Below are 144,179 nucleotides of genomic sequence, written 5' to 3'. Positions count from 1 at the left end.
AAAGTAAAAAAGAAAGATCTTGTCCAAAGAAACATATATTAAAGGATGGAGACTGGGGAAAATATAGGCAGAAACTGACAAAGAAAGGAAAAGAAAATCACAGACTATTAAAACAGCAGAAGAAAAGCGAACTATCGAGAAAAGAACGAATCACTGTAGCAAAGAAGGTATCTAGGAGGGTAAATTTTAAGAAGCGAAATTATAGGGAAGGATGATGGTAGAGCAATGTAGTACAGTAAAAGGTGAAACATGAAAGAGGCAAGAAACAACATGAATTACAACCATCATTTAACGTAAGAAAGTGCCTGCAAAAATGAAAAAGAAGGCGAGGAAGGAAGTGACTGATCCTGCAAGAGGCATTGGATAAACTATATAAGGAGCTGGAGAATTTTATAGTTAGAGCTATGAATAAAATGTTTAAAATAGCTAAAAACAGAAACAATTCATTGAGGATAAACATGTTAGCCATTTATAAAGACAATAATGGAAAATTGCAAGTAACTGTATAGGAAGTAAAGAAAAGATAGGAGGAATATTTGTAGGTACTGTTGAACAAGGACAATCCATTTGAACTGAGATTACTAAACCATACATCAAATGCCAAAGCTAAGGCAGAAGAGTCCACTGAGGAATTGAGGAAAGCGTTCGGTGAAGCAACGATGAGTAAGGTTGATAAAGAAGATTGGGTTATAACAGATATAGTAAAGACACTTGGGGGAATTAAAAGTTTGTAGGGTAATTAGAATGTTCCAAGCAGGTTATAATGAGAGTAAGGTACAAGAGGCATGAAGAGTTTTTACACTACTGCCCATTTTCAAGAAGAAGGACAATACTTATGAATGCGAAAATGATAGAGATTTAGAATTCTCATCACACTGTATGAAACTGATGGAGATAATCACTTATGAGACACTGCACAGAATATTGAAACAACAGCTAGAGGAAGAATGGTTTGGTTTCCGAAAATTAAAGGCACAGTAAATTCTTTATTTATTGTGAGACAGTAAAAATTGGAGTACCAATTGGATAGTTTGTGGGCTCTCCTGGATCTGGAAAAAGTATTACACAAGATGACTAAAAGGTTGATCCCATCAGTACTGATTATTTGTCATGACAAATAGTATATGTTATCATGGCCTTGTAAAGAGTATCAACTGTAAGAGTAAAATGTGTTTTAAACTCTTAGATGCTGTTGAAGTGAAGATTGGTCTACACCAAGCCTCAGGTCCTAGTTCACTGCTATTCATAAATATCGTGAATAACAACAGTAAGCAGTTAGATTTGGAAAGAGGTAAGAAACTGGTTTATACATATGATATAGTATTAGGACCAGACTAAAGAGAGGAGCTGAAGGAAATGTTATGTAAATAGAACAAAGTAATGAGCAATGTCATCAGCACTGAAGTTTCGTTTGAGGATAATGACAAACGGACTGAGAGAAAACAGGTAGGTTAGAAAGAGCAGAAGGTCTGGCAGAAAATTGTAGAGATGATGTTTGGTAAATTGTTAAAAGTCTTTTGTACAAAACCATGGTGAGTCCGGTCATGCTTCTTCATACAAAGACTTGAGTATTAAAGGAGTGTCCTCTAAAAAGTTTCGAAGTGATAAAATTGAGTTGGTTGAGATGTATTACAAGTGTGACTGTGAGAGAAGTGTAAGCCAAGCAAAGAAACTAGACAAGAAGTGAACGTTTATATTAAGGCTTGTATAACCAGAACGAAATCTCCTAAGCCAATGCTGTGCTGTGCGCTCATTAACTGTGCCATCACCAAATGCATTAATGTCGTCGTATTGTGACCAAGATTGAACTCGTAGAAATGATCTATTGTTTGTCTGGATTTATGAAGTGAATTTTGAGCTCCGAATAATTTTGAGGCAGTTTCATTATTTTTATAATAACTTTCCCAAGCAGCTTGTTAGGTCTGTAGTTTTTAGGGTTATTTTCAGATTTGCCCTCCTTTAGGAACATAAGAGCATCAGCCCATTCCTATGGGTTGGTATGTAGCCTGTTTTTCAGAGTAATATTCGATAATGCTTTTATATGTTCACACAAACACAGATATTCGTTTTTGAAAAGTATACTTTGATTCTTTTTAATTTACGCCACAAACTAGTACACATTTGTAAATAAAGTAAGACCCTAAGGGTAAAAACAAACAATAAAATATTTGCAAATCTAATGGTTAAAAGTGAGATTATTGCCTCTAACTGAATCAGCTTTACTGTGCGACACCCGAGCAGTCTGGACCCCTCATTTCTTTGTACTAAAACTGGGTTCTGTTTATATTACATTAATATGGTTGGCTACAAAGAGGGTCAGAGGATGTGCTGTGTGCAGTTCTATTGTCTAAAAATGGCAGCACATTTTAGATCAGATTGTGGTATTGTATACAATAAGTTTGAAATGTTAATTAAGTTTTTGTAACTAATATATCACCTTGTGTAAATTATAGAAATTCAATTAAAAGATTTTATTAGTTTTTTCTTATGTATTGCAACTACTAGGTTTAATCAAAGAATTTTATTTTATTTCATTTGGCGTTTTGAGTTGAAAATATAATTGAAAATAAACTTTGTATTATAGCTCATTTTAAAGTACAGACAAAATATTGTATTCTGTATAAAGTATATTTTAAATATAAAAATTTGGATTTGAAGCACTGGTTTATGTGAGTTTCAATCTACTAGTTTACGTTTATTCATCTTTAGAAACAGTTATTCTTGTAGATTGTATGTTTTGGATTTTGCACAAAGCTACACGAGGTCTGTCTGTGCTATTCTTGTAGATAAGGGTAAATCAGTTCTATTCTGTAGGGTCTAGTTAGATTTGACCCCAATTCCTTCATATTGAAACTGAGCTCATTCTATGAACAACAGGTGGTGAGATGAGAAAGAGACTGGATAAGGGAATGTAGCATGTGTTTCTGTAGTATAAATTGTAGTTTTTCATGATTCATTATTAAAGGGCTCATTTTATCCATGTAGCATGTACACGTTCTCAGGAATGAAGTTATGTTAATCTCATCCTTGACCATATGAATTTAATTAAAGATTACTGGATGAAGGTTAATTTTTAATTATTACCATGACGATTAGCTTAAAATAAAAAATAGTGAAGACGTATAATTTTTAATCATATTGTATGTTTTCTAATTGCTTTAGATATATATGATTGTTTTTAAATTTGCGTTAATTTATTTTGTGTGCAATTTTAGCATAAACAATTGGTCTATAAATCCATTTATGATGTCTTGTTCTAGTTACATTGCTTTTGTTCTCTATCTTATATAATGTGTATTTTCTCAAAGGGGTTTTGCAGTAACAAGTAGCATCTGGATTAAAACGATTAGCAACAGTAGTATTCTCTGGTCATAAAACTGACATTATTGGTGCATTACAGCAAACAACCACTGCTGTGAGAGAATGAAGGTCACAAACTAACACTACTTACTGGAAAATGGTGCACGTTCCTAGTTCAATATTTTTCTGTAGATTGACAGTTGTAGTCCTATTTGGAGTTCCATTTGTGTTTAGTTTGATAGAAGTCTACCTGAGAGATAAAACGCTGTGGATCTAATCAAAATCCAAAAGAAGTGACTACATTTTCTGTGTGAGATCGTACATGAACTTCGTCTTCTTTTACTTGTTTCATAATACAGATTGTATTCACTTTGGTAATGTTTCCATCCTCTTTATTTTATAAATATCAAGAAAACTTAGTCAAGCTATCAAACAGAGATAACTACCTTTATCTCCTGAACGAATCTGCTGTTACTGATGGTTTTAACTACCTGATATTTGTGAGGAAATCAGTTTCCATTTGAAAATACTATAGCAGGACAGCACATAGATGAAAAGCAGCCACAATGTTATTTTATTGCAAAACCAAGGTTGGGAACTAATGCTTTACAGAATGTGGGAATCCTGAAGTCATCGTACGTGGTTGCACCCCATAATGCAATTATTATTCAATCTTGGACAGACTTCAATTACACGATGGAGAGATATGTACAAAAACCACAAGTGCACATGTTGAAAGGAAGTATATCACTCTTCCAATGTTTTAAGAGGAAGTCAAGGAGTACTTCGACAATTTCTTAATACATTGTAGTCAAACCATTACATAGAACCCATGGCATCATGAAAAGGCAGTGCAACATCTTTTCGTTAGTCTAGTATGTTCAGTCCTTGATGCTGTTAAATACCTGACAAAAACACAATTAATGGGACTGGAACAGTCTAATCCGAGCTACACCAATAGTTTCATCTGGTGGAAATCAAGTAATTTATGTACCTGTGTTTAAGGCTCAAAGGAACGATTCCTCTGACAACTTCGGCACCTTCACAAGTGGTGCACATCAATAGTACTGTAAACCATACCATACAATGGTGTTAGCAGATTTCAAGGCCACACTTGCCAGCAAGTTCCTTGTGGAAGAGTTGAATGAGACCGTAAAGCGTGAGCTAGGGGTATGAGACATTTATTTTCTGATGGATACCTAGAGGTATGAAATGGTCATCTCAGCTAATTGCAGGAGAGGAAGAAATCAAATGCAACAGTCATCATTGTGCCTCTTAGTATAATCCACCGTATTTAAGCAGGTGCCTTGTCGGCCTTGGATCCCTGCAAGAATGGTATTGCAGCGAATACCTCCTAGTGTTGTGGCGCAGATCAACTGGATTACATATGAATGGGCAGGGTCCTTCTCTGATATTTGTGTCAAAATAAATTATGTATTGTCTCCAACTGAGAAAGGAGTACCAGACATTTATTATGCTTGTGAAATGCAGGAGCATTTACAAGTAAATTGCCCTAATATTTAGCTCAACAAGATAAAAGTATCACTCGATCTTAGTACATTGTACAGTATGTGCAGAAGGACCAATGGTAAGTATACATCTCTGTCACTTCTTTTTCATTAAACTAAAAGAACACTAGAAAAGTATATCAGACAGTTTGTACCAAAGCAGGTGGTAGTCAACCAGCTCTAAGTGGTACTTGGTACGTACCTGTAAAGATACACAGTAAGTCAATGGAGCTTTTTGATGACTTTAGTGTATACTATCATGTACTTGACGCTAAAAGTTAAGTTACCGCTCTAACACGTGAAATCACATTTCATTTTCGTAAATGGAGGCTTAATAGAGGCATGTATCCAACTACATCTAGGCAACATGAGCCATAAAAGAAACATCATAATTGTTTTTGGCATTGGTATATTTCTGATGGACATACTACAGAATATATCTCAGAACGGCTGGTGTGTGTATTAACACTTTTAATAACAAAGCAGAAAACAATGTTTCGACCTTCTTAGGTCACTTTTGTTAACCTAAAGCAGTGACTTTATGTTATGAAAAACATTTCTTGGTCTGGCTGGACCAAAAATTGAAGCTTTTGGCCAATCAGTCTGAAGAAAATGAAGAGTGTTTTATGGATCTTTATAGGTCAGTTTATGGTGATGAAGAAACTGAAGATATTTTCTAGTTGTGTTCAATGAGTCAGATAAAAAACACTTGAAAACGTGACTGAAAGCTCCAGTTGTAAGTCAAAAAGGTCATAACAAACCACTAATCATTATGGTTGGGAATAACTGCCAGTAAAGCAGTTAAGACAGCTGTTTGACCTACAAATCAATGACTAAAATGACTTTATTACCTTTGATTTTCAAGATTTTACTTGTTTGTTGATGTTGCGAAAAGATATTCAAGGATTGTCTGTGCTATCCATACATAATATATAAATGATAAACTAAACAGAATGCAGCTAGTGACCACCACCTACCAACAAACAGTGGGAGTTGACCATCACATTATAATGTACCCATGGCTGAAAGAGTGAGAATTCTTAATAACGGAATTCGAACCTGCGACCTACAATAATTGTGAATTGAGCACCTTAACCATCAGGCTGCACAAAGCTTTATTCTAAGTTATTGGGTATTGTTGTATGTCAGAAAGTATGGAATGCATAGTACAGTTGAAAAGAAGTGATATTTGTTTATTCCTGAGCTCTTCATAACGTAGTGTATGTGCTAACGTGTGATTATCACTCAATTATAACACTGATGACAGTTGCTGCTTTGAGTAATACCTGACTGAAGGGAAGTAGTAAACCGTACTTTTAAAGCTACTAAACTATGTAGCATATATTGTCGCTAGAAAATAGATAGAGACAGTAAGAATCTCGTTAATCCATCCATGCGCGTTACTAACTAGATGTCGAGGCATTTGACAACCTTCAGAGAGTCATAGTCATGTGATCGAGAAGACAACCTTCAGAGAGTCATAGTCGTGTGGTCGAGAAGACAACCTTCAGAGAGTCATAGTCGTGTGGTCGAGAAGACAACCTTCAGAGAGTCATAGTCGTATGGTCGAGAAGACAACCTTCAGAGAGTCATAGTCGTATGGTCGAGAAGACAACCTTCAGAAAATCATAGTCATGTGATCGAGAAGACAACCTTCAGAGAGTCATAGTCGTGTGGTCGAGAAGACAACCTTCAGAGAGTCATAGTCGTGTGGTCGAGAAATAAGTGACTAAGAGAATGGTTTAGTCTGGTAAAATATTTCAATTTGATGATGATCGAAGATTATCACACACTAGAACATTTGTTTTATCACAAACTAGAACAGCTGTTCTATCACACACTAGAACATTTGTTTTATCACAAACTAGAACATTTATTTTATCACACACTAGAACAGCTGTTTTATCACACACTAGAATATTTATTTTATCACACACTAGAACAGCTGTTTTATCACACACTAGAACAGTTGTTTTATCATAGGTAGAACAGCTGTTTTATCACAAACTAGAACAGCTGTTTTATCACAGAGAACAGTTATTTTACCACAGACTAGAACAGCTGTTCTATCACAGACTAGAAGAGTTGTTTTATCACAAACTAGAACAGCTGTTTTATCACACACTAGAACATTTATTTTATCACACACTAGAACAGCTGTTTTATCACACACTAGAACATTTATTTTATCACACACTAGAACAGCTGTTTTATCACACACTAGAACAGTTGTTTTATCATAGGTAGAACAGCTGTTTTATCACAAACTAGAACAGCTGTTTTATCACACACTAGAACAGCTGTTTTATCACACACTAGAACAGCTGTTTTATCACACACTAGAACAGTTGTTTTATCATAGGTAGAACAGCTGTTTTATCACAAACTAGAACACCTGTTTTATCACAGAGAACAGTTATTTTACCACAGACTAGAACAGCTGTTCTATCACAGACTAGAAGAGTTGTTTTATCACAAACTAGAACAGCTGTTTTATCACAGAGAACAGTTATTTTACCACACACTAGAACAGCTGTTCTATCACAGACTAGAAGAGTTGTTTTATCACAGGCTAGAAGAGTTGTTTTATCACAGGCTAGAACAGTTGTTTCATCACACACTAGAACAGCTGTTCTATCACAGACTAGAAGAGTTGTTTTACCACAAACTAGAACAGCTGTTTTATCATAGGCTAGAAGAGTTGTTTTATCACAGGCTAGAACAGTTGTTTCATCACACACTAGAACAGCTGTTCTATCACAGACTAGAAGAGTTGTTTTACCACAAACTAGAACAGCTGTTTTATCACAGGCTAGAAGAGTTGTTTTATCACAGGCTAGAACAGCTGTTTTATTACAGAGAACAGTTGTTTTATCACAGGCTAAAACAATTGTTTTATAACAGACTGGAACAGTTGTTTTGGCACAGGCTAGAACCGTTGTTTTATCACAGACTAGAACAATTGTTTGGTCACAGGCAAGAACAGTTATTTTATCACAGACTAGAACAGTTATTTCATCACAGACTAGAACAGCTGTTTTGTCACAGGCAAGAAGAGTTGTTTTGTCACATGCTAGAACAGCTGTTTTGTCACAGGCTAGAAGAGTTGTTTTGTCACAGGCTAGAACAGCTGTTTTGTCACAGGCTAGAACAGTTGTTTTATCACACACTAGAACAGTTGTCTTATTACAGGCTAGAACAGTTGTTTTATCACACACTAGAACAGCTGTTCTATCACAGACTAGAAGAGTTGTTTTATCACAGGCTAGAAGAGTTGTTTTGTCACAGACTAGAACAATTGTTTGGTGACAGACTAGAACAGTTGTTTTATAACAGACTAGAACAGTTATTTTATCACAGACTAAAACAATTGTTTTATAACAGACTAGAACAGTTGTTTTGTCACAGACTAGAACAGTTGTTTCATCACACACTAGAACAGCTGTTTTATCACAGACTAGAAGAGTTGTTTTGTCACAGACTAGAACAATTGTTTGGTCACAAACTAGAACAGTTGTTTTATAACAGACTAGAACAGTTATTTTATCACAGACTAAAACAGCTGTTTTATCACAGACTAGAAGAGTTGTTTTGTCACAGACTAGAACAATTGTTTGGTCACAAACTAGAACAGTTGTTTTATAACAGACTAGAACAGTTATTTTATCACAGACTAAAACAGTTGTTTTATCACAGGCTAGAACAATTGTTTTATAACAGACTGGAACAGCTGGTTTGTCACAGGCTGGAACAGTTGTTTTGTCACAGGCTGGAACAGTTGTTTTATCACAGACTAGAACAGTTGTTTGGTCACAGGCTAGAAGAGTTGTTTTGTCACAGGCTAGAACAGCTGTTTTGTCACAGGCTAGAACAGTTGTTTTGTCACAGGCTAGAACTGTTGTTTTATCACACACCAGAACAGTTGGTTTATCACACACTAGAACAATTGTTTTATCACAGGCTAGAACTGTTGTTTTATCACAGACCAGAACAGTTGGTTTATCACACACTAGAACAGTTGTTTTATCACACACAAGAACAGTTGTCTTATTACAGGCTAGAACTGTTGTTTTATCACAGACCAGAACAGTTGGTTTATCACACACTAGAACAGTTGTTTTATCACACACTAGAAAAGTTGTTTTATCACAGATTAGAACAGTTGTTTTATCACAGGCTAGAACAGTTGTTTTGTCGAAGAATCAACAACAGAAAAGGTTCTGACCTTTGCTTTCCAAATAACTCATTTTTTCTTGTAAAATGTTAATCAAACATTTTTGTGAAAATTGCTTACCAGTGAATGTTTAGTGACAGTTCTTCAGCTGGACCTGCCCACTACTGGTGTCAAAACCTGGTTTCTAGCATTGTAAGCGAGCAAACATACTGCTGTTCCGATGGGGGCAGGAGGATAGGAAACGAAAGTTACAAAACATATTTAAGTATACATCAAATTCATGGCCTTCAATGCAAGGTATCTCTTTAAGCAATCCATACTTTGCAGGCCCGGTGGGTAAAGGCGTTCGACTTGTAATCTGAGGGTCGTGGGTTAGAATCCCCGTCGCATTAAACATGCTCGCCCTTTCACCTGTGGGTGCGTTATTATGTGACGGTAAATTCCACTATTCAAAGCATAGTTTGCATTAAAATCTGTCACATATTTTATACTGAATATGCTAACAAAAATTATTCAGTTAAGTTTCTAAACCTATCAGTTACATCCTATAGTAAGTGTATTAAATATTTGATTATTGTAACACTTGTAGTACAATTTCAGTTGGCCCGGCATGAACAAGTGGTTAGGGTGCTTGACTTATAATCCGATGGTCACAGGTTCTAATTCCCGTCGCACCAAACATGCTCGCCCTTTCAGCCGTGGGGGCGTTATAATGTTACGGTAAATTCCACTATTAGTTGGTAAAAGAGTAGCCCAAGAGGTGGCGGTGGGTGGTGATGACTAGTTGCCTTCCCTCTAGTCTTATACTGCTAAATTAGGGACGGCTAGCACAGAATAACCTCGAGTAGTTTTACTAGAAATTCAAAACAAACCAAACAATTTCCACTATTAGTTTGTAAAAGAGTAGCCCAAGAAGTGGCGGTGGGTGGTGATGACTAGTTGCCTTCCCTCTAGTCTTATACTGCTAAATTAGGGACGGCTAGCACAGAATAACCTCGAGTAGTTTTGCTAGAAATTCAAAACAAACCAAACAATTTTCGTCATAATACTTTTTTGCCTAATTAAGTTACTAGAGTAGACTGGAGACGGCAAGTTCAGATCTACGAAGTGTTCGTACGTAGCAAGTTTTTAGTACTTTGAAGTTCGACATCGTCTCGAACTACCGGTTACGACGACCGAAGGCGAATGTTTATTAGCTATTGACTGGAGTAGAACTGCCTTGGAGATATTAATGTGTAATTAGACCTTCAAAACGAGTTCTCAACTATAAATCTCTCATGTGATCCTTCGTTGGTCATTTTTTGTTTCAATGTGTTTTATTGTAAGCAAAATCATTACTACAAGTTGAATGTTTCTTTTCGATACAACGAATTTATTTCTTATTATCCATTTGTTTCAATACGTATATATATTCAAGCAAGTTAACCCACGAATAAATGAATAACAACTATTCACTTGTGTCTTGCATTTACTTTTATATACGTTCTTCTTCTTGTTGCTTCCTGCTACGAAAGCAGCCTTAAAAAATTCCCATTCTGCAGTGAACCAAATTTTTCATCTGTCCCTCGAAAAGCCAGGCCACGTTCAGCTAACGTACGAATAACAGCTATTACACGCTTCAAAACATGTTCCTAGTAATTGCACTTTTCTTTAATTTGTTTTTCCAATTATTGTCGCAAGCCTAAGCCTTGTCTATGCCTGTATGTTAGCATAGTCTCAGTGAGTAGTGCTTCCTTCATGATGATCAATTGCAATAATATTTCACCAGTCACTAAACCCTTCTCTTTAAACAAAATACGAAGAAAATTTAGAAGCACAAAGTTTACAAACAAAGCACTAAACTGACCTTGTTGATGGTAGATGCAATAACCACTTTCTCTTGTATTGCTCACCACTGGCTTTTACCTAAAAGTTTTTGCAAACAGTATCTCGTTGGTTTGCTACTATTCAAAGTCCGGCAAGATTTGCCAAATGGCCCATTGTGGTGTTGGCAATCAGTGGGTCCACAAGCAATCCAATAAATCACATCAGCAGCAGAAAAATCGGGCCACAACTCTGGATATATTTTTTAGTTTCTTCATCTTATGTAGACTGAAGCATTTTACCATAGTCCTAGACTGAAGCATTTTACCATAGTCCAGTAGATTTTCATTTTCAGCAATTATTTCAACTTCAGACTGTTTAGTAGAGAAACTTGCATCAACATTAACACTATAGATATCAGGAAAATATACAGGCAGAGTGAAATCAGTTGTGAGACTTGTGCCAGTGAAACTAGCCTGTGACATCTCAATGTCATCATGATGTTCTGACCTTGAAGTGGACGAAGTGGTACTTGTAGGTGTGGAGCTTGGTTTAACTTATATCTTATCAGAGTCAGATGCAGTACAAGTGACTTCTGATGGCAGAGATGGGTTTTGATTTGCAAGATCATGTTGTGTAAGTTAAGTGAAAAAATTAATCAGCTTTCCAGTCTTGGTCACTAAATCCAAAGCCTTTTGTTGTTGTTGTTTTTTGCCAGTTTTCTCTTTTGTGCACCACTTAATTGAACACGTTTCATCTTGGTCTGAAAAATACAGAAACCAAAAAAAAAGAGAAAGAATATGGATCATATATAGTTATAATGATTAGAAAAACACAGAAATTCATGAAGAAAAACATTGGAAAGACAGTCAAACATACTAAATTCTAGGTCTACATTTAGAAAAAAATTGTCAGGAAGCTTTCCTAGAACCTAGGTCCATCAGCACATAAACACGAATTCTTAAATACCTTTATTGATTTGCTGCATTTTGATTGGTTGAAAACAATTCGAGAACAGTCTCGAATCGATTCGAGACTGGCTTCAATCCATTTTAGGAGAATTAGTTTTCAGTCAATCCAAAAGTTTCATTAAGGTTGTTGCTATGGTACCTGTATGCAAAAAGCAATGTCAGTGGTAATATACAAATCCACTGCGAGCCAAAAAGTATTCCAAAAGAATTTGTGATCAACAATACATACTGTAGTAGCCTATAAACACAGTGATCATTCTGTACTGGTACACATACATAACGTATAATCAAGTGTAAACTGTACAACATATTAAACTACTAAATGCTGGTTTAGGCCTAAGCTGGAGTACCTTAATCCTAATCAAATATCTGAAGAATGAGTTGTAACCTCAACTCTAAGCTCCGTTTTGACCCGAGGACTTTAGATATGCCAACAAACCATACATCAACAAAATAGGCATGTTTCTGAAACTTTATCTGCATGCCTGGATGCAAAAGCAAATTCAAAACGACGGCCTTAAATTGGGAATAGTCCATTTAATTATTCCAGGCTGCAGTAGCGTCTCCAGTGTACTTACACAGTGTAGTTAGATATAGCATTTAGGCCTAACGTTATTGTCACTCGGTTCTCAGATAACAACACTGACGTTAGGCCTAATGCTAATACATTGCAACTGAGGCCACTAACATTAGGCCTAGTACTCAGTACAACCTTGCTCACGTAAACTTGTTCAATTTATGCACTTTTCCAGACAATCCTAAATTGATTTTGTTGATTTGTCGGTTCTTTACAGTATCTTTGTATGACCACCGTGCCACAGTACTGTACTACTAATAATAATATAGTGTATACATAACAACGTTAAGAATAATGTTGTCGTACATATGGAAGTCTCTCTCACGCAATTTGACCTAAAAGGTCGAATTATCGTTTTTAGACTGCTTCGATCGTCAATTGTTTTCTAGCTTTTAAGAAATGCAGTAGAACACATACTGATCTAAATTTATAGTTGCAAGGTAGTTGAATTACACCTGAACGTTTGTCGTCGTTGTCTTTGTGTTTCTGTTACGCATTATTCGTTCGTCTCATATAAAATATCACCAGAGGGTCGAGGTATTATGACGTCAGGATAGGATCGAGGAAGAAGTAAGGAGAATATAATTGTGATCTCCAAATTTGAGTCTGAAAATGGCATATTTATAAATAGGGATTTATAAATAGGGATAGGTGCCCGGTCTTAAATCACATTTAAGACCGGGCACCCTTGTATTTATTTCCTAAGTAAATCTCAGCTCCAGATCTGTTCAGTGGCGGCGCCAGGGGCTTAAGCCCACCCAAATGAGCCAAGACCCCTCAGCCTCCCAAATATATTGTTACCTACATATATTCATAAAATATGGAAAACACAATCGTCGTTGTTGCTTAACAATTAACATCAAAGAGACAGATCTGTAGAACATACTGTAAGTATGTGTCATGCGTCCCATAGTAACGTGCTGAATGCACTGAAACTCATGCGCTCTATTGCCGCTACCTGTGTAATGCCATTCTATTTTGAGCTTCGACAAAGATCAGACAACCACGTTGATTTCAAGTTACAACAGGTCATCAAGGATTTAACTTGACAAGCCAAAGGTCCCACAGGTATTTACCCATTAATTTCATTTATCTTTTATTAAAACATAGCATGCATGTATAAGTGTATTGTGTATAGGTCAAAACTATGAAGCATTTAGCCGGTGTTGTGTCCTCTGTGAGATAATTTTGCATTGTGTATAGGTCAAAACTATGAAGCATTTAGCCGGTGTTGTGTCCTCTACGAGATAATTTTACATTGTGTATCAGCCATCCAAAATTGTACTGATGATTGTGGCATACAATTAAAATTGTGACTTACAATCCAATTAATGTTATACTTATGGTTAGATAATGACTTTACGTGTTAACTGACCAAATAATATTTCTAAACAATTGACTAAATAATATTGACTATAAACACAACATAATGAAAGATAGTTAGCCTGATAGTGACCTTACTTTTCCTCAGAGTGTATTAACTTCACATGGTATAATTCGTTTCTGTTATGTAAACTATGTCTTTATGTTATATTTCTTTTGATTTGTAGCTTTACTCTTAATGGTATATTAAATGTTCATTCTAAGTTAATCTTGATTTTCTTTATTATTATGTATTACCTTGGATGGAATTTAGGTGAGCTTCCTCTTTTACATATACGCATATTTTCATAAACAGCTTATTTCTAATTTGTAATAATAAATTATTAATCAGAGAATGAGTTTCCAATGAAAACTGCATTGAAAACGCAGTTCAAAACAGCACACCTTTTTGAAATGTACCTTGGTATTTACATTATTATAATTTACCATCTATACTTCATATTGATGACATTTTGGGAAGCCCCTCCACAGTTTACCTCAACCCTCCACCAATGAAAATATCCTGGCGCCGCCATTGGATCTGTTTTTATTATTACATAATCACAAGGGAATACATACATGCCCAAATACTTTTATAGGTTACATGCAATCTATGAACAGTAGCATTGCTACACTGCAATTCCTTTCTAAATTTTTTTTGATGTAATAAATTTCAAAACATGTACTCACACGCAAAGGAGGTTTTTTTTACAGCAAGTTGTTTGAAGCCAAAAATTACGGCTCAGAAAAGCTTCAGCGAGAAACACACTTATAAAAATATTACAAAACATACATGAATAACGCAATACTAACACAAGTAAAACTAAAACAAACAAGGCAATAACCCAAATATAACACATGAAAACAAAAGCCGAAAAAAACATAAAACCAGCCACGTCTATGTGCACATCTGTCACCATTTCATTTGACTTATGTTTCTGTGGTATTATACTCTTATTTTTCTGTAGATGTGACTGAATAGAACAGTAAAAGGTAAAACAAAACAGTTCCACTGCCAATAATTTCTTATAAACAGCCACAACAGAAGGAATGATTGAGAAAAAAATATTTCATCTTCAAGGTCAGACATCATAGCATAAGATCATCTTTTACCTGAAGTTTTATCAACATTTTGTACTGCTCTTTACAGTAATCTTTCGCAAACCAATGACATTTCGCTTCAAATACATAGTTTATAGTTTATCGAAACTTTATTCACTCACCGAGCCAAAAAAAACAAACGTTTTTTTGACAATGCAGAGTAAAGTCGAACACGGCAGATAAGGGCAATTACAATAAAACCGATTAAAGTTGAGTGAGGCAGTAAAAGAGTTAAGGGCATGATAGCGGAGGGGAAACCTCTGTGGTGTCTCCCTTCCTTGGTGCCCTAAGCACGTGCTTATTTTACCTAATGGTTAATCCAGGGCTGCGTTGAGGAAGGAGGATAGTGGATCATCTCATCTAATGGATGCCTGGTACAACTGAGACAACAATAGAGGAGATCAGGCTCAAGTTAGTTGAACAATATAATCTGTAGAAAGAAATGACAACCTACTGCAGAATTTTGCAAATCATAATCTATTGTGTTTCACAATTCAAGGAGAGACTACAAACAGCAACCAGCGTAGGTTAAGGAATGTAGTGCGATTACACACAATCTGAACAATAACCGTTTTATTGAGGAATCGGTAACTGAGGAAGTGCAGTAGATAGCCCAATGCGGCTTTACTATAAGAAAAACACACACTGAGAAAGTTGTATAACCTTTGCTTTTCAAGTAACTGAATAATTTTTTATTGCAAAATGTTAGTAAACCATTTTGTGAAAATTGCTTACCATTAAGTGACTAGTCAATTAGCATGACGATTGCGGTAATGCCATTTTAATGGTAAGAATACTTTTACAAAGGCAGCGAAAATAAATAAGGGCATTCTAATGATTATACCAAAGTCTTTGATACAGTCAAACTAAGTATCTCAAACTTTGATAAAGTTGAGCGTAACCCAAATAAGGTCACACATTAGTTAGTATTCTGAAGATAGTATTATCGTTAATTCTATGTTGTAAAATTTTGCACAAAATAATTAGATCAGGCGAATAGGTAACAGTTTACTCGCTATGAATTAGAAGGGTTCCTTCCCTCACAGCTGAAAAATCCAATTGTGTAATTTGATCCAGTTGGATCTTCCTTTATTGACACTGGTGCATTATTTAAACAAATTACACAAGGTAATATGTCCTGAAGTAAATTATAGTTTAATTGTCCATATACTAGAACAGACATTTTGCCTGTTTTGAATTTTGTTTGTTTCTTTGGAATTTCGCACAAAGCTACTCGAGGGCTATCTGTGCCAGCCGTCCCTAATTTAGCAGTGTAAGACTAGAGGAAAGGCAGCTAGTCATCACCACCCACCACCAACTCTTGGGCTACTCTTTTACCAACGAAAAGTGAGATTGACCGTAACATTATAACGCCCCCACGGCTGGAGGGGGGCGAGCATGTTTGGCGCGACTTGGACGCGAACCCGCGACCCTTAGATTATGAAGCGCACGCCTTAACGCGCTTGGCCATGCCAGGCTGACCTGTTTTGAAACAATAACCAAACCAAAAACATGGGGGTGGAAGTTATTCAACTGCCAAGAAATTATATTCTGTTTATACATATTTTCAAATCCAATGAAACCTGTTAACAACACTAAATAAATGAGAACAATGAAATAAATAATAAGCGAAAATAACGTTACTTCTATTTTATAGGTATTATTCACTACTATAAGCTCGTGAGTTTAAAGTACTTCTTTGTGTTTCTTTACGTTTAGAAACTATGAGTGTATTTAATACATTATTTTCAAGACATTAACTTTATTTAAAACGTCCAATACTTAATCTCAATTTGACTGTCAATATTCTCATTTTAATAATAAAGTGAACGAATTATCAAAGTCAAACCGAGTTATCAGTGTTTCTGGATGGACATCGATTAATACTAAATATGACTTTGTACATATGGATTGTCTGTGGAAAAGCAGGTTAACCCTTAATATTACATACGTATATTGAAGAAACACCGACATTTCAGTGAATTAGTTAAACATCTACCAGATACACGTCGTACAAGGTCACCCACAGTAAGAATGTTTACAAACAAATGGTCAAAAATTGGTCAGTGGTTTGACGAATTTTATATGTCACTTAATCTTTTATTGAACTCGACATAAAACAATAACCTGGTTAAGACTATTCTTTACAATAGCTTTCCCATATAGCTTAAAAGATTTTATCGGCGTGTAATTTGCTGGGTAACTGAGAGCACAAGTTTTCTGGCGGACAATACTAATAACAGCTGATTTTCAAGAGATCAGGAGGTAACCTGCGCTTAAAAGTGGATTAAACAAAGCACTAAGGTACTTAAAAATAATTCAAATTCATTTAAAAAACAATTGATGTCATTTTCAGTTGAGATAAGTTTTAAGTTTTTTGACAGTGATTTAATTGTAGACAAGGTTATGTCTCTATTAATTCTAACAACAGTGTTTGTGTTTTGTTTTTTAATTCCCGGCAAAGCTATGCAAGGGCTATCTGCGCTAGCCATCCTTAATTTGGCAGTGTGAGACAAGGCAGATGGTCATTACCACTTACCGCCAACTCTTGGGTTACTCTTTAACTAACGAATAGTGGGATTGACCATAATATTATAATGTTCTCATGGCTGAAAGGGCGAGCGTGTTTGGTGCGATGGGGATTAGAACCCGTGACCCTCAGTATTTGTATCTTTAGAGCTTAGACTAATGGGAAAATTCGATTTAACAGTGCGGTAGTTATCATTAAAATGAGTGTTGACTTTGTGGTAATGTTCTTGTTTGAAGCTTGTTGAATTTGATATTGTAAAGACACTTTTATATTATTCAATAAATAAATTGTCTTCTTCTTGGTCCGTCAAAGCGCATTTATTATTGTATTTAATAGTGTTATGGATCATGAACGATAAGTCGATACAAATGAACTTCAATTTGCGTCATAAAAGGGACATACTTTGTATATTATTAAAAATGGAATGACAGAAGTAAGTGCTGCCAGTTCTCGTTTTATTGTTCTTTGATAACAATAATGCCAAGTTTATAGTTTTAATCTTGTGTTTGTACATAGAGCCTGAATAAACTTATTCTTTTTATAATTAGTGTGTGTATTTGTTGGGCGAGCTTCCACGTTTTTCGCGTGTTGATACTGTTTGGTCTAAAATATGCGAGGGAAATTGGTTAAAGCCAATGTAGGTTGTTTTAATTAATCTGACTTTTATTTTTCCTGTCAGCACTTTAAATCTGAGATAAGGATGATCATTTCAAGAGTACATGATATTATACCTATATATACGTGTGTGTGCATGAAAAAGAGGGGAATTAGTGATACAAAAATGTAATCATACGTGATGCATCTGAAACTCAGTTATAGTAATTACCTACCCAGTTTTAAGTCATAAACAAAGTGAAAGCAGTTCCAACAATAACAGTTAAAAAGCGAATGTGAGTAGAACATTCTACTTCAAGAGAAATTAGATTTTCTAGCACTATCATTGGCCCACTCTTCTATGAATTGTTCGAATTGCAGTGTAGGTTTGTTTCGATTTTTTATTTTTTAGGTGGTTTGTTTTGAATTTCGCGCAAAGCTACACGAAGGCTATTTACACTAACTGTCCCTAACTAAGAAGTGTAAAACAAAAGGAAAGGCAACGAGTCATCACCACCCGTCGCCAACTTTTGGGCTACACTTTTACCAACAAATAGTGGGATTGACCGTTCCATTATAACGCCCCCACGGCTAAAAGAGCGAGCATGTTTGGTGTGACGGTGAATCGAACTCGCGAGCTTCGGATTATGAGCCGAGTGCCTTAACTAACTAGCAAGGTTTGCCAAGTTCATCGACCTTGTATAGAGTTAAAGCAGAGAAAATGACAGATAAAATATAGAAGTTTTTATTGAAAATAAAGACTTCAAATGTATCTAAGAGGATTTAAGGACGACATAAATGAAATTTAAGATTTTTGATATGAAGAAAAATATTTTTTTAAATCTTAACATGAAAATTACTTTGCACACGGGCTAAGAAAAAAACAACAAATATTCGATGTATTCACGGAAATATTTTTTGGTTTGTTGAAGATACTTAAAAAATATATAGTTAGGATTTGGGGCGCCACACCCCACTAAAGAATAGTCCTGAGGTAGGATGTCGTTGTTTGATTCGAGTAACTAGAGTAGTCTTGTTACTACTTTTTCCATTAGTTGTGACAGACAGTTAATGAAACTAATTGGGCGAAATTATGGTCGGTTTATGAATTTTTTTGTTTTTCTTAGGGATCTGTGATTATTGCAAACACTTTCGCTTGTGGAATATAACCTGAAAACAAAGACAATGTTCTACGAGTATGTGGGAGGCGTAGTTTAGAACAATATAAACAGATTTTGCAACTGACTAATTATTTCTGTGTCCCATCTTTTGGGTCACACTGAAGTTTATCATAAGTTGATTGATACATATTATTCAAGCTTCGATAAATTTAAGCGAGGATATTACAATGGCTAATACTTTTAGCGTTGTTAATCTTCACAATAGGTCAGATCAAGATAAATCATATTTTTGAAATTCCTGCAGTTCTCACAAATCAGGGTAATTAAACCAGGATTGTAAATTACTACTAAACAGTAATGCCAATGGTGGTAGAGTTGAAGTAGTGTTAGCACAGTTGCAAGATTGTGCAAAATGCATATTCACATATGATGTAGTACACCTATCCGAATGCAGATATTGTACGATGAAGCAAAAACTGTCTGAAATTGTATAAAACAACTTCTAATTCTATTTGTTTGGCTAAACGTTTGTTGTTTCAGTTGGACCTTGAACCACTGGAATGGCTGATGAGATTTACAAGCATCTAAAAGGATTATAAGTATGTGTGATAACTGCAGTTTAGGATTATCTTTAACCATGTTATTGACAAAGACAACAACAATAAACTACAGATGGACTGAATGGTAATATCCTATTTATTTAATATGGGGATGCTGGACACCATGTTAGATCTAGAACCATTTCTGTTATATCAAAAACAAGTCATAAAGGACATACTAAGATTATTGCTTTGGGAGCTACAAGAAAAGCAATTGAAAGATCTATTCCTAGCATGAACCCACCTTACTTTACTGCAGGGTTAAACCCGTCCACCTCAATCTGAAAAATGGTGCAGAGATGCATATAATCTATAGCATTAGAATCTCCATTGACTTACTGTTTCTTTATAAGCATGCACAAAGCACACTCCAACCTAAAAAAGCTGAGCTGGATATCACAACCTTTGGAACAATTTATCTTTGCTTTTCTGAGTTGAGAGAACTTTTCTGAACTTAGGCTGTGTTACTTTTTGGAAGCCAAGTGACAGCAGGTACTGTTTGCTGCTTGTCACCTTGTACTGGCTATGCAGTTGCCTGGTATAAAGGGCTCATTTCATCTTGCTGTCTGGAAAGATAAAAGAATATCACTTGAATAGCTGCAATTGATGCCTCATGATCTTACTCAACTGTCGCTCAACAAACTTCTCAATAAAGATTTCCTATGATCTGCAACATTATTGCACTGCAGCATTTAAAATCACTTGAAGACCAAAGTTCACAGAGAGAACCCTAATTTGAGCTTTTAATTTCACTCAATGAATGTCCTGATCTTCCATTAATTAGAATTAATAGTCAAATGTAGCTATTATTGTGTCTCACAATACAAGCTGCACTTCCACCACATGCTTAATTGCATAAGAGGTAAACCACCAATAGTTTAAAGTTCCTTACAAATAGTTCAGGTACTTTATGGCTTCACTGAAATCAATGTGAAAGTATAATCATGGTGAGCATCTTTCCTGGTTGACTCACAGTACACCTTGGACTGGAGAACCTGGTATGATGATGGTGTCTTTGAGTAAGTTGGCCCTACTTTGCATCAGTTTCTGATAAACTCATCATAGATTAACAAGATACTAACTACATAATGATTATGTGTTATGTATAGGTACTGCTGAACTCTGGGCCACCCCAACAACCATCAACTCCTAAAATTAATCAAGCACTTGAAGATAAAGATGACCATCCCATTTCTTACTCCGAGTAGCTGCACTACTCCCTTCATGCTGAGGCTTCTATCCTTCCTACCAATTGGAAGTAGCAGCAAGAGCCTGGTATTTTGTCACCCAATGATACAGTTACTCTTGGTGGCAACATTCCATTAATGGAAGGACTTGCTTCTGACTTTGGGCTCATCTCATATCATGTAGGAGTACTCTGCTTTGCCACACATCCACTTTTTCCTCATCTATGCAACCAATGGCACCTTACCACTCTTTTCTTTGAATGTTATTGACCACAGCAGGGACTCTGAATTTCTGGTGGGACCTAAAGAGAATTATAAACTTGGTTTCAGTTACCTTAGGATGCACATCATTCTATAGTTTATGGGGCTCATCCTCAGAGGATGAACTCCATTACCTTTTCTGTAAACATCAGCTGATGCATTTGGTTGTACAGTGATGGCCTTTAGGAAGTCCAAGATCCAAATGATGATTTCCCCTAGGTTTAGCCAACTTACTTGCAGTACATCTTGTCTTGGCTTATATCTTAGCCTCTTCTAGCTCATATACTCACATCCAGCAGAAAAAAAAAAGACATTTACGTATAAATGATGTACTGCATTTAATGCATTGTTATTAATGTATATATAAATGTAAAATTTTACTTTATACCTTTTGGGTGTTAAAGAATGTGATGTGTGACTGTATACCCTCTCAAAAAACTGCACAATCTCCACAACAGTGATATCCTTGATTAGGGCACCCAGAATTCTTCTTACTACTCTGTGGTATACTTAATTGCACAGAGCAGTCAATTAAAAGTCCATCACAGGAGACTTAAAAGATGTGATTGCACAGATTATGCGTATGTCTATCTCTCAAAACTGCAACTCAGTTCATCCTCAAGAAAGAGGAAATACACAACAATGTTCATTCACAAAAAAAGACAGAAATAAATACAATACACAGCTTCTAAACAAAAGCATTTGTATTGTGCAAGTTGAACTTATGAAAGAGAGAGAGAAATGTGAAATTGAAGCATTTATTGTAATTTTATCTGTTGGCTAAAAAATAAAGTGAACATGTTAAAATGAAAACAACTTTCAAAGTTACAGTGAAATGAAATAAAGTTAATCTTAAAAGAAAAACCGTTAAGTTAAAAATCTGACTAAAATTTAAATGATGTTATACGTTCACAAAATCTCTACAAAACTGTTGGATATTATATAAAACAAAATAACAATAACAAGCTGCTCATGCCATGCTCCTTGAACACAACCTAGAACCACATGCTTCCAACAACAACAAAAGATTTTGGTTTGGTTTTGAATTTTGTTCAAAGCTACACGAGGGCTACCTGCACTAGTCGTCCCTAATTTAGCAGTGTAAGACTAGAGGGAAGGCAGCTAGTTATCACCACCCACTGCCAACTTTCGATCTACTCTTTTACCAATGAACAGTGGGATTGATCATCACTTATAATGCCCCCATGACAAAAAGGGTGAACATGCTTGATGCAACAGGGATTCAAACCCGCAATCCTGGGATTTATGAGTTGAGTGCCTTAACCACCAGACCTACAAAGATTTTGGAACTACAAGTGAAGTTACAGTTGTTCTTTCATCAAGAGTACATGCTTACTGGCTAATTAAGGAATGCAGGTTTTGCATGCAAGTGAGTAATAAAAGTTGAATTGTTTACTTACACAACTCTCTGCACAGAAACATAAAAAAAACAAAAATGTTATAAATTAGCTGATGTGATATTGCTCCATTTCATGATTGCTTTGAATGTACATCTTAAAATTTGTAATGTTTGAACATTCATTAAATCTGAAAGTCTGGTGTAAATACGACTGTAAACATTTTGTTATACATATAAGTTAGCAAATAGTCAAAGAGGTATTTTCACTCAAGCAGCTAAAATCTTGAATTATCTGTTTCATTTTGTTGAGTTATATAACCTTTTTTGTTTCAATGAAATTATAATTGTATAACTTTAAACAATTCATATTTATTATTTTAAAAAATATTTTCATAAGCACCATACCATATCCAAAAGTACAGTAATTTGCAGAAGCATTTCTTTTTATAGTAGCATGCTTATATTAGTTCTATAACTATTTCAATTGTGCATGTTAAATGTCAATGTATCTTTCTAATGTAAAATGTAGTTCTTCACTGGACGCTACTGAGAGTTATGGAAGGTCTGAAGTACACTACTTTGACATCAGTACAATATTAACCCTTAAACAGTGGCTATCATGAACTGATCATCACTATTTAATGTAACAAAATACTACAACTAAATAATTTGGTTAGGGCACGAGTAATTCATTGATAGAGACACCTCTAAATTATTACATCAAAATGTCTAAACATTAAATTTCTATGTACAGTAACAGAAAACTACCACACATAAGGATGTCTTATTTTAATTTTTATATTTATTATTGAGGTTACTAACATACCTGATGGGTGTGCATGGAAAGTTTTTGTTTTTGTAATGTTGCTATTTTGTGTATTAATATTATTGTTTCTTTATGGCTACTAATCTTGCCTTCTTGAAATCATTGATTTCAAAATGAAAGAATATCATAATGTCAAGCTACACTTTCTTAGTTTGAAGCTAAGACTAATTATTCTCTCTCACACAAATTCTTTTTTTTGTGAACAAACCAATCAATGTTTATTAACTTAATACTACTTCATTAATTTGAATCAGTGAGATGCAACAATGATTATAATTTGGAGTAATATATCAATTTTAATAGTTTGCCTAAAACTTAAGTAACTTCAAAATTTCACTAATGCATGCCAACTTTCAGCTGCAGTTTCATAAAAAATAATTTTAAAACAGTACTTGTGCAATATATATAAACACACACACAATTAAAAGGAGTACAGTATTAAAATAATTACGCTATAAATAATCTATTTGTCCTGAAAAGATCCTACATGATTTGATGTTTTTAAATAAATAAAGGATTAGCTATGGGATCCCTGTCTTCCCTTTGAAGTAAGTTACTTATGTTCAAATTTGAAATGAATACATTTAATACATCTGAAACAAAACCTTTATTATGTTTCAGGTATGAATACAGCATGTTTCTGGTGTGGCAGAGTGACACTGAGACATCCATTAATGCAGTTTGAAAGACATCTCAATCTGCTCAGTTCTACTATTACATATACACTGTAGGTGGAAAAAGTGGATAAATTTCTTAGACATAAACAATAAATGGGATAATGGTCATCTTTTAATGCCTATTTACATTATATGTGGCTGTATCACCAACCAGTAGTTATCTGCCTTTTCCACATTTGCATTTAGACCATTAACACAGGAGTACAAAGAAAACAACAAGCAAGTAAGATAGGGAAGGTCCTCCATTTCATCCTTGTCAACTTCAAAATCCGTGATGAGAAATAATTAACAGGAATGGAAGAAGGTCCAGGTGTCAACATGGACCACATGGTGGATAGTGTAACATTACGAAGAAGGTCCAGGTGGCAACATGGACCACATGGTGGATAGCGTAACATCACGAAGAAGGTCCAGGTGGAAACATGGACCACATGGTGGAAATCGTAACATTACGAAGAAGGTCCAGGTGGCAACATGAACCACATGGTGGATAGCGTAACATTACGAAGAAGGTCCAGGTGGCAACATGGACCACATGGTGGATAGTGTACCATTACTCTTCTTATTGTATTTTAAACCTGAATAGCACTTTTAGTAATGCTTGACGACTGTCGTAATCTAAACAGGCAAAAACTTCTGAAATGCTTGTAACAGTGAACAATATTCCTATTCACATTAGCAGAAAAAGTAATTCATGTTAATCTGTGAATTATTATTAAAAGATTGAAAAACTGGCTGAAGTAGATTCTTCAAAAATAGACCTATCTAATCCCAACCATGCTATGGAGAAAAAGGACATATTGTGTGTGTGAACACAGAGGAAGCACTTTTGCAAGGAGTTATATCACACTGCTGATGATGGAGAGTTTTACTGCATGATACATTACCATGCAGTAGTAGAACTTCATTACTCACCTGAACTTTAAGTAAAAATTCTTTTAAGGCTGGTTGCAAGTAAGTTTCTTATGGAGATTAGTACAATTTCAAGAAGAAAATAGTGTTCTATGTAGAGAGGCAAGTGATTGTATTAGAATATTTCAAATCAAAGAGAAATATGTATTTTGAACCAAATAATTAATTTTTTGATAACTTATACATTCACATTATTGAAAGTAATACTATTAAAATGTGAGGTTAAAAAAAAGAACAAACTTAAATATGATATTTTTATTAAACATGCTTGCTAATTAGGCATGTTTTAGTACACAGAACTGACTGCTTTAAGTGAGGAAAATGTTGTGACCAAAAAAGTTTACTGTTTTTTTCAACAGTACTGGAACAAATTGTTATGAGCAGACACTCTGTTTAACTTTGATTTTATCTAATTATTATTTTCACAGCATTAAAGTACTATATATATTTAAGTTGGCTTGTTTATGAAGCACAGAGAAGAAAAAAAACAACAAATCACCAACAAGTTTTCAACAAAATATTCTCATAGTCTTTTGAACACATATAAATATGCTAAATCTTTTGGAGGGTGTTCCGATAAAGCAACCTTATCGTCATTATAGATGACCCAACGTCCTTCTTTCAGGATATGACAGACGTAGTGGCCCACTAAAGTCGAAGAACCCATATGACTGATGAAAGCAATCAACTGGTACTCTGTGAACAAAGCAGAATAAACAATAAAAATCTGTCTCTCTTGCTACTGCAGAAACAAATCCAACCTAACTGTCCTAAGTTAAACACTCAGGACTCAAAATCAGTAATAGTAATTAGAAAATTGATAGTACACATTTCACACAAAACAATCACAAAATCTTATTGTTGGATATGAATACACCCACAATATAAGTACTTCAGTCAATTATATTGTAAGATATTGTGTACTAAATTGGACAAGACTGTTTTACTTCCCCATCTAATGCTGCTTTTGCAATCTCCATTTGAGCTCCATGCAATACTCAATCTAACTACCAGGTAAAGGAAACAAGAAACATTAGCTTCACTTCATTTGATTCATTACCAAGGCAATGAGCCCATGGACCAGCTGACTAGATGCACGCCATCTAGCATATGCAGTGATGTTTTATGAGCAAAATTGTTAGCAATACTGTGTCAAGGTATTGAAAATAGAGACTAAAATCACAAACTGTAGATATTTTATTCCATATTCTTCTTAACACAAATGCTAAACATTAACATTTTCTTTATCTTAAATTTTATTTCAGGCATATATCTCTATGCTACAAAGAACCATTACCTCATGCACATTGCTATGTAACATTCTGAACATGTTAGAAGCCTTAAATAACTTCTCCTGCCTCTACATGTGTTAATGAGTATTGCATAAGCCTATAGCCCTCCACCAATAGCATGGTTACATACTCTCCATGCACAGTAGTGTAAAAGCAAAGGTTCAGGAACAAGGTTCATTCTTCTCTTTACACTGCTTGTTTTCAAGCCTTTTTTTCCCCATTAGATTTAGTGAAATTTTTGTGCTTATTAATTTTAATCTTTCATTATTATTGATCATGTAATCTTTTTTCCTAACTTTAACCTTTAGAAAGAAAATACAAAACTTTTAAACTTATCAGTTAGGAATTTCATTCAAATTATTTTCAATTTCATTTTCCTTTAAATGATTTTGTGCTTTTGGGACATATGTCTCAGTGTCCCTGTTGTTCTGGCTGATTTTGTTTTTTATTAATAACAACAACAACAAAATTCTGCCTTATGTAGTTTACAGAAGTGGATCTTCACATTTAAATATTCCTTCACAAGTCATCCAAAACTCTTGACACAAATGAAGGACCTCTGATGGCCAATTGTAGCACTTTTATTTGAATTTCAAATACGAGGTCTGTTCAAAAAATACGCGGACTGACGTCATAAAACAAAATGTACTTTATTTAGAAGTTACAGGTCTGGGACCCCTTCAAAGTACTCTCCTTCTCAACGCACACACTTATCCCAACGGTGTTTCCACTTGTTGAAACAGTCCTGGTACGCTTCTTTTGAAATGTCCTCCAGCTCCTTCGTCGCATTTGCCTTAATCTTGGGAATTGTCTCAAATCTTCTTCCTTTCAAGGATCTTTTGAGTTTGGGGAACAAGAAAAAATCGCAAGAAGCAAGGTCAGGTGAGTAGGAGGGGTGGAGAAGAACATGGATCGAGTGTTTGGCAAAAAACTCACGAGTTCTGAGGGCTGAATTGCACAGCAACGCGGTGCATCTTCAATTTTTCGGTCAAAATCTCGTAACAAGATTCAACTGATATCCCACACTCTTCAGCAAGCTCCCCGACAGTCAGAAGCCGATTTGCCCGCACCAGGGTGTTGATTTTGTCGAAGTGTGGGTCATCAGTTGACGTGGAAGGACGTCCAGGACGCTCATGATCTTCAATGGACTGTCGACCATCCTTAAAACATTCATGCCACTTGAAACATGCCGTACGCTTCATAGCAACATCACCGTAAGCCGTGTTAAGCATAGCAAAAGTTTCAGTCGCAAATTTTCCAAGTTTAACACAAAATTTCACAGCAAGTCGTTGCTCCTTCAGGTCATTCATTCTGAAATCCGCCAAACGAAAAAAATCGCACTTCACTTAAAACCGCATAGCTAATACACAAATGAAGATATCTGCAATCGAGAAATGGCGTCGTAATCAGCTGATCTGTGCGAACCTAGCGACACCAAGTGGATTTCCCTGGAACCAATTGGAGCCACGCAATTCAAACAGTCCGTGTATTTTTTTGAACAGCCCTCGTATAGGATTCCCAACCTTTCACTGCATCTGAGCCTACCCCACCTTGTGTTTCACCACTGTTATTTCCATGTGAAGCATTTGCACTATTTCTGGTCATTTAAAATGTTTCAAGTATTGAGCAAATATATGCAGTAAGCAGAAGTGTGACAGATGCTCAAAACAGCACACAAATTTAATGAATCACATACCACAGGCTACTCACAAGTTGCTTGTGGGCATACTTTGTGAATGTTATTATTATTATGCACTTTACCTATTCTAAACTAAAAAGTTTCTCATTTTTACATTTTAGTTACATTTATAATAATAAATATATAAAGATTACACATGAAAAAGAAATACAGTACTTACCTGGGTCTTTTTTTTTTCTTCTTCTGCCAACTGTTGATGTAACTACTTTTTGTACACTAATGTTACACTACTGCATTAAATAGTTTTTTATTTAATTAAATAACGCACCAAAGAACACAGAACAATAAAACATATAAAGAGCATACAGTGTTATATAGCTATCACAATGTTTATAGCTTTCTAACTATGTGATAAGAATTGTTCAAAATTCAACTAAGCTAGTCATGTTTTCCATGGGAATAAAGTTTGAACTCAAAGCAATGAATACTAGAATAAGTTTCATCTGAACAAAACTAATATGATACAGACTGCTCACGAGTCAAGGCAAACTGGATTCCATCATGCCATTCCCTTCAGAACATGATTCTTTGAGTTTGGATTCATTTTTCACCAAGACAATAATATGAAGCATGTCAACAAATGTAGTGAAATAATACCTACAAGGTAAGGAAGCCAATGGGAAATTCCCAACAACAGTATTATTTCAAACCAAAGAAGGACACTGAAACATTCTTGTACTGTTATAGATTTCTGAAAGTTATTTAATATTATCATTATTAGTAATTTGGATTAAATAATATAATATCAATAAGATACACTAACTTTGTAAATAAAAGGAAGATGGTAAAATTTTAACTTGAAGTTTAGTGTACATTTTACTACAATCTGAAAATAAGTATATGTAATAGCAGTTTAGGCTTAGGTATATTTTAACTTAGTGGTAAATCAAGACAGAATAAACACATTGTTTTATTAAATAAATAAATATAATATAAAAACTAGTCTACTGTATTTTGGTGTTTTAAGAATTAACTTATTAATTAAGTTCTATATAATTAAAGATAAACTTTACTATTATTATTACTTCAGTGTAAAGTCAAAGTAGTAATAAAAAGATAACATAATTGGCTCTTAAATGTTAGGTTTAATTGTAACAGTGTTAACAACAGGTTATTGGTATTGTCTATTTATTTTCAGACTAAGTATAAATACAATGATTAAGACAAGTGTAGAAGCTAAGTATTCACAGTTTTCTAGGTGTATGGGTGCTATGAGCTGGTTTTGTTTAGGAACTTGGAACTGACATATTTTTAAGGAAGCTGGTAATAAAAATGTGCAATTGTTATGCAGAGTTTGTAGGTTAGAGGAGAAATTGGAGAACATCTTAATTAAAGTAGATGCAACACACCAAGAAAAGTGCAGACTGTGGGAAATGAGGAGCTTAACCTTTTACACGTATGGCACATACAGGAAGTTTAGAAATGGTTATATTATAGTAAAAAGTAATGAATTTAGATACAATGACCCTACTGTGTTGAGCAAAAGAGTTTAGACCTTTGCTTCTGCAGATAAGGAAATACTGGAGGGAAGGATAGCAAAAGGATCAGAGAGGAATATGAATGACAAGGAGGTTATAATTATAGGTTATTCCTTGATAAGATATGCAGATAGAATAGCCTGTGGGGAAAACAGAGAGAAAAGAACCATATTATACTACCCAAGGGCACATGTGGAAGATATAACTGATACAGCAGGAGATATAATAAAGGGAGCTAGCAGAGGTGCAGTTTTTGTGGTACATGTAGGGTACAAGTAAAGGTAGGTCAGATAAGATAATTAATTAGTACCCGGGGTTGAGAAAGGCATTTAAAGTACCAGACCATAACTTAATTTTGTCAGAGATTCTAGGGCAAAATGCTACTCTCAGGTTAGTATGTAAGAAAGAGCAAATTGGCTTGTTGGATTTATGGGATCAGTTCATTGGAAGAAAGGAGATTTTCAGAATGGATGGTTTAGGCTTAAATAGAGTAAGGGTTAGCTTCTTTGCTATGAAAATATGGCAATATATGTGTTTGAAGCCCATGGCTCGCAACCATGCTCTATTATGGTTTTTTGACCTGGTGTGTCCACCAGATCCATTGGCCTGCTGCTTACTGCCAATGAGCTAACCACAGTGCTCGAAAATGCCGTCTCGGACAACATGTCTGTGAAAGACCCCTCTGAACCGGACTCTATTTCATTTAGCGATGAAGAAGGCTTCACTACAGTGAAAAAGAAATGAAGGAGAAAGACAATCAAGGTGAGTTCAATCTCTGCTAATAACAAGACCGACAACAAGGACAGTACTGCGATCAATGATACAAAACAACTCAGTTCCTTAGACAGGCAATACAAAATCCCCACACACTTATCATCGAAGGTACCCTCCCCACCATACGAATTCCCCAAATAGTCAAGAAAATCAGAAAACTATTCACTGATATAATCTTTAAGGACATTCACAGACTTCTGAAAGGAGGTCCTGATTAAATGCAATTCCCAAAAGACTGCACACATTTTAACCCACTGGCACAATACTGCATTTGAAGGTAACACAATGATCCACCCACCTTAAATCAAATCAAACTTCCAGCCCATCGTTATCATGAGTGTCGGCTTCAACATTGAAGATAATGAAATTATTGAAGAACTTAATGCCACTGGTATCAAAAACACCAGAGTTGACTCTATATTTTTGTTCTGAACAGAAAAACATCTTTAGTCAAAGTCAGAATAGAAAACAAAAATGACCATGAGAAATTTCTAAAAGAACACTGTATGCTCTTCTCAAAAAGACACTTCACTGAACTGGCAAGGACTCCAAGAAATTAACTCCTTCAATGTTTTAACTGCCAAACGTTTGAGCATAGCAAACCCTTCTGCATGCTCCTCCTAAACATGTTAGATGCATGGGAATCCACAATGTCATTAACTGTCCTAAAGAATGCAATAAGGTCACCTGCACCAACTGCCAGGGTCCTCATGCTGCCTGTTACAGAGCTTGCCCCAAATTCCAGCAAGTTAGAGATAGTTTGTTTGTTTTTGAATTTTGCTCAAAGCTACATGAGGGCTATCTGTGCTAGCTGTCCCTAATTTAGCAATGTAAGACTAGAGAGAAGGTAGCTTGTCATTGCCACCCACCGCCAACTTTTGAACTACTTTATTACTAACGAATAGTGGAATTGACCGTAACATTATAATGCCCCCATGGCTGAAAGGGCGAGCATGTTTGGTGCAACAGGGATTCGAACCCATGACCCTCAGATTACAAGTTGAGCACCTTAACCATCTCGCCATACCAGGCTGTTAGAGATAGAGTTTTGTTTAAAACTAAGATCTTTCCTCATAATACAACCAACCAACTTTCAACCTCTCCACTAATCACACCATCAGCCTCTGCTTGAAATACCTGCAGCATTCCTCAACCCACTCTGCTACACCTAATCCAATCCATTAAATGATCTCTATAACTATTATGCTAACATAACCTGACCCACTATGAACACATCCCCCACAGATTCTGACTTCATTCTCAACTTACTTTTGTTCTTGGCAAAATTTAGCAAAGTCCCCACAATCAATTTACAGGCTGAGGGTTTAAACATCCTCTGGACATTAGCCAAACATTAATTCCCTCTTTCCAACCTCAAGGTGCATCGCATTTCCATCAGAATAGAACAACAATCTAAACTTCCACGAACACTACCTTACTATTCCATCTCAACTGTTAGAACAACCTTTCAACCAAAAAATATGAAATAAATTTACAATGTAAACAGACAAGTCAATGCCAATATTTTAATAATCTCTGAAACATCATGCAATGAAAATCAAAACATTAACATATATGGGTTTGAACCCTACTCCTTACCATAAAATCAAAACAACCAAGGATTAACTATTTAATTTGATATCAAAATAACCAATTTAATATCTATCAAAGAACACTTCCCTTATCCATAAACAAAACCATATTTTGTAATATTTACCTCAACAACAGAGTTACCATCCCCATAGTAGTCACCTGTTGTTCCCCCCTCAAAAGACATCAATCTAATCTATCTACAACAATGCATGTCAAGACATCCTAAACCTTTAATTATCGGAGATACTAACCCCTGAACTACGTGCCCTCAATCACAGAACAAAGAAGCCTAAGACAGTCACACTACCAAATTAGAGACACCTTCATAAAAACACAGATTAACAGAATCTCTGCCAAATTCAGAGAAAATAAGTTGCTAGAGGAAACAAACTGTTTAGATTTCTATAACTCTCTAGATCTTTCTTGTTCCAAACCCCAAGATGTCTGGAAAAATTCAAACAAACTGTTTCTGTCAGTCATCCCCCCAAAAATAGGTCCATATCCCACCCACGAGTTTAATTACTTAAAATTCCATTTCAAAATTAAAAATTACAGTATCTAAAACCCAATCTACTATTCATTCAATCAACCAATCACCATGTCATATGAAAATATAAGAACTTGCTGCTTCGCTGCAGTCTTAGTCTCTTCTGCTTCCTTTCCAACCATCTCCGCAGCTCCCACAGAGAATGGATTCCACAACTTCCTCACCTCAATCACTGCACTCCTCTCATGTCGACTCAATCTCTCAAGTAGGGATGAAAGAGAACAACAGTTCCTGACCACCCCAGTTGGAAAGAGTACTCTCCTTTCTCACACCAAACCCCTGTTACAATTTTGGATTTTGTTGTTTGCTAAGGCTATTAGCTAAGACGTAAGGGAAGTTTTGAACTAGGAGTAGACAGTGATGAGGGCCATGAAAAACTAAATGCAAATAAAATAACGGGCAGAGAAAAATTTAGCATAAGAAATGAGTATAGAGTAGATAAAAGAAAAGGTTTAATTGTTACGACTGTACTGCTTGCAGTATAAGAAATAAAACAGATGACTTTAGAGCACTGGTAGAAGTGAAGGATTTTGATATAATGGGAATAACTGAAACATGGTTAAATGTAGAGTTTTTGATGACAGAAATTTCTTTGAAATACAGAGTTACAAGCAATTTAATAAGGATAGTTTTAAGTAGGGGAGAAGGAGTGGCTTTATATGTAAAATGTGAGTAATGTCATGTTGAAATTGGATACAAAAATAATAGCAAAAGATTTAATATATTTGGGTTTCTGTTAGTGTATATCAAGGAAAAAAAGCTCTTATAGGAATTTGTTACAGACTACCAAATAGTAATAATAAAATTAGTAAAAAACTTTCCACAGAGATAAGACTCAAGCTGTTAATGAAGTCATAATTATGAGCAATTTTATTTCAAATATTGAAATGCTAGAGTCAAAGCATGAGGGAGAAAGGTTTCTGGAAACTGTTCAAGATGAATTTCTTCATCAATTTGCCAAGAAATCTAGTAGAAGTAATGCTAATTTGTACTTATTGTTAACTTTAATATGGGAGAGAGGGTGGAAATTGGTGAACACCTAGGTGTAAGTAATCACTGCTCTATTTGGTTTGATGTTTTGCAATATTTGAAAATCATGAATAATGATAATTTAATTCAAAATTTCAAATATTTTGAAGGGATGCAACAAAAATTATCTGTCGTGGATTGCAGATTGGGTAACTGAGTCATTTAGATACACTGAGCAAATGTGGGAAAGTTTTGAACAGAAATTTTCAATATTTAAAAACTATATATTTCTCACAGAAAGAAAAAGAGTAGCTGCAAATAAAATAAACAAGTTGGCTCATAAAGAGTTTGATGATATTAAATAAAACCATAAAAAGTTTATGAAATTAAAATTAACTGGTATGACACAAGGTTTAGAAGATTATGAAAGTTTGTGAAACAGGAAATAAGAACAAAACATCTTACAAGGAAAAGTTGGCTGAAAAATAACAATAAGGATTTCTATAAATACATTAAGAGTAAACAAAATGTGGGCAGGACCCTTGAGGGATGGTGAAGGAAGTCTAGTATTTGATGATTATGAGATGACTAGCTTATTAAATTTTACTTTTTCTTCAGTTTTTACTGATGAAGATTTAAAGATTATATCACATTTTAAACAGTTAATAAATGAAAACAAGAACAAATTACGAGGTTAAAAACAATAGTGAATAACAATACAGAACAATAGTATTTTTTCAAGGATTTTGAAGAAGGTTCAAGATTGGATATGTGAGCCACTCACTACTATTTTTTTTTCTCAGTTCTTGAACAGTGGACAGGTACCAGATGATTGGAGGTTAGCTAATGCAACTCTTCTTTTCAAAGGTGGTGATAAAAATTCTGTTAAAAATGTTTTGTAAACTCATTTAATGAAGTTTAGAATTTTATTGGATAGCCAACACAGTTTCACTAAGGGAAAACCCTAGCCTTATAAATCTTTTTACATTCTTTGAAAAGATTACTGCTTATGTAGATGAGGGTAAGGGTGTAGATTTGGTACATCTGTAAAACAATTATCTCTAAAGGTGCAAGGATAAGTTAGCAAACTGAATAGTAGAGTGACTAGAGAGAAGAAAGTAGAGGGTTGTTACAAATGTAGTTCAGTCAAACTAGATTAATGTCACAAAAGGAATATCTCATGGCTTAGTCTTAAGACCTTTACTATTTGTTATTTACATCAATGACACAGATGAAGGAATGGTCAATAAATTACTTATATTGGATGTTACTAGTTGTGAAGAAGATGCTGCTGATTTACAAAAAAAATTAAATTATTCAGGGATTTACACAAATAAATGGCAGATAGGTTTTAATTATAATAAATGCAACATAATGCATGTGGGTTATCATAATTTGAATTATAAGTATAATGTGGATGGGAATAACCTTAACAGTGATATGAAGGAAAGAGATCTTGGTGTATCAGTCAACCTGTCTCTAAAGCCATTCAAGCAGCATGCTGTTACTAGTAGCAGGACAAATGGGAATTTATGTTATATCTACAGAAATATTGAATACAAGTCTTAAAAAGGTTACAACTTCATTGTATAGGTCATTGGTTAGACCACATTTGGAATACTGTGTTCGATCTTGGGTTCCTTATCCTAGAAAAAACATTGAATGTTGGAAAGGGTTCAGAGAAGTATTACTAGTATGGTATTTGAGATGGTGAGGTTGTCATATGAGGAAAGGCTGTTTAAAAAAAAAAGAGAAGGAATCTGATTGTGGTTTTTTTTAAGATTATGAAGAGAATTGTAGTGTTGATGCATCATTTTTTCAGATTTAACAGTGATAACAGCAGGATTAGGGAGATGCAAATTTTGGAAGGTTGGAGTCATATTCAACTGAGGCAGTTTTATTTTTTCAACAGGGTGGTTAGTTTTTGGATGTTGTAGAAGCAGCAAATTTAAATAAGTGTAAGGAAAAGCTTGATGAGTGTATAAATAATAAAGGGTGATTTTAAGATTTTTTTATTTATTTATTTTTATTAAGTTTTCGACGATCAAACAGTTGAGATGGACCAATTGTGTCATGTTATTTCAAATTAATATTACATAATTTTTGCAAGGCCTTTTTACATTTTCTTATTCAAAGTTTCTTTCTTACTTTTATGTTAATGTCATGCTGTAGATGGTTTATCAGTTCTTAAACATTCAAATGTAAGTTACTTGGAATTAATCTACATTAAAAATATGCTATTTATCATATCTGTAGTTCTTATGTTTTTAATTTCACTGTCTAACTTGTATGGAAGCTATTTCTATATATTCCATTAAAAGATTATTGAATATCTACAATTTTAAATGTCACTGCATTAGTATATCTTAAAATCTTAATATTCTGCATTTCATTCAGTTTAAGCATAGAAGAAAGGTATAGAAAACATTGGTACATTATTAAACCATAAAGTGACAATGAAAAAAAGTGTATCTTTTAATTTTTGTCTAATGCACATTAAAACAATCCATGTTATAGTTCTTTAAACAGTTTGATGAAATGCCATTTTAGAAGATGTAGTAGGATAAGAGTTGATACAAAACGTAACCTTACTTTCACTTCCGTCTCGAAACTGGACAGCAGAGGAACTACCAGGTTCTGTCTCCATAGGGGTTGGTTCCAGCTCATCACTATGACTAAATATCCAGTCTAAGGCTCTTTCAACATTGTTATCCTATATAAAAAACAAAATAGAGTATCAAGTCAGTGATAAGTACATATAAAAATATTCAATTAATAAATATCTCTAACACGTGTATGTTTGTTTGTGTATTTTTTTTATAATAAATCCACATTGGGCTATCTCTGTGTCCACTGAGGGGAATCAAACCTCTAATTTTAGCACTGTAAACCCATAGACTTACTGCTGTACCATCAGAGGATTTAACAAGTGTGATTATGTATTGTAATTAACACTTTCCAAGCAACCAGTTTTTGAAGGTGTTTGAATACAGGCTTAACATTATGTTTTCAAAACAGCATTGCCTTCTCTCATTGAAGCCATACTCAAATAATAAAAATGTGGTAAAAATGTTGCCATTTCAAAGTTTTATGCAAATTTATAAAAGTGATACAAATAACTGCTGAAATTCTGACTCTCAAAGCAGGTTTGACTGCTCTGAGTGCAAAGTGATTTTCATGTTAAGATAAAAAGAAACTTTATGGATATGATACCATGTTTAAACCCCATTCTGTGCATGTTACTGAGTTATGTTCAAAATGTAATGAAACTAGTTCAGTATAAATGTATTTTAATGAAATTACTATTATATATAAAGTATATTATGATTCAAAATTTGATATTATCCAAGTTTTATTCATTCATTTATAAAGAAACCTTTAACAGAATAATTAAAAGTTCAGTATATATTGTAACTGGTTAAAAATCTCAACTCTGAAGTTACATGCAAAAGTTGTCTAGACACAATTTCATAGAAATAGTTGGAGAAAAGACTTGAATTTTCCATGGTTAAATATAAGCAATGCTCACTTTCAATGTGGAAGATCAGTTGCTATGCAACTGTTTCAAGTTGAATGGCATGCTTATAACCAATAGAAAGAGCTGATTTCACACTATTTACCTAATGAGGCCAAGAGACATTAGTAATGTATGGATTTGTATCTATATGAGGTAGAAAAGAATATTAGTTCATTGTTACAAGTGGGGTCCCTAGTTTTTAACTATACTTTTTCATATCATACATTTTAGATTGGTAGACAGTTAAACTGCAATTTATGTTTTATTTTTTAGTTAATCATGTGTTAGTGTATTTTAAAATTCATATGTGTAAGGTTTCATAATTTGAGTAAGCCTACTAATTATTCATCTCCTATCTCTTCAACACTTGTAAACAATGGATGTGAGCAAGATACTTTTTTGTGGCTAAGCATCTCTCACCAAAGACACATGATCACTGACTGTGTGCACCTTGTTTTAACTAATAAAAGACAAATTGCTTACATGACACCTGCACCATCATCTACTAAATACACTTGTGCAGCAATTAACCATAATCTTTCTGTACAGTTTATCATAATTCCAATTCCAAAAATACAGTGCGAGAGGATTTATTAGCTTGTTTATAGCATAATGTTTGTAATAAGAATTGTCTAAGGTAAAAAAAAAAAAAAAGTGTAGAAAATGTTTATAACTCTACATATAGGACAGTTTGATTCAATAAACTTGGTAGGTTTTTTGGTGATAATTAACCCTTGGAAGGTGGTCATAATTGAGTGGAATAGGTTTTCACAGTGTGTAAGTACTTAAGAACACACATGTATACATGTTACTATTTATTCATCTGTGTTTAAATTTTAATTATTTTTCTTGAAATAAAGAACAATAAATAAAAGATATATAGAGAAACATGGTTTCTAGCATTCACGAAGTTACAAATTTGAATCAAACTTGTGAGTCACGTATGCTAAGCTTTATCATAAGCCTCATTTATTCTCTCAAGTGGGATGGGAAATACCAGTTTATTAATAGATCTTAAAGAAGCATTTTAGGAAATAAAGAAATAAAGAGAAAGAGAGAAGTGGTGCCAAATCAAGAAGTAATGATTATGTTTTACAATATGGAGGGAGTAAGCTGTGTTAGTAGGCTGTGTCACACATCTATTGGTGGAAGGTTGTTGCATACTAAAATGGAGCTATGCCACTTGTACACACATAACATTAGCTGTTAGCCTCAAGGCTATTGGCAAACAGAAACTGCACATGGAAGCATCTATTGCAAATATTAGGTTGTCCAGAAATAAATGTTGTTTTTTGAACTGTGAAGTTTGGGAAAGTATAAACCAGTGTTGTAAAGCATGCTTTAATTAAAGTAAGCATCATTTGCTTCAACACACTTTTCCCAACATGTAACGATGCTGTTTATGCCTATGCTGTAGAAATAAGAGGTTCCATGGTCAATGAACTCTCTGAAAGCTTCTTCTGCAGCTGTCTGGTTTTGAAAGTGTTTATTGTTCAAGAAGTTGTCAAAGTGCTTGAAAAAATGAAAATCTTTAGGGTAAATGTCTGGGGAATAAGGTTAAAAAGACAGTGGTTCTATAGTGTAACTTGTTAATTTTTTGGTTTTCAAAAATGCATCTTTGAAATGTACAAAAATTTATCTTCACCTTTCCACTTGAGAGAATAAACAAGGCTTATGATGAGGCTTAGCAAGTATAACATGTACATACAAATTAACTTCATAATATGTTAAATACAAATCAACAAAAGCTATCGTGTAAGTAGAGATAAGATGTTATACTACTAGCATTTACCATATTCAGAAAAAGTACAAGCTTTCCTATCAAACCAATGTATATCCATCTGTAAAATTTATGTCACTTGGAATGAGCTCTTTCTATTGATTGTACACAAGAGAAGAGGGCAAAAAAGGGGAATTTCAAAAAAGTGGAGTAGAGAGTGAGACTGGTCTGGTATATTTACAAAAAAATATTGGTTTTCAGTAAATCAAGTGGGAGTTTCTTATTTTATTTTCCAGCTTTCAAATGTGTGGAATATGTTTTTCTAATTTGTTAAACTCTATTGATATTGTACAAGAGGCATAATAACATATAAAATGAGCAATAACAAAAAAATGCCACATGACACAAAAAGTATACTTAGTATTTGTTTTTAAATATTTTCTTTCAAAGTGAGAATATAAAACATATATAATATTTAAATTTGAATTATAAACTACCTCGTGAGGTTAAATTTAGGAATATACAATATTAATAAAGTTGTTTAATTAAAGCATTGTAACATGTACCCTTTGACCTGTTCATAGTGAGAGGGTTATGACCAGCAGGTGTAAACAAGGAAATGGCTTCTAATGAATGTAGAGATGGGAAAGGCTTCTTGGGTAAATATACTGATATCAAATCAAGAAGACAGTTTTATTTTACATTCTAGCTTGTTAATATCTGACATTTAATTCATTAGGTACTGTTTACTTTGCATCATACAAGAAATAAAATGGACATTCAACAACTCATAGCAAGGAGTGTCAGGTGACACAGTTGAGAGTATTAAGCCATTTTTTTCTTATTATGATGTTAAAATTTGTTTTATCAACTACATTTTGTTGCTATGTTTAATGATACATGTTGATAACAAATCCAAGTTTATTGATATAAGTAGTTTAATTTTGAAAGTAACTTTGTAAAACTATGACATGCAAGTTTTGACCCCACCCTTGCACATAAAATTTATCAATGAACACAGTGTTCTTTAAACTGAGGTACCTACATGAAAAGAGTTGATGGCAGTGGTTTAATAAAAAATCAACAAAATGGTTAGTAACAGGAGTGATGCCAAACTGTAGCCTTCCTACTACTTATCAGTTCAACAGTAAAAATAAAAAAGGTTGGTATAAGATGCTGCCAGGCATCTGCTTCCCCAGTTACTTAATTTAGTCATGAGTTCAATAGGTAAATCAGTGCGAGTGACACAAATACATGTAACAACTACTCATAAGTATTCAATTAGGTTTCCAATACTACACTACACCCACTACATTTGTGTGTTATTTGTTGAAAGTTGCTTTGCTGTGAACTACAAAGTTATACAAGCGATTGTTGGTTCTTTACTTTGTTCAACATTTAGGATTTTAAAGGTTCAAGTTATTTGCTGAGCCACTGAGAGGCATTTGTTGACAAGTTTTAGTTGTTCAACAACAGTGTCTTATTCTGTGGACACTTAAAACAACAGTGTCTTATTCTGTGGACACTTAAAACAACAGTGTCTTATTCTGTGGACACTTAAAACAACAGTGTCTTATTCTGTGGACACTTAAAACAACAGTGTCTTATTCTGTGGACACTTAAAACAACAGTGTCTTATTCTGTGGACACTTAAAACAACAGTGTCTTATTCTGTGGACACTTAAAACAACAGTGTTTTATTCTGTGGACACTTAAAACAACAGTGTTTTATTCTGTGGACACTTAAAACAACAGTGTTTTATTCTGTGGACACTTAAAACAACAGTGTTTTATTCTGTGGACACTTAAAACAACAGTGTTTTATTCTGTGGACACTTAAAACAACAGTGTTTTATTCTGTGGACACTTAAAACAACAGTGTTTTATTCTGTGGACACTTAAAACAACAGTGTTTTATTCTGTGGACACTTAAAACAACAGTGTTTTATTCTGTGGACAATTAAAACAACAGTGTTTTATTCTGTGGACAATTAAAACAACAGTGTTTTATTCTGTGGACACTTAAAACAACAGTGTTTTATTCTGTGGACAAACTGGCATACAAGTTCAGTATTGCACCTCGAACTAGGAAATTTATTCTTACATTAATTTCAATATTCCTACTTTTATCACAATACACATACTAAAATTCTAATTACACTTAACCAATCAAATTTATTTTTTTAATACTTAAATCCTGAAAGAAATTATCTTATATACATCTTTAGTGTAGAAGGTTAAAAATGTTCTGAACACTCTGTAATCATACTTAACTGTTTCTTTAAGTGCTGTTTTTGCTTGATCTTGAGAGAAACCCATTGAAACTATGGTAACTAATGCCTCTGTATTTGGAACAAAATCATCTTTTGTACTGTCTGTCACACTTCTCACTGGTATGAAAGGATCAGCAAAGTCTACCATATACAAACAGACTGACATTAATATTTTTCTCTTAGAAAATTCTTACAAGGTAACCTAAAAGAACTCCAATGTTAATTTTATGAGAAACAATTAATTTACAAAGAAAAGCAATAGCATGCTAACAAAAAAGTTTAGAATATTTGCTTTCAAAGGTCCACTTTTCAAAAATACTCTGACTATAGGACTTTTAACATTTGATATCTATACTATACATAGAATACACAACAATTTACAATAAAGAAATTTATGAAGTGCATACACAATTTATGTAACCTCTCAGAAAAACCAGTTCCTGATCATCAGATTCTGGCATTACACAAAGGAAACACTCAACATTTTACTACAATATTTAATAGAGTACCTGGATCATTCATGTGTTCCATTATCCAGTTCATTGCTGCTTCTATGCCTTTATTTTCTGTGTTAAACAGTGCTTTCTTGCAGGCTTCTTGTGGAAATCCCATGTCAGAAAGTTGAGTCAAAACTGCATGATCAAACTCTTGTAACAATAAAAAAAAAAAAATCATATTTCAAAATTATGTAACTCTATACATGTAAGATCTAACTACAATGTTAAATTTTGACTAAAGATGGAATAAAATTCCCACAATTATGAATACACTGTATTAGAAAACTGCACATTTTATATTTCTTTATCAATAAATAGTTTTCAAGCCATAATAATGTTAAAACTCACAATGTAACATAAACTTTAAGTTTTTGATTTTATAAGGAAATATTTTTAAAATCTTCAGTCTCCCTTAGTACAAGAATTGTGAAACATGTTCTATTAGTGTTCCCTCTAATTTAGTTACCACATCTCTGAGAAGTTAAAAATCCAGCATAAATTATTCATTACAATATAGTTAGTACCAGGACAAAGCATAATTTTATAGCCTTCAATCATATTTATTGACAATCATAAACTAGTAAATCAGGCATATGTGCTATGCTCACCAGCCAGTTTCTTTTACACAAACTACTAATAACCAACAAAAAGCCTAATTTTATTTTATCAAATGGCATGTTACATGATATTATTTTCTGTACAGACCACTGTCTATTTTGTCTTCAGTTTTAAAGTTCTTCTTGTGGCCTACAGAGCACAAGTGTAAGGTAAGATTTAATGGTTCTTTTGTATAAAGAAGTATAAAGTCAGATAGATTATAATAGTTACAGAACATTATTTGTTTTGTGCATGTTATTCTGCAATTTTAGATGCATTATTTAGGCAAGTAAAAATTATTTAGTGTACTGGTACAATTAATATAAAAAAGTAGTCTTGAATGTCATTAGCAACCAACATAAAAAAGAACTCAAATGTAAAAATTAAAAACCTATTAGGTTAGATTAGGTAACATAATGATAACAGTAATGATTCTTCACAAGGTATGTACAGAATCAGCTTATGTATTAAATTTATTCATTACAGTAACACAAGCAATGTGTGATTTACAACTTGCATGGTTAGGTTATTAGTTAGATACAAGTCAAAGTATAACAAAACAATAAAACTAATTATAAAAAAATGTATAAAATGTAAAGTTTTAAATATTTAGGATAAACAATTGTAATTCCATGTTACAATCTACAGACATCCTAGAAATAAAAAAGGTGGGTTAAATACATTTCATATTTTGTTTAAAATGTGTAGGAAATCTGTAAAATTGACTGAATGCATATAGAAAAAGTAACAGACAAAATATGAAGTTTCATTGAAAAAAGTTTAACATTTATCTTGGAGGTTTTGGAGATTATGCAAATGAAATTTGACAATTTTTTAATGAAGAAAAATATATTTAATATTAACATGAAAGTCACTTCCAGCAGTCATCACACTATCACCACATATTCACAAATACATAACTAAGAATTCTGATTTTTTGTGTACAAAAGACTTGTAACATTTACAGAAAGCTTGCTAAATTTCATGAAGACAACAAAACATTTTATGAGTGAAAGAATGGAAATTGATGTTTACTTAAGTTTGGTCACAAACCCAACAGTCAATATTGAAAGACCTAAAATTAACATTTATGTACTTTAAACTTTTCTTTTAGCCTCGAAGCACAAAAGTGACTGTTAGCTCCATACTTCTGAGAAACTCAAATATTTCATGTTTTTGTATTTCATACACAATCAATTTTGTGATAAAACATGATAATCAATGAATCATTAGTCATGTTTTTCAACTTTATAAAGATATTTCCTATTTACAAAAATAAGTACACAGTACTAGTAGGTGCTATGCAGCTATGCAAAACCTCTAAACACAGGGCTATAGTCTGTGGTCAACCGTAAGGGCAACTGCCCTAGAACAACTAATCTCTTGTGGTCTTGAAGGAAAGAGATATTGTATTCAAAACAAATACTACTAAACCAGCTGGCTGAAAGGAGAAGATGATGAAGTTTTTATAACATAACTTGAAGTTAAAATATATTTTTGTGGTAGCTAGGCAGAACAGACTCAGAAATCTAATAGCCTGCCTCTATACAATTACAGTATTTAAATATGCAGGCCTAACAGAACACCTGCCTTACTTGTTTGATGATAATTTTAATAAGAATTTCTTTGAATCCACCAGAACATCTGTTTAAATGCCAGAAATGTTTTTTTTTTAAATAAGTTTTATTATATTTAAAGCAGATTTTTTATTCAAGATTAACCTTACCAACTTAATGAACTGGAAGTTTTAGTCAAACCTTGTAACAAGATATGGCCAGTAAGTGACTCCAATAGCTGAAAAGTTTGGCATACTAAAATTGTCAGTAACTTATTGCAACTCTAAACTGCTAGTTTTACTAAGCCAACATTAAACTTAATTGGCATGAATCTAGCAAAACGCCACTAATTTCTATCCGTATTACAAATTATGATACTGAAAAGGAACTATTTAAATTATATATGCCAAATAATATGTCAGTTAACAAAAGGAAAATGCTGCAAGTGTGAACAAGATGGGTAATACGTTAAAGAACGTGATAACACAGTCTCTGATGTTAAATCAAGGATGTGGTATCTTGAAGATGATACTACCCCATCTGTCCCCTTAGAAACAAGACGTGTATTACTTATACAAATCAGGCTATAAACTCAACAGGTTGACTGATAGGAAGTCCTGCAATTTGTTGAACATTGGTTCTACAACTACAATTGTGTGACCTTATTTGGTAATGGAAGATGGGAAATTACTAACCCTGGTAAAGCAAGATGGACTGATGCAAACAGCAAATGGTTATGTTGTTCCAGAATGAAAAAAGTTGGAAGTAACTCTCACCATGGGAAACTTCTCTACAATATTTAATGTACAGGAAATTGAAACCAAGAAAGATAGCATAATGGGAACTGATTTCACATGGATATACATATGTGAGGTTGGACTAGTTTCAAGTATCTTCACAATCTGTGGCAAGGAAATCCCTATGCACTATATAACAATTACACCACATGAAATTCAACTTTTCAAACTGCAAAAAAGACAGGCACACATGGTAATAAAGACAGCTAATCTAGATGGCAGCAACGTAGAGTTTGAAAGAATATGCATTCCAATATGAAAGTCATGATCAGCTTTAGAGGCATATCAACAGGAGAATGATCAACTGCTTAGTTTCAGCAAAGACTTTGACAGAGATAAGTCACCTGCTGGAGAGTCTCAGTTACCTGTCGAAACCACATTCAGAGTATACCAGGATCAGAGTCACTAGCGACCATGTTAAACCATCTACCCAGAGAGAAATAGACAGCTCCCTCCAGAGACAAGAGACCAAGTGACAAATGAAAAAAGACAAGAGGTCAAAAGCCACAGAAAAAAAACAAAAAAAAACTATGAAACAAAGTAACGATGACAGAGCAATTTGGTGTCTACAAGTCAGTAAAAAAAGAAATACAGCATTATTGTTTGAACTTAAAATTCTACTTTGTCTTTAATATACCAGATTGTTACTCAATAAACTTAATGTTGAGATTCATAAATATTAACAGTTTAAGTAAATTAGTCATTTGCAAGTCAAGAATTTTTAAGATAAATAACTTATTTATTTTTTGGAATTATTCAACAGATATCACAATTTAAGGAGAAGGCAGTGTTAGGGTTATGTTTTCGATATTTAAATTTAGATGTTTTGTATCATATGCTAGAGAATTTTGGAACGAGATAATGATGACTTACAACAGACAGAAATTTCCTGAGTATCAAATTTGATGTGGTGTGAAAAAAATGCATATTACCAAAACATTACTTTTTCAATTAGCAAATTTTGAGTTTGTGTCACAGATACAATAAAAAATTTAACAAATAATTGGCTGTTATTAGAAGAAACTGAAGTCTAAAGTGATTTGGGATAATTTGAGGATGCTGAATTTGTCCATTATCTTAATATTTTATTATCACCATGTAATTAACTTAGTACAATAGATTTACGTTGTAAAACTAAAATTACGTTGTAAAATTAAAATTACTGGAAAAAGTTAATGAGTAAAAAACTTTCAAGGCATGTTTGATAACTTCATAGAATGAGTATTGTATTATCTAAACTTTCAAGTATTGTATTATCTAATCTTTCAAGTAATTGTGAATGGGTGTATTGTATTATCTAAACTTTCAAGTAATTGTGAATGAGTGCATTGTATTATCTAAACTTTCAAGTAATTGTGAATGAGTGTATTGTATTATCTAAACTTTCAAGTAATTGTGAATGAGCGTATTGTATTATCTAAACTTTCAAGTAATTGTGAATGAGTGTATTGTATTATCTAAACTTTCAAGTAATTGTGAATGAGTGTATTGTATTATCTAAACTTTCAAGTAATTGTGAATGAGCGTATTGTATTATCTAAACTTTCAAGTAATTGTGAATGAGTGTATTGTATTATCTAAGCTTTCAAGTAATTGTGAATGAGTGTATTGTATTATCTAAACTTTCAAGTAATTGTTTATATGTGTTATTTTTCATTGATATAATTGCTTCACTCCCAGTTCATCTGGCCCAGCTGGGAATGACAAAACCGATACATATTCCATTTGCTAGAACATTCGAAGATTTCTTCAATTAAGCACAAAATAAACAGAGTCAGACACCTCTCTCTCAGATGCTTCTCACTCATTTGGTCACTTCACCCTCATTCCATACACACAGTCAAAACCAATCTTTTTTATTTGAATCATACTTGTGATGTAACACAATTGTACAAAATTTTGATTTTTGAAATGTTTTAAATTCAAACTCTGTAAACATCAATTTTTTTATACTTTTTAGAAAATCATTTAAAATGCTACCTTCCTCCAATTCAAGTAAAATCCACAAATTATCCAAACAAATTCTGCTATGTCTGTGGAAAATATCTTACAGTTTCATGAAAGAAAAACATCACACTCAAGTTAGAAGTAGCTTACTAACAGTATTTTGTGTGTAAAATTGGTAACTAAGAAAAACATTGGGCTTCTTATATGTATTGTACACATTTCAATATCCGACATCATAAACAATCACCCTTTTTATGTCAATCTGTATCCATAAGAAACAAATATATAAAAGCAATTATCACTGAAAAAAATACAAAAAACCCAGCCAACCTGGTTCATCGGGTTTAGGGTCCGGTAGCTCTTCCTCTCCTTCCAGCAATCCTTTTCCTCGTAGAAATGACAAGTCGAGAATGTCTGGTACATCCAATGATATATCTAGGTAAAATGTAATACAGACAAAAACATTATTATATCATGATAGTATTGTAGGTAGATGATAATTTTGCTAATTAGAAACTCAAGATTGACCCAAGTTATTATTTACTCTTAAGAACATGAAGAATGCTTATTAATAGTGTTTCAGTGTGTTAAAAATATGTTCAGTTAGTCAGCTCCTGATGAATCAGAGCTGTCAAGTCACAGAAGGAGAATCTCGTATGTGGTCAGTACTTCTGCCACAGTAAGAGCAGTCATAGTTGTAACCACATGAAACTGCAAGAGCATAACTCCCAAAATAAAAAGAAAGAGAAGACAAAAATAAACCTTAACTCTACAAAAACCAGAAAGAAAATGCAAAATAATGAATTAACTGGAGAATAATTTTAAAGTAAAAACATGTTGACAGGTTAATATAAACCATGAACAAAAACATTTAATAAGTAGGACTGTCAACTGTAAAGTGATTAATATGTTGATGATTAAATAGGGTGCTAGTTACAATAGGGACAGTGTCACATTCCTATTGGTGGAGGGTTGTTTTTATGCAATAATAAATGCAAGTAGCAAGGCTGGTGCTGACCAGGGCAGTTACAAGCAGGGAAAGCTTTTTGTGAGGTGAAGTGAGGTATTGTATTGGAATTACAATTTTCAAATATTATTTTCTTTTTATCAAAATTAGTGTTGTCTTTATGAAAAATCAATTCTTACCACCATAAATCCATCATTACATTCTTCATGGGCTGATAACCATGGTAATTCGTCTTATGTTTTTCTGTTTTTCATGTTCCTTTTAATTAAATCAATTTTGAATTCCAAATCAAAAATGTGTAAAAACACATCTCAGATCTATCTACTGAGTACCGCAATTGGACAGAAGGTAGTATCAGAAATTTTTACTTTTGATTTGAATTATACAATGGAGTACTTTTCCCCAACATTATGACTACTAGTTCCATTGCTTTGTAAGATATTGAGAGTTTAAGCAGAGTAATATTAAATGTTTTTTTTTTCTGCACTGCACATAAAGAGAAATTTACATAGATTTTTATTTTTCATTGTGTCAAACCAAGCTGATGACTTCTAACACTTAAAAAAAAAGTCTCACTGGCAATTTCTTATACCAGACAAAAGATACTTCTGAAATGTTATTTTTAAACAAACAGATTTGAAATCTGCAACAGATAAAGTAAGAGGAATATGGAAAAAAGTAACATCTGCAGTCTGGTTTTAATTTTAGCATGGAAACAACATAATGTTTAAGATTGTAAAAAACAGATACATTTATGATAATTTCTATGGATAAAGTTACAATGTGTAACTGAGTTATTTCTGTAACAACTTAAAATAGATACAAAATTGAGAACAATTTTAAATGTGAAATGTACTGGCACTGATTTATTTATGATCCTGAAGTGTTTATATTCTATTAAGTTTATGTAACATAAAATTCAAACAAAAAACATTTACATAAATAGTCTATTAACAATAATTCCAAAATACACATATTAAGGTGAATAAAATCAAATGTTTTTGAAACTTCTACACTGATGGTTGATAATACTTTAAAAAAAAAAATTCTTTTTAGGGGAGGGAAAGAATAACTAAAACACCTGCTCTAATTCTCAGATTTATTGACCAATTAAAAAAGACAACATGACTGTGTGGGCCTCTAGGTCATCTATTCAAGAAATGTAGTAATTGTATGTTTAGGATAACTGTTTCAATGAAAACTTAATTACATTCAAAGTCAAGTGTTCAATTAAAATGAAGAAAGAACACTGCAAAATACCTAACAACTGCATCAAAGTTGTTTCATCATCTTATTCCTACCAAAGTGAGATAACTAGCTAATGAACTAGATCTGAAGAAAAAAATTTAAAATACCAACAAACTGGAATGAGACAAAGATGGCCAGAAAGTATTCGTTTATTTGCTCTATGCACCAACGTTCAACTCTCTCAATCTGTTCTCCTGAGGCAACATCATTCAAGTGTGATCTTGTTTTCAGCAGACATGCAGTAAACGAGTTCTTCAATCTTTTGTAAAAAATAACATATATAATAAGAACATTGTTGATAATTTGGAGGAATCTGGATTTACTACAGTGTAGAAGATTCCAAAGGTTGTAAGAAGTAAAGGCCAGAAGCAAGTGGGCCAAGTAATGTTGCATGAATGAGGTGAATTTGTGACAGCTTGTGTTATTGCCTCTGCAGCTGGAACACCAAAGCTCCCAGTTTTGATATTCCCTTGTAAAAAACAAAAACAAACAAGCAAACTTCAAAGACAATTTCCTCACTGTAGCTCCTGAAGATCCCTTAGGATTGATGTCTGAGTCTGGTTGGATGAACAGTGACCTATTCATAAAGGTCATGTAAACTTTTGTTACACAAAGCAGTCAACAATACTCATGAGAGCTATCTGTCTGTTGGTGCTCTGGAGTATGGAAAAGACTATGGAGTACATATTATCTCTCTCTCTCTCTCTCTCTCACACACACACACACACACACACACACACACACACACACACACACACACACAGGTCATAAAATCCAGCCACTAGATTGGTCTGATGAAGACCTATTTTAATGCTTATGCAAGTAGCTGGATGACAAGAAACCCTAGCAAATGCACTACAATATATCAAATGGAACAGCCAATTGGTGCTGCATGGATAAAAGCTGCTACTCCAGCCAATATTACTGGTAGCTTCAAAGCTTCTGGGATTTGACTATATGAGAGGCATGTCTTTTCTCATGATGATTTCCTCACATCATTTAATACTGATCAGTGTTCCAGTAACTTTACTCAATATGTGGCAGAACCAGGTCCATTTGTGACAGCTGCTGTTATATTTTTACCAATGAATGTGATGATCAGTTATCACCAGGTCCCAGTGAAATAGATCTACTTGATCCCAACAGTGATGAAGTTCATACACAAGCCTTCTCATCTGCATGGTCAGACCCAAGTTCCAGCTGTGCAGATCCTTACAATGATGAAGTACATGAACAAATGCCATCATTTATACAGTCAGATCCCCCTTCAGGCTCTGCTGCATTCATTACATCTGAACAACTATGGAATTGCCAAAAGTAATTTGTTGCTATTTATTTAACAGTTTGAACTATATTTCACAAATGAAAATCCAAAACTGTTTCAGTAGTATTTCACGTATTGGGAAATTTTGCAGGTTGTTCAGAGTACTTCTTTATCAAACTGGGGACACAAAATGGGAAAGATAATTATAGTTTCACCAATACCAGAAATGAAATGTATGAAAGATGAATTTCAGTCTAGAGCAGCAAAAAAAGAAAGACAATGCTCGTCTATGAACCTTAGGAGATAGTTGACAATAAAGCCAAGGAAAGACAGTTCATCCTCTGATGATGACAAAGACAATACCCCTTTTGTGGATAGTGATAATACACTAGATAACAGTGATACGTGATACAGAACAAACAGCAAGCTTACAGTTAATAAATGTTCATTATAACAACATTAAGATTCACAGCTATGTGTTGGATGAAATGGAAGCATAGAAAAGTGGTAAACCAGTTTATTATGTGGGCAAAGTGCTATCAGAATTTGATGAAGATGGTGACTGTGAGGTAGAATTCTTAAAAGACAACATCATCAATCATAACAAATAAGTTTCTAAAATCTAGAGTTCAAAATAAGGCAACAGCCAGGAAAGACCAAATCAAATTAGTCATGCCAAAACCAGTAGTCAAAAGCACAACTGCCTGTACATGAAATTAATTAAATGTTCAAATCAGTTTTGGAAACCTTGACATTCATTGAGAATGAGAAAAGCTGCTGCAGTTGACAAGCATCCTGACAAAGCTATTTTATTAAAATATTTAATGGTAATAAAATATAATACTAACGCTTTATTTCAGTTATGTATGTTGTGCAAGTTAGATATGGATAAGCAAAGGAAACTATTGGTTATTTTGTGTAACAGACATTGCCTTGGACTATTTACTCAGACTTTTGTTTAATAATTGGATTGTGACAAAGCTAACTGGCACTAATGTGATATGACTCAGTTCTCCCTGCTTTCCCTCAGTAATTGCAGCAGATTTTGTCATTTTCAAAACACACATGTTCACTATATTGTTCAAATGTATGTCTAATTGTAAGAAACACTAAACAAAAATCTTCAAAAAATCTATGAAATTTGGTAGGGTAGCTTGAGAATTTTGGAATGGCAGAGAAGTCCAGGCCTGAAAAATTAGACAGATTTCACACAGGAAGAAAATGTATTGTCTCTAACGTAAACAATACACAAATAACACAATACAATGCCATACATTACCAGAATACAAGAAAGTTATGATATTCCCATGTACTTTAAATGAAAAGTGTAGAATAAATAGTAGCTAGCAGTTTTTATTAGAACTAAAAAGCTCAAGATAGCCATGTGCTTGCATCACTGCAAACTAAATTGTGAAATAGAATTAAAGAACAAAAGAAAAACAACAATAAGTAGCATTTTCCTAATTTCAGTCCACCTAAATAAAGTAATGGTATACTCAAAGTGGTAAAATCTAAATTGTTACCTTGAGTTTCATTAACAATAAAATTACTTTCAATAAATAAGAAACAGAGAAAATATAATCATAATTTCAGAGCCTGTTTGTGTACAATGATAATAAGAAACCATAATTCACTGACAAAAACCTTATGTAGGAGTACTGACACCTTAAGCAAAACTAAGGAAAGCTTACAGTAGAATTTTAATTTCCATTAGAACAAGATAAAATAAATAATACATATTCAAAGTTACACAAACAATTCTAGTGTCAAAGCTTTGGAGTTCTTGCTGTAAGTTAAACTAATATGCTATAGAAAAACTTGTGTTAAAATCCTGTTTAAAATCTAACAGAACCTCTGTAATAATCTGCTGAACATTCTAGGCATATCTGTAGAAAATCTGCAAACAATCTACTGAAAACCTATTCTTTCACATCTCAAGACTGTTTTGAATATAACAATTAATTCTGGACTTTATGAAAGAAGAAAATAGTTATTGGTGCCTGTTAGATCAGCTAGTCAATGGACATGGAAGATCTTAGACAAGCTGTTGCTGAAAGTGAATTTAATTTACCAATAAAAATAACTAATAATGATAATTAAAAAACACAAAGTTATTCTTGCAAGAGAAGATAGCAACCAATCTTCACTTCAGCCAATTAGTCCCTGAGAAAAGTGAAAAGTTTGAAACTTTCTGAGAATTATGATGTTCCAAACACGACAACTATAGATTAAAAGAAAAATTTTGTAAACTTTCATAAGATTAAGTTTAAATTTGGTAGAAAGAGACAGAGAAAAAAGGCCAGATTAAACTGTATTAATGTCCTCAGAGCTAATTAAATCAAACTAACTTACTCTACCTAAGTATCACTTGCCCAACTACACATACAACTAAACATTATAAAACAAAATAAAACCACAAAATGAATACTAGAAACATCACTACCTGGTTAAGTAATTGAAGATAGTCAGCAGAAATAAGTAGTTAATTTAAAAATGTAAAGTTATGATTACAAATTCATGATCAAGTGGATTTCAATTAGTCAGAAGAACTTGGTGAAGAGTGCAAGTTAAAGCAGTATTACTTTCAATACAAAATAAAACTTCATCCTGGTTTATTCATTTGAACAAGGGGAAAGGCTAAAACTGAAACATAGGATTGAGCTACCCGTGTTCAGAGGTATTAAGCCCATAACACAATCCCTACCACCTACTGACTTGGACAAATTTGGGTCAGAAAGTTGACCATAGTCTCGGTTTCCTCCGAGGTCAGTGTGAACTCAAAAATGGTCTGCAGTTATCTGCCCTTTTATCCATTTTCTTCACAACAGCCTGACTGTTAACTAACACACCCAAGGTCTGACAGGAAAGACAGAGAGTAAGGGTATCTACTCTAGAGACCAATACAGTTCAAACAAAACATGGGTGTTGACCTGGTTTCTCCCTCATTATCACCTACACTTCCTCTCTCTACTGACTTTGATCAGCAAAACTTTTCCTGAAACAAGAATAGTCACCTTTTACAGACATGTCACACCCCACTCCTGACATCATGTTTTTATGCAGAACTAAGCTTGTACTGATTTATGTTGGGAATATACTTATACAAAACATAGCAACACTCACGCAAGACACTTAATTTGAAGACTTATTGAACAGTATGCTCATGATAGCGTGTATTCTTCCTCCTGTAACGTATCTGACATATAAAAGAAAGACCCCCAAGTTAAAATGTAGCACAATAAAATTAACCCTCTTTTTAGTTTTTGAAAAATTAATACATTTCATTACAACAATGGTAATTAATATTTAAAATACAAATCAGTGCTCCACTATCCTATTAAGCAACTTAAACATAATTTTTTCACTGGTATTTCAAAGAATTACTTAACTGAATTACATATGAAAGTCAAATGACACACAAATAAAAATGAAACTTAGCCTTAGAGCTGCACACAAACTTGAGTTCATAGAAAATAAAAAACTACATAAAAAGACACAAACCTTTAACCAGTAATAAAAATTGAGAATTTTATGGGTTCTGATGAAGAAAATTACAAAACACTATAAAAACAATGTTTAAGTTCAACTGAAACTAATTCTGTTATCATATGTATAAAAAGTCCACATAAATCCCTTTAAAACTTATATAGATGCAAATCTATGTAAAATATAATATAATATAATATGCTTGAAATCTGTTCTCCCAAGTGCTAACACTGTTTTAAATATGGCCATAACCTTTCAAGAATCTCACACAAGTAATATGTGATTGGTGCCTATAAGGTGAGTTGACCAATGGACATTAAAAAATCATATACTGCATCTACTACCCGAGTTGCCAAAAAGAACAATTTGGTGTAATAATTAAAAAACAGCTACTATCACTGCAAAAGAATCAGACAAGAAGTTGCCTGATCTCCATTTAACCTGATTAGCTCTGGGGGGCAAAATTTAAACGTTAAAAACCTGTTTTAGTAGTGCTAACTTCCAACCTTTTAAACTAGAGAAAAAAAGAGAAGTTAACTTTTAAACTAAAAAGCACTATAATAACAATAGTAGTTCACAAAACTAAAATATTTATTAATAAAGAATGCTTACCTAACTTCTTTGGAACCCAATCATCAGCTAAGGTGAACTTTTTAAGTTGTATCATCAGGTAATCAGGAAAGGTTTTAATTCTAGTAGTCCTTGCAAAAAAACAATGAAGATTATACACACACAAACATAACTGTTAAGAATAAACTAACATTAATCTTTTTTCTACAGGCCTGATCTAATATACAAGTTTCTCTACACAGTTCACATGTTAAGGATTTGCACCGCAACTTTTGATACAGCAAGTGTATCTTCAGAAAACTTAGTACACTTTTATTACAGATTACAAGTATTTTGTAAAAAAAAAAAAAAATTGTAATAAAATATTTTTAATAAAGATTTGTTTGTGAAATATTGTCTGCTTCTTACCAGTCTGAGAGTAAAGTGATTTCATCTCATGCTTTAAAAACTATTCTTCATCCCAAAAAATCTCAAATATTATTTGTGTAATCTATAAAATTTCCTTAAATACATTTCAAACATTTGTTTTCAGTAAGACTTTATATTTAGTGTGGGGTCTGTCACTTGACCAGCATCATAACATTCATAAAAAATTATGAAATGTTAATTATGCTTTTATTCATGTTAGAATGGCTACTATTTATAACACAAAAATAAAAATGATTAGTCTATGTAGTTTAAGTCTCATAACACTATATTATATTTATAGTGCTGCATTGAACCACTATATTATATATATAGTGCTGCATTGAACATACCATGTGATAAACACACTAAAATCTATATATAGATGTGTTCTTTTAATATTTATTTTTAAATTAAAAAATTAATTCATATATAGTACTAAAATTCAAATTGTAATCTACAAGTTTATTCCAAACTTACTGACATAAATTCATAAAATGGTAGTTAAATAAAATTTTGAATGCAACTCAACAAATGCAATGACATGGCCTTTGACTTGTGACCAGTCATGAAAAGGTCAATGTGTAGCAGAGAAGGTGCACATATTTCAACAAGGCTCATACAGCATTACAGAGTCGAAGCACTTTTTAACCATCTCACCAATCAGTATGAGAAAATCAAAACTACAAAAATAGCTTATCTTGTGAAAATAGTTTTTTATCATTGACACCTCAGAACAATTTACAGAATATATAATACCAGATTTTCTTCATAAAAAGTATTACTAGTAGAACCCATATATATTAAGGGTCCACTCAATATACAACACAAACTTACCTAAATCATTGTTTATGGATTTTTACTTTTAATAGCATGTGTCTGAATGGATTTTACAACAGATCAATAAGCAAGATATTAGTAAATTGAGGAAAACAGGCTTGTCATTATAGTGACCAGTCTTAGCCACCACAAACCTTGTACAAAAGCCTTATTTATAATTCATTGTCACTTTTGTTCTTGAGGCCAAAATTAGATGCAAGTACATTTATAATTTCTTTATTAAGATTCATGCAGTTAATTAATTCCACTATGAGAAAGAAAAAAATTTGTAAACTTATGAAATAATTCATGTACACAGATATACATGTACTGCTTATATCTGAAATGTATGCATTATTGTGCACAATGTTTAAACATAATTTTAGAAACAAATATTCATAAATTATATGAACTCTCATATGCATACATACTTATTATACAGTGAAAAGTATGTTATATACAATACATAAACAGTACTTATAATAATATTGTACAAGATGACACATGGAATAACTGGTTTTATCTCAAGTCTTCTGAACTTGATAAAAAGGACACAGATAATTATATTTTCATGGAATCATTGTTTCTTAATAAATATATCTTGTGACAGGCAGAAAATTCTAAAAGAAATTGACAAATGCTTTATATGCAGGCGAGACTCCTTGGAGCTACACAAAAATAAAAGTTGGAACATTTTTTCATATTTCTCTGCAGCTTACACTAAATTAATTTTAAAACATTAGAACTACTATCTTCATTTAAATACTGAATTTTGATATACACTTCACACAATTATGCATATGCCAGTTCATTCTACAATTTGGAAATCTATTTTGCAAAAACATGGAGCCAGTCTGTGCAAGTTGTGGCTATGTTTTTATATTATATACATTAAAGAATGATGTAACAGCCTAAATATTTTAGTGTACATGAAAAACAACAAAATATGTCTGACAAAAATGGTAATTTCATGAGGCACATGTCTTATAAATGAATTTTTTACTGGCAGCCATATTTTTGGAACAGGGTAATGTAATCAAAAAATAAATATCAACATTATTAAAATAGCATTAGAGAAACTGAAGACTGAGCACACCAAATAAATACAGTTATGAACAAACACTTCCTGTGAAATATAACCATGAAGTCATTGGAACATACTGTGAAACAACAATGTAGCACTGAAAGTAAAAGTGGTTTGATGGTTAATGTGAACTTTGTCCATAGTTCACACAGTTGATCAGTCTCAAACTCTATCTGTTATGAGTGGTCATTTTATACTAAAGAGAGAAAAAGGCTGATACAGTTTTTCTGCATCCTATCTGACACGACTTATTTAAACTATAAGACAATAAAAATATGTAATTCAAAAATATAAAATCAGGGACAAGATAAACATTTGCTGAAAAGTATTTCACTTAAATTTTAAATATTAGGTTTTCTAATTATTACTGTATTTACTACACATTCAATTATTTTTTTAAAATTTAACATTTCCATTCAACTCAAATATATATATATAATATTTTTACTATACATGTCACAAGGTATTTTGTGACATACATTCAAACTGAAATTAAACTACTTTTTCCACACTAACACTTACTATAGCATAATATTGTAGCTAATAATCACTAGTTTAATAGTATACAAGTTTACGTTCTTAATTTTATAAGCCAATATTGAAAACATCCTGAATCTCTCCTTGTATGACGACTTTCTCTAGGAATTTCCCCTTCTCAAATTCATTTACTATCCTCTCCAGTATGTAAAAATTTAATGTAAATTTATCATCATTCACTCAAAGCATAATTTTCATAGCTCTCAATCTTGTTTGGTTACACAGCTATGAAATAAAAAATCAGACCATTCTTCCCACGCAAACTTGAGACGTTTTTTCAGTTGTTCTCTGTTACATTTAACACTATATTATTTATAACCAATAGAAAGCCACAGTTTTATTTTATCAAACAACATATCAAATAACATTGTTTTCTGTACAGAAATCAGCCTATTTCACTGCCAGTTTAAGCTTTATTCCAATAGGAAACACAGACTGGTTTGGATGAATTTGTAATGCCTCTTGTCACATAGTTATAAAGCCAGAAAAATTATAATTACAAGATATTATCTGCTTCTTGCATGTTATTATTCAATGTCCTTTGGTACATTATTTCATTAAATAAAAAATTATTTAGTTCACTAACATGAAAAAGTAGTCTTGAGTGCCATCAACAGTTGTCAGAAGAAAAAACAAAAGGCTAAGGTGAGTACTTCATTTCTTGTTTTTCATGTGTATTCTTTATATTAATTATTGTAAATTATCTAAAATGTACAAATAAGTATCTCTAAGTTAGTTACAGTTAGATTAGGTAAAATATCTAAAATAATAATATAATAAAAAAAATATTTAACATTGGAGTAGCTATTGTGTAAAATAATTGGATAGTGTATCCTAAGATGCACGTTTCCAGTGATGTACAAGTTCTAACGGTATGAATAGTAATTAGACACGGTTCAAAGGGCAATAAACACAATAAAATCTAATCATAAAAATAAGTATATTGTTACCAGTTTTAAATAAACAAATGTAGTTTCATGTTACATTTTAAGTCATTCTAGAAAAAAAAACCACAAAAAAGGATAGTTTAGATTTATTTTGAATTTTCTTTTGGTTGTTGAGGTTGGTCAACGTAAAATGTACAACTATGCTAACTTTCATAAGGATATACACACAATTGAAAATTAGTAGAATCATATGTATAAATAATTCGAATGAGTACAAAAATGTCATGTGGTCAGTCACGTTTACTGAGCTCACATTGAGAAATTTAACCAAGCAAAATTAGAACTTTACATCAAAATAATGATTAGCGAAGGTTAAATTACAGTAAATATTAAATACCTAAGAAATACTGAGTAGTATCATTCAATTCTATAGTTATTGTAGTTTGATGTAGTTTCACTGAGCAGTTCATTAAATATTTGAAAAATAAAATACAATATATGTTTAGTTAACCTTTACATATACATTTATTATTATTATTTATAAATACTATTTCAACCCTGAATACCCTGGAATAATACCTCAATGTACACCTGCCTTACATGCAAATTTTGGTATGTATGTATGTATGTATGTATGTACAGAGTTTCTGGGTTTGAATGAAATATGGTAGTAAGAGTTTATCGCATCAGGCCACTATGATAATAATGAAAACCATCCTAGGATACCTTGAAGATTTCATGGTTGAAAAAGATGGTGAAGCCCCCTATTGTCTTGTGGATAAAGCTTTTTTAATAAAAGGCAAAAGAAATAAATCTTGAATAAATCCAAATGGAAGGCAATAGCAAATCACTCTTGTACCTGCCATGAACATCATGATCCAATATTTCTTAAATGACAGATACAACAGCATGAAGAATGGTTTCAACAGCAAAAACATCTTGTTTGGTAGGAGCCCCATGCACAACAGGTGATAGACTGTCATCAAATTACTGCCCACATTGGAAACAAAATTAAAATTAGCAATGTGCAATGTAAAGACACTATTTTGAAAAGGAAAAGTAGGTTCAGATGTTTCCTCATGTCCATCTTCTTCTCCAGCCCCAAGATGCAAAATGATTGTCGGTTCATGTCCTTGGTCTCTAGAATCTTCATCCACTGACAGAAACCCACCCACTAGACACTGGGTTTCATGGAGGTTGACAAATCTCCTTCCAATAAATCATTGTTCAAAACAGAAAGGCTCTCAACTCAATTCTTCTCCACCGAACTAAAAATGACCACATTGATGCAGTGGAACTGTCAAGGTTTTTGTTCGAATATAAATGACATTAAGGATTTTACCAATATTTATCATCCTGTGTGTGTCTCTCCTTGCAGGAAATGTTTCTGAAACCTTCCAAAGTAGTTACACTTAGGAAGTTTTTTTGTACAGAAATGATAGCTTGTGTGATGGAAAAGTGCATGGAGGGGTGGCACTGTTTGTTAATCAGCATGTACCCACTCAGTGTTTGCCACTATGTACACCCTTGGAGACTGTAGCCATCCATATTTCCTTGGGTTATACCATCACTTTTTGTTCTCTCCATCTGTCTCCTGAAGAAATCTTTTTTAATCCTGGGGGAATTTAATGGATGTAATCCCCTCTGGGGAAGTGCTAATTTTGATTGGAGGGGTCATTCGATGTATGCTCTCAGATCACAATCTCTCTCTCTCTCTTCAATAGTGGTTCTTATACTTGTTTTCATGTACCTAGTCAGTCTTTTACTGCTACTGATATCTTTATCTGCTCTCTTTCCCTTTCTTCCTAGTTTTCTTGGAGGGGTGACAATGTCCCAAGAATCAGTGATCATTTTCCTATCATTTTAAAAGAGACTAGCTGTGGTTGATGCCACCCAACTTGCATGCCTTTGTGGAAAGTGAACCAAATCAACTGGCCCCTTTTCACTGCTCTCTCAGAATTTGATCCTGTTGTCGTCTGTAAACCATCGATAGACGACTATGTGGAAGTAGTAACAACTGTTTTGTCCAGACAGCTACTTGACGTATTCCTAAAACCCCAACGCTTTCCACGGTATCTTTGTCCATGGTGGAATCTTGTCTGTCATATGACACAAAAGGCTCAAAAAACAGGCCTGGGATATTTTCTTTAGGTATTCCACACTTTTAAGCTGTATTGCTTTTCAGGACAGTTCCAACAATAACACTCCACCATGGAGCACGTTATTTGACTTGAAACATCAATCAGTAAAGCATTTCTCAAGTGACATCTTGTTTCTGTATTTAATTACCTTGAGAAGACTTATGATACTAGGTGGAGGTATGGCATCTTGCTAGACCACCACTCATTTGGGTTGCACGGTCATTTGCTCATTTTTATCAAATTTTTTTTAATGGCCCAGTGATTCCAAATTCTTGTGTGTTTGACACTTTCCTATTCTTTTACACAAGAATTTGGAGTCCATCAAGGCTGTGTCTTGAGTGTCATACTTTCCATTATAAAGATTAATGCCACCACTGCACAACTTCTTCCTACAGTTGTAAACAAACTCTATATTAATGACTTCTACGTCTCGTGTCAGTCATCAAGCACGAGGTTTATTGAGTAGCAGCTATCAATCATTTACTGAAGTAGACCACAGCAAACAGTTTTACCTTTTCTCTTTCTAAAACTGTTTGCATGCACTTTTGCTACCAGCAGGGTATTCACCCCATTTCTGAGCTCCATCTTAGTGAAGTTGTGTTTTTTGTGGTCCCTGAGGCAGAGTTCTTGGCGTTTATATTTCACTGTACGCTGACTTTCATTTCTCACATCAAGCAGTTATGCATCAAGTGTACTAGAGCACTGAACATCTTCCATGTCCTCTCTTCTACCTCTTGAGGAGTGGATCAATGTTCTATGCTAAATATCTATTGTATTTTCACTTGATCAAAACTGGACTGTGGGTCTACGGTGCTGCCTAAACCTCGGCTTTGAAGATATTTAACTTGTTCACCACCTAAGGCTTTGACTATATGGGGACTTTCTGCACTTCTCCAGTCCAGAGTTTGTACATTGGGTCTCATGAACCTCCTCTATACCTTCATTGTTTCAACTTTCTCTTCTCTTTACTTCGAAACTTTGATCCATACCACAGCATCCCACCTGGCATTGTGTCTTCCTTCCTCAGTAATCCATGCTTTATCAGAATAGATAGATTGCCATTGTTCCTTGTGGCCTTCATATCCAGGCACAGCTAGTTTAACTGAGTCTGTCCTTGGAAGATGCTGCTGTCTCTACTGGTCAGCCCATCCCACCATGGCTTATTATTATCCCCAAGTGTGACCTTTTTGAGTCATCTGAGGAAGGAGGATATTACCAATTTTAAGTACTGTTTCTATTTGCCAAACATCTTTTGAATCACCCTTTTCTTTTCATTTATATGGATGGTTCAAAATCATGCGACTACATGGTCTCTGCCATGGTTTGCACACAGGATCCCTGATGTAGCTTTTGTGTTCACTGCCAAATTGTATGCCACTTCTCTTACCCTGGATCACATGAAAGCTATGCAGTACACATATTGTATTATTTATACTGACACACGTAGCTCTGTCCTCACCCTGGATTTGTTTCACCTTAGTTCCCACCCTGTTCTTCTTGATATTCAAAACCAACTGACCCATTTCTATCCAGTTCGTCTTGGTATCGGGCCGCATCGGTATTCGTGGGAATGAGTTTGCTGACAGCTGAGTACATCTTCTCTGGTGCTTTCATGGTCATGCATGTACTATACATGGACTATGGTACTGTATTCAAGGCTTGGCTACGCACCAGTTAGCATTCAATTTGGAGTGAGCAACATGGTAACAAGCTTTTCCAGATCAAAACTTCTGTTGTTCTTTGGACGTCTTGCTTCCATACGAATTGGAAGGAGAAAGTTGTCCTAGCTAGGCTACACAATGGTCACAATTTTTTTTAACTCATTGTTTTCTTTTATCTGGGACTAATGCACTAATGTTTGGTGTGTGTGACATTCTAGTCACAATAGCCCACATTTTACTATCCTGCCATTGTTACAACCATAAGCAATGGCACCATTTTAGATATATTTTTACTATGGGTACATAATTGTGAAATGGGCCTCTGTTTTGTTTTAATGTGATCACTTTTTACATATTTTAATAAATTAACCTTTATTTTTAATTTTTTTTACCAGTTGTTTGGTGCAGATCACAGTTGCTTTGCAGCAATAAATGCCAACCAACCAAGCAATTAAATTATTTCATGGAATTTATATACAACTACAATTTCAGTTCTGCTATACTCTTGAGTAAAAAATAAAACAGAATTAGAATTATATACAAGTAAAAACAGCTGGTTTGGGTTGAGAAAATTGTTTATGTAAAGGAGCAAACAACATTTTGACCTTCTTCGGTCATCGTCAGGTTCAGCCGTTTTTACATTTATATTTTTCTCTACAAGTGAGTTTTCTCGTCATCACTGAAAATTAAAGTTATTTTTCTTAATTTAAGTTTTAAATTTCTGGTTGTTTACAGTAAAGTGACCTGAGCTCTCTCTGATAAGAAAAAAATCTGAATGCATATTTTGACAATTCACACACGCTTGGTTTCTCTACATGATGGATCAAAACAAACACTGTATACCAAGTCCCATCATTTTAAGAAATCATATAATACTAGTATTTACATTATATATATAACTACTTACTTCAGAGCTGTGGATTTTGCATTTATTGCTGTGCTAAAAAAATCTTCAAGAGTTTCTGGAGCAGCAAAGTTTTCCAAGCATACTGATATGGGAATTTTTGGCCTAACAACTGCATTAGGATCACTGTAAAAAGGAAAATATGTATTTAATAAGAAGCATATTTAGAAATCAATTATCTCACAAAAAGTTTTGAAATCTTCAAAAAACTTTATGTTATGCTCCAAATAAATCATGAAAGTTGCCAATTTAGAAATTTTATTTACTGAAACTAAAACATAAAAAACAATTTTGTATTAAATACAACCACAATATAGTAAAACAATGAAGCATTACTTCTACCAACCCTCATAGCATATCACCAGAAACATCATAGTTTTCTATTCATGAAGGCATCATTTTAAGTTATGTAATTAATATGTTTCAATGTCTGTGAATGAGTTCAGTGAATATCTATTATTCTTTAAGTGCAGGATTGTAAATGAGCATGAACTTTGAGATTTTTGTTTGTCAAGACTATTCAGTTTCCTCCAAAAATTATAAGGAATTGTTTTCAAAAGTTTTATGCTATATACTTTAAAAAAAAAAAGACTCATTTGGTATTCTTTGATAGACTGAAAGGTTTTCATGTTGAAAGGCGAAAGACTTTTGAAACATTGTCCTCTACACTTGTGTCTCCACAAGAGGCAGTTGCTGTCCATTCTACAAAGTTTCATTGCCTCTCATTTGATTTTACTGTAACAAGAGCTTTTAGTGTGAAAGATATTGGTATATTTTAGTCTGTATCTTTTTGTGAAGACACTGCCCATTATTTGTATTGGCAATATTATCAGTATTGTCAGCAGAAGAATGAAATGCTTCACTGTAAAATAAGGATGAAAAAAAAAATTAGCCAGATTTATTTTCACTGGAAATAGAAAATTGACTAATAGCAAAGACAATAATTTTTCTACACTGAAAATATATTTTTGATAGCAGTTTACTTTCACTCACAAAATTAGCTATTCTCATTTAGTATAGCCCTCTGTAAGTGAACTCCTTCATTAGACATGCACCAAGCCTTGTACTCCCCCCCCATTAGAATTAGCATATTACATGTCTTTCATGCAAATTATCACACATCATGTAATTACAAATAGTAGCATAACATTTTATACGACTCCCTCTACACTCCTTCACTTCAAAGTTTGGTAGAAGATGCGAGTACTGGAGAAGTGGGAAGAATGGAGGAGAGAAGTATTTGTTGGAAATATGTTTTCAGCATAGGAAAATTATAACTTCTGATATAGTACTTACCTCTGCAACAAGATTAATTAGTATCCCACACTGAGAAGTAGGAGAGACCAGTGCAAAGGAAAAACAGAAGCACTTCCAGATCATATTCAGCAAGTCAACTACTTCCAAAACCTCTTCTATAAGATACCAACATCCATGTGAGAAAGGATGATCAAACCTTCTTCACCTTTAACTCAAGAATTTGGGATTAAGAGGTGCACAAATTCCTGCATACTAGACAAGGATCAATCCTGAACTGGCCATTGTGCATCAAGAAGATGGATACAACTTATGGAAGGATTCATGTTGATTGGATTACTTGAATCCGAACCTCAATAGTTGGAACTTAGATCAGGCACCACTGTCCACAGCACAGGATCAGGGTGATAAAATGGAAGAAAGAAAGGCTCCTGAAAAAAAAGGAAAATGAATAAAATGTACCAGTTAGTCACAATGAAGGCTGAAGTGGAAGATGAGTTTCAACAAGGAAAAGGAGGGAGATGGAAAATAGGAAAAAAAGAGAAACAATCCTCCTGAATCACCTCAGTCTTGAAGAGAAAGGAGCAGTTGGGTGAAAGAAGAAGACAGATAGTGTTATAAAGAGTTAGTAAAAATACCATTGGCAAACAAATCAGATCAGTGACATCTACAGGCCAACAGAAGAAGAAAATATGTCTTAAGGGACAAATATAACAAGGAACATGAGGAGAGTGATTCAAATGGAGGTAAATACAGAACATGGACGACCACATTAATGACCAAATCCAGAAGGGGGGGATACCCAGAAAGCTTCTAAATCCATAAGGAACATATTAGCATAATTAGAATGGAAGTAAAAATCCTATAGTAACTGGAAAATAAAAGATATCTGTAATGATTGCTCAAAATCCAAAAAATAAAGAGACTAAAGACCCACAGTTAAAGATTTTGCCACCTGAGCCACAAAAGGCTTGTTGGCAGGAAAACCATAGCCAGCTAACCAATACCAAAATACCTTCTACCTGCACTGATATACTTCCATGCAAGATGGACAAAAGAAAGTAGTTAACAGGGAAGTGACTCTACATGTGAAGTCAGATCTTTTCACCTAGACCAGACAAAAGCCAGATGTGAAGATGCAGGACATGAAGATTGGAATGTAAAATGGCACATAAAGGTTTACATAGAAGAGAAGAGAACAGTGGAAGTGAGAAAGGTGGTAAGAGGATTAGACACTGGAGCCTCAAGTAACAAGATATTGCTTGCTAATGGGGTGCAGTCAGGAGGACCCAATATGGAAAGGTGTGTACCAGAGAAATTCCTAATGAAGTAATCAGATGTAAGACCAATTCTGGCTGAAGGCATCAACAGCCAGAGCCTATGTAGGTGGTACAAGTAGCCAAAAGAGGTACAACAGTGTATAAAGGTCCATGGCAAATACATCCAATTGGTCAGAATTTCCATCTAATAGCACTGATCCCTGAAAACAAGCAGATCAGATGACCACTCTGTGGGAGAGATTCAGCTTGGGCATGAAAAACTATTTAAGACTGGATTGAAACCAGCTAGCACATAAGACAAATGTAGTGAGCATAGGCCCAGTATAGAAGGTCCAATGTCTGAAAACAGAGATCTTTGGGCCAGGTGCCTCATTTGTGGTTGATAAGAGACACCAATGAACAGCTGTTTGAACAAATTACTGCCAGATGGTGATGGGCAACAGAAAGGAAGCTTGATGAGGTGTGAGGTCTAGAAAGGTGATAAGCAAGACAGTCTTGGCTACAGACCAATGGCCTGAAGCATTGTGGTGATTGACCCAAGCCCTCCAAGCCTGGAGGTAAGATTCCACCTAATAGGTGAGTAACTGGACCAAGGAAAGGAAGTTCATGCTCACTGATGTACGAGCACAGTCCAGCCACCATTGCAAATTGCTCTTTAAGAGAAAGACAAAGGTAACTGGTGGGAAAAAGAGGATCCCATGCAAGGATTCATCATAGATGAAGTGTTCACTGCATGGATCTCATATGTGCATGACTGAGAGGGACCAAAGCAGACATGGAGGACCACATCCCTAAAAGCAAAAAAACATCATGAGCAGTGACTAAGCCAAGAGGGCATGATGAACTAAAAAGCCCATGTAGATGTAAAGGAGAAGGTAGAATGCACCTGATGTTGGTGTAGAAGAAGACCCCTAAAAACACAGACAGGGTGGGCTGAAGGAAGAACCTCTCTAATTTAATTGATCAGTCCACTAGAGCTGCTACAGTAGTGAATGACCTATAAGGAACTGTAAGTCAATATAATAATGAAATGGCAAACCCAGGGCCTGAAAATAATGACCAAAAGGTTGTATGATGCAACAAAACACCCTGTGGAGTCAAGGCAAATTTGAAAAGAGTGTCCAAGTTTTGTAAACATATGGAAAAAGGCAATGGAGACATACATTATTGTTACCTACCACCAGATAAAATTGATAAATGATACACCATAGTGAACTTCAAGTGGGCAATGAAGCAAATGAGTCACAAAATCAGTTACTGGTTGTTAATCCCCAGATGTCTTGTGGACAACAAAAAACAGGAAGATGAATTCCATGAGGGATGGTGTTCAATTATTTGATGCAAAGTAATTCATGAATCACCTCTGATAGATGCAGGCATGTTATAGGATCTTGGGAACAAGGAAAAGAAACAGGTAATAAGAGATGAGAAGGGAAAGGAAATTAGATAATGAAACCTTCTCAAACAACCCTTAGTATTCACTGATCACCAAAAAAGGAAAGCATGAAAGAAAGGAACATCAAGTGTTGAGCTCCCACAGGACCCAAACCCTCAAGGTGACTACCTTAGTCACCAGTATCTGTTGTTCTCCATCAAAGAAATCAACAAAAAGTACCCAGAAGTGAAAAAGTGGGGAAGGATTGGGAGAATAAGTGGCATAGGAGGCTCTGGCTGAGACAAATGCACCACAAAAATTGAAAGGGTAGACTGTTGAAGAACTTACATTACCCACAGTTCTATATTGTTAGGGACTGGAACAAAGTTATGGAACTCAAGAAATGGAGCATGATGTAAGACCCTGAGATACGTGGAAATAAAATGACAAGTCTCTATCAAGAAGGTCTCAACAATAAAGAAACACAACATATGTTAGGCCTCAGTTGAGAACGAATTACAAGTTAAAGTGGAGGAGATAAAATAAATGGTATCAGCAAAAGCCCCTCATGATATCTGTGGAGGTCCTCAGAAAGCTGATGTAATGAAGAAAGATACCAGAGAAGGGTATATGTAAGACTAACAGTTAATTTGGGATCTTCTCAAGATGTAAAAAGAATACAAACAACTGCTGATCAGAAAAACATATAGTTTGCCCAAATAGTATAAAAGGGTGAACTGATCAGAAGTGGGGCAAAAAGCTAATCTCTTCACAGAATTATGATGTTAATGGAACAGTGAACAGCAATAACCTGAATATCAGGGAAGGGAAGAAAACAAAGAATGAGAAAATAGTACATGTAATAATGAAGGACAAAGTGAAAAAAATTGGTGACGGGAATAATACAACACAGACCTGAGACAGAAAATCCCAAAAGACCAAATTAGACCTAGGAGAATCACCAAGTTGGGAACAGTAATGATCAATAAACTCTTGAGGCAGAGAAGGATGATGAATGTTCTCATCAGCCAACAAAGAATTAGCAGTTTCAGTAAGTACCATGCAGAAGTATAGGGGAGAAAAGATAACTGCATAACATTTAACCTCCTGAAGCACAATAGCAGATAAATCCATAATTAGGTTGCCTCCATCTGAGGTCCATGAAAAATATTCATCGCTGATAAGAATATATCACCCTTGAGGTGGTCAGTTTAATTTCAGAAGTCACTGCACAGAATTCTTTCACAAATTGCATACAGAAATAAAGCAACAAGAATCAACATAAATACAAAACAGAATCTGATTAAACAAATCAAATGAAGATTAAAATGAACTACTCTGTGAGGAAAACAAAGTCAAACACTCAGCAATAAATAAATAAGGGGGCACAAGGCTTGCTGCATGTATGAAAGAAAAGTCTGCATTTAGAGGGCAGTACTGAACAAGAATAGCTAATCCTGTGATAAGATGTAAGTACCATGTTGGTATAATGGTGTGGATGTTATAAAGTTTGCTTTTTTTTATTTTTGTTGAAAGCTACGCAAGGGATATCAATGTGTGTAATTTCAAACGAGAAGTGAATGACTAGAGGGAAGGCATTATATCAAAACCACAGACTACCAACTCTTATTAAACCATAAAGTGGGATTTGATAGTCGCCCTTATAATGCACTAATAGCTCCAAAATGCAGATGGGATTTATTTTTCATTTATAGTTTGATGATAATGGGAAAACATCAATCACAAAACCTCAGCTCCATACTAACTATTGGGCCTCACTCTGACAAGATTACCAGGAGAGATCTTGTACACTGAAGGAAGAGAGAGAAGTCTCAGGCATAATAGCATGGGAAGGTGATACACTGTCAATGGCAGGACCTGTAACAACGCCTGAACAGAAGTTCAAAGCAGGGAGATAGAATGTGGAAAAACTGTTAGGAGGATATAGTGAAAGTATAACACTAGAACAAATTACAAAGTTGGGGCTGAATTTTGGTGTGACAGTGGAGTTTCTATGTGAAAACTCAGAAGAGTTTGTAAGGTTGACTGTAGATGTGAATGGAAAAAAGTGGTGTTGAAAAAACACTAAGAAGGATGTCAACAAGAATCAGATATTTGACCTGGAAACTAGGTAAACACATCAGAGAAGCTGAGATGGTTATCAGTAACAAGAAAAAGATTATAGTTGGTGAGTGGAATAATAACTGTGTTGTTCAGAAAAAAAGTTAATTTTGCTTACCAAGGCTTTTGACAAGTCTGATTAAGTGTTGGATGTTGTTGTAGATAGGAGTACCATGTATATTTCATTTTTGTGGTGAAAGATGTTTATATACATGTCTACAACAGCTATTAAAAATGGAGAATCTGAAGTGTGGTTTATATTATTTTGAATTTAATGTGGTAAACCAACCTTTTAAATCCTATGTGTTATTACTATCATGAATAAATTTTATCATTAGTGTTCATACGTGGTAGCATCTTTAATACAGGGTAAGAATTAGTAAAAATGGTAAAACATTTAAGATTTATATTTTTATAAAAAAGTGAAGCGATTAAAAAGAGTTGCTAAAAAACAAGTCAATCTTAGAAAGGATGTTAGCTGATAACAGAAAAGCAATTATAGAGAAAGTTTAATTAGCTAACATTAGTAGATTGATTGATTTCACTGTCACTGTTACCCATAATAATGATTTAAAATATTTTAGAACTCATAATTTTAGTACACAGCCTAAAAGTACTATTTTTTATCAATGTGTCAGAACGTTAACAATAAGCCAGTCTAAGACAAAATAAACAAATTAAAAACAGACAAAAAAGGGGCTACCAAATCAGCTGAAATAAGTAAAATGTTCTTTGAACATTTCTTGATGTTCATAGCTGTAACAAATACCTAAATAAAGTAGTTTGAAATAGTAAAACCAAATTTTGTTATTTGAATTTTTATAATTTTTAAAAGAAAATATTATAAATTAACAATTACACAAAGACACTTGTTTACATGCTAGTATTCTTTATTGTTACAAAAATACACAAAAAAAATGACCAATTAGACTTACCATATTAAGTACTGAATGCTATAATTACAAACTATAAAAATGTTTGAGTAATGTTTCAAAGTAATTTAAATATAATGTGTATATCTGGATAGACAATTCTGAGTTTGTTAATAACTATAAGAGATAAGTTCTGACCATGATGTAATTGGATAAGACTATTGAATTATGTATAAACTTGATTTAAAATAATGAAGATAACTCTGATAGTAGACACAAAGGAACATTTTAGAAACATTGTGAAATATCAACAAAATGACCACGTTTTTTGTTGAATGGAAAGGTATACAAAGAAAGAGATGGAGTTAGATGATGAAATCAAAACATGAGTGTATAAAACACGTGGCAGATACATTTATTGCATCTTAGAATGAAGAACAGGTGGAAAAGCTTTTCATTACAATAAATCTGCAGCACAGAAATATTAAATTTTTAAGTTTTAGATCAATGATATTCAGATAAAATCTTATGAGATTCTTTTGGTATACAATGTCCATAGGCGAATGACAACAAGTAGAAATATAACACATCTTTAAGCCCAATGTTTAAAAGTGGACTATAGGAAAATCAAATTGCACAAACATTATCTACACGTAGACAAATGTTCCGAGTGTATACAAAATATACTTCAAGAAGACTGATGGATCTTGTTAATGAGGACAGTTTTCACATTCATATCTGACAGATGCTTCAAAATACTAATTAAATAATTAGCTACTCAATTAAGCAATCATCCTTTTCTCTGCTCATGAGAATGGATAAAGTCAATGAGAAAAAACAGAAAATCATATACATACATGCATGTATGTAACTAGTGGAAAGGTAGAGGGGAGCAGAGACAACAGTAGGGCCACAGGTATGAATCTGATGAGTACTTTAGAACTCTTCAAGAGCAGGCTGGGATCTGAGGATCTAATAGCAAATAATTTTGATGAAGGGAGAAACCAGAGTGCCTGGAGAAAAACTGCTTTCACTAGCTGAGACTGAATCAAACAAAATAGAACCAAGGTCCTATTTCATTACTCAACAGAGTAATTTAAGATTACTGAGACTGTTGCATATGATGTTATGTATTAGAAAGACTGACTGTTAAAAATTAAACTGGGTTTGACAAACAAATGGTAAAACATGTCTTTCTGGCCATGTATATGTGTTCTCTTGGTGTAAAAAGTTACAAGAAATAAAGATCACAATATGAATAGAAGTGAGAGATAGAGAAAATAACACAACTCTTGTAAGAAACAGAAAAAAGAAATAGTAGTTATTCAGTCTTTCTCCTTATAGTGATTTGATAAACACTACACGTCTAGCTTCATAGTGCAGTAACTTTATTACTCTTAGTTTGGTTACTGTCCTGTGTGAATGCACTGATGCTGTTTTACTGTATAACACAAGTCAGTCAGTAAATAAAGTATACACATTCACATACAATGCTGTGAATAAGGATAGTTTTATTTATATTTTTTGTGTTATTTCTTTTCCTTTGCAAGCTTTGTTTATTTTAACCTTATCATGACAGGCTGTGTGTCAAAGGCCATGTCATCACATTTGTTGAATTACATTTAAAATTTTATTGAACTATTTTACAAATTTATTTCCTTCAGTGTGGTATTAAATTGTATATTATAATTCAAATTTTCATATATACATTATTTAATTTCTTAATTTAAAAGTAAGTATTGAACAAGCACATCTAAATATCGATTTTTGTGTTACACGTATGTTGAATAAAGCACCGGTTCAAATTTAGATGTTTATGATGTCAAAATACAAAGTCTATAGTTTTGTACAAACTAGGAACTGAAATTAATGATACTAACAAGCTAGAATATTAAATAAAAACATTTTATCTTTTCTATTTGTTGAGCTATCACTACATTTAATGAATCAAAGACTGTGCCCCCAAACACTTGGAAATTATCCCTTATTTACACTTACTTCTGTAATGACATGTAAATAACCAGCTCAAAATGTCCCTTTAGTGAGTTCCTCAATCATATTCACATATAATGACACCCTCTCTTTCTTTAGAGACAAATCTTCATGCTGGTAAGTTGAGTCTTTAGTCTGCTTAAGAGTTCATATTTTGTTTATTTACAAATACAGCTTAGTTATTAAATTTGAGAAGTCGTAATGGAATTGTATGGTACTGATGAAGTCATTCATGACTGTTAGTTATTCAAATGTATATATAAAATATAAAAAATATTATTCCATTTCACATCTCCAATGTTAAGGATTAGCAAGCAATGACGAGCAGCTACTAAGTACAAAGGTTGTTACACATGCTGAAAGAGTTAATACTTTGCACAAAAAGTCCATAGCTTGCATTATACAGATATGATACTGGTTTTCTTTCTGAAGAATATCACCATACCTGAATACCAGAAAAGCAGACATAGCTTGAAATTGCAATCTTCAAATGATTAGAAATAACTATTGTGAAAAAATACACGCATCAATGGGACAAGTTCATCTCCTACAGTTGCATAAATGAACTACTACAACATGAATTTACACAAATATCTTGATTTGGATATCATTGCCAAATCCAGCTGACTGAGAAATATTAAAAGTAATACAGTATAACCTCTTTAAATCCTCTATGTCTGGGGTCCAGTTACTTAACCAAACCATTTTAGTACTAGAGAATCAATGCTTATTATAATTTCTTTAACTCCCAAATAATCAAATTTATCTTCCCAAAATTTGATAAACACTTAGTATACACACAAGTGTCTTATACATAAAAAAATAAGAATTTTTACTATAGTATTTCTTTTCAAAAGAGTTCTCTCTGAATTTACTTTAGTCAATCTGACTCAGGATCTAATCGTTTGAGTGCAAGGTGTTTTTTATGTTAAGAATAAAAAAAATACTTTTTTTTTCTCCAAGCTTCACAGAACATTCTAAATGAATATCAAATTTTCTACAGTAAAACTTTATATTTTATCTTTTGTTTAGCTTTTGTAACAAAGCCACATTGAGCCATCTGCTGTGTCCACCATGGGGAACTGAATCCCATATTTTAGTGTTGCAAGTCTATTGACTTGCTGCTACCCCTCCACCATGGAATTAACTATATTTTGATGTCCCTTTTACTAACATAAATTGATAATACAGTTGTTTATTTAAATTTTGAATGCAACTCTGTAAAACATTTGACATGCACTTTGACCACCATTTGTACACACTTAGTTAAGCAGCCAACAAAGGGCTGGTTTTTGTTTTGACTATTTAACAATAGTAACTGTTGAATTATGGTTTTTAACTTTCAGAAAGATATTTCAAAAAGGTAAATATACAAAATAAATTTATTAATGAATATTTTATTATTTTCTAAGCAAAGAGGACAAAGTTTTTGATCTCTTTTCATATTTTTTATAAGCAGTCCTGAAACACTTATATTTCTGGACAAGTTTATTTGTTCATTCCCCCTTATTAACGTCTTCTTCATATTCTGTTTTATTTCTGTGTTTTCTTTTCAAAGTCTCTGAAATGTGAGTCTGAGCTACACCTATTTCTTCAGTACCTTTTTTTTATAGCTTTTCCCCTTTACTCTAACTTGAAGGCATGACCAATTTTCAATAAAGTTGAGATTTTATACATTTATACATTTTCAAAGTTGTCATCACACACAGAGTAGTTACTGATACACTTTCCAAACTGAGCAGTAAAGTCAAAAGAACAAGGATGATTTTATTGTGATAGCTAAGTTTATTGAATAGTTTCTTAAAATGGCAATAAAGAAACACAACTGTCTCAATCATTGAATTATCATGCACCAAAAATACTAATACTTCCTGATGTGTTTATTGTTACAGCATATATGTTGACAAGACACATCTTTTTGTATGACTAGTGTTGAAGTCACTAAGGCTTGTAAACTGTGTGTTAGAGGTATACGAGCTTCTGAAATATCTGGGATTGATACAGAATCCTATCTTCAAATATTTATTTATAATTATGATTAATAAGTAACACAGCATAAAATCTTTTTAGTATTTAAGATAATGATAACGATAAGTTAGAATTATGAAAGGCCATGTCTGTGGGTTTATGTGTAACCACTACAGCTCCAAGAGAAAAACCTGAAATTCTGCACACAAACAAAATGGATTCTGAGAATGTGCACCTGGGTATTATTACTTATCTATGTGCAATTTGTTTGTGAGGCAAGCTTGCAAAAAACCACATAAAAAGGAATCATGACTACCATAGCCCCAACATGAAAGAACCTAGAAACCTGAAATTCTGCACTAATACTAAGTAGACCCTGAGGGTGTGCATCTGTATATTACTTATCTGCAAGCATGGGCACATGTGTATATGTACATTTTTTTAATGAGACAAGGTAACGAAAACCACATAGAAAAAGAAGTGGTTCCTCATACTACAAATACAAATCACAAATAGAGACAGACACACATGTATATATGTATGGACATTTTTTTTAATGAGGAAAACTAGCAAAAAAACCCAAAAAACAAAAAAGAACTGTAACCACCCCAAGTTCCAAGAAGAAAGAACCTAAAAACCTGAAATTTTGTCCCCATACTAAGTGGACCCTGAGAACATGCACCAGAGTATTAGTGATTCAAGATCATGCACATCTTTTTAACATGGCAAGCTAGTGAGACACCACACAGAAAAGGAGTGGTTTCTTATGTTACAAATAGCAATAGTATTTAAGTGTAACAATCACAATAAGAAAACAAATAACAATCTGCAGTTCACACCTATGTATTACAATAAGAAAACAAATAATAACAATCTGTAGTTCACACCTATGCATTACAATAAATAAAACGAGTTATAATTAATAATTAAACATAGATGGTTATTTATATTACTAATTATAATAATTATACTTATATACTTTACGATTAAGTATGTGGCCATTCTTGAAACTCTAGTCATCCATGCCTGTCTACTTGTGGCTTTTTTCATCACATACTTTTAACTTGAATCTGATGCATGTAGTTATCTAACAGGAAGCTTCTGATTTGATAATATAAAATTTAGTGGCCATTAGGTACGTACAAAAGATGACTGGTTGAGAAATGTAAAATACACATGAAAAAGAATCAGGGAAATAAAAAATGGCCAGGTATGAAAAGTGAGAAATGACTATTAGTACAGATTAGATTTTATCACATCTGTCATATTTTAAATTCAGGACTGATCAGTCGGGATAAATTGTACATGTTTAAACGTTAATATCTAGCAACTTTACCCATTACACTATCTAACTTATCTAATTTACACAAGAATAAACTAAATAAAATAACATATTTGTCATTTTTAAATTTGCCATTTACAACCCATTTTCATCAGACATTTATATATATATAAAATATATAAAAATCATACATTTTTTCTCCTCTGGCTTCTAGTTCAGTTTTCTTAGCTTCATAAGCAGCAACTTCATCTATTGAATGTAAAGAAAAAAATATATTACGTATATATATTGTTATATGCAATGTAAATATTTAACCTTTAAGTCATGTTAGTGTAATATTTTTGGTTTACTTGTTTATTTTACTTATCCACAAAGGACAAATTTGCGGCTGTCAACATATTTTATTTCAGAAAATAGTCAACTTGCTATTGTTTTTAGGTATAATAATTCTACTTTTCATTAAAGTTTCAGAAAAGCACCATGTTTCATAGAAACATATATATTTGAATCATTTAAACTAATGATCCAGCAGGTGTAGCCTAAACACGCCACAAGGTCCATTAGTTTCCAAAAGCTAATGGATAAAAAGGTAGGTATTTCAAAATAAGAATAAATACTCTTTAACTTTTTTTTTCAAAAGGACTTAGATAATGAACCAAAAATTCACCATCTTTTAATACTTTGTTTTGAAGCATTTGGTACAAAATAAAACCAATGTCATACAACTACAATATTTGTTTGTATTTGTTCTGAATTTTTGTGTTTTATATTAATACAAAAGTAATAAATATAAAAAAGCAAATATTAAACATCATGAAAAATATAGTAATTTAATAATTTTGATGTACATCTTTAAATATGCATCAGAATACTGAAATGGACATTTTTCTTCAAAGACAAAAGCCAACTGTGATATTCTGTGGAGTAGAATACATCATATTAAATGTGAATAAAATACATAAACTGTAAAGAAATTATCAAAATAAATAGCTATCTTTATAAACTTGTTTGAAATACAAAATGACAAACATATTTCACAACAGATACACCTGCAAAGTCTGCAAACAAGACTCTATTAAAATGCTGCTAAAGAATGAATCTCCATTCTTACCAATAGGTAAACATTCTAAAGCACCAGTGGATATAACAAAATGAAAATATTATTGCAATTATTCATGTATTAATGAGAAACTGTCAACATTTTTAAATTAAAATATACAACTTAAGGTTCTAAACAGATTTATGAATTCATACAATTAAATAATTTTCAATGAAAAAGAAACAAACCTTTGTTTACAGCAAGGTCTAGAGGTATAGGAAGTGGAAGAGAATAGTCTGTTCTCTTTGTATATTTAACTTTTCCTGATTTAACACACTGCAGACGTTCTTCAATTTCAAACTTAAAACACTCTGCTGGATTCTCTCGACCTCGGCTGTGTCTCTAAAAACAAGAACATCAAATTATTTTGAAAAAAATTCAGTTGAGATCTGCAAGTTAATCAAATAATGCATTTATCTTACAGGTTGAAACAGTAAAAAATAATTAATTTTTAAACTAATGAAAAATGAAGTATATAAGTGTTTACACTCTTTTCAAAGTGTCATGATACTCGTATTCTAACTATAAATTTCCACTTGAGTCTCAAAACAATACACGTGATAAATAATATGTTGAATTTTGATTAAAATATCTTTATAATTAAATATCTATTCTAAGTTTCAAAACATTTTTTTTTCCCACCAAACATATTAAAACATACCTCTATAACATTCACAAGATGTAAGAAAAATTCTTCAGCATCTTGTTGACGTTTTGTAGAAAATTCAGGATGTCCTCTGCCAATTAAAGTCTTAAACATACTTGGTTTTATGCCACATTGATTCTAAAGCGTAGAAACAGAAATATTTACCTGATACGAATATTTTTACTTTCTAATATATTTAACAATAATAATAAGTTCAAGTAAACATTGGTTTTGGTAACTAAACTCTAATATGTTAATTTCAGTAGAATGGTTTAAATAAATAACCATTAAGTTTTCTTTCTTTAGTCATAACCTGGTTGAATCAGCTTCACTCGTGGTTCAAGCTTGTGGACCCACAAAAGTTATTTGTAGTAACAATTGGATCATCTTTAATATTTACACAAAAACGACAAAAATATGTTTATCTCTAATGATTTGTAACCAAACTAAGTTCTATGAATAATGGTAATTTTAAGAAAAAAATCAGTGGCACAAATCAGATTAATATGTTTAATTCTAGTTATAGTACCTTGAACTCTTAGGTTTAAACTGACAGAAAACGTATCTGTAGACAACTTGATCACACATAATTTCAGTATTAACACACAAAAACACTATTCATGCAATCAAACAGGAATCTACTGTATAAAGGTGAAAAGTTGTTTGTCACATACTGATGTAACACCACCAAATTTTGTCCAAATGGAACTGTTAGCTACAACTCTATAATAACACACGTTTTCCCTGCAGCACATTTCAATTACAAAAATGCCCAAATTAAAGCATGCTACTTCATATTAGCAGGCTAATAAAATCAAAAATAGGCAGATAGTCCAAAGAGAAGGTCACCACAATTAATCATTTACAGGTATATAGAGTAGATCAAGTCGGAATATGTCTTTGAGAATCAGTTTTTGATATGTTTATCTTCAAGAATTTATCAAGAAAACTTGAATAAAACTTAAAAATACATAAAGTCAAAATCAGGGAATATTTAGAGGTGACCAAATATACATAAAAATGCTTTTGTTAAATATCAGTCATTCTCCATACGTGACATTACTAAATTATAATTAATTTTTAAAAGACATGTGAATAAAGTATTTAATTAGATATAATCTTACAATAAACTACAGGCAGGAAACAGCTACTACTAAATAACTGAAATGCAAGATAGCATGCATAAATCATCTATTGCTGATTAAGAAAAATTTATCATAAGTGCAAACATAAAACAGGTTTAAACTTTTAGACCTGTGATTACAATTTAAAATGCACAAGTTAGTTATTTCAATTCCTATTGACTTTGACCAATCAAACAGCTCTGAATTTGCTGTCAAATTATTGATTACCTGAAATTGTCTTACATATCAACATAATTATTTAATTATCTTTCGTTTAGTTCCAACACTATTGGCAAAAACTAAAATAAAAAATTATTGTACCTAAACATTTTCAATAATTTGTTAATGATTCATACATCTCATGCAAAATTAAAAATTACAGCCTAGTTCTGGATACCACAGTACACTGTTGTCTAACTGAACAAGCAATCAGTTCTTTATGTTCAATATAGGCTTCCTTGCTACTTTGTTTATATGTAATTAAATAAACAAATTTGTATGGAAGTAAGAAAGAAATATCATGTATAATAAAATCTGACTTGCTTTATCAGTATGATAGACATTAATATCAATTTGTTACTATGTGTTCTGAATTAAATTGGGCTAAAACATGACCTAATAGAGTAATTGATATAATTGGAAATTGAACATATCATTGGAAGAAATATAGGCTATTTTCTATTATAAATTTATTAACAACTCACTGAGCAGTAAAAAAAAAAAATTATAACACATATGAAATGCCTTAATGATTTAAACAGTAAGATTTGAACTTGGCAAAATACATCTTAACTATTGCCAGAGTTAATAATACATAATACCCGAGTATAAAAAAATGAAACACTACAAATCAACTTTCTAATTGGGTTCATCAAATGTTACTATTTTACTATGATGAAAATACATTTTTGATACATACATATCCCCCTCGTGTGGATAAGTATTCTCATTCGTACTGCCCTCTATATGCAAAAATGTTTTGCATGCCACAAGTCTTGAACTTCCATGTATCCTACAATCAACATGCAACAACCCTCCATCAACAAGAGTGTGACACACCCTCCCAACACGTGTAACTCCCTCAGTGTGGAGGAATGGTAAGTACCTACCAATATGGGTAGCTAAAATTCCACAAAGAATATGCAGAGGGACTGGTGTGAAGGATAGAAAGAGGTATCCTTTAATAGCATCTGAAGAACACACCTGAAAAGTGATCCTCATTGGGAGAGGAATACCCATGATAGACCACACCACTTCTGTACCATGTATACTCTTGTCTCCACCATTGAAAAAGGTGTCACATATATGGGCAGAAAGTGGGAGCAGCACAATAAAAAAGGAAGACTAAACTGGGTGGACTGGAATCCAACCAACACTATATCAGAATATCAATCCATTAGAAGAAAGACTGTAAAACAACCATCTACAGACAGGAATATAGATAAGGCTAAAATGAATGTTTTCCAATGTGTAGAGTAGCTGAAGCACAAAGGACTGTTTACAGCCAATCAACTCCAGTCCAAATCAAAGCTGTATCAGGAATAGAACCGGTGACCAACATTACAGGAACCTAACATCTAAATGGCAATAGGAAAATATATGATAAGGTGGCAGGTCACATCAAACTGATAGCCTATGGTGCAGCATTAGTCTCAGGATGTGAACACCCTCAAAGACAGAGTGCAAGAGGGAGAACCATCATCTCAATCAACATTACCCTCCAAACAGAACCACAAAGAAGTTAGAATGCAACACAATTTTCTGCATTTCACCACATGGAAGTAAATCGCCTTTAAAAATATATATAGCAATCTCACCCTCTGGATACAACTGTGCAGAAGTTGAGTGTAACATCAACTGCTGGGACTCACTGCATGGAGGATAACAAGGTAAAATGATTTAAGAAGAGAAACACAATCAACACACGAGGATTTATGTTGATTGGTTCAGTTGGAATCCAAAACCACTCATTGGAAACTGGCATCCAGGTGATAGTGGGATGAGGGATTTGAAGTGAAAGGGCAAACTGCAATGTGATAGATCTAGTCCAAAGCAACATCTTTCAGATGGCACTGCACAAAGGCTAGGGTACAATTGTAGCCCTCAGAGCTAACCAAATGGAAGTAGAATGCATTTATAAAATATATGCAAATGCACTCTCTGAATAGATCTGTAATGAAGCTTTGTGCAACATCAACCTCTTAGACCCACACCACAAGGAGGTAGCATATATTTATTTGTAAATATGCATAACATCATTCTATGGATAGCACAGCACAAAAGCTGGCGACAACATCATCCTCTAGTCATATACCCCACAGCTATGCATTTGAATGGAAGTGGTCATATTCAGGAAGACTCCTCTATGGTTCCTGATATCAACGGATCAGAAATGGAATGTGGTAAGGACTCTCAAATTCCACCAGAAAACAAGAGTAGACAAATGATGTGAAGAGTCCAAAGGAACACTGAAACTACAAACAGTTCAACAAAATAATCGTGTTTTGAAAAACATACAAACCCTGGTTTATTCAACTGAAGGAATGGCACATGGCCAGCAATCCCCTTCTGCTTTACGAGGTCTGTTCAAAAAATACCCAGACTGTTTGAATTGCGCGGCTCCAGTTGGTTCCAGGGTAATCCGCTTGGTGTTGCTAGGTTTGCACAGATCAGTTTATTACGACGCCATTTCCCGATTGCAGATATCTTCATTTGTGTATTAGCTACGCGGTTTTAAGTGAAGTGCGATTTTTTCGTTTGGCAGATTTCAGAATGAATGACCTGAAGGAGCAATGACTTGCTGTGAAATTTTGTGTTAAACTTGGAAAATCTGCGACTGAAACTTTTGCTATGCTTAACACGGCTTACGGTGATATTGCTATGAAGCGTACGGCATGTTTCAAGTGGCATGAATGTTTTAAGGATGGTCGACAGTCCATTGAAGATGATGAGCGTCCTGGACGTCCTTCCACGTCAACTGACGACCCACGCGTCGACAAAATCAACACCCTGGTGCTGGCAAATCGACGTCTGACTGTCAGGGAGCTTGCTGAAGAGTGTGGGATATCAGTTGGATCTTGTTACGAGATTTTGACCGAAAAATTGAAGATGCACCGCGTTGCTGCGAAATTCAGCCCTCAGAACTCGTGAGTTTTGGCCAAACACTGATCACTGTTCTTCCCCACCCCCCCTACTCACCTGACCTTGCTCCTTGTGATTTTTTCTTGTTCCCCAAACTCAAAAGACCCTTGAAAGGAAGAAGATTTGAGGCGATTCCCAAGATTAAGGCAAATGCGACGAAGGAGCTGGAGGACATTACAAAAGAAGCGTACCAGGACTGTTTGAACAAGTGGAAACACCATTGGGATAAGTGTGTTCGTTGGGGAGGAGAGTACTTTGAAGGTGTCCCAGACCTGTAACTTCTAAATAAAGTACATGGTTCAATGGTTGGGTGTAGTCCAGGACAAGCATATTTATGAAGTTATTATATTGCAAGGAAAACTTGCTAAAAATCTTGCACAATACCCCATTTCAACAGTATGTGTATAGTGCAGATTTGAGAAATTTCCTGGGAAACATACCTGGAAAGGCAACACTCACCACTCACCCAAAGGATTAAAGGCCTCCAGAGAAGCCATAGTCTCCAACAATGACAAGGACTGACATGCAGTAACAGAAGGATCAGAAAACGCATAGAGAACTTAAAACTCCATCAAATGGGGATGAAGTGGAGAAGGTTGGGCCTGAATGAGATTTGTGACGAGAAATACACCTAAGCAGCTAAGATATTGGGTAGGCATAAGGAAAGACTTTTCCAATTTGGGAACCTAACAGTACGAGTTGTATATATCAGCAGCAAATGTGTGTTGAGAAGAATCTAGTTTAAATTGGACTTACAGGAGCCATTCAACAAGGTAATGGTGTAAATGCAAACATAAGTTAGGTAAAGGCAAAGATCATCTGACTCAATAAAATACATGTAGCACTAAGTCAAGTCTAAAAGGCTACATGAAAAACTAATATACAACCAAGCAGTGAACAAACCAAGAACATTTGAACTGATAAGAAACAGGAATATGGAGATGGGCATTTGAGATGCCTATCATCATCATCATCCACAGTCCTGGAGGAAATCCCACCTGAGTCCAATGAAGGACTTCATGGTAAATTGTAGAAGACCCAGATACTGGTTTAGGCAGGCCAGAATGATCACAGGATGTCAGTCCCCTAATATTTTTTGAGGACAACAAAAAGTCTGGAGTAAAAATCTGGAGAAAACTGGCTGACAGACTCAATGACTATCACAGGATCTTGAGTTAAAGGGAAGGAAATTTGTACAGGAAAGAACAATGGTGGAAAAAGGAAATGGATGAAAAGTACTTAACAAATATTGAATCATCCAAGAATTGGCAGTGAATATCTGCGATAGGGGATCAAAATCGGCAAAATGTGTCCCCACTAAACATTAAAAAAACCTGATAGTCACTGGAAATGCTTGCAACAATGAGCCTCATGCCAAAACACAAACACAGTGACATTTTGGCCTCTTAGTGAAAGGAACTGGAAAAGGATGACAGGATACCTGACAAGAAACAATTATGGGAGAAATCACAAGATCAGAATGAAACAAACAAGCAACAAAAATTAAAGGGTTCAAAGTGGTTTAACAGATTACTCATGATTCCAAAGATTCAAATCGATGGAGAAAGGCATCTGTAAATAATGAAGATAATTATAAGGTAGTTGAACTTGTGAAAAGACAGCATCTCTCCTAATAAGATTCCAACAGTAACCAAACCATGTGTGAAGGAACAGGGCTGAACAGGACATTGATGCCAACAAGGAGGAACGGAGAATAGATATTCCCCAAAAACATCTCAGTGGAAAAGATGCATTTTAAACAAGTACTGTAAGAGAGCTGTAAGGGTAAAAAGAAAGCAGCAAACAAGGTATGATGGAAATGGGTAAGATTTTGGAGACAGCCCCTACATTAGCCAAAGTGACTCCAACTGCTGGGAGTTGTGAAAGGGTTGATTATCCTGCTGATAAGTTAAAGCATAATGATTACAAGTCCAAGGTGGATAAAGCAATACTAACACCAACTCTCATCTGAGAAATTAAATGCTCAGAATGAACCCTGATGTCAAGGAATGGAAGGAAAACAGGGTACTCCAAAAACAGGTTTCAAGTAACAAGGATCAGATAGTATGATGTGAAACTGGTAAAAATGGAACTCACCTGAAAAAGTAGAGCAGGTTTAATAGATTCTACAGGAGAGGGATGGGAAAGTACAGTGTAGTTAGGAAGAGGAAAATGGCTGTAAAACACCTCCTCAACATGAACAGATTCAAAAGATGCATGAGGAATCTGAGTATTTTTGGGAGGAGGAAGACCTTTATAACAATAAATCTCCTGAAGAATGATATCCACAAAAGCATCAGTTGAAACTCCCAGACCTGAAGAATGGGTAACAGTACTCAAAGTAGTTGGAAAAATGTCCAATGTTGTAAAACACAAGCTTTGGAATTCATCTTAAACTGTGAAGAACTTGAAAATGAGAAAAAACAAAACAACAACAACCAATGAACAATGATAAGTTATTACAACAAACTACTACAGAAAACTAATTGTAAGAATTAAATAAATCAAGTAAATCAGTACTTTGGTGTTTTGTGAAGGGGGTAAAATACATATAATATTGATTGTATTTATTTTAAAGTTAAACTGATTCAAACTTAATATACTGAAGCATTCTCAGAAACTCTTGTCAATACACAAACACATTTTGTACATATATATGTGTGATTATATAGAAAATCCCACAAGTACACTGAAAATCACTACTTTGCAAAAACTTTAAATGAACATGTAAAAAATGTCTGCATTTGATCACCACCTAATGAGAAGTGATAGTTCAGTATTATGAAATAGATGGAGTTACCTGCATGAGGAAAGTTTGTTGCATTCCTATTGGTGGAGAGTTGCTGCATGACGATTTACATGCAAGACATAATTGTACCATGTTGATCATAGTATATATTTAAAAACTGTGGCATGCAAAAAAAATTTGTATATACAAGGCAGCATCAAAGGAGAACAGCTAACCATGTAAAAGGGGGGTAAATACCCATCAGAAGTTTTTTTTCAATAAAACAATATTAGCCTCCTTAAGCTGGGTTTTGTGTGCAAATTGATTGTTTTACAAACAATGACATTTTTCAATATTTTTTTCTTGATCAGGTTTTAGGTAACTGAATTACATTCACATTTAGTGCTGTAATCTTACCTTGTTTGAAATATTTGCATCAACAGTGTCATCTGGTGGTGGCTTTGAGTAATCACCTGATAGTAATCCATGACCCAATTTTGCCCTAGGAGAAAGTTATTTATTTTCAAGTTAAACAGATTCAAATTTAATATACTGAAGCATTCTCAGAAACTCTTGTCAATATGCAAACACATTTTTTACATATATATGTGTGATTATATAGAAAATCCCACGTTATTCAGTAAAGTTTGGACATGATACAAGATATTTCAAAACCATATTACGGTTAGACAAACTGCTTTTCTCACAGACTATTAAAGCTTACACTTTTCTTTTTTATCTCTTTTTGTCAAAATACAACATTTGTAATTTGAACAAAACCAATAATAGTGAGCAGGGTATTACAAAAATCAGTAAACACTGTCCAGAACATACAATGATGTAAATAATATTGAACCATCTTCAGTGTGGATTTTCAAGCATTGTATAATGTCCAAACTTTCCTAAAAATACTGTAGTATTATCAAATTTAGTTGTCCTTGGACAAGACATTTTAAATACACAATTTCTTTGTATTCACCATGTGTTCAGGGACAAGGAAAAGTGGATCTCCTTTTAAATGTTGTTAATTTGTTACATCTTTTATTAGACAACAGAAAAATATGTAAAACTGTGTGTTTTCAGAACACATTCAACAAGACCTGTTCAAATACGACCTCAAATTCTAATTTTAACGCTGGCTTTTGTAAATACATGAACTTTTCATGATTTCTAATTACATTTTCTCACAAAAAGTTTTGTGCACCTGCTGTAGTTTTTTACATCTTTTTATTCCAATTAGCCTACAAAATGATCAAACAAACATCACATTGTCTACTCTCGTTTGTATGATGTTGTCTACAACTGTAAAAAATATATTTTTGCAATATTATTGTGCAGGACAAACACCCTTGTGTTAACTATGTTCCTATGTGATTTGGAATATAATTTTGATGTAAATAATTGTAAGATAACATTAGTAGAGCCTCTAAAGATTTTTTTTGTCACTACTGTAACACTGCCAAATATTTATTATCTTCTTGCAAGTTTAAAGTTAAATGTCAGTTGGGCAATAAAACTTAAGTATAAATGTATACTGTTACAAGATAAAAGCTACTTAGGATAAATGAATATAGTTTCATGTTACAACATGAAGTTATTCTGAAAAGGAAAAGTGTGTAATTTAGATTTATTTCAATTTTTTGGTGATTATAAGGTTGGTCAATCTGGTATAGAGTAAAAAAAACAGATAAAATACAAAGTTTCACTAACAACAAACATTTGATATGTATTTAAAAGGTTTTAGATATTATACACATGAAATTTTGGATTTTTGATATGAAGATAAGTATTTTTAATGTCAACATGAAAGTCATTTTGTACTCAGGCCACCCAAAAATAAAATAAAAAACATGATATATTTATAAACAAATTTTTCATTTTTAATTTATTAAATATATTACACTACAAGCCTGATTTTTCTCTACGTGAAAGACTTATAACGTTTACTGAAAAGAAGTCTTAAGATACACATACTATATTAAAAGTTAGCAGCATCAAAACTATAATGCCTTTAAATGAGTACAAAATGGTCAAGTGGTCAGTCAGTTCGACCAAGCCCGTGTAAAGAGAGTTAGAGAAAGCATTTTCCTTTTTAATGATCACTAAACACTTGTCCCTGTTATTATTAAGCTAATCATCTACATTTATCACTTTATTTTTTGTTAAAATACACAATGGTTTATACTTGTGATTTAGCCTTTTCTGTTATAATGTTTCCTTTCAACGATATCATTAAACATGTCTTCTTCACATGCTTACCATACATTCTGTTACTGTTTAACATATGAAAGCTTAATCTCACTGTAAAGTTTCTCACTAACTTAATCAGTTCCATCTGATGGTCTGTAACAAATTCCTACTAAGGACTTTTTCCCTTGATATCCTTGTAACTGTTAGTGTTTAATGAACTATCTAGGTGAAATAACATTCTAATATTTCTAAGTTTAAGGTAAGCCACGGCCACTTGCAAAGTCAAGGCAGTGTTATCATATGACAGTTTGAAGTTAAATGACATGTTTATAACCAATATAAAGAACAGATTTTGCACTATTCAGTTAGAGCCTGAAGAGAACAATGGACTAAATGTCTATTTTATACCATAGATCCCTACACATGTAGAGGTTTCTCTTTATATGCATTAATTTGCTAAACAGTTAGATTGCATTTAGCTTTTACATTCATATCTTAATTATTTATTCTTTCATTTTAAAATATTTACACATTTAATTTGTTGTAGCTTGTCTTGTCAAAATATTTAAGCAAGATGACATTTGCATGAGTAAGCTAGATGTTTCAAATCTGTGCACAAGAGTTGCCCTATATAATAACAGAGCATTGTGGGGAAACATTGACAATGTTGAAACCACTGTTGGAATAAAAGACAAAGAACAGAAAATATAATTAAAAATACACTATAAGTGGAAAGATAAAGAAGTGAAATTATTCATATGACAAAAAGAAGTTTCAAATACATTCCAAATATTTATTGATTTTAAACATTTTACTGCACTGTACATATATGATGACATCTGTATTTTGAATTGTGCACAAAGCTACACAAGGACTATCTACACTGACAGTCTTTAATTTAACAGCATAAGTCTAGAAGGAAGGCATTTAGTCATCACCTTGCACTGCCAACTCTTGGGCTACACTTTTATCGATGAATAGTGGGATCGACTATGAAATTATAATGCCCCCACAGCTGAAAAGTCAAGCATGTTTGGCGTGGCAGGGATTTAAACCTGTGACTCTGAAATTAAGAGTTGAGTACCCTAACCACCTGACCATATCAGGACTATATATAAAGTTAATGATATAACTGAGAAAATGGAAAACAAAATATGAACTTTTACCTTAAAACACTTTTGATATTCATTTAGGAGGTCCTAGAGATTATACAAATGAAATATAAAAACAGAGACAGAACATGGTATTTTTAAACTTAAAATAAAAATCACATTGCATGTGAACTATTCAAAGTGCAAATAACAACATTAAATAATGAATGTTTTATTATAAATAAAAGAAAAGTCAAAACTAAATATATTAAGGTTCTAAAAACTACATAATCGTAAGACTATTCACGTAAAATTTAAGGGAGTTCATCAATAGATTTTATAAAAAAATACTTGGGTGAACTTCTTACCTCTAATAGAATTAAAGAAATGTTTAAATGCAATTCTGTGTGTGGGTAACACCTCAAGCTCTATAACTTTATGTTCAAAATAATGCAATCATATAAACATGAAAATGTCTTTAGGTGAAGAAACTTGTAGTTTCTTATTTTGTTGTTAAATTTCAAATATTTTTAACTTTGTAAATGCACTACTGATAAATGAAATGGAATTTTGTTGTGCTACTATAAGAAAGCAGACTGCTTGAAACAGCATCTTTTTTGTTTTGTGTTATATTAATTAGCCAAACAAAGAGCTTTCATAATCACAAGACAGATATCAATTACTTCAAAACAAACGAGAGAATTAAAAAACATACATTTTTAAATTTAAATATTCATTCCACTTAACTAAGTTACAAAACTGAACAAACTTACATCTGTACAGTGAAGTCTCTGGCAGGATCTGCTGTAACAGAGTCAAAGATTCTCTCTGCATTTTCAAAATATCTGTTAATAAAAGGTATATAAAGGTTGAAATTATGGATGTAACAGGACTGTGATAATCCACTGGGGAATAATTTCGGAAAAATAATAATTATTTGAAAAAACATTAATTTCAAGTAAATGATGAATGAATGTGCGTTTTTCTTGTAGCAACGCCACACTGGGCTATCAGTTGAGTCCACCGAGGGAAATCGAACCCCCAATTTTAGAGTTGTAACTCCATAGAGATACTGCTATACCAGTGGGGACAAATGTTGAATAAAAACTTTGTTTAATAATTCAAAAAATTTTGTTTTTCATAACCTAAAATGTCTGAATAATTATTATTTTGAATTTTGAATTATCAAAAGGTAAGAACTTATAACAGAAATGTTTTGAAAGATATATTATGGTTTATTAGTTACTTAGGGTTACTTCTTGTATACTTTTCTATTTTTATTATTCTCTGTATCTTTATTTCTAAAAAAATCAGGACAAATACTAGGTACATTTCTAAACTCTAGATAAATACAAATAAAAATAATTAAAATGTATAAACTTTGAGAAATTATTTATCTGAAAATATATAAGATAGCTTACATCATTAACTTCTTGCAACTGCTTATCTGGAAAACAATCTATTTGGAATGTTAACACACATGACTCTATCATTACTTGCCTACTTTTGTCTCATCAATTAACTGTATTTCAATATTCAAAGACCTTCTAATCTTCCATATATACTCCATGTTAAAATAGTGCAGCTACAATAGTTAATGTGTGACAAATAAAACTTTGTAATTCAAAGAAACTCACATCTTTTGAAAATCGGGGATGGAGAAAACCACCTGCATAACAGAGTTCATATAGCAAGAGTTTCCAAGGTTTGCTAATCCTGTGTACCCTGGACCATACACTGGAACCAAATGGCTACCAGATTCCTGAAGAATAGCCCATTCTCCTATCCTCTGATTCATGTCAATCTCCAACTCAATCATTGATTTCTCTGTCTAACAAGGAGACAAAATCCCAGTTACAATGATATACACTTGTTTTTACTAAGTTTACAACTTTTTTCCTGTTTCTGTTACCCTTACAAACATTTTACTATAACAGACATAGCATGTACATCAATATCTATGTATGTAACCAAAACTCCCATGCCATCTATTGAATGTCACAAACAAAATTCCATAAATATTTAACACTTTAGGTATTCAAGATGCAGACAATTAGAAAAATAACTGTGGTATGTGCAACAGCCATTTCTTTACAACACAACACAGTTTAAATAAAAGTACTGTCCTCAGAACAAGAACACGATTTTCACTAGGACTCAAAGTGAGGGTTTTGTTATATCTTTATTGATGCAATTTTTAAATACAGTACAGAGAAAATGGAGTTTTCAAAAAAATTATTACTTTTTCAATAAATGGTAACACTTTTAACATACAAAAACATTATCATATTTATGAAAAGTTTGAGCACTGAACATTGAATCATTCTGATGCAATGAATTACCAAACAACATAATCTGAACACTTTTCCCATGTAGTACTTCCTACAAAAAAAATTCCTTTTTAAAAAAGAATTATAATTTTTCTAAACTTTTTTTCCAGTGAGATATAAATACTACAACTAGTTACAACCAACACAAACAGCTGCCTGTAGGGCAGCATTTCTACTAGTTTTCATAATTTTTTGTCTTAAAGAGTGTCAAGTATGAGGTTGTCTACAACTGAAGGGTGTTAAGTATGAGGTTGTCTACAACTGTAAAAAAATATATTTTTTTACAATGTTATTGTGCAGGACAAAGATGCTTGTGTTAGCTTTGCTCCTAAGTAGTTTGGAATATAATTTTGATGTAAAGAATTGCAAACAATATCAGTATAGCCTTGAAACCTTTTTTTTTTTTGTCATTACTGGAACTAATCCAAATTTTTACATACTACAAAGAGCTAGAATTCTGCAGAGGATATGATGGATGGTCTAGTGCAGAGAAAATACAAATACAGAATCAAAAAGAGAAAGCTTGTAGAATGTGACCTCCATCACATTCAGTAAATACTCTTTGTCTTATGAAGGTGGTAGAGGAAAAAATAAACATTGTCGTAAGAGCCTTTAAGAGAGGGTTAACATCTTGCTTAAAATTTTATAGTTAAAAACAAGATCAAACAACATGATGGCATTAATTCTAAGTTTACTAAATCAGGAAGTTAAAATAACAATAAGGCTCTTGGGCCAGATATTTCCCCAAGGGTTTTGAAGGAGGTTTAAAAGAATTGGATATGTGAGCCACATTTCTACTATTCCTTAAACAGTGAACAGATTTCAAAGGATTGGAAGTTAGCTAATGTCATGCCTCTTTTCAAGGAAGATGATAAAAACTGCCCCAGTAATTATATGCCTTTAAGCCATACATCAGTTGTGGGAAGTTTTGGATAATCTGACAAAAGATACTTTGCAATGCCTTTAACAAAGCTTAGAATTTTATTGAATAAGTAACATGGTTTCATTAAGGAAAAATCTTTTGTCATTCTTTGAAAAAGTTACTGCTTATATGAGGGTAAGACTGTAGATTTATTGTATCTGGATTATCAAAAAACACTTAACAAGATTCTATGTAGAAGGCTTGTAAAATAAATTATCTTTACAGGAGTGGGGGATTAAGTTAGCTAATTGGATAGAAGAGTGGTTCAATGGAAAAAGCAAAGAGTTATAAATGGGGTTCAGTCAAACTGGCTTAATGTTACAAGTGGGGTATCTCATGGATCAGTCTTAGGTGATTCTTTACTTTTTTTTGATTTACATCATTGACATTCATGAAGGATTGGTCAATAAATTACTAAAATGTGCTGATAAGCTCAAGGTCTTGAGTGTTGCTAACTGTGAAAAGGATGCTGCTGAATTACAAAAGAATTTAACTCTTGTGAATGTTTACTGAAGAACTGCCAAATTTTGTAAAGATATATATATACTATATTAAAAGTTAGAAGTATCAAATGTATAAAAACCTTATAGGAGTACAAAAAGGTCACATGGTCACTCAAATTGACCAAGCTACTGTTGAGAGAGTTAAGTCCTTAACTAAAAATTTTTTCATTGTAATGTTCATTTTTTCATATCCACATTCTCTAAAAGCATTATCTTAACACCTTTTTCAATATAAGGTCAAAGTAATTTGGAGACGTAACTAATGGAGTTAAGAGAATTTAAAACTTTTCTCTGGAAAACATTAAAGCTTCCTTCACCATCAGTAACAGTGCTGTAATATGTTTTTAAAGTGTCTGGGAATAGTTCATTTCTTTCATTATCTGATAGAAGATCACCTTTGTTTTTAGTTGCCTTTATTATTACTATATTCTTCTACATTTTCAGTATTGATTGCACAAACAAAAACTGCTTGTATTATAAAATTATTCTCTATTGTGCGAGGGAGTAATTCTATTGTACATTGTGGGAGCTATGAATCGTTTGATAAATAGTTCCATCACCCTTTGAAGTTGCCATAGACTGAAGTAATGATTTTCTCCTGTTCTCATGTTTTTGATTACTTGAAATTGTATACATTTTTGCTGAAGTAGGTTCCTTTTGATGTATGCTTTTATTATGTGTTTTTGTTCCCTTTGGCACCATCGACAAAGTTTGCTTAAAATCTTCTTGTCAAAATTGGCTTTCCTCCAAATGCTTTATTACTCTCCATAATTACTTTAAGAAGATCTATACAACAGAGTGTGACATAACTGCTGCTTCATCAATAATTATAAGCTGAGGGTCATGAATTGCATTTGCATCAGAAGTTGTAGTTTTCATGTTAGAAGGGGAAATACCTAGCAACCAGAAACTTAAAACTAGTGTGTATGGTTTAACTTCTTTTGAAAAGAACTGTAGTAAGCCCATCAGTTGCAATATGAAACTACAATGTCAAGACATTCTCTGAGGAAGCACAAGTCTTTCCAGTGCCTTATTTGTACAAATAAAAGCAATTATTTTCACTGCTTTCTTTATCTATATCATTTACAGTTTTATCTGAGGTTGGTCTTTGAACTGGAATGAGACTTGCAAATCTCTATTCTGCTTCTGCAGCTTCTTCAACAATATTAAATTATGGTCCTTACTGCAGTCTAAGTACTGACAAATTGAATATTGAGGAATTAAATTCATAAGTGGTAAAATGCTCTTAATATCAAGTAATACTTCTTCAGTTTAGGTATTCTTTCATTGTTATTTTGTATAAAAAATTTCCATTATTTCTTCACAAAGGGTCTCCCATAAACCTAACACAGATTTGGCCACACTGATACAGTGGAACTGTCAAGGTTTCCACTCTAATCTGGATGGCCTTGACTGATCCCTATTGTCCTGTTTGTCTTTTCTTACAGGAAAGATTTCTAAAACCTGTCAATATAGTTCTCTTTAAGCAGTTTTTTTTATACTGAAATGACAGGCTGTGTGAAGGACAAGTCCATGGAGGGGTGGCAATACTGGTTGACCAGTATGTGCCCATCCTGTCATAACATCACTGTTTGTTCTCTCTACTTTTTCCAGGAGAGACCTGTGATCTATCAGACCTTGATGCTCTCATTGAACAGTTGCCATCTCCATTTTTAATCATAAGTTACTTTAATGGGCATAATTCCCTGCAGGGTGGTGGTTATATTGATGGTTGAGGTTGTTCCATAGAGTGTATGCTCTCAGGTCACAATCCTTCTCTCACCAATACTGGTTCTTATACATATTTTCATGCTCATAGTCACTGTTTTACTGTTACTGATATCTTTTCCTGCTCTTAGAGGGTTGACATTTTTCTATAATTTTAAGGGAGATTGGCCATTGTTGATGCCACCCAACCTGCATTCCTCAGTGAAAGCTACACCAGATTAACTGGCCCTCTTTTACTGCTCTCTTGGAACCTGTTCCTATCATTGTCTACATGCCATCAATAGACAACTGTGTGCCAGCAATGACTGGCTACCTTGTTTAGGTAGCTGCTCAATCTATTCCTAAGACCTCAATATGTTTTCAATGGTATTCTGATCATTGGTGGAGTCCTACCTGCCAAATGGCACGAAAGTCTTAAAAACAGGTCTGAATATCTTTTTGTAGGTTATCCCACACTTTCAAACTGCAATGCTTTTCAGCAAGCCTGTGCACATGCTTAGTAAGACATCAAAGCCAGAAGGAATTTTAGTTTAAGTTCACAACCAGCATCTCTTATGCCACCAGTTCCAAAATCATATGAGACAACATTTGGAAGGTCAATGAGAAGTATACTTTTCTCACTCTTTTAGTTTTGTTCTTCAATGGCTAGGAAGTTGCTGATACTCTTGGCAAGAGCTTTCTCATGCATCTACCACTTCTGCCTCACCCCCCACCTTCTTAGATATCAAGACTCAGGCAGAACAATTGCCTCTTTCCTTTCAGTTCAATCATTTCTATGACTATAATTGCCCTTTTACACTGGTGTATCTCATGCTTGGTCTTCACTGGTCTGCAGGACATTGGTAAGACCATATGATATTCACATTGAAATGTTGTGCCATCTCTCTCCTGCCTCTCTTGCTATTTTGTTTATTGTTTTTAACCAGATCTAGCAGGAGAATGCTTTACCTGATGCTTGGCACTTAGTTATTGTCCTTCCTCCATTTATTTAAGATTGGGAATGTTCCCATGATTCCTTCAAACTATCATCCAACTGCTTTAATAAGCTGTCCCTTTAAGATCTTAGAGGTTTCAACAACAGCATTCCACTGTGGATCACCTTATTCAACTTGAAATGTTGATCACAGAAGCCTTTCTCAGGCAGTAATATCTTTTTTACATACTATTTTAATGTGAAAAGGCTTACAGTACTACATGGAGGTACTGCATTTTGCAGTACCTCCACTTATAATGGTTACGTGGCCATTTACCTAAGTTTTATTTAATATTTTTTAATGGACTAGTAATTCCAAGTCCACGAGGGCTTGACATTTTTCCATTCTTTTCCAGTGTGAAGATGTATGCAATCACTGCACAACTTCCTTCTACTATTGTAAATGGAATTTATGTCAATAATTTCCACATTTCTTGTAGGTCACTGAGCATGAGGTTTATTGAGCAGCAGCTTCAGACTGCCCTCAATAGTTTAATGAAGTGGACCACATCATATGGCTTTACCTATATTCTCTTTAAAATGTTTGCATGCACTTTTGTCGTCAATGGGGTATTCACCCTGATCCCGAGCTCTGTCTCAGTGATGTTATTTTTCCTGTGGTCCCTGAAGCAAGTTCTTGGGGCTTATCTTTGATCATAAACTGACCATCATTCCACATACCAAGCAACCATGCATCACATATACAAGGGCACTGAACATCCTCCTTGTCCTCTCTATCAAGTCTTGGGGAGTGGATTGGTGTTCTATGCTGAAGATATGTTGTGCCCTAATTTGATCTATACTGGTACTATGGGTCTGCCTGGACCTCTGATTTGAACATGTTGGACCCTATTCACCACCCCAGGCTTCAGCTCTGCATGGAGTTTTCTGCACTTCTTCAGTCCAGAATTTTCTTTAATGTATACTTTGAAAACTTTAATCCTTACCACAGCATCCCACCTGGGGTTGTGTCTTCCTTCCTCAGTGGACTATGTTTTTTTGGAATAGATAGTCTGCCATTCTTCCATTTTGCCTTCACGTTCAGGCACAGCTGGCTGAATTGGGTCTTTCCTTGGATGACACTGCTGTCTCCATTGGTCAGCCTATCCAACCATGGCTTGTGACCTTTCTTTGAGTCATCTAAGGAAGGTGAAGACTCCCAATTGGAAGTACTGTCTTCTAAGCCATTCTTCCATTCCCATTTATACAGAGAGTTTGAAATCAAGTGACTCTTTGGGCTCTGCCATGGTTTGTTGTGATTCAGTGGTTGCACACAAGATCCCCTCTACAGTTAATGTGTTCAATGCCAATTTGTATGTCATTTCTCTTTTCCTAGATCATGCAGAAGCTATGGAGTACACCATTTGTACTATTTATACCAACTTGCTTAGCTCTTACTGGTCCTGGAATCATTTCACATTAGTTCTCACCCTATTCTTCTTGATATTCAAAACTGATTGGCCTATTTCTCTTTATCTTCCATTTCTATCCAGTTCTTCTGGATATCAAGCCACATTGGTATTCACAGGAACAAGCTCACTGATACTGTAGTTAAGTTTGTCTGCTCTGGTGCTATTACTGCCATGCCTGTCCCATATGTGGACTATAGTCCTGTATTCAAGATTTGGCTCTGCACCAGTTGGTGATCGACTTGGAGTGAGCAATGTGATAACAAGCTTTTCTATATCAAACCTCCTGTCACTCTTTGTCCATCTTGTTTCCATAAGAATCACAAGAAGGAAGTTGTCCTGGGAAGGCTATGCACTAGTCAGTTTTTTTTTACTCATTTTCTTTTATCTGGAACTGATGAACCAATTTGTGGCCTTTTTGACACTCAAGTCACAATAGCCTATTCCTTTACTGTCATGCTGTCATAATGACTCTGAATGATGGCACTATTTTAAACATTTTTTCCACAGATTTACCCTTTTCCCAGATCTTTCTCTGAACAACTGAACTACGCTTGAAATTTATCACGTATAATAAAATGTGAAGTTCAGAAACATGATTCTTTTTTTTTTTAATACAGCCAAGCAAGTTGTATCATAAGTCATAATTTGCTCAAGTGTCATATTGAGAAATTTCAGTATGACTGCTAACTTCATCCCCATTACTGACACTGTCAAAACATACACAACAAAAGAAATATATCAATTTGTTTATAATGGTGCATAAAGATTACATTTTTAAATTTTAACTTAAATCACCAAAACATTATTACATCAAAAACAACACAATCCTGTTCAAAATTTAAATCACAGAAGAAAAATATTTGCATTCACTGTTGTAAAAAAATAAAATGAAGAATAAATAGGAGATAACCATTTTCTTATGCCTTTCTAAAACATAAAATTCACTACCTTTTCCCAGTCTCTATTCTATGACCCATGAGGGTCATTTTTTAGTAATAGCGAGCTTTGGACAAAATATGTCTACTCATTAAACTCTGAAGTGACCATTTCAAAATACACAGTTGCCCATTCATTCTGTATGCTAAAAGTATTGGAACTGTAATGGTAAGTATAAAATTTTTTGGCATAAAGAATTTGTATTTGCTTACATGTAGCAATCAGACTGATTTCAATCTTATGTTCAAAAGAAACTAGGACCAAAGTTGAAAATCTCACAAATGTTTTCAACTACATGATTTGTTAAACTATATAAACATATACATTTGTCATGGAAATAGTCCACTACATCTACTTCAAATTTTATTCTCACTAATAACTAAAATAATTTAACACTATAAACAATTTCAAATATATTCAAGTAATAAGAAATATGTGACAAACTACATGTTTAACATCATATAGTTCTGCATCCTATTTATTCAGTATAAAAGCTATTTTTAGTGACAACCTAAATCTATGATATTTCTAAATTTTAGTACACATGTTTTTGTTACACATTACTACTGCAATCGAGTGAGCCTCATGTGACAAGTGTGATTTGCCATGAAAGTTAAAATGCAATAATATATTGTTAGTTTCAAACCTTGCTAGTTTTTTGCTATGTATAAACTATAAAACATGAACTTTCATTTTGTTTTTCTGAATATTGATACCTAGGTACGTATCATAAACTTAAAACGTACAAGAAATGTTGCCGTTAAGTAAATTTTATAATGATACATAGAATTCAATTGTTAATTTAAATGTGAAATGTCACAATGTTTTAACCAGATCTCTAAGCAGTATTAATCACTTTACATATAAAACAAAAATTAATTTCATGTTAATAATATAATAAACTGATCATTCAACAGTTTAATTCATCACACTTATTTAGGTTTGCAGCAGAATATATAATGCCACACACAAATAATCTTATAATTATATTTTGATTGATTAGAAAGTTCTATTTCATATATTAAACCAGTGTTTAGCTTATTTGGTATTCAACAGTACATTTGATATCATAACTTAATTTCCTAATTAAAATATTTGACTCTGTAATAGTGAATCATACAAATGCAATGTAACTTCAAATTTAGGACAATGACCTCAACATTTGAAACAGTAACACTTATTTTTGTCAGGCATTGTAGTGTGATTTTTGTCAATGATATTAGATGCAAGTTGCACTTTTATAGCTTGTTTTCATCAAATGAGAAGTTTTTGTATGTATTGCCTAGGTATAAACACACACACACACACACACACACACACACACACACACACATATATATATTCATCAAAAAGGAACTGTGTCATCCAATCAATTTGCTGTCACAAGCCTTAGCTTAATATGCCCACTAAATCTAAATATCCTTACTAGAAGCCTTACTAAACAAGGATATTTTTAAACTTTTAAATGATCATAACTTAAAAAACATTATCAAATATATCAAGAACATAATGAAATTAAAAAGAATTTCCAGATCTTTCATTAGTTGAAAAGTATTTCAAAATACTATCTTTAAGTTGTTTGTTTACTGTGTTTTTAATATCTCCCCCTCTTAAACAAAATAAACCTACAGCTACAATGTTTCAATTAAAAAAATTGTTTGATATAATTTATTAATATTTGTTTCAGGTAAAATAATAATCTAAATTACTAGCACTAGTTCCAATCCTCCTGATCTCCAAACAAACGATTTTATTCTGGAGTAACAATATTCAAACTTCTCCCCTATGCAAGTAAAACAGATAAATATACAAAACAAATTTGAGGCCTCGATGCATGTCTTGCTTGTTTTATAGCTCAAACAGTTTGAAAGCAGTAATTTTTGAAGTTTGTGAAATCTGTAAAATTCAACAAACTTAAGTTTTTGCAAAATTTTTCTAAAACTTCTAAAGCTAATAGCCATAAATATATTGTCTGAAAGCTGGAATTATTTTCTTTCTTACAATTCATATACCATAGGACTCCCATTCTTCATTAAATAAGTTGGAAATTATTGAGATTTTAAATCTAACAACACAAATCTCTTTTGACCATGTTCCTTTAACTAACCTGTCATGGTTTTAATTTTTTTGCATATTATATAAACATAATAAAGTGATTATAATGCTTCACCTGTTTGTTGATTTCATTAAAGTAATTAATTTAACACTTCCTTTTTACTTTACAAAAACCAACATCAGCATTTTGTATTTGTGGAGCATTATCATGAACTCTGCCTCAGTACAACCTTGGATTAGCAAAAGTTCATTTTTAAACAGCTTTTAGTATTTTCTAAAATAAATACTGAACTAAATTTTATAAATGAAGTAACATAATACTTGGATTAGTTTTACAGATATATGAAATACATACCATCTCACAAAATAGATTTAACTTCTATAAAGTGCAAGTTTACCAAAACAGGCAAAATTTTGAAACCTGTATTTCAGATAGAGATGCATTCCCAAGTGATTTTATTCTATGAAGGCAGATAATCCCAGGTAAACACTTACAAAATAACGTTTTAACAATTACTCATGTTTCTTCCATAATTCAAGTTTTTAATAAATAGTTTTTAAACAGAAACTCAGGAATCTTCTTATCCATACATTTTTAGAGCATTACGTAATGCTAAAGTATTAACAATATTTTTCAGTAAAAAACTGTTGAATTAGAATTAAAATTATACTGTTTATAGTTGGATTTTGATGGCTGAGTTAATATACACTTGAAATGATTGTAACACCTACTGGTCAGCAAAGGGCTAATCCTAATTTCTTATTTAATGTAAATAAACTATTTTGCCAAAATTTCAAAATCAGGAATAGCGATAGGTTACTCAATGTCTGAAACAAACATTAGGCACAAGTTACCATTTGCATCCCATAAACTCAAAATGACCTATCTATATTAAAACACAATTAAATATGGTTTCTAATACCTTTTCCATTTGAGTTATGTTAATTCCAAAATGAGCTAGATGCTTAGCTAGGTTGGGATCTTCAACCATGTCATCTTCATCATACGAGAAAACATCTATAAAGTGAACAAGTAGACTATTTTACTAACAAATTTGTTATCTCACAAGCAAATAAAAAGTGATACATAGTTTGAGAAATTTACAAATATTGTTTTATAATTCTATTGTATTATTAAAAACTGAAAAATACAAACAATCAAACAAATTCACATCAAATTTTCAGTCAAAATATGGAGTGTGATATTATGCAGTAATTCTGCACCTAGTATTTCCTTTCCACTCGGCCACCTGCTTGTAATTTACAAAATAAAATGCTTGGTAAATATAACTTTTCTAACAATACATCTAACTTTCATGACTGATCAAACTAAAAAGCACATGAGTACTGTGAAAGTTAAACCAATACTCAGCTTAAGAGAGATTACTATCGAAACTATCACAATTTATTCACTTTATAACAAAATTATATTCAGGTTATAAAGCAAGATGAAATTACCAATCTTTTGTACTGTTGTTTGCTATATTTTTAATGTTATAAATTGGAGATTTTTGTTCACTACAGGTCATATGACACAATATGAAGAAAAATAAGCATAAGGAAATATTATACAGTACATGGAAACAAATTTAAATATGAAACATTTACTATTATTACACATATTATCATGTAAATTATGTAAGTTAATTATGCAAGTTAGGTATCCATAACATTAGTATTGCTGTCCATACTGAAACAATGCCTGTGAACTTAGGCCTACAACTTGTGTCAGTAATCATAGCCTGTAGAAAATATTATACAAAAAATAAATTAATATGTTATCATTATGTGGATTGGACTTTCAGTTATTTCTGTTAAATAATCCAAAATTTAGTTGACTAGTTGGTGTTTTTAAGCACAAAACTACACAACAGAATATTTGATACTTCAGTTTTTATACCACTGTTTTATTATGCATTGTTTCAGCAACATGTGCTGATCATGTGACCACCCTCCACCAATTCCACTCTTGCAGCAAAATCATCACGTTTGAGAACTGGCATATACAAACCTGCAAAACACCAGCAAGTCAGTGGGGAGTGGGTGAGAGAAGGTAAATGCCTAATGGAAATACATTTTCAGTGTTAGAAAAAAAGTTCCAAAATGATACCACCTCAACTTCCCAATAGCTAGAATCCCCCACAGGAAAGGTGCAAAATCAAAAGTTCAAGTAGCAGGCAACTGTTATGAAGAAAGTGTGCCACAATTAAAATAACATTTCTAGAATACAATTACTTAACAAACATTAATAATAACTCCATGATTCACACACATTATACCAGATCCCAAGACATTCTCAACCTGGTGATAGTTCATGCTGCAGTAGCTAACAGATACACACATAATTTTAAAGTTCACCATAATGTAAGAGGTGACAACAACCCAATATCATTCATCCTTTACCCCATTAGAGAAACACTTCAACAGTTGCCAATAAATGACTACTCACTTTCAAATTGGCTAAAATTAAATAACAATATTATCAAACAACTAACACAATAAATGTTAGTGTCACTAACCATAGTGAGATTGATAATTATGCAAGCAATATTACAACTGATATAATAGGAGCAATTAATGAAACTTTGCCAACTACAAAACATAACCTTGATTTAAGGCCATAAAAGCTACCTCCTGAAATACACCAGCTAATTACATGTTAAAGACAACTAAGACTAAACTTCATTAGCACATGCAACCCTGCACTTAAATCATTCATTAACAAATACAACAATATCAGAGAGCTTATAAAAAACAACAAGATAATAACTTGGACAGCTTCTGTAAGTTAACTGACAGCCCACATACAGAGTCAGCACTATTCTGATATAAATTCAAGTCAATCACCAAAAAATCATTTTAAAAGGAACATTGACACAACTAAATACAGTAACATAACTGCATCAAAAGACAGCAAACAAGGAGATCTGTTCGCTTAGTGTTTTAAAAGCATATTTGTAACATTTAACTGAGCATCTTTTGACACAACACACTACAAACACACAGAAAATAATCAACATATCTTAATGACAATGTTTCTGATGCACATACAACAACCAAGTCACTTGCACAATTTATTCACACATCCCATATCTTGCTCAGAAATAAATTTAAAGAAAGTCAAGCACAAAACACAGGTGAAGACAGGATTTAAAATGTAATCTTAAAACACTTCTTGTAACCAAACTTATAGCACCTAAATGCAATTTATAATTTATAAATACGATCAGGATACTACCTCATGATATGGAAAATTACTAAATTCAAAGTAATACTTAAGAAAGATAATGACCTAACCCTGGTAATTTTAGATCCATCAGTCTATTAAACATACTGGGAAAGCTAACAGAAAAACTTAATACCAATACACTGAATTGCCTTGAAGCAAACAAAATCCTGAATAATAATGAAAATGCAGGCACACCTGAGACCACCTTGTCAAATTAACTGGAACAATATCTAAAGGTCAATAGAAAATAATTCACAACAGCAACCTTCCTTGAGTTATAAAAAAAGTGTTTGATTCAGTATGACATGATGGGTTAAAAAAACATACTACATAATATTAGCCCCCCTGATCCCATTAATACTGTGGATATCGCGTTTCCTCACTCACTGTACTGCCAAAGTTATGATAAACTAAGCTGTGTATCACCAAGTTCTTAGTTACAGGTGTGCCACAACGGTCAGTATTAAACCCAATATTGTATAACGTATTTGTAAATGATATATCCTTCCCCATTTCAGCATACACACTAACCTCCAAATAAGCAGACAAAATAGCTATCTAGAGCACATTCAGCAACACTCAAATGGCAATTTCCAGAGTTCAAGCCTTTCTGAGCACAGTATTGAAATGGTGTAATAAGTGACATGTTGCATTTAACTTTATCAAAACACAAACAATTGCTTTCTACAAAAAAATGAACAAGTCCATGAGAAAGATGAAAATCTTGAAATTACAACTGAACAAGATAACCATACAATTCATGAACCATATTTAATTCCTAGGTTTAACTTTCACAAATTAATAAAATTATCAACAGAACTTTTACCATCATCAACCATTTATGTCATATCACAGGAAGTAACAAAGGGTGCTCTCCAAAACCTATTACCACAATCTGCAAGGCTATCATCAGACTAATATTCAAATGGCAATGCAGTAATGTGCAATATGACAAACAAAAATACAGCAAGTAATAAGTTATTTGTAACAGGACAATAATAACAGCACATAGGCTTCCAAACCACCCCATCTGAATACATCCAGTCACTAACTGAGCTCTTCTTCCTAAAAGAATGCATTATTTACCCCAAACACCCAAAATTAAGGAATGCATAAACAAAAGAATTTGCCCAATTTGCAAACATGCACACTACATTGGCAAAACACATATTCATGTAAGCCAGACCACAGTTTTTAATATACATGGAATAACTAACAATATATCAATTTCCTGTATGGACAAGTAAAATATGTTGTGCCTATCCAGTGAAAGCAGTTTTCTCTGGGTACTCTGGTTTCCCCAACACCAAAAATTTCTGGTAGTTGGATCATTAGATCTTAGACCCTGAGAAGGACCATACCATGCATTTCTCTCCCCTAATTTTTAATTTTTAGTTCTCTGGTTGTCCCTTTAAACATTAACTTCGAATAATTTATTTGCCAGAGACAGTGCAATAGGTATTTGCATTTTCCTATTTTGAAAAGCAGAAAGGCCTGGATTGTAAGAATCATTAGTTGGTAGGGATAGCAAATATTCCTGTGTGTTTCACTCATGAAGTCCATGAGTGATGGTCCTCAAGATATATACACTGATATACAGATATGGATACACCACCATAAAAGCATCTTGTAATTTTACAGAAGCACCCCATCACCACTCCAGTGAGCACTGGAGAAGGGCACAGATGTAGTGTTAAGATATAAAACTCAGTATACCTGTCCAGGCAAAACCTGCAACCAGGTAGGCACCTGAAATATAGTGTTTAGCTAACAACAGGAAACCAGGCATATATAGGATGAGGATGATAAAGACAAATAAAAGTTGTGCAGAAAAATAACAACAATAGTTTAGGGGTTGTCCACATACTAGCCTGACTGATCTCCTCCAAATGGTGGAGGAGGTGAACAGCTAGAGACAGAGTTAAATGACAAATTAGGTGTGAAGAAACAATATGTAAAAGTGACCTGCCAAAGATATCCAACTACGCTGGGTGTAGGGTTTAAGTAGGAGAAAGATCAGGGAAAACAGGAATGCCATGAACAATGAAAGGAGACAGTATAAGCCAAATAACAGAGCAGGGAATAAACTGGACAATGGAGATAATTCAGAAATGAAAGGGAATACAGGTGGGAAAATAACTTATCCAGAAAACCAAAGTCCATCAAAGGAATATCAGATCCAGATAATAAAAAACATAAGAAAAATGGTAAAGGATGTCATAAAAATTGGAATGAAGAAGTCAGAAAAGAGGGAACAACATCTGAATGGACAATAAAACAAAAACAGCAGAGCACAACAAGGTATAGTTTGGATGAGGGAAAAGACCCAGAAGATAAGTCAATTTGGAAAATGGGCATTTCGCTGAAGACCCCTCCCAATTTTGACTGAAAGCATCTATCTCCACACCAGAAGGGTAAGGAACTGAAGGCTATAAGGAAAAATGTGTAGAATACCAGTGAATGGAAAGCACATACAAATAAGAAGTGTTTCCTATAGAGAACACATCTTTCAGAAAAACATGGGGATGAAGAGACCACTCTGTAGACAACCTGGTGTGAGTGTGATAGGTGATCAACCACAGGAATCAGAACATGGGGAACAAGAACTGCAAAAAGGCATACAATGTCATAAGCCTAGAGTCTAACCAGACAGAGATCAGTATCTGAATTCCCCTTCTTTGTTATAAAGCTAATGATACTGGAACTACAGAAAGAACAAAACCATTCTCCCCTGCTGGAGAGGAAGAAAAGGATACATACAGCCTAATAAGCCACCCCCAATCTCAGTGAAATCAAGGAAAATTGGATGGTTGAAGGGATCATGATGGAATTTCCACTGGTTGAGAAGTAACTAAAGAAGGAGATATGCATGTGTGTCCAAACAAAAGGAGGGTCACCTACAATGCAACATCCCAAAAGAGAGAATACCTCATAGACACAGAGAGGAAAAGGAGAAGGGATGGCAAACATGACTGTCTACCTGATATCCTGGAGCTGAAGTGGAGAAATTTGGGCTCAACCAAAAATGGAAATTGAGACAACCTCCAAATGAACAAGATACTGTGAGGATGTTGTTAAAGGACTTCTCATTATGCTTCATAGTTCCTTGTACACATTGCAAAGTTCAGGATATTGGCAGAGGGCAGAGTCTGTTTGTTTTGAATTTCACACAAAGCTACCCGAGGGCTATTTACGCTAGCCATTCCTAATTTAGCAGTGCAAGATTAGAGGGAAGACAGCTAGTCATCACCACCCACTGCCAACTGTTGGGCTACTCTTTTAACAACAAATAGTGGGATTGACTGAAATGTTATAACACCCCCACGGCTAAAATGGCGAGCATGTTTGGTGCAACAGGGATTCAAACCTGGGACCCTCAGGTTACAAGTCAAGCACCTTAACCACCTGAACATGCCAGGCACGGAGTCTGTTTCATAAGAAAATAAAAATATAACTATGGGTCTAATTCCTGCAAATAATTTACATATTTTCAATAGCTAAAAAGCAAATTAGACATAATATTCTACTGGATCTATGTCAATAGTACTCCTCATTCAAGAAAGTCTGGAGATTTTTCAGATCAGTTTCACTTAGATGCCTTTTAAAAAGAATATTATTGACACAGAACCAGCAACATATTGAACCTAATTTTTTTAGTGCACTAGTGCAGTACCACTAAGTCATCATAACTGAGGCAGTTGGTTCATTAGCATATCAAGCATTTCCTTGTATGCTAAATTGTTAGTGAAACTTATTTCTTCTGTGTGAAGCATTTTTTATGCTAACATTAGAAAATATACCAATGATAACCGCATGGGTTATTCTCATTATTGATTTAATGTTTTATGTACCTGCACAGGCATTTGTCCGAGTTCCAGCTTGGAGGATGAGACAACACTAACTGTTAAAAAAGCTGATGCTGATTGTGTCGTCATCAAAATCTTCCATGGAGGTACTTTTGCCAATAATCAAACTATATGTGACCTTTAAGAGCCCATTCAACCATGTTCTGAATACCAAATTCTGTTGTTCATTCTTTGCATTATTTATAGTAAATATTCTTTAGGGGTTCTAGCAGTTAATTAACATAAGTGTTAATAACTAAGTATGCTGACTCTGCACTTCACTGGTATACACTGACCAATATGTAACCTGACTGAAAAACACTTACATACACATGAAAAAGAAAGCCATTGAAACAAGACATTAAAATAAATTCAGAATTACTACATGTTAACTGTACAAAGCATTAACAAATTCATGAACTTTCCTCAATTTCAGTTTAATAAGAAATGATTAATCCTTGTATCTTTATTACAAATGTTACGTTTTGGTTGGAATTAAAAACTCCTAGTATATAACCAAATCAAAATAGTTCATGAAAACCTTGTTAACAAGTCCACTTGCACCTAACAGGCTACTGAAAATATATCTCAGTACACCACCATGCCAACCAAGCTAAGATTCACACTTATACTACAACTGAGACTACTTTTATACAACATTATGAATGTTGTACACCTCTTGGTTTATCCACAGAATTGCATTACATTACTTTTAAACATTTTCTCCATTTACTGCTTTCTATCCACATAATAAATAATTGGAAACCCTGTAGGTCAATAAAACCTTTGTATTTCAACAAGATATTCAACCTGTAATATATCCACAATTAAATGTATAAAGAAATAATTAAATAGTTTGTTTGTAGTCAAGGGTTCTGTTGAGTGAATCAATCAACTCAAAATATGTTGCTTACATGTGACATCTCAAACCAGTTTAAGAATTTTATTCACTTTAGATCTAAAAGAGCATCTAATAAAAATGCAGAGTGACAAAGTAATATTAATAACATACATCACAATACTGTATTTACAGTTTTAATTGTCTATTAAAAGCAGAAGAATATTCCAAAATATTTAGAATAGATTCCAAAATTTTACACCTCCATTGATCATTGCATACATAATAGGTAACCTAATTAAACATAAGCTGACAGGCTATCTTTAATGGTAAACATTTTAACTTTTAATACATAGCAGTTAGGTTTATAACACTCATTCTGTCACATTCTTTTCATATGGAATTCCATTTCTCTTTTTTTTTTTTTATTACCAAATTTTGGGTAATATCTGATGAAGAACTTAGAAAAGTAAATATTTATTAAGTGTTTATACTGAAAACAGAATTAAGAAAATTCTTAAACACGTTCTTCACCTTATGAACAATTTTAAGAATGTTGGACTTTTGGCAAATAAACCTTGAACTTTTCTTTGATAGATTGTCTAGGCAGAGTATTCTTGATGGAATAGATAGCAACTGTAAAAAACACAAGGGAAGAAAACTATATTTCCAAAGTATCCCTTCTTCAGCTTAAGTTACACTAACAACATGTGCCACCTATTCACTTGCAGATAAAGGTACAGAGTAGTTTATAACTTGTTAATGATCAGTGTTATGAAGTCAATGTATTTCCATTTTAATGAGTTGCACATAGTAGTCATTTTATGTGAAAGTAACTTAAACATAAAACAACTTGTTGACAATAAAAACGATAGACATAGGAGTAAAGACGATAATCTTTTGAAAGACTTTTACAAAACTTCTGAACAATATTATTTCCCATGCTTTGATTTATAGAATTAAAATTCGTTTTACAAAAAGTTTGCAACTTTCATGGTTTCATGACCTGTTCAAACCCTTATTACAGACTGACCACTTTGCATACAATAAGTATTATAATCAGCCATAAAAGCTACATTATGTTGTACAGTGATTTTTTAACATATTACGTAAGAAAAAGTATTTTTAAAGGCCAATTTTTCATAAGGTCATCTAGGTGTTACTGCTCAATGTTTTTAACAACATTTTGTGGGCAAATAAAAAAATATACATCCACTGAAGAAGAGGCAACATTTACAATGTCAAAAAACAATATAAATAAAATATACACAATTGTTTACTTTTCTAGAGACATTTTAATGAAGATTTTAAATTATTACAAATCAATTTTTAATCATACACATAATGAAATATTCATGAATTTTACAGTTTTTCCTTTCACAATTTCATGACATTTTAGAGAACTATAAATAAAAGAAATTCAATTATTTTAATCATACCTCCACCTGATGGTGTAATAGTTCCAAGTTTTACTGCCAGAGGATAACCTGTTTCTTTGAAATGATCAACAGCATGATTATTACCACCACTTCCATCAAAAAATCTCCTACCACAAAGTATTTTGCCATCTGTAAGGTTGAGCCACAAATTATCAGTCTTGTCACATCTCTCACATTTCCAGCCTTTAGGTGGAATCCTGAGGTCATTATCTAACTGGACTAGGCTATCTGCATGTCTAGAAAAAGTAATCATATTAATAGTTCCATGCTTCAAGTTCTTTACACATTTCAAAGCTTTTATAACCTTAGTAAATTTTTCATCTTTAAAGTGGACATAATATTATCCTTCATCTCCAAAGAGAACAAAGTTTTCTCAGTGAAATGTCAATATTTATATGTGATTTTTCAATTTTTTTTACTGCTAAATAAAACAGAGTAATTTTTAAAACTGTATGGGTTTTGTTTTTACTTTTTTACCTTTTAAACTTTGTAATCATTATAGCACAACTGTTGTTTTCTGGTATTTTCAAATAAAAAGTTTATTTCACAACAAAAATAAAAAGACAGATCCATTAAAATGGAAGATTCATTCAGGATATAAGGAGTAATTATACATCTGATAAATCAGTTTTCTTATATTGCATGAAATAACAAGACTATAATTCTGACAGAAATGAATACACTCTTTATCATAAAAAAAAACAAAAAATGCAGCATATGTATTATATGTATTTACACACATGAAACTACAGTTGCTTGTATGTGTCTAGGTCCAAAGCTTTCTTTTTCTCAAGACCAACTTGCACCAAAATAAAACAATCTCAAAGTAATGATCTAGAAAAATCAAATCAAGAAATTGTGCCTGAAGAGGTAAGCTTCATTTCTTTGTTTAGTTAAAAGCATAACCTTGTGACCTTTCTTCTGTCACAACAAGGGACAGGTAATACATTTATAGAATGCTAACTCCACCAGCAAAGAATATTACAGAGTTAACCCTTTCAACCTGAATGTTATATGTTACTGCAATATCTTCTTAGATAGAAAACATGTTACTGACCATAAGGAACAAAGAAACAAAGTAATTTCAACAACTTGCTGGACCATGTATTTATATTAAAACTTCATATTACTCAAATGAAACATTTTAAGAATTACTATAAACTGAAGTTGGTAGAAAATGCCTGCATACCACACTTTCACTCCATTTCTTTCCTTAAGTCAACAATTAAAATTGAAACCAATAACCTTTAAACTCTCAACACAGTCAAGGAGCAGATTAATTTATTCCTAAAAACACACACAGGACAAACCTTTTAATAATGAGCTAAAACTAACTACAATACAAGATGTAACTCTAACACTGGTTTACAGTGTACAAACATTACCAAAATTTATAACAATCAAAGTGAAAATCCATTAACTTTTAAATTAATGATACACAAGTGAATACAAAATAAAAACTCTAAAAAATAAAGTGCATACAGCAACAAAATACTAAACAAGCAAAAAAAATGAGGGTTGGGAAAACAAACCTGGAGATCGGAAGACAAAGGCAAACTCTGAATTTGAATGATAAAGCACCTCAATGGCTGTCAGTTTCTACCATTCATGTTGATAAACTACCAAGGAAGAAGTGCATACAATATGAGCAATTAATGAGGTAACACACCTAGAAAATCCAGACTGTCTGAGAAGGAATGGATGAAGTAGTGTGGTAAACCAGAGGAAAGGTAGGGAGGTAACACTGAAAGCTTGCACACAAGTGAAAACCACATTCCAAGCAGGATAAAATGGAACCATTTTGAACACATGACAGAGTGTGACAAGATATTCCTTTACTTGGTATGATATTCCTAATCATCCAACAAGAAGTGAAGCAAAGCAAGATGAACTACCAGCAACTCAAAGAGATTGATATGTGAAAATGATTTGGTCATTTTCCAATGACCCCAAACCTCTTGAACGTTGTGATATGCACCATAACTCAAAAGGGAAGAAACTGTAAAAAAATAATCCAGTAGAGGAGGTGGAAAATAAACACTGATAGTAGTATTGGTCCAATCCAACTACCAAGTGAAGTCCATCTCAGTTGAGAGGCAGGATAATAGGAGTATTTAAGTGATCCCGAATGAAGGTGATGTGTGGGCAAGATCAAGAGAAATGAGGGTTTTGAGGGAGAACCACATCGCTAAATGAGATAGGGTGTCTCATGCAGTGGGAAAGGGAGAGGCCAATATATTTCAAAAGGTGACATTTCATGTCCTATAAATGAAGAAAAGAAGGCTGGGTTCAACTGATGATGGAATTGAAATGCACACCTAGATACATCAGATATTCTATGGGTGTGAGAAACAACTTCACCTTGATAAGCTTACCCACTCTGGCAGACTTTCAATGAAAAACTGAGTGTGAACAACAGATTTCACCTGAGAGAAAGCCAAAAGTAGCTAGTTATTCATGTAATGGCAAAAACTGAGGGCCCTGGCATGAAACAGTTTAGCAACCAACCTGACTACTTGTCAAAAGGCATAAGGAGTGGAGCCAAAGCTAAATGGCAGAACTTAAAACTGATAAACATGTCCTTGATAAACAAAACATAGGAGATGTTGGGATGTCTGGGAGATAGAAATGTGTAGATGAGCATCCAACATGCTTATCTTTTTCATCCATAAACCAAAAGTGAAAACCTGCTGAAAGTTTAAGTTAGTCTTTATTGTAAATTTGGGTAAGACATGAAAATGGTATAGGAATGATAAATCTATAACCAGTTACTAATCATCCATCTATTTGGGTACAATGTATAATTGAGGAGGTTCACCAAGTTTTATGGCCCCATTCCAAAGCAAGTTCCCAACTACCTTTTGAAGATGCTAGCAAGAAACAGGATTTCTGATGGGGGAGTGAAATGAGACAAGGAGACAACAGGGAAGTGAAAAGGAAGTGAAGAACCAGACCCTCTCTAAAAGAACCTGAAGAACCCATGGCAAAATGGTAGAGCATGGCCCCCACTAATTCTGACTCTGAAGCCAAGTCATTTATGTCTTAATCCTCTAAAACATTTTCAAGTAAAAATTTGACTTCAAATAGATGAAGAACAAGAAGGCAGGACTGAAAGAGTAAAAACACAGAAAATCCCCAAACACCCCTTCATGTAAAAAAAATTGTCACATGCAAGTCATGTAGGGAAGCAGCACATAAACATACTCAAGAAAGAATGGCATTGTGACCCAGAAAGTTCCAACAACATATCAGCCACATCTGAAGAACCAGGTCCACAAATAGAACACTTACCACTGTAGTGAAGAAAAGATCATGAACATAATACAAAAAACATGAAAAAGACAAGTGAATTGCCTGAGCCAGCAAATGCATAAGTCAATAATGCATGCAGAATTGTAGACGATATATCAGTTTTATGCACGAAAATTGAGGTTGTGAGACATTTACCAATGCATTAGGGTTCAAACCCCACAAAGCAATGAGAGTTTCCAAATGTTAGGAATGAAGATAAGGGAAGGTCTATTAGATACACAAGTATGATTTTCAGATGTATGAGGCAGATGAAGTTGATGTTCAAAACTCTGGACATGAACTCCAACATCAGAAGAGGAAGGAAACAATAAATATTGGCCCATATGTTCTTCACCAAGGAAAGAAAGTTTAGAATTATAACAAGCAAGAGAAGAATAAGGCAGCACAAACCTGATTAATTCCAGAAAAGATAAAGGATGTGGGGTTAAATCTCCTGATATCACATGTGACTAAAGAAGAGTATTTGGGGTGGAGGGGGAATACAAGTTGGAAAAAGCAACATTTCAAATTCAAAAATGTAAAAAATAAAGTCTGTACTCAAAGTGATTGATTAAAAAACACAAATGTCTACTAAATTGGGCACTGATTACAATAGGGGTTGTGTTGTGCTCCTCTTGGTTGAAAAGTGCTTCGTAATAATTTACATGTTGTAATGCAGAAGTTGCAAGTGAAAGGCTAGTGACAAGCACCAACATTCTGTACCAACAGAGGGCAGTACTAATAAAGAAATAGTATTTTGTGAGAGGAGGAAAGATGTAGCATCAGAATGTTCAATTTCTTGCCCTTCACTTGAAAACTTTGTTTGGACCTGAACTCTTCTTTCTAAATTGCCAATTTTAATATCTTTGAAAAATATGGTTTAAAAATTTAAATATTTTATGCTTTATTTACCTTTTTTATTTTATTATACTAATAGAAATTTTATTTAAAAGATTTTGAAAAATCTATAGTTGTTTTCAAATATACCTAAAACAGTTGGAAAAACCATTGTGCTCAAAACACCTTTTGTGCTCTAAAGTTGAAAAATAATTAAAAACCCTTTCTTCTGATAACATTAAGAAAGTTTGGCTTTTTTTTTTTTTAATATGGACAATATATTCTTTTCAATGAAAAAAATGCTGTATCTTTCTGATATGATTTTACTAAGAATAAACAAAAATATACAAGACATATTTCAGTTTATTTGTTATTAAAGAATCAGCTGCACAATGGGCTATGTATACTGTGCCCATCACTTAGGTTAAACCCCATATTTTAGTGTTGAGAATCTCAAATTTATTGCTGAGTCACACAAAGTAACTATATACTATAAAAATACTAAAAAAAACAACGATATCAAGTTCATATACAATTTATCACTACACAGACAAATTCAATAATATTATATAAATTATTTGAGACACTTTGTGAAGAAAAATTATTTCATATAGTAGTAAATGAAAGCCTATTGTGTAAAATCCTTTTTAAACTTTTAAATACCTATCTATGCTTTACATAAAAACTCATCTGGCTATCACAACACATACAATAACCTACACAAGTAACTAACTTCAAAATGTTGTCAGTAACATAAGTACTGTGAAACTTGGAAGGTTATTTTGTTGTTAAAGTGTAGAAATTAATATTTTTTTCTATATACTATAAAAGACAGAAATATTGGCAGTAGTAAACCAAACATACATGTTTACTTAATGTTAAATATATTAATCCTACTTTGAAACCTTTCTTTTCTCCCCATCCCAAGTCCTTTCTAAGGCACTGGCCTCCCCAGCTCTTGTTGGAGACTGTGCTGCCAATATGCTAGCCACAGATAACTGCACCTTTAAATGAAATGAAATATATTGATGAAATTCACAAAATTAAATATCAAATTCTGAAATTTTACAATATACTACATGTAAAGAGTAGTGCCCCACTGAACAAACAACAGTAACTTTGTGATGACGAGAAACTCACTTGAAGTAAAAATGTATCTCAGAATGACTGGTATGGGTACCAAGATGCATTTAAACAGAAAGTAGAGTTGACTCCCATGGCCTCTTGTATGCAGACCAAGAAATCATTGGAATTTGGAGGTTTTCTGGTGTAACTGAATCCAATACTGAAACACTAAATGTATGTGAGCATAACTGACAGAAGTGCTAAGAGTAAACCCATTCTGCTGAATCTTCATTCTTATAACTGCTTGACAACAGGTGTTAACTGAATATGAACATTAGTGGAATAATTTGATCATCATTCAGTATATACATCAAGAATTATCTGAAAAACATTCTAAAATGATAAAACTTGGTTAGGTTTGACTCTAACCATACTGTTAGTAATCCATCTGTCATTAAGAGAAAAGTTGAACAGAAAACACTTATTTTCATATTATTTAAGTTTTAGAACAGTAAAAAACCTTTAAATCTTGGCTTACTTTTATTCCTTAAAATGTATGGTGTATAAGAATAAATTAAAAGTATTGACAACCATTTGTTATGTCCATTTTATTAGTTTCTCACACAAGAGAAGTAAAGAAAGTCCTAGTTAAGAGACAAAACACAACAAAAAAAACACCTACTTACTTTCATGATAAAAGCTAAGACACAAGAGCTTCAACTCAAAGTTTAACATGTTAATGTAGTTTACTTAATCAAAACTTGAAACAATTTGTTGCAAGTTATTCAAAGTTAAGCATTACACCTTAGATTATTATTGACTATATTACTATGCTGTTGGATACTTCAAAATACATAGTTTTATTGTACTCAAATGGTGTATACATTTTATCCAAATGAAATTGTGCCCTTCATTAAAAAAAGCATATGTTGAGTAAGGAGTGCTGAGTTCTAAACAGTATCTAAAATAAATTGGTCAGCAAAAATATATATTGAGGGAAGAATAACTTTTGATCATGTCCAGTATACATAGTGCTTTGTGTTACAATAATTTCTTTGTTTGTTTTTTTTAATTTCGTGCAAAGTTACTTGATAGCAATTTGTGCTAGCCATCCCTAATTTAGCAGTGTAAGACTAGAGGGAAGGCAGCTAGTTACCACCACCTACTACCAACTCTTTGGTTACTCTTTTACCAGTGAATAGTGGAATTGACAATTACATTATAATGTCCCCATAGCTGAAACAGTGACCATGTTCGATGTAATGGGGTGTTTCATTATAAATATATTATTCATTTGGAATGATACATCATGAAGAAATTATTTAATTTGCTAATACACCAACACTTATTTCTAATAAAACTGTGAAATTTAACACTCGGTTAACATTTTCTTGCCATTGTAATCATTTCTAAACAAGATCCATAACTAAGATCTTTCAAATACTTCACTATTCTTATTCAGAAAACCATTACAACTTTTACATGTGACAACTTCTTAATCAGAATTTACATGGTCCTTGATAGTGATAACTCAAGATGCATTACAAGATATCTTAAATCATGGAAATTTCTATTACTGTTCTTGTTTTACATCTATTTCAGTAACAGAAATATGTAAGTATATGATTTTCCATTTTATTAATATATTTTATATCATTGGTATTAACTTACCTAATTTATTTTATGATGTTTATAACATGTATTGCTATACAAAACCAATGGTTTATGACTTTGGTAAAGGTTTTTAAAATATTGGAATTTCCAATATGAAGAGCATCTTAAAAACATATGGACTACATCAAATAACAACACTAACTTTCACATTTGTAACGCACTCACAGCAAGAAAATGTGGAGCATGTTCAGTGACATCATGTCTACAACTCTGTACCCGACAATCATAACCACATCCTAACACACCATCCTGGTCTCTTAAAACAAACTTGTGCATTTACCTTTTAACAGCATCTCTAAGTTTTATTTTAATGGACAGATCTGAACATTTATTTAAAAAAAAAACTTACATTAGAATTACTTTGTACAAAAAATTGCATAATGAGGCTTACGACAAAGTTTTGTGTGTATAGTAAAGTGGTTAAAAAAAAACAAAGACATATTTTAGACTTTGACCTAACCATTATTAGTTTTATGTCCAAGGATATTAAATGGATATCATTTACTAATTTGGCAGCTGTGCTGAATATTAGCAAACCTAGGATGTGAAAGAGTCAGAACCATCTACACACAAGTATATCTTGGTTATTGATTACAATTTACTGTTAAGGATAAAAGTTAAGCCAACTAAAGACACATGTTTGAAACTGGAAGAATTCTGATGTGCATTTTTATGGAAATATAAATAAACTATGAGAAAAATAAAGTAATAAAATCTGGTGATTTACCTGCAGTGTCTCAAAGTAATCAAATAATGTCACCAAAACTAGTTGTTCTGGTCATCACCATTTCTGATTATTCCAACAACTGATTAACCAAAATTACAATTATATCTAACATCAGGAAATATAATCAATTAATCAAAATTAGGATTTCTGATTATTCCATTTAAACATATAATTACAATATTTAAATATGAGTATGTTTCCTTGTTTTTAAGAACAAAACTACAAAATGGAGGAAGGGGTGCCTCACAATTTGATGAACTCAAATTCAATTCCTATTCACATTAAAGTGATTCTGTCTGTTATTTAAAAGTTATTAAGGCTATACACAACTGTCACTAAAGGAATGACAACTGGTTGACAGTACGTATCAGCAGTACTTTACTTTAGTGTTAAATAGTGTAAATTTATTTTGTGTACATTGTACTGTTTTTCTAATTTATTATTGAGTCACTGTGTTCTTTGATGTTTAATAAGCAAGTACCACTTGGTTTAGCTTGTTTTGAATTTTAGGCAAAGTAACATGAGGCCTGTGTGCACTAGCCATCCCTAATTTAGCAAGGAAAAACTAGAGAGAAAGTAACTTGTCATCACCACCCACTGCCAACTCCTGGGCTAATATTTTACCAAAAAATAGTGGGATTGAACATCACATTATAATACCCCATGGCTTAAAAGATGAACATATTTAGTGGGACAGGTATTTGTACCTGTGTCCTGCAGACTAAGTCAAGCATCCTAACCACCTAGCCACGTCAGAAATACCAAGTGTAAATCTTGTTACTTCCTACAAATATTTTCAGAAATCAATAATTTTACTCTTTACATTGCATAATCAAGACTGAATATAAGAGAAGGGTCCAAGAAGGATAAAACCCCTTCTGCTCCTTCAGAAATTAATAAATGTATTATTTAATGCTGTATAGGCAGATAAGGATTAGAGGGGGGGGGTGAGGAGTGAGGATCGTTCAGTTTTTCTCAATGGTTAATAACTAGTATTTAATGTCGTACAGGGAGACACAGTGGTATCTGAACCCAATGTCCCACCTCTATTTGTTTTAAAGATGAATAAAAAAAATAGCCAGACATTCTTCAACTACCATACAATACCACAAAGATACATCAAAAGTCAGTGTTCTTATTTGACTGGGGTATTAATTACCTTGATAACATTTCTGGATTTTCTGAACTCAATACTGTTAGTGTCTACAGCAACCAATTTAAGTACTCATCCAATATCCAATTATTTCTAAACTAATAAAACAATTTGAACATCAATTAAAAATCACTCTGGTAACTTTTTATTTTTTTCCGGACACTCAAACAACATATCTAAACTTTTGAAATTTATTTTCTCAATGTTATTATTCTTAAGAACTCCTTCTGCTCATAATACAGGCTTGTTACAGAATAAATTTTTATTGTTTTCAAGCTAAAACTTCCATGAGTAATATACTTTACGTATTTTTGATGTTGAATATAAATAAAAGTGGTATAACTGTGCAAGTAAAAACTTTAAAAAAATGAAAACAAGCATCCTAATTACCAATGATATAATTACTAATTTAAAACATGATCTATTTAATTCTAATTTACAAACTTGAAATGTTTGTTTTTAATTATTTTCAATATAAATTGCATTACTAGAAATAAAGTATAAACTCTGAATATCATTGGCTTATAACCTGACTAAGCTAATCATTTGCAAAATATATTACGATTAAATTAACCATACAGTTTATTTAAATTACTTCAGAACTATATCGCTGACAATGATTAATCCAAAATCTATGATTTAAAAAAAATACTAAAAATTTGGTTACAATGTTACACATCTAACTTTTAAAATGTTAACTGCTATCATACTATCATTGCAAAAATGAAACAATACTATTATTAACACAATAATATTGTATTATCTGAATAATTTCCATTTTATTTGCATTCATTCCATAATGGTTTTCAAACTTTGTAACATAAAGCTGCAACTATCAAAAGATTTATTTTTCAAAACAAGTCAATGTTATTCTAATCTTTACTTTTTGGAAATATTCATTTTAATAATAAATGAGTTATAACTAGTCTTCCCTAATTTAGCAGTGTAAGACTTTATAGAGGGAAGGCAGCTAGTCATCACCACCCACCACCAACTCTTGGGCTACTCTTTCACCAACGAACAGTCAGATTGACCATCACATTATAACGCCCCCACGGCTGAAAGGGCGAGCAGGTTTGGTGTAACATGGATTCGAACTCTTGACCCTTGGAACATTCAAGTTTTCTGAATATTTCTATGTTGGTTTTAAACGTTTCTTATGATCCTCCAAAATATTTTAATTGTATGGTATTTTATGATTATGTATTTATCTTATATGTTTAAAATTATACTTTAATTCTTTTTGATATTTTCAACTTCAAAAATACGTAAGTAATGCTTCTGCACAGAAAGATTACAAATTATTATCAAAACGATTCAAAGAAACCTTTTTCCAATATTTCAAAAATTCAAAATGTAATTTAATTTCTTAGTTTTAAGTTATACTGATAGATTATGTAAAGAACTGTCAAAAATTAACACAAAAACATTCATTTACAAATGAAACATAGCAGCTTTATATTGCCAGAAATTATTCATATAATAACCAAGCACCCACAACTTTAACTTGTTATCCAACTTTGGGAAAAATAAATAAATAAACATACCAGTTCTGGAAGATCAAGATTGGGAAGAGGGATCTCAATGAAATCTGGTAACACTGCAATAGAAGTGAAGTCCAATATTTCATACTTATTACCTTCTTCCGGAATAAAGCCCCCCTCAACTCCTGCAAACAAACAGCACAGACATTTAACAATAAACACTGTGTATAAGAACCTAAGAATGCATTTCAGTGTTACAGTTTATGAATATATGCATTAAAAACTGTTCACCTTTTTCTTGTATTTAAATATTATTATTATTACACTGACACATTTTTCCACCCAATTTTTACAAATATAAAGAATAACATAACTACTTTTATCTTTGGAAATAAATAATGTCAAAAGAGCACTGTTCATACTAATAAAAACACAGATATCTCAGCTAAGGAATATTAGAATTTTTACCACAGGAAATTTTCCTTCTATATAATTTGTTGGTTATTATACTTTGAACACGTCAAGAGAGAAAAAAATCAGAAATCTAAATAGTAGAAGGTTTACTACATAAAACTTTCAAAGGCAAGTTTCATACATTTTAAAATCAAAATCAGGGTTTCATTTTAGGGTCTGCCAAATGTCTAAGGCAAATGAAAATCTGATTCAACTAAATAAAAAAAAATTTCAACATTTTTCTTTGTTCACTTTTAACACATTGACTGCTGATTTGTTATATAGGGTACAATCCACCTTCGACAGTTTAATGCAAGTCTGCAGTATACAGTGAGGAAAGTTCAGCATGCATTTGAAGAAACTGCTCTCAAAGGGTTGACAGATAGTTATTTTAGAATTCAACATCAAATACAGGTAAAGTGTAGTCAAAAGTATTTGACAGCATACTTCTCTGTGTTAACCTATTTATGCTTTACAGTGCATATGTTTTAGCATAACAAACTACTGACTTTCAAGCAAAATTCATTCTATTATCAGATTCCAGTTTCAATAACCATTTAATAAACTACTGTTAAAGGTGATTTATATAAAAATCCTCAATCTCTGACCTTTTCTCTAATTTGGTTAGCATTCCTCTGGGCAGTATGGAACTTAATGTAAGTTACTTATTCTAATATACATATTACTCATGCAAAGCAAAATGTTTATAGCTTCTAATCTTATTTATTTACAGAAGCAGAGATGCCAACTATTTCAAACAACTGAGCATAATGGTTGTAGACAGAGCCCTTTCACAGTTTTAGGCCTTTTAGATTTGCCAGAAACAAGACAATCCGGTGAAAGAGGCCTCTTTTTTTCCATCTTGTGAACGATTGCATTGGTGTTTCTATGCCGCTCAGAAAACAAGAAATACCCATCTACGCGAGTGCTGATTGGCTGACAAGCACTGATGATGTAACTATGGATTCCCCCATGTACCCAGTATGGAGAAGCACCGCACTCAAACTATTGGCAGATGTCAGAGATACAAATATTTTTTATTATTTCAAGCACAAACATGATTATTGCAAGTAGCCATTTGGACTACGTCTCTTATTTATTATCAAAATTTATTTGTATCTCACTAGAAATTTTCTTTTCACCCCTTTCAAGCCCTGGGGGAACAATTTATCACTTTACTGTATAGGCCTATATAATATATAATAATTTGGGAGTTGCAACAAGTCGTAATATTTGTCTGTATGAGCATATAGTCATAATGTATATACCAAAATCATAATGATTACGCTCAAATCGTAATGGTTGACATCTCTGCAGAAGCATAAACTAGAAAATTACTTGTTAGGCTCACTTGTCACATTCTCTGTCACAGATTACCAATAGTTCTTTCTCATTCTATCACAAGACATATGATGTTGTTTTCTATATGGATAAGATTCTATTTCCTTTCCAGTTTAAGCTTTATTCCTACAGGAAACACATCAACATGATAAGGTAAATTTTTAATGAAATGTATCACACTGTTAGAAAGCGAGAAAATTTATTAGTTATAGGATATTGTCTGTTTTGTACAAATATTATTGCATTCTGAGATACAGTATTTAATGAAAGAAAAGTTGTTTAGTGCAGCTGTAACATTAGTATAAAAAGTAGGCTTAAATTTCATTAAAAGTAAAAAAAGGAAAAGAAGAGACCCAGGGAAGTAAAACATTTGTTTTTCATGTGCATTCTTTATCAGCATAGAATAAACTAAAATGTAAAAAATTAGAAATTTATTAGGCTAAACAATGTTAGATTTGGTAAGATAATGAAAAACATTTACTCACAAGGCATGCACGAACAACTTGTGCAGTAAAAAAAAAGGTGTCTTGGTAATTTGCATACCACCACCCTTCAAGCAACTCCCATCTAAACTCAAGATTTCTTGTGAATTGTGCTATTGCATAATAACATTACTATGTGGCAAAAGCCATCCACTTATAGGAGGCTGGGCAAAGCCTCCCTGCACACTATCTTTCTCTATGATTTTGCACTCGTGATCTTCATTTTGTGACAAGGCAAAGAATACTCGGTTGTATCAAAAATGTAGAGGAAGGGTGGGAAGTTTGTCCAGAAATACAAGTATGGGGAAAATAAAAATACTGCAGTCCAAAATCTTCTATACAAGAAATGGAGAGCCATTATCTGTAGTGTGATTGGGGATCATTCAGACTCCACTTGGCACTCGACTCAAATCAACCAGACTTATTGGACCAACACTTGTGGTCAGAGAAGGGCACAAAAATAGTTAGTGCATGTTTATCTCAAATCTATCATCAGACACCTGAGCTGATACCAGCTGTAGGAAGGCAGCTAGTCATCACCACCCACTGTCAACTCTTGGGCTACTCTTTTACCAACGAATATTGGTAACATTATAATGCCCCCACGGCTGAAAGGGTGAGCATGTTTGGCGTGATGGGGATTCGACCCCATGACCCTCATATTACGAGTCAAGTGCCTTAACCACCTCGCCATGCTGGTTCTGGTGGCAACATGAATAAAAAATATAGAAAAGGCAAGAGTGAAGAATAAATAACAATAATAAGAAAACCAAAAAGTATTAATTACACCTGCCTAGTAACCAGTCACAGTCAAAAGTAATAAGCCTCATTTGAACAGCCAATGGGGAATAAAAGGAAGAGAATGCAAAAAATGTGGCAAAGAGACCAACTATGGAATGTGTACCCTTGACTTGGGTAGACAACAAGGGAGGACAAATGAACAGAACAACAAAGAAGGAAGGCCACATGTAGAGAGAGTCTGAAACATATTGCAAGGGACTGGACAAATCCCATACATGAAGTCAAAGTGATTACACTGCAGGATGGGAAAGGAAGAAGTGAGGTGGAAGGAATATAGAGAGCAGCAGTGGCAGATGAAGAGGACAGGAAAAGGTGCAACAGAAAAAACTAAAGCTGAGCTGAGCTGACCACTAAGAGGATATTTAGCAGGATTCAACATAGACTATCTGAAATGAGGGAAAACACAAGACAGAAACTGAGTAGGAGTATACATATGGGGAAAAAAGGTATGGATCATTCCTGATGGTGAATTGATGGGTTGGTTGTTTGGCATTTTACAGCACAAAGCAACTAGGCTATCTGTTCCAAACATTAAAATTAAAGTAAAATTATTAAAATTCATAAAAGTAAATTAAGGTAAAACAAAAACTTTAATTTTTGAATTAAAAACATAAATAACATTAAATCCAATTTCTATATCTAGTTTACAGCAGTAAGAGAGAAAATACAGTAATACAAGTTATAAAGGACTATTTGTAGCATAATTTTAATTATTATAATTCGTCAGGATGACGAATGGGAAAGTTCAAGCATCAGAATTAGTCACCCAAGGTTGGCCTTTCTAGTCCTGGTTCTCGAGTTATTTCACATCACGGAAATTTTCTAATTTTGTATCAAACTAATCTTACTTTAATTCATAAAAATGAATCACATTAAAACAAAACAAAGTCTAATTTATGAATTAAAAACTTAAATAGTATTAAAAAGGCCAATGGTCTTTAAAAAACTAAAAGCATTTGTAAGGTGGACAGTATCAGTGTTGCCAATGGCACTGTCCAGTATCAGGGATAAACCTTGGGACAAAACATGTCTAAAACAGTGCTGCTATTGAGTCATAATGATTTCAAGACAGTAAAATGTGACTTATTGTGGCCCGAGTGTCACACAGACAACACATTGGTGTATCAGTCCCAGATTAAAAAAAAAAAAAAGACGAGTTAAAAACTGTGACCAATGTATAGTCTATCTAGTTAGGACTATCTTCTTTCTGATCCTCATGGAAACAATACGGCCAAAGTTCAATAGAGGGTTTTATCTGGAAAAGCTTGTTTTTATGTTGCTCACTCCAAGTTGACTGCCAACTGGCACAGAGCTGAGCCTTGAATACAGAACCATAGTCCATGTATGGAATAGGCACCACAATGACAGTGTCTAAGCAGACAGACTTAGATGCAGTATCAGCAAGCTTGTTCCTGTGAATACCAAATGAACAGGATAGACGTAGATGTTAAAGAGAAATGGGCCAGTCAGTTTTTAACATCAGCAAGAACAAGATGAGAACTACTGTAAAACAATTCCAGGGCCAGTAGAGAACTAAGCCAGTTGGTACGAATAGTATGAATTAAGTACTGTTTAGCTCCTATACGATCCATAGTTAGAGAAATAGCACAGAAACTGTATAGGGGATTCTGTGTGCAACCACTGAACCACAACAAACCATGGCAGACCCCATAGAGTCAACTAATTTCAAATCATCCATATAAATGGGAATGGAAGGATGGTTCAAAATATGTTCAACAAATAAAAGATGGTATTTCCAATTGGGAGTATTCACTTTTCTCAGATGACTTAAAGAAAGGTCACATTTGGGGATGGTAATAAACAATGGTGTGATGAGCTGATCAGTGGAGACAGCAATGTCATCAAAGGGGAGACTTTATTCAGCCAACCGCACCTGGATACAAAAGCTAAACAAAACAATGGCAGACCATCTATTCTGAAAAGCATGACCCACTGAGGAAGGAAAACACAACTCCAGGTGAGATGCTGTTGTAAGGATTGAAGTTTTGCAGCATACAGTAAAGATAGTTGCAAATGGCAGAGGTATAGAGGAGGTTCATGAGACTCAGTGTACAAATTCTGGGCTAAAGAAGTGCAGATAGCCCCTGTGCAGAGCCAAAGTCCCTGATGGTGGAAATGGTCCAACATCTTCAAGGCTGAGGTCATGGCAGAGCCACAGACCAGAAACCCATGATCAAGTTTTGGTCAAATGAGGGCAAGATAGATTTTTAGCAAAGAACATCGATTCACTCTCCAAGAGGTATAAGAGAGGGCATGGAGAATGTTCAGTGCCCTTGTACACTTGATACTCAGCTGCTTGATGTGTGGAATAAAGATCAGCTTATGGTCAAGGATGAGCCCATGAAAGAGGAGGATTGTATGGGAAAGTAATAAAGTTAAAAGGAAATTGTGAAAAAGAGACCAAGGTCATAAGTATGTCCTGTACAATGACATATGGAGGGAGAAGGGTGATGGGAATGGTACAATGGGTGTAGTTAGATGATCAAGAAGATGGACTGGACAATCCCTCACATGATGATAAAGGATGTCATACACCAAGGAAAGAGCAGTGTGTGAAAGTGCATCAGAAGGGTTGGTTAGTTGGTTGATTTAGGATCTTATGACACAAAGCAGCTAGGCTATCTGCATCAAACATCCTGTAAAAAGGTAAAAATAAAGTAAATGTAGTAAAATTCATAAAAAGAGATGAAGGTAAAATAAAACAGCATTTAAAAACAAATAGCATAAAATCAATGTTGACATCTAGTCTACAATTTTAAGTGAGAAAACACAGCAAGAGACGTTGTCAAGGACTTTCTGTAGCATAAGGGTAATTATCATAACCTGCCAGGAAGACTAACAGGTAAGTACAAGAACCACCATCAGACACCTGAAGTTGGCCTTTCTAGTCCTGGTTCCGGGTTATGTGATATTACAGCCATTGTCAAAGGGTAAAGTAATAAAAGTTATAAAAGACATGTAGCAAAATTGTAAATAACTTCCCAGGATGACTAACAGGTAGTTCAAACGGATAGTTTAAACAGCAGCATTAGTCACCTGAAGTTGGCCTATCCTGTCCTGGTGTCGAGTTATTTAATGTTATGGCCATTATCTAATTTACAATAGAACTAGAGAGATTGTGATTCTTAAAAGGGAACCACAATAAAAGAGGTTTAATGAATAAATATAAAACACTTAAATCACATTAAAGAGATTAATGGCATTAAAAAAACGAAAAACTTTATCAAGGTGGACAGTGTCACCGTCACCAATAACACTGTATAATGTTATGGACAAACCTTGGGACAAAGTGTGTTTAAAATGGTGCTGTCATTGAGAGTCGTAATGATGGCAAGAAAGTAAAATGTGGCTTATAGTGATTTGAGTGTTACACAAACTACACACTGGTGCAACAGTTCCAGATAAAAGAAAATGATGAGTTAAACAACTGTGACCAATGCATAGTCTTGTTAGAACAACTTCCTCCTTCCGATCCTTACAAAAGCAAGACGGTCAAAGTCCAATATAGGGTTTTATTTGGAAAAGCTTGTTTTTGCACTGCTCACTCCAAGTCAACTGCCAGCTGCCACAGAGCCAAGCCTTGGATACAGGACCATGTATGGAATAGGCACTGCAGACAGATTTAGCTGCTGTGTCTGCAAGCTCATTCCCACAAATACCAACGTGGCCTGGTATCCAGAAAAACTGGATAGAAGCAGATGTTAATGAGAAATGAGCCAGTTGGTTTTGAATATCAGCAAAAACAGGGTGTGAACCGACATGAAGCAATTCCAGAGCCAGTAGAGAACTAAATGAGTCAGTATAAATAATACAGTTGGAGTACTGCTTAGCTTCAATATGATCCAGGGCAAGAGAAATGGCATACAGTTCAGCAGTGAACACAGAAGCTGTAGAGGGGATTCAGTATGCAACCACCAAACTGCAACAAACCATGGCAGAGCCCACAGAGTCACCTGATTTGGAACCGTCCGTATAAATTGGAATGGAAAGATTGTTCGAAAGATGTTCAGTAAGTAGCCCCACCTAAACACTGACAATAGTTGACACTGTATACAACAGATAAATGGATTAGTAATTAACCAGAACTTTATAGATGATGGGGAATTGTTAAGGATGAAACATTATCCACTATGTATAAGTACTAAGAAGTAATGAACTGTAACAAAATAATATTGTCTGGATATGACATACCAAGGAATAATGGATGAGAAATAAACACTACCATCCATGGGTAAAAATTATGAAGAAAAAATCTATGAAAAAAACATTAACTATGAAGTGGACATATCAAGGAGTAATAAGCCTATACATCATCATTAAAGTGTTGAAAATATTATATCCTTTATGGACATGTTAAGGGATAATGAAAGAACTACAGAGAATGTTCAAGTATACATACCAAAAAGTAAATAAACTGAAGCACTCTACATCATGTCTACATATTATAGCACAATTAACTGTTACTACACATTACCTACTAAGTGTGCATGCTAAGGTGTAATGAACTATTACCTTCTAAGTAACATAAGAAGTAATGTACCAAGATTAAACATGTCCTCTTTTATATATATTATGTTCTATACATGTGAAGTAATTAACTCTAATTAAACATTAACATTTAACTATACATATTAAGAATAAGCAACTTCTTCTAAGCACTAACTGTTGTGTTTATGGAAAGTATCAATAAGCTGTGATGAATCAAAAGTTTCAGTGAGACATGGGAAGGAGGAACTAACCACATCTGAACATTATTTCCTATGAGTACAAGTAAAGGAGTAATGAACTATGGCATAACATTAACCATAATGGGCTATATTTTAAGGAGTAATGAACAATGTAAAAACAATATATTCTATGTGTAAATGTTAGGAACAAGAACCAGAACTAAACATTAATGAGAATGTGTACATGCAAAGAGTAATGAACTGTATCAAACCAACATCTATTATTGTGAAAGTGGAAAGGTTAAAAATTTAAGAACTTAAACTAAAGATTAATGGTAAGAAATTTTTTTTTCTTATAGCAAAGCCACATCGGGATATCTGCTGAGCCCACCGAGGGGACTCGAACCCCTGATTTTATTGTTGCAAATCCGAAGACATACCGCTGTACTAGCAGGGGGCTAAAAATGTGCCTGCCAGGGACCGAACTGATAAGAAATACGTAATCAAAACAAAGCATTATCTTTCGTGTTAAAGAAGAGAAATATTAATAACTATGTATACATGATATGGTATAATCAATTTAGAATCAGCAATATCTGTCTGTGAAGAAATAACAAACAAGAAGTAACATTACCTTCAGTTTGGAGATATGAAGTAATAAATGAGAATGAAATATCTAAGACTGCGTTACATGGGAAAGTAAAACTAACTGTAACTAATAATTAATGTTTATGTTTGTATAACCATATGACCAATCAGCAAAGTCTGTATACGTGTGAAAAAGAGACAAGCTATAGTTAAACATAATATACTAAGTGATGTACAGTAAGGAGTAAGTAACTATGATTAAATATTATAGTGTAAGTCGTATACATTAATTATGTGACCACCAGCTTTAAGTGTTGTTAACAGGAAATTTTCCTCTTGTTATATTTTATTCCAAAAATAAAAACCAGTGGATGAAATTGTTTGAAATTTAACAAGAACTTTCCTAAAAGTATGGAGTTTGAAAGAGTAAAACAATTATTTTTTTAAATTTTCTCATGAAACTTGTTATCTCAGACACTCAACAGTTGATTCATTAGGTGATTTACATGAGTAGAAAAATGCTGTTCATCATCTTACACTTTTCATATTTCACTTGCATAATTTCTAGATCCTCCTAGATGAATATCAGTTTTTAATGCAAATTTTTAATTTTATTTTCTATTTTGTCTACTCTGTCATTAATTCTAACTATTACCATCAGTGTAAAGTGTAAAAAATATTTTAAAACTAAGAAATAGAAACGTGCATACCCTTTAACGTTTCTTTTAATAATTTTAGAATATCTTCTTTAGGTCAGAATTGTAATTCATGTCTTTGTCTTTCACTTACAGTTTATTTGAAATGTCTTATTTTCCTCTACTATCTGTTTTGTTCATTATTTATATAAAACATACATCAATGGATGCCTTGTGGGCAATGTAACATTACCTTTGGCAGGGATGGTTTAACATGCAGCAAAAGTGTTTCCACTCGCTTATTTATAAAACACGTGTTGAATGAGGCACAGCATACAATAAATTTTAAAAATAATTAATCCTTGTAAACACACATAATATATAAGTAAAATATTAAAGTAAAACCTAGGTGCAACTTAACTGTCTGTCAAACTAATATGTATGAGAGAAAATTGTCATGTCCTCAGGATAACAACCACCAAGAATGCACTAAGCAAGTGTACTCCTTTAGTAGTCAACTTTTACACTGTGCAAGGTCACAAAAAATAAAGGAAATATATATTTTGAAATCTGCTCTACTAGTCATATGTATACCATTCAAATCTAATTTATTGCTAAGCAACAGCTCTTACTTTGTGCGAGTGTGGCTCCTATTGGTTGGTGAAAACTTTAACAATGTCAATCTTGGAACTGAGCTCTTAGAAATCAACCTAGTTAGAGGTAACCATGCATAATACATGGGTACTCTGACCATCTTGTATTAAGATACAACACAGTTGAAATAATAAAATAACCACGAGTGTGTTGCATAACAAGAAAACTGAAGATTTAATTATCATTTCAGGTGTTTATTTTTAAATAAAGTAAAACTTTAATATAAAACATTGAATCATGACATAAATTATAATGTTAAGTTCATTAAACTACACTGATAGTCTAGTGCTTTAATTGAATTTTGAATGTAACTTAGTAACACTTTATAACATGTGCAGAAAGAAATTGAGAGTGAGCCAGTAGTCACAAGGTTATGGAGTAATGAACTAGTTCAAAATGAGATATCACATGTGGACATTTTGAGGAGTAGTAAACAAAGTCAAAACATTAAATTTTATGAGTATCATGTTAAATAAACATTATCATCATCTGTGCATTATCTAGTAATACAGGATGAAGCCTAAAACAGCAGCAGTGCATTGAACCCCAAAGAAAATGTTGAGGCAGCATTAACAGGAGAGAAAAATGAAAATAACAGGAAGAGAAATATTGGGTGGAAAGTCTATCCAGTTCATCCTTCTCAATTTCAGTTTCAAAATCTGCAAAGAGAAGTGTCTGACTGGGATAGAAAAGAGAAGGGCCAGATGGTTTGGTTTGAATTTCATGCATAGCTAAATGAGGGCTATCTGTGCTAGCCATCCCTAATTTAGCAGTGTAAGACTAGAGGGAAGGTAGCTGGTCATAACCACCCATTGCCAACTCTTGGGCTACTCTTTTACCAACGAATAGTGGGATTGACCATCACATTATAATGTCCCCACAACTGAAAGGGTGAGCATGTTTGGTGTGACAGCAATTCGAACCTGTGACCCTCAGATTACAAGTCAAGTGTCTTAACCACCAGATGGCAACAATGGAACTCTCCACAATGTGACATTACTTTCTTCTTTCTGTATGTTTAACCTGAACAGCAGAACCCTTTGTTAAGACAAGTCAAGTGTCTTAACCACCAGATGGCAACAATGGAACTCTCCACAATGTGACATTACTTTCTTCTTTCTGTATGTTTAACCTGAACAGCAGAACCCTTTGTAATACACGATGGCTCTCACCATCTCAGCAGGAAAGAACTTAATAAATATTTGGATAACAGCAGGTGATATTTTAACTCATATCAACAGAAAAAAAAAAAAGTCTTTAAAATCAGATTGAAAGGTTGAAAATACATAGAAAATTTGACAAAGTAGTTGAACAAGTCTCAGCAAGTGTGTACAAATCCAAGTACAGTTGTGTAAAGAGTTTCGCTTGTGAATGTACAAGGTGTGGTAATGCAAGGAGGTGTGTCACACTCCTATTGGTAGAAGGTTTTGCTAAATATGTCATCACACAGTAGCTGAATTTCACATAATTCAAATGAATATTAAGCAGGAATTTTCACAAGGCTGGTGACATGCAAGTCACTTAGAAAGATTAATGCAATTTCAAGAAGGAAAAGATTTTATGTGTAAGGAGATAAGTGAGCATATCCAAATATCATTCTGAACATAAAGAAAGGTATCTATCAAATATGTCCACTCTCAGACACAGGTAAATTGTTAATTTCATAGCAGAAAACATTCTTGTATCAATGTGTAATGCACTGTCATCCATTTTGTATGAGGTCATGTGAACACGTCACCTTTTCTGCTCTGTGTCCAATGAGGCAGTTTTTTTTGTATGCCCTACCATTTTACTTAATGTACAATTAATTTGTACTCTATCTGTTCTCCTACATACTTAATTCGATAAAGTAAACCCAGAATACAGCATTAAATGAAATTCTAATTACATCTATTATACAAATGAACATTTAACTATCCTTACAAAAAACGTGTCTCACAAAGCCTATAATCCACCATGAAAACAACATTAGGAAAACAAGCACTGCAATAGGTAGTGAACCACATTACTGATTATCAATGTATTTACTAGGAAAACAAGCACTGCAATAGGTAGTGAACCACATTACTGATTATCAATGTATTTACTAGGAAAACAAGCACTGCAATAGGTAGTGAACCACATTACTGATTATCAATGTATTTACTAGGAAAACAAGCACTGCAATAGGTAGTGAACCACATTACTGATTATCAATGTATTTACTAGGAAAACAAGCACTGCAATAGGTAGTGAACCACATTACTGATTATCAATGTATTTACTAGGAAAACAAGCACTGCAATAGGTAGTGAACCACATTACTGATTATCAATGTATTTACTAGGAAAACAAGCACTGCAATAGGTAGTGAACCACATTACTGATTATCAATGTATTTACTAGGAAAACAAGCACTGCAATAGGTAGTGAACCACATTACTGATTATCAATGTATTTACTAGGAAAACAAGCACTGCAATAGGTAGTGAACCACATTACTGATTATCAATGTATTTACTAGGAAAACAAGCACTGCAATAGGTAGTGAACCACATTACTGATTATCAATGTATTTACTAGGAAAACAAGCACTGCAATAGGTAGTGAACCACATTACTGATTATCAATGTATTTACTAGGAAAACAAGCACTGCAATAGGTAGTGAACCACATTACTGATTATCAATGTATTTACTAGGAAAACAAGCACTGCAATAGGTAGTGAACCACATTACTGATTATCAATGTATTTACTAGGAAAACAAGCACTGCAATAGGTAGTGAACCACATTACTGATTATCAATGTATTTACTAGGAAAACAAGCACTGCAATAGGTAGTGAACCACATTACTGATTATCAATGTATTTACTAGGAAAACAAGCACTGCAATAGGTAGTGAACCACATTACTGATTATCAATGTATTTACTAGGAAAACAAGCACTGCAATAGGTAGTGAACCACATTACTGATTATCAATGTATTTACTAGGAAAACAAGCACTGCAATAGGTAGTGAACCACATTACTGATTATCAATGTATTTACTAGGAAAACAAGCACTGCAATAGGGTAGTGAACCACATTACTGATTATCAATGTATTTACTAGGAAAACAAGCACTGCAATAGGTAGTGAACCACATTACTGATTATCAATGGTAGTATTTACTATCAATGGGAAAACAAGCACTGCAATAGGTAGTGAACCACATTACTGATTATCAATGTATTTACTAGGAAAACAAGCACTGCAATAGGTAGTGAACCACATTACTGATTATCAATGTATTTACTAGGAAAACAAGCACTGCAATAGGTAGTGAACCACATTACTGATTATCAATGTATTTACTAGGAAAACAAGCACTGCAATAGGTAGTGAACCACATTACTGATTATCAATGTATTTACTAGGAAAACAAGCACTGCAATAGGTAGTGAACCACATTACTGATTATCAATGTATTTACTAGGAAAACAAGCACTGCAATAGGTAGTGAACCACATTACTGATTATCAATGTATTTACTAGGAAAACAAGCACTGCAATAGGTAGTGAACCACATTACTGATTATCAATGTATTTACTAGGAAAACAAGCACTGCAATAGGTAGTGAACCACATTACTGATTATCAATGTATTTACTAGGAAAACAAGCACTGCAATAGGTAGTGAACCACATTACTGATTATCAATGTATTTACTAGGAAAACAAGCACTGCAATAGGTAGTGAACCACATTACTGATTATCAATGTATTTACTAGGAAAACAAGCACTGCAATAGGTAGTGAACCACATTACTGATTATCAATGTATTTACTAGGAAAACAAGCACTGCAATAGGTAGTGAACCACATTACTGATTATCAATGTATTTACTAGGAAAACAAGCACTGCAATAGGTAGTGAACCACATTACTGATTATCAATGTATTTACTAGGAAAACAAGCACTGCAATAGGTAGTGAACCACATTACTGATTATCAATGTATTTACTAGGAAAACAAGCACTGCAATAGGTAGTGAACCACATTACTGATTATCAATGTATTTACTAGGAAAACAAGCACTGCAATAGGTAGTGAACCACATTACTGATTATCAATGTATTTACTAGGAAAACAAGCACTGCAATAGGTAGTGAACCACATTACTGATTATCAATGTATTTACTAGGAAAACAAGCACTGCAATAGGTAGTGAACCACATTACTGATTATCAATGTATTTACTAGGAAAACAAGCACTGCAATAGGTAGTGAACCACATTACTGATTATCAATGTATTTACTAGGAAAACAAGCACTGCAATAGGTAGTGAACCACATTACTGATTATCAATGTATTTACTAGGAAAACAAGCACTGCAATAGGTAGTGAACCACATTACTGATTATCAATGTATTTACTAGGAAAACAAGCACTGCAATAGGTAGTGAACCACATTACTGATTATCAATGTATTTACTAGGAAAACAAGCACTGCAATAGGTAGTGAACCACATTACTGATTATCAATGTATTTACTTAAAGACAAACTTTACAATTTTCCATCCAGCAACTGAACCAACCACAGGTAAAGTTACTTACTTTTGCAATTCTTCCTACATGTACACTGCAGCTAACACTATTATTTCTACTGTAGGTATTCACTTTAAAAAAAGTCGTAATGTTTGTCCCACATTCCCTTGGTTTTCGACAACTGTAGTGGATATATGCATTTTATGATAATATGTAGGCAGTTTTTCTCCCAAGTAATGTTTTATTTCACTCAGATAACTCATTTTGGAAATTACTTACCAATGGCTAATCTTGTTGGTTTTTTAGTTTCATCACAACAACCTTTGTCTTGTTTCAACTTAAGAAAAAAACAAGAGAGCAATTGTAAGTTACAAAAAAAAATAATGTAACACTGAGAAGCAAATACACTAAACCAAAAAACAACAACAATATAATAAAATTTCTCTAATATTAAAGAGCTGATATTACCAATCATTAACTTCTTTCATTTAAGTAATGATACTTTCTACAAGTGAACTAGTGGTTGGGTTTAAAAGTATCCATTCAAAGCTGGTATTCTGCAGAAAACAACCTGTTTCTTTAGTTTCATGATGGATATTTTATTACTAACTGTAATTCAAATAACTCACCTCCTTCTTGATTCTTTTTATATGCAAATAAACAGCATTCCCTGTTTTCTTATAGTGCCTTTCTACATGATTACGTCCAAAGCCCAAGAATGTATTTAAGCAGATAAATAAACCATTTTCAGAATCCTAAGTATAAAAAGAAAGATTATTTTGGTTAATAATATTTTGTATCTGTTAAAATTTCCCACAATGCATTCCAACCTTTTTTTCACTCACTTATGACCCTTCTTAGTTTATTCAAGTACTGCATATACAAACACAAGTCAAGAATGCAGAAGGTCATCTTTTAAAGAATAAGAAACTACAAAACTGAAAAAAATCTTGCTTTATTTCATTTCTGAACCTAACTTAACCACAGTTCTTCATACACACAGACTTCATACAACAAACGTTTAAAATTTAAATTACATATTACCACACAAACCAAAATATCATGAAAACCATTCCACAAGTTTGTCTTTAAAAATACATATATCTAAAAACAACTCTGAATCTATGATTCTAAAACAAATTTGTTATCCCTCTTTTATACAACATCAAGTTTCCATGACCTAAGTACATAATTTTGAACTGAAGAATACTAAAACTCATTTTAAGTTTTCTAGCTCATTCAGTAAGACTTTTATATTAATTTTGGATAAGAGGCATTCCAACAAAAATCAATAATTCCCAACATTCATGCATCATCACAAATATTCAAAATATTATTGTTAAAGAAGCTGTCTAAATAATTAACACAAGGAATGACATGTGGTCTATACAATAAAGATCTTATAAACCCACAGTCACACATTCTCCTACTTTGAAAAAATGTCCATTATCACTGCCATACCAGTTTTATGTTTCCTTCTTAGCTTTCTCACATGACAATATTTTATTAGAATCAAGTGATTTCTAAAAGCCCTTATCTAAAACAATAAAAAAAAACCCTATCAAAAATTTGGTCTGGCAAGTAAACATATTTATTGAATCATTACATAAGTGTCACTTTTCTCAACAACAGATTGTAACACCTTGGCAGTTTTGTTCTTCTAACTTTACTGCAACTATCCATTCTTTGGGTTAATTCCTCTGATTTGTAACTACATTAATCGCTGTAATATGCACAACACAAACTGAATTTTCCTTTGCTCCTACTAAATCCATATTTTGAAGTTGAACTTATTCTCTGACCTCAATAAGCCAGATAAGCCTTCTGTCACCTTTTTGCATGTGTGTTTAAGGAATCACAGGTGTTTTTATTTTTACTTTAACTAAAAAAAAAGCATCAAAATAATCAAAAAAATAAGTTTCAATAGTTGTATTGGTAAATTAAAATATAACTGTACATAACAAATATAAATTATTAGTTAGAAAGGTTGAGTTTGATAATAATATACTTGTATAAAAGATGGATAAGTTTGTGAACTAGATATTTTCCTGATTCCTTTGTGTTAAACAAGCACACACATGTAGATCCATATAAAACACTATACCATACTGAACAACAAGGGACTAGCTGTTCCTTCAAGGTTGTTTGTGTACACCCATACCTAAACAAAACTATGAAAAATTTAAATTCACCCTTTATACTTGAAGAAATCATCCATTTGTCTGTTATTACAAGTTTAAAGGATGATAAGGCTTCCGTGTCAAATAACATTTCCCAATAGTTTTGAAGGTGGTTAAGAATTGGATATATAAGCCACTTGTCACTATTTTTTGCAAATCCTTGAATAGTGGGCAGGTTTAAAAGGGCTGGAAGTTAGCTCGTGTCACTGTTATTTTCATATGAGGTAAAAAAACTGTTCCAGTAATTATATGCCTATTAGTCTTACATCTCACAAAACATGCTCTACAAAGTCTGTTAGCAAAGTTTAGAATTTTATTGTATAGTTGATATGGTTTCAATAACACTTTAATGACAGGTCAGCAGTCAAAGGCCTTATCACTGCATTTGTGCACTTACATTCAAAATTTTATTGAACTACTATCTTATGAATTTATGTCAGTTAAATCTGAAATCAAATAGTAGGTTACAATTCAAACTTTAATATTATGTATGAGTTAAGCTCTTAATTTAAAAATAAATATTAAAAGAATGCATCTAAATATAGATTTTAGTGAATCATGTGATATGTTGAATGCAGCACTGTTTAAAATTACATATTCATGATGTCAAAATACTAAACCTATAGTTTCATACAAATTAGGAACTCAAATTACTAATATTATCAAGCTAGAATATAAGATTTATTTTTTACTTTGTTGAGATAGTTTATGTACTGAATCCAATACAATCCCAGTTCACCTTTCTACTTTTTTGAAAATGGTCCCTTATATACACTTACTTCAATACATGACATGAGAATAGCCAATCAACTTCTTAAAATGTCCCCTAGTGGTTTTCTCTAAAACCATGTCATGTATTACTTCAATACATGACATGTGAATAACCAATCAACTTCTTAAAATGTCCCCCTAGTGGTTTTCTCAGCAATTTTAATCTGCAAAAAAGCTACAACCTTCTTTCATTCATTTAATGTAGATTGTGTTTAGTATGCTCAATGTTTCATGCATTTTTAAATCTAAATGAATCTTAGTTATTAAGCTTAAAAAATTACAGTAAAATTTTATAGTATCAGTGTAGTTATTTATGATTTTTTGTTATTCAATCAACTGTATATATATAAAAAAAAAAATGTGACATTTTCCATGTGTGAAATTTTAAAGGGCTTAGCAACCCATGTCCAGCAACAACCAAGTTCAAAGGTTGTAGCTAGAAGAGACAACAGTTTCCTTTACTTCTTCATTTGTTGTTCTGTATTTTAAGAAAAACAAGTTACTTAAGTTATTTCTCATTAGGAATAATCTATATACATATATAGTGTATAATAATTGAAATGTGATACATATTACAAAATACTAGTCCACTAAAACGTCACTGTAAAGAATAACGGTTAGTTTTATATTAGACATCTAACATAAGTGCACATGCACCATGTAAATACAAGTTATGTAGTGTTAGCTAGACATGGCTGGAAGGTCAGTATAATAAAAAATACTAAATATATATATATAAATATATAGCACTATGAGACTTTAGTTTCTGAGACATTACATTTGTATTTTCATGTTATAATATGTAGTCATTCTAGAACAAAAAAAAGAATTTATATTTGATTCCTGCTTTCTTTATGATGGTTACAAGGTTGGTTAAGTGACAGACCCAACATAGTTAGAGTATAGAAAAGAACTTAAAATATATAGTCTTACTAAAAACAAACATTTGAAATGTATTTGGGAGGTTTTAGAGATTACACAATTAATATTTGAGATTTTTAGGATGAAGAATATTTTTTCAATCATAACATGAAATAACTTTACACTTGGACTAGTAATAAAACATTGTTTTCACAAACAAATATTTAGAATATTTCATTAAAAAATATGGTTTTTTGTATACAAAGTACTTGTACTCTTTACTAAATGTCTAACAAATTTTGTGAAGATACACATGCTGTATGAAAAGGTTACAAATACTTAATGTTTACAAGTGTGCAGACAAACTTGTGGATATTATGAAGAGCTCACCACAAAAGGGTTAAAGGAAAATCGTGGCTTACAAATCTTTTATCGTTCTTTGAATAGGTTACTACTTAAGTACATGAGTGTGTAGAATTTGTGTATCTGTATTATCAGAAAACACTTTACAGGATACCAAATATAAGGTTTATAAAGAAAAAGAATATAGGTGTAGGGAACAAGTTATCTAATAAAACAGAAGAGTGCCTCATTGAAAGAAAAGCAAAGGGTTATTATAAATGGAGTTTAGTCATACTAGATTAATGTCACAAGTAGAGTATCTCAGGGCTCAATCTTAGAACTTTTGTTCTGTTTTTATTTACAAGGTTGTCCAGAAATAAATGTTGGAATTCTCATGATGACATTTAAAAGCTAAATGCTGAGTAACTTATCCTTTGGTGGTTGGTTTAATCAATGTTTGTTACTTACAAGGTGTCTTAATTGTCTGCTATTTCAACTCTACTCATAGTAAGTTTTGCATGAACAAGAAAGACTTTTTGTCTGATTTTCCTCTGACTTCAAACTTGGACAAAAAGCTCCCAAAACTACACAGGACATCTAGCAGGCATTTGGCCATGGATCTATTACTGAATCTACAGTCCATCTTTCTTTCCAAAGGTTTCAACATGGAGATAAAAGTCTTAAAGACCATGAAGGTTGTGAAAGGAAGCCATTCTTAGATAAGAACACATTAAGGGAAGCAGTTGAGACAGATCCTCATACAACAGTACATGAGCTTGCAGAAAAGCTAGGCACAAGCAAATCAAACATTGCCAACCACAAGTGCAATTGGAAAGAAAAAAAGTTTAATAAGTAGGTTCTGCACAAGTTGACTGAAGCTCAACAAAATCGGTGTTATGAGACCTGTCAAGGATGACGCTCCAAAAATTGAATGAACTGGGAATCGAGGTTCTGCCTCATCCACCTTATTCCCCAGACCTTTCTCCTACAGATTTTCATTTTCTCAAACACTTTGACAACTTTTTGAACAATAAATGTTTCCAAAACCAAACAGCTGCAGAAGAAGCTTTCAGAAAGTTCACTGACCACAGAAACTGATTTCTACAGCAGGGGTATAAACAGCATCATTACACGTTGGCAAGTGTGTTGAACCACATTTAGAATATTGTGTTCAGTCTTGGGCTCCTTACCTTAAAGGCTACTGAATTGTTAGAAGGGGTTCAAAAGAAGGAAATTAAAATGGCATCTGAGATAAAAGTGTTAAGATCTCAGAAATTGTTTTCACTTGAAAAATGAAGAGATAGATACAATCTGATTGAGATTTAAGATTTTAAAAGAGAAATTAGTGTTGATGCATCACTTAGTAGCAATATTAGCAAGGTAAGGAGATGCAAATATACATTTTGGCAAAGTAGGAATCATTTACAGCTTAGCCAGTTTTATTTTTATAAAAGGGTGTTTGGCTCCTGCAAAGAGTTGCCTCCTGATATTGTGGAGACAGTGAATTCAAACAATTCTGAGAGAAAGCCTGATAACTATGTGAATGATAAGAGCTGGCTTTAAGATTTTTCTTTTCTGGCAGTATTAGATGCCAGCACTAAATAGGAATTTAAAGAGGTTAATACATTATTTCCAAAAAAAAAAATCAAATTTTAATTATCACTCAAGACATGGTTGATAAATATAGTCTTGAAGGATCAGACAGTTCCCCTGTTATCTGTTACAATATCATAAAAATATAGCTGCAGAAGAGTTGAAGAAAATGGGTTTAGGGATGTGTGAACAGATACCTATGTTGGAACATAAACATTAATTCTCCAAGCATACATGCTTGTGACTTGTACATTCCATGCAATTTAACACCAAAACAAGTATTATTAGCACAACTATGTTTTCAAATATGAAGAATGCTCAGTACTGCAGTAGTCTCATTTCTCAGTACAAAGTAAAGGAACAAGTGCCAGTACCATTTTTACACTGTACTATCCAGGCAAGCACCATACAGTAAAATTACATTCTTCACAAGATAAATCAATCACTTTTATTTATATTCGGGCAATTAAATACACTTTATAAAGTTGTGGCTGTCTGTTCACACCTAATAATTACATACTCCTAGCCCTATTAGTGACACCACTATACACCCACTGTTCTAGCCAATTTGATGCAGTGGTTAAAACTTAAACTGAAAAATTCAAATTACATAATTTCTATCTTATACAATAATTATTAAGTGATTCAAACGTGCTACGTAAATACGTATAATTACAATGAAGAAGCAGCTGGACCTAAAACGAATTTCCCTAAAGAAAATCCTGGCAATGTCCATGAATTGTAACTTGTAGACCATATATTCACTATTCATATAAAATTAGATTTTAATAATTTGGAGTGCAGTACCAACAAACCTAAAAACGGTTGTTAACCATTTTATTTAGATATTTAAATTTATATCGCTAATTAAAATCTGAAGCTTTTAACGTTGTACCTTCGATTCATACCACAATAACGTTTATTTAGTATAAAACTAAATACACTGTGCTGAGTAACCACAATGATGTTAGCATTAGTTGTGTACAGTACTATTACTATTGGTATTACTAGTGATAAGTAGGCTTAGTATCAACAGTACTAATACTGTGCTGTACATCTATAAATTAAAATTTACAGAATAAACTCAAATTGCTATATATTATTTTAATGAGATAAAGTAATTATACAAACCGGTGTTTCAAATGAAAACACACATTCTTCTTTATACACCTGTTCACCTCCAAGAGGTGTGCGGATTTTTGATAAGTGCTGATTTAATATTTCCATCTTACTACAACAGTACACCAAAGCTCCTAACTCAAAAATATTCTGATTGTCATGCATCGGAATACCGAATTATACAGGGTAACCCAAAACAAATCACGAGAGTAAACCAACAGAAACAACGAGTTAAAAAATTGAAATGGATAAATAAAAATAAATAAAAAAGCTCAAGGTTTGCTTATTTTTAATTACATAACAGATTAAATTGTAAATCATGATAACAAACTGATTTTCAATTTGCCGACTTTGTAAGCAAATCCTCTTTCCTCTTACATAGTAATTGAATGATATTATTATGTGTGTATGGGTGTGTATTTAATTTTTACGGAACTATTTAGGCACCTGCTAGTACAGCGGTAAGTCTAGGGATTTACATCGCTAAAATCAAGGGTTTAATTCCCCTGGTTGGAGTGTGTGTTTTCTTATAGCAAAGCCACATCGGGCTATCTGCTGAGTCTATCGAGGGGAATCGAACCCTTGATTTTAGCGATGTAAATCCCTAGACTTACCGCTGTACTAGCAGGTGCCTAAATAGTTCTGTAATAATTAATTACACACCCATTATGGGTTCAATTTCCTCGGTGGAGTGTGTGTTTTCTCATAGCAAAACCATATCGGGCTATCTGCTGAGACCACCGAGGGGAAACGAACCTTGATTTTAGTGTTGTAAATCAGTAAACTTACCCCTGTACCAGCCGGGTACCCCGTCGGTGGACTCAACAGATAGATCGATGAGGCTTTGCTATAAGAAAAAAAACACCCACCCACACAAATAACAATTAAATATTTTGTATTAATTATTTCAGAGGTTGAAATATAGGGCGACATGGCCAGGTGGTTATAAGCGCTAAACTCGTAATCTGAGGGTAGTGGCTTTGAATCCTCGTCACACTAAACATGCTCATCCTTTCAGCTGTAGAGGCGTTATAATGTAAAGATCAATTCTACTATTCGTTGGTAAAAGCGTTGGTGATAACTAGTTGCTTTCCCTGTAATCTTACACTGCTAAATTAAGGATAGCTAGCGCAAATAGCTCTCGTGTAGCTTTGCGTGAAATTCAAAGAAGCAGTCAACAGATTGAAAAATAAGAGTGAACTAAGAGTATATATAATATTTCACAGAGTTGTGGCTTAAAGGATATTAGGCAAACGTGGTGAAATTTAAAATAACATAAAAATGCTATTAATAAAATATAAAACTAGTGTTGTGGCCTTGGCTGAATGTGTGCCTAACTCTTCACATATTGTTAACTGCGAAAATGTAAAATGCCTCAAAAGGTGAATTCAATAAATTTATTAAATATATAGAGATTCATTAAAAACGTTGAAACAAAATGATGTGTTCAGATAAAGATTTAGGTTCAGGTGCCACAACAGTGAACTCCTGGAATTCTACTTTGTAAATAGCGCCTATATACAATATATTAATCATGCATGTACATTTTCTCTAGTACATAAACGAACCTCATACGTTCTTCTTTGTACCCTGAAGATGGTGGATCATATTGACCACTGAAACATGTACAGCATGTTTTCTTTTTTAACATTATACAAATAAATATAAACTGTTGTGCCCATGAAAGCACTGGTGTGTAATTTTTGTTAAAATATGCAAAAGTCAGCCAATCTAATGTATTTAATTTGTAGCTCTCTCTTGTCTTTATATAGGCCTGGCATGGCCAAGCGCGTAAGGCGTGCGACTCGTAATCCGAGGGTCGCGGGTTCGCGCCCGCGTCGCGCTAAACATGCTCGCCCTGTCAGCCGTGGGGGTGTATAATGTGACGGTCAATCCCACTATTCGTTGGTAAAAGAGTAGCCCAAGAGTTGGCGGTGGGTGGTGATGACTAGCTGCCTTCCCTCTAGTCTTACACTGCTAAATTAGGGACGGCTAGCACAGATAGCCCTCGAGTAGCTTTGTGCGAAATTCCAAAACAAACAAACAAACAAAGTCTTTATATAAGTTACGACATGAAAAATATAGCTAAGAACAATATATATATAAATAAATAGACTTGTTTGGTTTCACACACATTTTAAAATATTATACATATTCATTCACGAGTGTTTTGCAATGCGAATGAACAGGAGCGTAGATTTTTTACACCCGATGGGGGGTAATGATTTTTGTAACCACTTACGTGGACTGTTCAATTTTCAAATTGGTTATCTCTGATTACGTGAACCTGAAAGCTGTAAACATGCAGTCACAGAGTAATCTTGTTGCCACGATACTTCAAGGTTTCCATGTAGGTTTGTATAAGTGAGGTGTTGTGAACAGTTTTCAAAATGTTAACAGAATAAAGACAAATGTGTCACAAATTAACTGCCACATGAATTTATTCCTGCGCACTGCACAGTATAAAAGATGGCCATTATACTTGACAAGGTTACTAATAACTTTCATTGCACTCATCTTTGTGAGTGTGACAAACTGCCACATGGTTGAGGCGGCACTGATACATAGTTGACCTTAAAAACGTCTTCAACCGTCTTAATGCAGAAAAACTGCGTTCACATTCGCAGCTGGATACTGGATGTACAAGCAAAATTTTCATGAGAAGAAACACTTTACTAAACATCTGCTGGCTTGTTTCATGCATTTTACAGTAAGCATCCTTTGCACCTTTCAGAGATACTGCTTTTGTTGTTCTTTTGAACATGGGCGACTGAAACTCGAGCCGTTGTGCAGAGATTTCTGGATAGAAGTTTATAACCGAGTTGTCAATCTTGCTAGATGTGATCATGTTCTCAAGTGCCAGATATTGCCTCAAGCTATTGTCGTCAGCATGTCTGCATTGAATCCAGTGGTCAGATTTTCCATGACTGTGTCCACAAATTCAAAATATTGGCTTCTGTAGTAATCTCTAGCTGTTGCAGAATGTGTGCTGAGCCATCACCTGTGATCCTTCTGGGGGGTCTGCGAATGCGTGATAGTTCAATAGGCACCAGATCTAGGGAAGTCACCTTTCTCTCAGCTTCATCAAATATCTTGTTGTAATTTTCCTCTGTTCGCAATACCCGCAATTGCTCAACTGTCATTTCAGATGCCTCAATCATGCCAGATACTGTCGCTGATTTTGCTTGGAATGTACGGTTTAGTTCCTCTGATGCAGCTAATGGATGCTGAGCCAGTAATAATCCTAAAACTGTCTTTCCTTTGTTAAATCTGTCCAGCAGACCTCGTGCTTTCACTGCTACATCTGATTTTTCATTTGCTAATTCAGACAAAGAATCAACAACGTCACTGTAGTGATCATTAGCACATGTAATTGCAAATAGGCGGCACAACCAGCGTGTTGGACACAGTGGGCGGATGTATGTAACTGGACCATTGTGACTGTCTGATGATACAATATTTTCAAAGATTGTCTTGTATTTGCCTGACCTCTGAAGCAAGACACCAAGTTCATGTACCCACTGGATAGAATCTCGAACACATTTAAAAGTTTCAACTGGATGTTGCATTATTAAATTAGCTTTGTGTGCTCCGCGGTGACAAAACAAAGCTGACGGTTGATTCTCTTTTTTTGCCTGACATCCTCTGTACGCACCACTCATGTTAGCGGCTCCATCATAAGTTTGTGCTCTTAATCCTGACAGTGGTAAATTGAGTCTAGTCAGCACATCAAGTATAGTCGAGGATATTGTTTCACCAGTTGGAAACACTGTACAAACCAAGAAATGTCTCATGGATGTCAAGGTTCTCATCTATGTATCGTACACATATTGCTTCCTGTTCGGCACCTGTAACATCTTGAGTGCCATCAACCATTAATGCAAAGATTTTACTTTGCTGCACTTCGTGTGCTATGCTCCTCAATATTTGATGGCTGAACATCTCCATTATTTCATTCTGAGCCTGGGGTGATGTGAATGTGGTTTCCTTTAACAAGTAGGCCGTCAACTCAGGATCTTCCTCTTCCAGGAGCTTCATTAACTGCAGGAAGTTCCCCTCCGTATCAGTATGTCCACGTAATGCTAAACCTTGACGCAATAAGAAACGTAAACTTCTTAATATTTTGGCTGGACTTCTTTTGCATTCTTCCTGCTGCTTCTTTTTTCCACCATGTAGTTGGACAGTCACTGGAGTTACATCAAGTGAACCTTCTGGAAATATAGCGAATCTGTGCTGAGAAGAGGATTGGTGTTCGTTGAATTTCTGTTTTGCCTTTTTCCAGTTGCAAAAACCGGTAGATATGAAGATATACTCCATTGGCCTCTCCAATTTCCCTGTAAAAAGGCCTCTATTTTCCGCCTTGGCACAATGAAAGCATATGTCTTTTTAAGTCTGATTGTCGAAGTGCAGCCATGGGAACTCACCAAACCACTTGCCCTGGAAGTTGATATTTTGAGATTTTGCTTTCTGTCGTAGTATTAGTTGTGCATCTGGATGATATGACTTTCCACACTGTATCTGTGGAGTGTCAGATTTTTCATTACTGCACAAACTTGTTTCACAACTATCTGGTGGTTCATGATGTGCAATAGTTACACAAGCATTTTCAGACTCGTCCTCTGATGAACATGGTATTTCCTCTGTATAACAAGTTTCTATTCCTTTGCTTGATGTTGTTGGATTATCTACATCTGTATTGTCACTTGTAGTATCAGTAACTGGCTTGTAGAACTGTCTAATATCGGAAAGTTTCAGACGCTTGCTTGTCATAATTGGAATCTGTTTTCCAGATGACTCAAAAGGCTAAAATACAGTCTTTATTGAAAAACTCTAACGTACAACGAACGAAAATAGAACAGAATTGAAGTAGGACTGAACTGTACAATTTATTTAAGTCGAACGCGCGAACTTCACAGTGACTACCGAGCCGACTGACCGCCTGGGCATCGTTGGAACAATAATGTGTGCTAGTTACAACACAAGTAATTACAAGTTTCTCGAAAAATACTTAAACATATATTATATTCCTGTTAAAGTTCATCAAACACGTTGTGATATAATATCTATAAGCACGTCTATTAAATAAAAACCTAAACAAAAACTAGCAATACAATTAGAGTAGAGGCTTCAGGCTGTTGAAATTGCTTTTTCTGCTTTTCTGTAAATGCATACCACATTTAAAAGCTGTACGGTGTCAACTATTATTCCATCTTACTGACACTGTCTACATTAAAACCAGATGTTAGGAGGAAGAATGAGTCTGCGTTGAAGGGTATGTTATATGTTTTCATCATCTGGGGCCAGTAAAGGGCTGTACAACTGGAGCTTATTGATAAAATGGAGATTTTCAGAAACCTAAAGATTGAGAAATTCTCAGAATTTCAGGATACAAAAATGTGAGAGTGTACGTGAAGTTCATAAATGCGTCATTTGGCTTGTAACTGTAGTGGAAAGTCAAGGGTGTAACTTCATGTTACGACTCCCATTATTATGTGCTCTCAGATGAATTTTTAAACAATCAGAATTTACCTAATTCTGCATTTGAACCTGGACCTTCAATATTTAAGATTGAGCTTTAGCCATGGTCTTTTAGTATTATTTCAGTATTCTTCATTCTTTTTCTTCTCCACTATGGAATAAACTTTTTACCTCATCATCATCCTGTGAAGCCACCATGTTTCTGCAAGGTACGCAGATGTTTTAAGTGGGGAACCATTAAAGATGCCAAAATTGAAATGTCTTGGTGTGGCTGGATATTCATCATGACTGAACTCATGGATGTAGATACACTGCTTGTAGACAGACAGAGAAAACCAGTCGCATTTGTCATCGGATTTTCCTGCTGTCTTTAAGGTCTCTCTTTGAAATCAGGTAGTCTTATGAAGCGGCAAAAGTTCAGGAATGATCGCTATCATGACTACTGAGGAACGAAGTCTACCAACAGGCTAGTATCGTTACTGCTGTTTACAATACCCAAAGAAGAGAAGAACCAGGTCCTGGTGTCATATTCCATCAGAATATGTGCTGTCAGCAGCCAAACACAATTCAAGATGTACTGTCACCTCCAATGGGGCTTATTTATCCCCAAACCCAATAATAGTCTTACAGCACTTGCTTCATACAGAGTGCTAACCAAGTCCCAGAGAGTAACTGACAGCAACTTCGTCAGTGGCCATTCAAATCAGCTCGTGGACCAACTCTTCTGCAATTACCATCCCTAAAGAAAGACAACCAAGAATGAAGATGTGTCAACTTCACAGCACCAGCCAATCAACCAGGCCCACATGATGCTCAGATTCGAACTCTGAAAAAACATCTAAGGTTATTACAAATATCCACTGCTTTAGCAGATTCCAGTGCTGAAAAGGCACTGTCAGGAGATGTTCACTTAATTGATAAAAGAACGGGTCTTGTAGAACCGAGAAGAGTATCAGCTGGATTGAAGGAGTACTGCTCCAACAAGA

General features: G+C 33.5%; 1 protein-coding gene across 2 annotated transcripts; it reads right to left on the bottom strand.

The window, feature by feature from the left end:
• Positions 1–25,103: 25,103 nt before the first annotated feature.
• On the bottom strand, positions 25,104–138,821 carry Usp5 (ubiquitin specific protease 5). Of its 2 annotated transcripts, XM_076503292.1 has the most exons (20): positions 137,728–138,821; positions 131,479–131,604; positions 131,129–131,186; positions 116,760–116,881; positions 111,491–111,597; positions 106,466–106,701; positions 98,038–98,132; positions 87,893–88,086; positions 87,029–87,100; positions 83,392–83,476; positions 75,997–76,119; positions 75,524–75,677; positions 74,428–74,485; positions 62,096–62,218; positions 53,697–53,785; positions 46,450–46,554; positions 41,235–41,372; positions 40,727–40,866; positions 35,808–35,928; positions 25,104–25,559 (listed from the first exon to the last, which is right to left on the bottom strand). In XM_076503292.1, the coding sequence occupies exons 1-20, from the start codon at positions 137,878–137,880 to the stop codon at positions 25,387–25,389; spliced, it is 2,472 nt and encodes an 823-aa protein (XP_076359407.1). In that variant the 5' UTR covers positions 137,881–138,821; the 3' UTR covers positions 25,104–25,386. The 2 variants fall into 2 exon arrangements, with proteins under 2 accessions (XP_076359407.1, XP_076359408.1); XM_076503293.1 differs by lacking the exon at positions 75,997–76,119 and having other exon boundaries at positions 137,728–137,980.
• Between the last annotated feature and the right edge of the window lie 5,358 nt (positions 138,822–144,179).

This window comes from Tachypleus tridentatus, chromosome 6 (genome assembly GCF_004210375.1).
Source record: "Tachypleus tridentatus isolate NWPU-2018 chromosome 6, ASM421037v1, whole genome shotgun sequence".
NCBI lineage: Eukaryota > Metazoa > Arthropoda > Merostomata > Xiphosura > Limulidae > Tachypleus > Tachypleus tridentatus.
The sequence above is the reverse complement of the archived record's forward strand: the minus strand, read 5'-3'. Positions and strand labels throughout refer to the sequence as shown.

Bases quoted from the DNA above. Each gene is read 5' to 3' on its own strand.
- Usp5 (XM_076503292.1), bottom strand. From the start codon at position 137,880: ATGCATGACAATCAGAATATTTTTGAGTTAGGAGCTTTGGTGTACTGT. The intron at 87,101-87,892 runs GTGAGTTTCTTT...TTTTATTAACAG, and splicing joins ATCCCCGATTTTCAAAAGAT to ATATTTTGAAAATGCAGAGA. The intron at 46,555-53,696 runs GTAAGCATTCTT...CATTTTACCTAG, and splicing joins TTGGGTTCCAAAGAAGTTAG to ATATATCATTGGATGTACCA.